The sequence below is a fragment of the Scyliorhinus canicula genome, chromosome 18 (genome assembly GCF_902713615.1).
Source record: "Scyliorhinus canicula chromosome 18, sScyCan1.1, whole genome shotgun sequence".
Lineage (NCBI taxonomy): Eukaryota > Metazoa > Chordata > Chondrichthyes > Carcharhiniformes > Scyliorhinidae > Scyliorhinus > Scyliorhinus canicula.
In genome coordinates this window covers 126,899,558-127,025,607 of record NC_052163.1, presented here as the reverse complement: position 1 = coordinate 127,025,607, position 126,050 = coordinate 126,899,558, and the positions used below count along the sequence as shown (strand labels likewise).

Genomic DNA, 126,050 nt, shown 5'->3' with positions numbered 1-126,050 from the left:
TCTAAACATAAGGGGCTGGTTTAGCTCACTCTGCTAAACTGCTGGCTTTTAAAGCAGACCAAGCAGGCCAGCAGCATGGTTCAATTCCCGTACACATCCCAAACAGGTGCCGGAATGTGGCGACTAGGGGCTTTTCACAGTAACTTCATTGAAGCCTACTCGTGACAATAAGCGATTTTCATATGTGCTTACATAGAACATACAGTGCAGAAGGTGGCCATTCAGCCCATCGAGTCTGCACCTACCCACTTAAGCCCTCACTTCCACCGTAACCCAATAACCCCTTCTAACCATTTTTCTGGACATTAAGGGCAAATTTAGCATGGCCAATCCACCTAACCTGCACATCTTTGGACTGTGGGAGGAAACCAGAGCATCTGAAGGAAACCCATGCAGACAATGGGGAAAACGTACAGACTCCACACAGGACAGTGACCCAGCGGGGAATCGAACCTGGGACTCTGGCGCTATGAAGCCACAGTGCTAGCCGTTTGTGCTCCCGTGCTGCACAAGCTGGAATGATGACAATACTAACTAACTATCTCCTGGAACAATGACACAAACTCTGAGAATAGAAATCTGCAGCGCTGCATTAACTGTTAAAACAACAAACTGCTTTAAATTTACTGGATAATGTGGTCAGACTTCAGAAAGCAGCGTTCCTGCCGTGCAGAATGCATTTTGAGTTATCTTGGATCAGGAGACCGCGATGTCCCGGTTTATACAGTATAAAGTTTGAAGATAGCAACCGCGTGGATGAAAAATTGATCGCCAACATCTCTAATAATAATAATCTTTATTATTGTCACAAGTAGGCTTACATTATGGGGCTGGTTTAGCACACTGGGCTAAATCGCTGGCTTTGAAAGCAGACCAAGCAGGCCAGCAGCGCGGTTCGATTCCCGTACCAGCCTCCCCGAACAGGTGCCGAAATGTGACGACTAGGGCTTTTCACAGTAACTTCACTGAAGCCTACTTGTGATAATAAGTGATTTTCATTTTTTTTTTCACATTAACACTGCAATGAGGTTACTGTGAAAAGCCCCTAGTCGCCACATTCCGGCGCCTGTTCGGGTACACAGAGGGAAAATTCAGAATGTCCAATTCACCTAACAGCACATCTTTTGGGACTTGTAGGAGGAAACTTGGGCAGCACGGTAGCATTGTGGATAGCACAATCGCTTCACAGCACCTGGGTCCCAGGTTCGATTCCGGCTTGGGTCACTGTCTGTGCGGAGTCTGCACATCCTCCCCGTGTGTGCGTGGGTTTCCTCCGGGTGCTCTGGTTTCCTCCCACAGTCCAAAGATGTGCAGGTTAGGTGGATTGGCCATGATAAATTGACCTTACTGTCCAAAATTGCCCTTAGTATCGGGTGGGGTTACTGGGTTATGGGGATAGGGTGGAGATGTTGACCTTGGGTAGGATGCTCTTTCCAAGAGCTGGTTCAGACTCGATGGGCTGAATGGCCTCATTCTGCACTGTAAATTCTATGATCTAAACCGGTGCACCCGGAGGAAACCCACGCAGACACGGGGAGAACGTGCAGACACTGCACAGCCAGTGACCCAAGTGGGAATTGAACCCATGACCCTGGCGCTGGAGATAAATGGATACTGCAAATACATGTGTTTTCAAACATATGCAATTAATGCAGTGCTCCGAAAGCTAGTGATTTGAAACAAACCTGTTGGACTTTAATCTGGTGTTGTAAAACGTCTTACTGTGCTCACCCCAGTCCAACGCCAGCATCTCCACATCATTTGCAATTAATGGCAGTGACCGAGATTAATCACAAAATAGTCTCGGAAGAACACGGGCTGCACACACATCTGCAAAGACTTGTAGTTACAAGCGTTCAATTTTAAAATCTTTACAATGGAGTCAACAGATTCTCTGTTTACTAAATGCATATTTCACTAGATTTTCCTAAAATTAATGGCACTTCATCTGTTTGAATTGGGGAGCGTTCTAAGCAATTCCAACACAAAAGGAAGCATCAGCATATTTCTCTATAGTGCCTTTTATTGCGTTGATTTACAGACAGTGACTATAATCCATCACGCTGGACCAAAATAAATCTTTTCATTTACAGCCTGGAACCTGATGTGTTGGGTACTCTGGATCTGTGGAGACTGCATTTACTTTAGCAGTAGCATAGACAGGCTACCAACACTTGTAATAGTACAACTCTATTTTATTTAACTAAGGGCTGTTAAACATACTTGCACTGTGGGTCGACACTATGTTAGATTGATTGAAGACCTATGCCTAACCTGACCAGCCTATACTTCTAGCACATGGTGGATGTTTGTGCTACTGACTGCGGGCTCTGTCTGCCTCAGAGGCTGCATCCCAAATGAGCGGGAAAACCAGTGCCCTCTGGCTTTATAGTGACCGTGCCCTAACTGGTGATTGGCTGCTGTGTTGTGTGTGTTGATTGGTGTTGCAGTGAGTCAGACAGTGTGTGTCTATGCACCATCATACAGTGATGTGTATATTATGACAGTACCTTATTAACATCTCTTTATGTAATAAATACTCTATGGAGACCCTACTCATTATTACCCCATACAATGGACTTCCCTCATTAACCTGGTATTGTGGACCCTCCTAATTAATTAAACTGATATTCTGGTAAATACTCTCATCCAATTGAATCCTCTGAGCGCCTTCTGTAAATTTGGATTTTCCAATGATTCCCCATCCGCCCATTAACCTGATATTTTGGACTTCCCACAAATTCAGTGCCATTGCCAGAAAAGAAGCAACAGCCCCAACAGTTATCTGGAAAAAAAAATCCATGTGATATCATGGACTGAACTAATCTCTTCACACATCTTCTTGAGCGAGTAGCACTACACTCCATATGTCTCTGTATTTACATTGTGCATCTATCGTATGTCCTATGTCTTTTCATGTATGGAACAATCTGCCTGGACTGTATGCAGAACAATACTTTTCACTGTAACTCAGCACATGTGACAATAAATCAAATCCAAATCGCGCAAATAAAATATTGTGAATGAATCCAAAATAATCTTTTGTGTGGGCATTCAAATTGTTCAATGCTTGAAAAGTTTAAAACTTCATTGATGTGTTGGACAGGCTGGGTCGATGTGGACTACACTTGATGCAGTGTAGCGAGAGACAGACCTCCAAAACTTGATAAGATGCAACACGATTTTATTTAACGTCTTAACTACTATACATGTTCAACTGTGGGTTGACACTATGCTGACTTGAATGGAGACCGAGTGCTAGCCTGACCAGACTTTCTAGCTACCGCATGGTGTTTGCACTGACTAGCTCACGAACTCTGACTGTCTCAGAGGCTGGATCCCGAGAGAGCGGGAAACCTGGTGCCCTCTGGCTTTATAGTGGTCGTGTCCTGTCTGGTGATTGGCTGCTGTGTTCTGTGTGCTTACTGGTCATCCTGTGTGTCAATCACTGCCTGTCTGCACACCATTATATACATAGAGGTATATTATGACATTTCCCCCTCTTTTTTTTTTAAAGATAATAAATATTAAGGTGCGTGTGCGTGTGGATGCGTATATGTGTGTGACCATATACAGAATGTGCAACAGTGAACTTATATACATTGGAAGGTGTCGCTAGTGCAGATAAAATGGTTAATACAATATTTACAGAGGTCAAAACGATGAGGTAACAAAATTGTGCAAAAGTTCAGTCTATAAGTTTAGTCTCTGTGGCGGGTGACGAATTCTGGTTGATCGCCGCAAGGGTGGATCAGGGGCCGCCTGCACTTGGATAGACGGGACCGCCGCCAATGGGGTGGTCTCAGGGTCGGCAGGATTGCTGGTAGATCGGCGGCCTCGTGGTAGGGCACGTCCGGAGGAAGCATTGTGTGTGGCGGGGCATCACGGTCAGGTGGCAGACGTGGAACTCTGCGCAGCGCCCGTCTGTTACGCCGTAGGAAGGAGCCATCAGCCATGCGGACGAGGAACGATCTCGGGGCCACTTGCTTGACCACCACAGCTGTAGTGGACCAGCCGCCGTCAGGCAGCTGCACACGAACACGATCAGTTGGGACCAGTTCGGGGAGATCCATGGCATGAGCGTCGTATGCTGATTTCTGTTGGAGCCGAGACTGCTGCATCTTCTGTACGACCGTGAGGTGGTCAAGGTCTGGAACATGGATGGCTGGAACCGTGGTTTGCAGAGTGTGATTCATGAGCATCTGCGCTGGTGACATCCCAGTGGACGGCGGGGTTGCTCTGTATGGCAGCAGCGCCAGGTTGAAGTCGGAGCCTGAGTCTGCAGCCTTGCATAGTAATCTCTTGACGATGTGGACTCCTTTTCCGGCCTTCCCGTTTGACTGCGGGTAGTGGGGGCTGGAGGTGAATTGATGAAAGTTGTATAGCCGGGCAAAATCAGACCATTTCTGGCTGCAAAAACAAAGGCCGTTGTCACTCATCACCGTGAGCGGTATCCCATGCCTGGCGAACGTTTCTTTGCATGCTTTAATCACCGCCGTCGACGTGAGGTCAGACAGTTTCACCACTTCGGGGTAATTGGAAAAGTAGTCGACCAGGAGGACATAGTCACGCCCCTTGGCGTGGAAACGGTCGACACCGACTTTGGACCAGGGGGAGGTCACTATCTCATGTTGCTGCAAAGTTTCTTTAGGTTGAGCTGGCTGAAATTTCTGACATGTTGAGGACCGTGTTGGCAACGTCCTGGCTGATGCCCGGCCAATAGACTGCCCCTCAAGCTCTGTGTCAACATTTCCCGACCCCCAGGTCACCCTCGTGGAGTTGGCCGAGAACCATAGCTGGCATGCTCTGCGGGATCTCGATTCTATCGAGCTTCATGAAGATCCCGTCCACCACCGTCAGGTCGTCCTTGATGTTGTAAAACTGGGGACACTGTCCCTTCTGCCAACCATTTGTAAGGTGCTGCATCACTCGCTGTAGCAGAGGATCCTTGGCCGTTTCCTCACGAATTTGGATGACCCTCTCATCAGAGGCGGGAAGGTTGGAGGCACAGAATTGCACCTGCGCGTTGATTTGGCAGATGAAGTCAGTTTGTTCACACGGTGTGGTGATAGACCTGGAAAGGGCATCTGCAACAATGAGTTATTTGCCTGGCGTGTAGACATGTTAAAGCCATAGTGGCATAGCTTGAGAAGGAATCGTTGTAACCGAGGCGTCATGTCATTTAAGTCCTTCTGGATGATGTGGACTAAAGGCCTGTGGTCCGTCTCAACTGTGAATTTTGGGAGGCCATACACATAGTCGTGAAACTTGTCGATTCCCGTTAGGAGGCCCAGGCATTCCTTCTCAATCTGAGCGTACCATTGCTCAGTGGGCGTCATGGCTCTGGAGGCATACGCAACTGGGGCCCAGGAGGAGGAGTCATCCCGTTGGAGGAGCACCGCCCCAATACCATCCTGGCTCGCGTCAGTAGATATTTTGGTCTCCTTGGTTGGGTTGAAGAACACCAGAATCGGGGATGTGGTGAGTTTTGCCCTCAGCTCACGCCATTCTTTCTCATGAGCGGGCAGCCACTGGAATTCCGTCGACTTTCTGACGAGATGGCGGAGGGCTGTGATGTGGGATGCCATGTTAGGAATGAACTTCCCGAGGAAGTTGACCATTCCTAAAAAACGGAGGACTGCCTTCTTGTCCTCTGGGGTTTTCATGGCGTTGATCGCCGAGACCTTGTCAGCATCTGGCCGCATGCCTTGCTGCGAGATGTGGTCACCAAGGAATTTGATGTCTGATTGACCGAACGAGCACTTGGCCCTGTTGAATCGGAGACCATGCTCATGGATTCTGTGGAACACATGCTTGAGGCGATCGATGTGTTCTTGAGGAGATGTGGAGCAGATTATGACATCGTCAACATACATTCGCACCCCCTCGATACCCTCCATCATCTGTTCCATGATGCGGTAAAATACCTCTGAGGCAGAGATGATGCCAAAAGGCATCCGGTTGTAGCAGTAGCGACTGAACAGGGTATTGAATGTGCACAGCTTGCGACTGGACGCGTCCAGCTGTATTTGACAGAACCCCTTGGAGGCGTCCAGCTCCGTAAAGAATTTGGCATGAGCCATCTCACTGGTCAACTCTTCTCGGTTTGGTATCGGGTAATGTTCCCTCATGATGTTGCGGTTTAGATCCTTGGGGTCGATGCAGATTCGAAGCTCCCCTGACGGCTTCTTGACGCAGACCATGGAGCTGACCCAGTCCGTGGGTTCTGTGACCTTTGATATGATACCCTGGTCCTGGAGGTCCTGTAATTGCCACTTGAGGCGATCCTTGAGGGGTGCCGGCACCCGACGTGGTGCGTGAATTACAGGGGTGGCGTTTGGTTTGAGCAGGATTTTGTATCGGTATGGGAGTGTGCCCATTCCGTTGAACACGCTGTGGTACTGCGTGATGATGTCATAAATTTAATCCTCGAAGTTTTCATCAGGTGAGGCCGTCGCCTGTGAGGATGACATGGTGTGGACTCGCTGAACCAGGTTCAGGAGTTTGCAGGCCCGAGCACCGAGCAGGGATGGTCTGTCAGGCCTGAGCACCGAGCAGGGATGGTCTGTCAGGCCCGAGCACCGAGCAGGGATGGTCTGTCAGGCCTGAGCACCGAGCAGGGATGGTCTGTCAGGCCCGAGCACCGAGCAGGGATGCTCTGTCAGGTCCTACGGTCTCAAATCGCAGTGTCGCTTTAAATGACTTGTTGGACACTCCGAGTTGGCATGAGCCACTGGCAGCTATGGCATTGCCATTGTAGTCAAGGAGCTGGCAGACCGGTGGAAGAATACTTGGTCTGACGCGGATGGTGTCGAGATCGGATTTCGAGATGAGGTTCGTGATGCGGCGGCGTCCAGCTTGAACCGGATTCGAGCCTTGTTAACTGTGAGGACAGCCCACCACTCGTCGTCGGGATCCACGCTGAGGATCGGGAGATGCTTCACTATCTTGGAGAAAGGCAGCGCATGCTTCGTAATGATGCCCACCCGGTATGGGGATTTAAGGCACTCAGCCTCAGGATCTGTTGGGTTGCCGGAGTCTGGCATGGCCTGCTGTATTGAACGGATGCTTCTGCGCCGTGGCTGGGATCGCTGGCTGCTGGACAGTGGAGCAGATCTGCAAAGGGCTGCATAGTGACCAAGCTTGCCACACTGGAGACAGTGTCGTGATGTTGCCGGACATTGTCATTTTAAATGGGCGGAGCCACAATTCGGACACGTCATGACACCAAAGTCAGCGCATTCCATGCGCCATCGCGCATGCGCAGTGCGGGCGAACGACGTACGCACCTGTGCAGTCTGGTCGTCGGTCTCGTCGTCCCCTCGGTTGTGGCGCGCATGCGGAGGGGCCCGGGAAAAGCGGCGAAATGGCCACTCTCATCCAGACTCAGGCCCTGTATCTGTGCGATAGCCTGCACCCGTTCTGCCTCGTGGGAGGCTAGCTTTGCCGTTTCTGCTGCCCTGATGTGGGAGTACCGATTGTTAGCATGTTCGTGGAGAACGCACGTTTCAATAGCGATGGTGAGGGTGAGCTGCTTGACTTTCAGGAGCTGCTGGCAAAGGGAATCGGAGTGGACCCCGAAAACAATCTGATCCCAGATCATGGAATCAGCTGTCGAGTCATAGTTACATGACTGCGCGAGGATGCGGAGATGGGTCAAAAAGGATTGAAAATGTTCATCCTTACCCTGAAGCCTCTGCTGGAAAATGTACCGTTCAAATCTCTCATTCACCTCAATGTGGCTGTCGAACTTCAGCAGGACTGTTTTAAATTTCATCTTGTCTTCGCCTTCAGTGAATGTAAGCGAGTTGTAGATGTGGATGGCGTGGTCCCCGGCTGTGGAGAGGAATAGTTCGATCTTCCTGGCATCCGATGCGGCCTCGAGGTCGGTGGCTTCGAGATAGAGTTGGAACTTTTGTTTGAAGATCTTCCAATTTGCGCCGAGGTTGCCGGCGATGCGGAGCTGCGGAGGAGGGCGGACGTTTTCCATGTCACCGGATGGCTGATTGCTGGTCAACGCTGATTCACTTAAGGTAGGTCCGTCAATTTCAGCATCACTCACTGGCACCATGATGTGTTGGGCAGGCTGGGTAGATGTGGACTGCACTTGATGCAGTGTAGCGAGAGACAGACCTCCAACACCTGATAAGATGCAACACAATTTTATTTAATGTCTTAACTATAATACATGTTCAACTGTGGGTTGACACTATGCTGACTTGAATGGAGACCTAGTGCTAGCCTGACCAGACTTACTAGCTACCACATGGTGTTTGCACTGACTAGCTCACGAACTCTGACTGTCTCAGTGGCTGGGTCCCGGGAGAACGGGAAACCTGGTGCCCTCTGGCTTTATAGTGGTCGTGTCCTGTCTGGTGATTGGCTGCTCTGTTCTGTGTGCTCACTGGTCATCCTGTGTGTCAATCACTGCCTGTCTGCACTCCATTATATACATAGATGTATATTATGACATTCATCTGTAGCTTTCCTTTACATTTCTGGATAGGGAGCAGCTGTTCCCCTGAGTTGAAGGGTCAGTCACCAGGGGACAAGTCCAAGGTGAGGGGCAGGAAGTTTAGAAGGAGTTTGAGGAAAAACGGTTTTACCCAGAGAGTGGTGACGGTCTGGGATGAACTGCGCGGGAGGGGGGTAGAGGCGGGTTGCCTCACATTCTTTACAAAGTACCTGGATGAGCATTTGGCACATCACGACATTCAAGGCTCTGGGCCAAATGCTGGCAAGTGAGATTAGGTAGGCAAGTCAGGTGTTTTTCATGTGTGGGTGCAGACTTGATAGGCTGAATGGCCTCTTCTGCACTGTAGTATTCTATGATTCTGATTCTGTGTTGGAGCCCATTTGCTTTCCTCTGTGTATTCTATGTACGTAATGCAATGCACAATAACTTTGTGGGATCAGTAAATGTTACTGTGCGACAGACAGTGTATGTCGGCACTCAGTCATTCTGCTCATGAAGACGTTAAGCAAGTTTGTTGGAACAGGCGCTGTTTGTGAAAGACAATTGATCAAAACAAGTTCATTCTTAGATTGTTCGGTGAGGTGTCCCAGAATTATTCACAGCTTTACATTTTAAGCAACAGTGTGCGAGAGATGGTCTGCTAGTCAACCTGTTATTCTAGGTTTATGCAGTTTGCTCTGAAACAAATTGCCACATATGAAAGCAATTACAGCTGAAGGAAAATGAATTGGCAAGCGTTCCGTTTCCAATGGCAGTGTTCTGTTTTTAATACCAAACTTCTAAAGGACTGCCATTGACTCAGTCTGGGGCCTATGTTTCTAAAGCTGGCCCAACTTAATTAAGACCATCTTTAGGATGTCTGCAAAGTTATGGTGAAAAGCGCTGGGTGGGATAAAACAAAACAGAAAAAAGATCTATAGTCACAAACCTTTCCAAGTCTCCCTCTTCAATGTGATGCTGGGGTCACTCACCAGAAGTTTTACAAAATAAAGTAATAATTGACAAAAAGGGGATTTAAAAATTCCTGCAAAATGCTGTTTATAATTCACAAGATGGATCACAATTTTGCAAAAGAAAATTGAAAATGTTAATCCCTTGTTTAAAAAAACAGAAGAACAGGTAAACTCCATAACTGCAGGCCAATCAATTTAACTTTGACAGTGGGGGAGTTTATAGAAATGATAATCTGATACAAAAAGAATATGGAATAATTCAGGAAATCCATCACGGATTTACGAAGCGCAAATCATGTTAATCCAACTTGATTAAATTTTATGATGAGATGATAGAGAGGGTTGACGAGGGTAATGCGGTTGATGTGGTGGATTTGCTCAAGGTATTTCATAAAGTGCCACATTAAACTCGCCAGAAAAGTTGAAAGAACCATGGTTAGCACTGCTGCCTCACGGTGCCAGGGACCCGAGTTCAATTCCAGCCTCGGGTAACTGTGTGTGGAGTTTGCACTTTCTGCCCCATGTCTGCGTGGGTTTCCTCCGGGTGCTCCGGTTTCCTCCCATAGTACAGAAGTGTGCAGGTTAGGTGGATTAGCCACGCTAAATTGGCCCTGTGTGTCGAAAGATGTGTAGGTTAGGTGGGGTGACGAGGATAGGTTGGGGTAGTGGGCCTTGGTAGGGCAGTCTTTCAGAGGGTCGGTGCAGACTCGATGGCCAGAATGGCCTCCTTCTGCGCAGTAGGAATTCTAAAGTGGGAGCATAGACACTAAGTTGGCTGACTGACAGGAAACAGGGTGCAGTGTTGAGAGATTGCTTTTCATTCTGAGACAAGGTATACGGTGGTGTCCAGTTTTGCTTGATATACATTAATGACCTGGACGAGGGTGTACAGGACACATTTTCAACACTTTGAGAATACACTAAACTTGGAAGTATTACAAACTGTATTGCGGAGGATAGTGATAGACTTCAAGAGGTCACAGGCTGCTGGAATGGGTGGACACATGGCAGATGAAATTTAAATCAGAGAAACGTGAAGTGATACATTTTGGAAGGCAGGACAAGTTATGGCAATATAAAATCAAGGGTACGATTCGAAAGGAGGGGTGGGTGACGGGGGCGGGGGTTTCAGAAACTGAGAGAGCTGGAGGTATTTGTGCATAAATTATTGAAGGTGGCAAGGCAGGTTGAGAAAGTGGTTAAAAAGTCACATTTCTGATCTGTTTGATGAAAGGTCATTAACTCTGATTCTCTCTCCACAGATGCAGCCTGACCTGCCCAGCAAGTACAGCGTTTTCCTTTGTTGTTTCAGATTTCTAGCGTCTGCAGAAATTTGCTATCGGATTTGGTTAAAAAGGCATATGGGATCCTGGGCTTTGTAAATATTGGCATACAGTTCAAAAGCAAGGAAGTTATGATGAACCTTTATAAAACACTAGTTCAGCCTCAAGTGGAGATTGCGTCCAATGCTGGGTGTGTGTTTTACTTTAGAAAGGATGTGAAGGCTTTGGCGAGGGTGCAAAAGAGATTTACGAGAATGGTTCCATGGATGGCTGAAATTTTTCTCCATGTAGAAAAGGTTGAGAGATTTGAAAGAAGTGCTCAAAGTTTTGAGGGATCTGGACAGAGCAGATAGAGAACCACTAGTTCTGTGAGCAGTGGATATTGATTTAAGGTGGCTGGCACAAGAACCAATAGTGACATGAAAAACAATCTTTTTTTTTTTAAACACAGGGAGTGGTTAGGATGGGGAATGCACTGCAATCTGGTGGAGACAAGATCACTCTTGGCTTTAAAAAGAGAATTGGATAAGCTCCCTGCGGAGAGAATTTGAATGGTTTATGGCGACACGGCCGGGGAGTGGCAGTGGGATGTTGGTGGGGACGCAGCGGGGTGAGGACGCAGGGTTGGCGTGAAGTTGCGCGTGCAGAGAATGGGAATGGATGTGACAGCACCCAGCCACCTTCTGTGGTGAAATAACTTAACAATTTAACATAACGGCTGAAAACAAAGGATCCAGAAAGACAGCAGAAGAATCTGCGATAGACACAAAGGGAACGATTCACCAGAAAAATTTCCAAGTCCAGTTTCCGGCACGTTTATACATGGAAAATAGAAGCAGGAGGCCATTCGGCCCTTCGAACCTGCTCCGCCATACATTATGATCATGGCTGATCATCAAGTTGGATACCCTGATCCCGCCTTTCCCCCATATCCCTCGATTCCTTTAGCCCCAAGAGCTGTATCCAATTCCTTCTTGAAATTACACAATGTTTTGGCCTCAACTACTTTCTGTGGGAGCGAATTCCACAGATTTACTACCCTCTGGGTAATATCTCTGAGAAATATCTCCTCTCCTCAGTCCTAAAAGGGCCCTTATCCTCAAACTATGACCCCTAGTTCTGGACTCCCCCACCATTGGGAACATTCTTTCTGGATCTACCCTGTCTAATCCTGTTAGAATTTTATAAATTTGTGTGAGATCCCCTCTCACTGTTCTAAATTCCAATGAAAATAATCCTAACCAATTTAGTCTCTCCTCACATGACAGTCCCGCCATCCCAGGAATCAGCCTGGTAAACTTTTGCTGCCCTCCCTCCATAGCAAGAACATCCTTCCTCAGATAAGGACACCAAAACTGCACAGAGTACTCCAGATGTGGCCTCACCAATGCCCTAAACAATTGCAGTAAAACAACCCTATTCCTCTACTCAAATCCCCTCGGTATGAAGGCCAACATACCATTTGCCTTCTTTACAGCCTGCTGTACCTATAAATTTACTTTCAGCAACTGATGCACGAGGACACTAAGGTCTCGCTGAGTATCCACCTCTCTCAATTTACACCCATTCAAATAATAATCTGCCTTTTTATTTTTGCTACCAAAGCGGATATCCTCACAGTTATCCACATTATACTGCATCTGCCATGCAAGCGCCCACTCAATCAGCCAGGGTTGCCATCTGGTAGGGTGTTTCACGACGACTGCAGTGCAAAGGATGACACCATTAATCAGTGCTTTTTAGACTTCAAGGAGATTCTCCTCGTCGGGGAGAAGGACTTAGAAAGATTTTCTGCACTGGAGAGTTGAGGTGGCCAGCAGGACCAGCTCCTCACAGATCAGGGTGCCATTTATAATAATAATAATCTTCATTATCACAAGTAGGCTTACATTAACATTGCAATGAAGTTACTGTGAAAAGCCCTCAGTCGCCACATTCTGGCATCTGTTCGGGTACACAGAGGGAGAATTCGGAATGTCCAATTAATCTCACAAGCACGTCTTTCGGGACTTGTGGAAGGAAGCTGGAGCACCCGGAGGAAACCCATGCGGACACGGGGAGAACGTGCAGATTCCACACGGGCAGTGACCCAAGCCAGAAATCGAATCCGGGTCCCTGGCGCTGTGAAGCAACAGCGTTAACCGCCGTGCCGCCCAACAGCAAGAAGAATTACCATAACCTGACTTTGCTTCGGAATCCAATCCTAAAGGCTAAATTTGATATGTTCTTAAAGGGTGAGAACCTTTTTGGAAATCCTCAAGTGCAACAGCTTCACCTGGACAGTTTAGAAGTTGCATTCCAGGAACAAGATCTAAAATGCGAGGGTGAATGCAATGGAAATGGAAACTCGTGGGGAGCGAACGAGAGTCTGACGAAGGCACGCCACAATCTGGAGTCTGCACCCCAGAGGCTGTTGTTGCTCGTTATGCTTTCCCTTAATTTGCTCTGTTTTAATTACATTTGCTCAAGACTCGCCAGGTATCTTTCTGATACCACCACAAGGTTCAAAGCCAAGTACTGATCAATGACTCGATACACCAGTTAGTAAGTTTGAAATCAATGCACATTTATTTACACACACAGTCAATTATTACTCATGCACAAACTCTACTCACTAAACTACAACTACTACTAAAAGCCTATACTTAGCTTCGGGCGCCCACTCAGTCAGAGGAACAATGGCCGTTGTCCGGGTTCTGATACTGCTGGCTTCAAACTGGTATGGAATAGTAGATAGGAGCGCCTAGCTTGTAGCGTGCGTTGCCTTTAGACTTACTTGGCTGGTGCTTGGTGGCCTCTCGTCGCTGAGAGCCAAAGGCCAAGGTGAAGATGGAGAAAATAAGAGTTCTCAAGAGCTTCTAAGAGAACGAACTGACCTTGGAACTGACCTTGGACTCTGTTTTATACCCCAAGGGGTTTTGCGCCATTCTGGGCGGACCCTGGACTTGGTCCCAATTAATTGGACCATGTCCCAATCGTTTGTATCGATTCTCTCCAAGAACGGGGTGGTTGCTTGATCACTGGGCGGGCCCTAGGTAACCGTTGGCCTGCCTTTGTTTTAGTCTCCACTGGTGCCGGGGAGTCTGTCCTGGTACCGATTGTTTCAATGTTTCTTTTTGTGCCCGGAGATAGCTCATTACTATGCTAATGGCTTGTAGTATCAGTTCTGTCTGGGTTCTGCAGGTTCCAATCCACAGGAAACCTTGCACTTGCTTGTTTATCTAGTGCTGTCCATTTTTCCCTGCATTCTTTGCGAATATCCATTTTGGAATCGGAACGCGGCCACCCCAGGTGGCTACACTGTGCCACGAGATTCAGGTAAAGGAGGCCCTGGTACGCAGGCTGGAGGGGCAGCGGTTGGCAACTAAAAAGCAGATAGACAGCCTGGGACAGGAACTAAAGAACTAGCCTCTGAATTGAAAGCTCTGAAAAAGCAGCCGAATCAGATTTTGCGACGTGAGAACAGGGCTAAACGCTGTGTCTTTCTTAAAGATGAAGGAGTAGTAGGAAGAAAATATATCACCAGCGCGAAGTGGATACCTGCCAACATATTAGCACAGATAGGTCCGGTCTCCGACACTGTTCAAACTGGGAACGATGTGTGCAGAAGACACACTGGCCAACCTTTAGCAGCTAGAACAATGGGTAGTGTGAACCGGAGGCCACAACAATCTGGGCAAAGTGAAAACCTGTACGTACCTGAGAAATGGACAATACCTGAAACAACTGTGCAAGACAGTACCTCGGGTGAGGACATTTCAACACCGAGTCAACCTCCAAATCCTATGTTGACTCCGGCTGTGACAACTGCAGACAGCGTCCAAACTCAACCAAAAACACCAGAGATTATGCTCAACACGAGAAAACAGATGCCTGAGGCTCACCGACAAGCACACAGGAATCGATGTCCTCCGAAACGTCTAACTTATTGACTGCCGCGTTTCTTAATTGTCCGTATTGTAAATTTTGATTGTTATCATTACATTCTGTTTCATTGCAGGAACCTCTGCCGTAAGGGGGGAGGGAAGCTTTTGTGAGGGCCACGAAGAATCCAGCATGAGTTGAAGGATAGAATAACATATATATACACACACAACACAGCAGCAGTAACTCCCTTGCTGCTCACTCCTCTCTAGCTGGTTCCAAACTGGCCAGCTCTATTTATGCCAGGAATCTGCTAATGATTTCTTCCCCCCCCCCCCCCCCCCCCCCCCCCCCCCCCCTCTTTCATTGGGGAAGGCTCATACTCACTAAGGATTGTGGGATTGCCATTTGTCCCCAGCCAGTAGTAAACAGGCAGGTTATAACATCCCTCCCCCCCCCAAAGTCCAAGGAATCTACCGAAGACCCTGGTGAAGGAGGGCGTCAGACTTGTTTTGCCGAAGGCGCTGGATAGGGCGGCGTGTAACGAGACGGAGAACGACGCTTCTGTGATGAACGGCGTAACGGTTGTACATACACGGCCCGTGGGCACGAGGACTCCCCCTCCGAGGCATTCTGTGTCTCTCCATCTCGGAGTCGGAATCCGCTGCCTCCGTCATCTTGGCGTCTCTATCTCCACGCGGTTCTGCAACGACCTGCACAGGCTTTGAGTGCGACACCAGAGGAAGATTGTGAGGAATACTCTCCACTGTGTCTGGTCTCTGGGTCTGTAGAAATGAGCTCCTAGGGTAGGGAATCATTGGAAGAAATGGTCTTCTGGACCGAACGTGGTCTACATGCTTGCGCAGGAGACGGCCCTGGGCTTGCACCTGGTAAGAGATAGGGCCCGTTCGGCGAAAGATAATGTCAGGGAACCACTGGGCACCACCAGCAAAATTTAGAACGAACACTGGGTCACCGGGCGCAAGCTGCCAAATCGGCCGATGCCGTAAAAAACCATGTCCCTGCCCTTCTTGAGTGCGGCATATTTTTGCGCCAATGTCCGGGAAAACCATGCTGAGGTGTGTGCGAAGGAGTTCCGCGGAAGCTACCCCAGTCACCGCATGTGGAGTGGTCCTGCATGAAATGTCAATGTTGGCTCAGCTAACAACTTTCTCTGGGTGGCCGCATTGTTGATACCGCAAACCAAACGGTCGCGTAACATTTCTGACAAGGTCTCACCATAGTCACAGTACTCCGCAATCTGCGTAGCCTGGATAGAAACTCAGCAAGGGATTCTCCTGTTGTCTTCTCAGCGGTATTAAGCTGGTAACGCTGGACTATCGTGGATGGGGTTGGGTTAAAATGTTGCCCCACTAAGTTCACAAGTTCATAAAATGCCTTGGTATGCGGCGCAGCTGGGTATGTAAGGCTCCTAATCACCCCCAATATATGCGGGCCGCAGGCAGTGAGCAAAATGACCACCTGCCGCTCGTTTTCGGTGATGTTGTTTGCCCGGAAATAGTAACGCATCCGTTGTGCGTACTGGCTCCAGCTTTCCAGCGCAGCATCAAAAACATCCAAACGTCCATACAGAGGCATGGTGTAACAGAAAAAAAACTTCCAACCTGTATCCAACAAAAATCCAGGGAGGTGGCTTCAGCAGCGTAGACAGCTATTCACTTTAACCCTCGTCGCCAGATTTATGAGAGCCACGAAGAATCCAGCACGAGTTGAAGGATAGAAAGAGATAACATTTATTTACAATAATATATATATGCAGCAGCAGCAGCAGCAGCAGCAGCAGCAGCAGCAGCAGCAGCAGCAGCAGCAGCAGCAGCAGCAGCAGCAGCAGCAGCAGCAGCAGCAGCAGCAGCAGCAGCAGCAGCAGCAGCAGCAGCAGCAGCAGCAGCAGCAGCACTTCCCTTCACTGCCCACTCCTCTCTAGCTGGTTCCAAACTGTCCAGCTCTATTTATGCAGGGAATCTGCTAATGATTTCTCCGCCCCCCTCATTGGGGAAGCTCATGCTCCCTAAGGATTGTGGGATTGCCATTAGTCCCCAGCCAATGGTAAGCAGGCAGGTTCTAACAGAAGCGTTGTGCTTCATGTTTGTTCCTTGTTAGAACAAGGTCACTTTAAGAGTTTGACCATGTGATGTATTGATTACACCATTGGCAGTTTGGGCAGGCTAACAGTCAGTCTATTCTAGCTTCCTATGTGACAACACCTTCCCAATAAAGCTCTTGTTTGTTTTGTACCTTTGTGGTCATCAATATATTCACTGCCTCTGTATTGTCCAACTACTTATCTGACATTCATGGGAACAAAGGAAATATCTGAAGGTTGCTCCATTACCCAAGAGCCTGCTCCATGGTTCCTCTTTAATAAAAATGTATCATGATAGCAAATCAGAGATTTGTTTACTGCCTAACAGAAATTTATTTCCAGCCAATCCTTTTGAAATAATCTTTCTTTTCCCTTCATCCATGGGATCTATTTGTCGCTGGCAAAACCATTATCTCTTACCCACCTCTAATTGCCCTTGAGAAGGTAGTGGTGAGTCTCCTTCTTGAAGCACAGAAGTCACTTTGGTGTGAGTTTCAATTTCAACATCACTTTGGAAGGGAGTGCCAGAAGCTTGACCCAGTGACATTGAAGGAACAGCGATATAGTTTGATTCACCACCAGGTGGTATCAAGAAACAGCTGAAGGCTCCGGATACAAAGAGTGTTACGGGTCTTGACAACATCCTGGCTGCAGTATTGAAGGCTTGCGTTCAGGAATTAACCACACCCCTGCCTATGGTGTTTCAGTGCAACTATAACACGGATATTGACCCAAAAATACAGTTACTCAGCAATAACCTATTCATTGATGCTCAATTTGGTTTCTGCCAGGACTATTCATTTCCCTCATTATAGCTTTGGTCCAAACTCCAAATGTGGACAAAAAGTGAGGTGATAGTGTCTGCCCTTGACATGACAGCAACATTTGATTGTATGTGGCATCAAAGAGCCCAAGCACAATTGAGGTCATTGGGAATTGTGATGGCGTGGGGGGAGCGGTGGGGGGAGGGATGCGTGTAATAAGCCATGTACTCACCACTTGTTGTATTCACCACTTGTTGATGTCATACCAAACATAAAGATGGTTGGATGGTTTAGGTTGTTGGCGGGCAATGCCTCAGCCCCAAGGGGGAGATTGCTGCAAGGGTTTCCTGTACAACAGTCCTCAATACCAGAGCCCCGCAAGGCTGCGTACTTAGCCCCTTACTATACTCCCTGTATACACACGACTGCGTGGAAAAATTTGGTTCCAACTCCATCCACAAGTTTGCTGACGATACGACCATAGTGGGCCAGATCTCGAATAACGATGAGTCAGAATACAGGAGGCAGATAGAGAACCTAGCGGAGTGGTGCAACGACAACAATTTATCCCTCATTGCCAGCAAAGCTAAAGAGCTGGTCATTGACTTCAGGAAGCAAAGTACTGTACACATCCCTGTCAGCATCAACGGGGCCTAGGTGGAGATGGTTAGCAGTTTCAAATTCCTTGGGGTACACATCTCGTCGGTGGCACGGTAGCATAGTGGTTAGCACAATTGCTTCACAGCTCCAGGGTCCCAGGTTCGATTCCCGGCTTGGGTCACTGTCTGTGCGGAGTCTGCACGTTCTCCCCGTGTGTGCGTGGGTTTCCTCCGGGTGCTCCGGTTTCCTCCCACAGTCCAAAGATGTGCAGGTTAGGTGGCTTGGCCATGATCAATTGCCCTTAGTGTCCAAAATTGCCCTTAGTGTTGTGTGGGGTTGCTGGGTTATGGGGATAGGGTTGAGGTGTGGACTTGGGTTGGGAGCACTTTCCAAGAGCCGATGCAGACTCGATGGCCTCCTTCTGCACTGTAAATTCTATGATCTCACAGTAGTGTCCTCGGTTCAACCATACTGATGCACCAGGTGGGGTTTACAATGATCCAATAGTTTCATGGTCAAGATTAGTGAATGTAAATTCCTCATCTGCCAGAGTGGGATTTGAACTCATAACTCCTGCTCATTAGTCCAGGCATCTGGATTGCTAGCTCTGTAATATAATCAATATGTCCCTGTACTCTTTATCTTTCCAAAATAGTGAATGTTTTTTCTTGAGTTTGACCAAGTTACTATTTTCTATTTAAACAAAGCCAACTATGTGTAACTATACAACGGCAAAACTCATGAATCATTTGAAGAACTGTTCAGTCTCCACAGATGTCTGTATCACAGCTTTTGGATGAGTATTTATGTTCCATTTTTTCCTGCCTGATTTCTCTTCTCCCAAAGAGTGATTTTCAATATTGCAAGCAACATTGTTAGATTAAGAATGTTAACTGCCCTTAATAATGCTGGTGATTGAAACAATATTGACAAAATACTCTGAGAAATTATTACAGAACATTAAGTGTCCCTGATACATATATCAGCAATAAAAAAATAGCAAGTGTATAACATTGTTACATTATAGGGTGTATTTCACTGTGATGTAAGTTCCTGATCTTGATTATATTGCAGCTTCTACAAGACCAGAGAGAGGAGGACCCAGAGACAGACAGCAGCATCTACAAGGCCAGGAGAGAGGAGGACCCAGAGACAGACAGCAGCATTTGCAAGACCAGGAGAGAGGAGGACCCAGAGACAGACAGCAGCATCTACAAGACCAGGAGAGAGGAGGACCCAGAGACAGACAGCAGCATTTGCAAGACCAGGAGAGAGGAGGACCCAGAGGCAGACAGCAGCTTCTACAAGAGCAGGAGAGTGGAGGACCCAGGGACAGACAGCAGCATCTACAAGAGTGGGAGAGAGGAAGACCCAGGGACAGACAGCAGCATTTGCAAGACCAGGAGAGAGGAAGACCCAGAGGCAGACAGCAGCTTCTACAAGAGCAGGAGAGTGGAGGACCCAGGGACAGACAGCAGCATCTACAAGAGTGGGAGAGAGGAAGACCCAGGGACAGGCAGCAGTATCTACAACAATCATCCTGTCCAGTCTGTGGCTCAAGAGAATACTGGACAAGTTCTGAGAAAAGTCAAAGTGAGTCATCACAGAAGAACAGTTGGTTAATTGATAGTGAATATTTTTCTCGATTACCTTTCAAAACCTGGATGATTTTAGTCATTGTAAGAGTTTTCTTTTTGGCAGTAAGGTAAAGTTTGGCTGGTGCGTATTTCCAGAAGGTGATCACACGCCTTGGGGTAGGGTTGTATGATTTGCCCATGATCAGGGACAGGAGGGTGTGCCTGTGAATGAGACAGGTATGGGGATTGAGAAGGTAGACATAGAGGAGCTTCAGCCTTTACAATTGTCCAACGGGCTTGAGGTTCTTCCAGCCTGTATAGACAGGGGCTCCAGGGTGGCTGAGTGAACTGACCATGGCACCATGGTACAGGAAACCATTCAAGTGGGGAGAGAATTAATAGGAATGTTGTTGTGGTTGGGAGCAGTATAGTGAGTGGGAATGCCACAGTCTCTGCGGTTGAGACCATGTTTCCAGATGGCTGTTGTTGTCTGCTGCGGAGTTTGGGACATCTGCTCTGGGCTGGAAAGGAACTTGCAGTGGGAAGGGGAGGATCCAGTTGTCATGGTCCATGTAAACATAGCTAGGACTAGGAAAGAGGTTCTGCTTGGAGACTATGAGCAGCTAGGTGGCTAAATGAAAAAGCAGAACCGCAATAGTAATTGTCTCCGGATTACCTGAGCCATGAATAAATTGGTATCGGGTAAATAAGATTAGAGATTTAATTTCACGGCTGAAAGATTGCTGTTGCCACCCGTACTGGGGAAATTGGGAGTTGTACCGTTGGAATAGTCTTTGTCTGAACTGTGCTGGGACCTAGACATGGAACTAGATGACAGAGAGGGCTTTAAACTAAATAGTGGGGGTGAGCGATCAAACGAGGGAAGTTGTGATCAGTTAAAGAGAGGGGAAAAGGCACAAGAGCACGGTAGCGATAAGGGTAATAATAATCGGAGTGTGGCAGGAAGGAAAAGTGTGCACAAACTTCAGAGTGTACCAGAAGATAAAGTTAGAGGTTGTGAAACTGACAAAGTGGGCAATCTATCTGAATGCACACAGTATTCACAACAAGGTAAGTGAATTGACCGCACAAATTGGGACGGCACAGTGGTTAGCACTGCTGCCTCACAGTGCCGGGTTAAATTCTGACCTTGGGTGACTGTGCGGAGTTTGCACGTTCTCCCCATGTCTGCGTGGGTTTCCTCCGGGTGCTCCAATTTCCTCCCACAGTCCAAAGATGTAAAGGTTATGTGGATTGGCCATGATAACTTTCCCCTTTACTGTCCAAAAGGTTGGGTGAGGTTATGGGGATGGGGTGCGGAGTGGGTCTAGGTACAGAGAGGGCCGGTGCAGACTCAGTTGGGCCGAATGGCCTCCTTCTTTACAGTAGGGATTTATGATTTTATGAAATGGCGACACGGCTACAGGGTAAAAAAAAGATGGGAATTGAATGTTCAATGGTATTTATCATTTAGGAAGCAGAGGAAAAAAGGAAAAGGCGGTGGGATAGAGCTGTTAACAAAGGATGAGGACACTACAGTGGTGAGAGAATCTTAGATCAAAAGATCAAGATGCAGAATCAGTTTAGATGGAGCTCAGAGACATCAAGGGGCAGCAAACTTTGGTAGCAGTTGTTTATAAGTCATCAAACAGTAGTGGTAGTACAGTATAAATAAAGAACTTAGAGGCGCGTGTAATAAGGGTATCACAGTAATCATGGGGGATTACAAAGGAATCTTTAGGAAAGAATAACCATAATATGGTAGAATTTTGCATTAAGAACAAAAATGAGGCAGTTCAGTCTGAAACTAATGTTATAAATCAAAACACAGGAAGGTATGGGAGTCAACGGCTAGCACTTAAAGTATTAATATGTGGGTTACAAAAAATTTACATTTTTAGAGGCAAAGAAATTGAGGAGGAAAGAAGATCTGACCAGCTAACAAGGAAAATTAAAGGTTATATTAGTTCAAAGGAAGAAGCTTATAAAGTTGCCAAATAATTAAGCCTGAGGATTGAGAGCATTGTAGAATTCAGCAAAGGAGGACCAAGGAATTGATGAATAAAGAGAAAATAGAATGTGGCTGTAAACTAGCGAAAGATATCAATACAGACTTTAAAAGCTTCTAAAGGCAGTAAAAACAAAAAAGATTAGCAAAGACAAATATGGGCCAATTACACACACAGACAGGGGAAGTTAAAATGGGGTATCAGGAAATGGCAGAGAAACTAAACAAATACTTAATATTGTATGCCTGGCTTCACGGAGGAAGATACAATGAAGCTCACAGAAATACCAAAGAACCAAGCGACGAGCGAGAACGAGATAATAGGTTGGTATTAGATGTAGTACTGGAGAAGTTAATGAGACTGAAAGTCAATAAATGCCCTGGACATGCTTTTTCAAAGTGGTGTTCAACACAATGAAGTACTGATTCATCAGCTGAGGCGAGGGGGTGGGGGTTGGGGAGGGGGAGGACGGGTAGGTTCTAATTAGCAGGAGGATTCCTTGCCCATGTTTGGCCTAATGCCATGTGAGGCTTCATTGTGTCCAGAGCAAATGTTGAGGACTCCCAGGGAATGGGCAGCACGGTTCGATTCCTGTACCAGCCTCCCTGGACAGGCGCCGGAATGTGGCGACTAGGGGCTTTTCACAGTAACTTCATTGAAGCCTACTCGTGACAATAAGCGATTTTCATTTTCATTTCATTTAGGCCAGACCGAGTGAAAATAACAGATTTCCTTACCTAAAGGCCATTAGCGAACCTAGGGCATTAGACATAATCAAAGACTCCTCCCACCCGGCTTACTCACCCTTCCAACTTCTTCCATCGGGCAGAAGATACAAAAGTCTGAGAACACGCAAGAACAGACTCAAAAACTGCTTCTTCCCCGCTGTTACCAGACTCCAAAACGACCCTCTTATGGACTGACTTCATTAATGCTACACCCCTGAATGCTTCACCCGATGCCAGTGCTTACGTAGTTACATTGTGGACCTGGTGTTGCCCTATTATGTATTTTCTTTTATTTCCTTTTCTTTTCTTGTACTTAATGATCTGTTGAGCTGCTTGCAGAAAAATACTTTTCACTGTACCTCGGTACACGTGACAATAAACAAATCCAATCCAACCAGATGTTTGTTTTTTTAACAACAATCTTTGGGTTGTGGGGGAGAGACCCACGCAAACACGGGGAGAATGTGCAAACTCCACACGGACAGTGACCCAGGGCTGGGATCGAACCCGGGTCCTTGGCACTGTGAGGCAGCAGTGCTAATCACTGCGCGCATACTCTACTCTTAACACAGTCAATTCAAGTTATCTGACATTTCAATTTCTTAAATACTAAATTCTCTCAGGTGAGGAATAGTCATAAAGAGGAAAGCACGAGAGTATCAATTCCGGAAAATCAATTACAGATTCTCAGAAGCCGTGGTCACCGGATATACAATAATACACTAACTGCATTTACAAGGAGAGACCTACAATTAAGTTATTCTTGAAAAGCTGAAGGGAGATGGAAAGTGCTCGGTGTAATAAATAATAAACATTATTTTACTTTACTTTACTTTTGAAAAAGTTAAAACCATAGTCTATTATTTAGTCATTTCAAAATGATTCAGCAATTCAAATTGTGCAACGTAAATGACATATGGCCATTGGAATTTCACTGTGGGGAAAGCTGAAAGGTCAGGTTGTTCGAATTAAGCGCTTTACCTTAAGCGTAGACTTTTTAAAATGAAGCCAACTTCTGTGAACAATCTCCGTCAGCATTGTCCTATACTTTAACATAGGGGAGAGGGTGATGTAGTGGTATTGTCACTGGACTAGTAACCCAGAGACCCAGGGTAATACTCTGGGAACCTCGGCAGATGGGTGAAATTCAAATTCATAAAAATTAAAGTTCTAATTTCTAATGAAACCATTGCCGATTATCGTAAAATCCTGCTTGGTTCACTAATGCCCTTTAGGGAAGGAAATCTGCTGTCGTTACCTGGTCTGGCCTACATGTGACTCCAGACCCACAGCAATGTGGTTGACTCATAAAATGCCCTCTCAAATGGTCCAGCGAACCATTCAGTCCAAGGGCAATTAGGAATGGGCAATAAATGCTGGCCCAAACCAGGGACACTCACATTCCCTCATGAATGGAAAAAGATGCACAAAAACATCAGTGCAATGTTATTACAGTCTGAACTAAAACCAGAAAGTACTGGAATACGCAGCAGCTCTGGCAGTTTCTGTGGAGAGTTATTTCAAGTCAATTATTACTCCTTTTCTGAACTGGAGTTCTCCAGTTTGAAATAAGTCATATTTGACAAGACCTGCTGAGTTTTTCCAGCATTTTCTGTTTATATTTCAGATTTCCAGCAAACACAGTATTTTGCTTTTATTATGCTATTAGATTTTCAGCTTTAAATTTGAACTATTAAACTTCAATAGTTTAAAGTCTGTTTCAAATTGTTTGAAAGATACACATCAAAGGACCTCATTACTAAAATTTTAAAGTTCAGCCAAGCTTTTAAAAAAAGAATGTTACTTTTATAAAGCTTCTAAGCCAAAACAAAGACAAATTGCTAACAGTGATTGACTTCCTTCAGCTTGCATCCCACCCCCCAGTGCATCCAAACCTATCGCATTGCGATGCATCTCGATCTCCTTTCTGCTCTTAAGGCTGTTGCTTTTGTTTTGTTTCTTCGACTTCTCCAAGACTGCAGCTTTGTCTGCCCAACCAGAATATATCACGTCTTGAGCTTTGATGATTCTATGCTCAATTGTTATGTCCTTTGTTGTAACCGCAAAGAGGACGAATCAGAGGTGGCACATGTCGAGTTCATATAACACGGTGCAAGGGGTTTATTAACAAGCTGCTGTTCATACAGAGTACAATGGTGAACTCCACAGAAGCCTGCGGAATGATCCGACGACGTCATTGCGTAACAGGTGACATTATATCAGCCAATGGTGTTTCTCTGATACACTATGCCCCTCCCTCTTTACTCCTTCTGTGTCCCCAATATTTGCTTAATCAAACACCTTGGGGTGGCACGGTGGCTCAGTGGCTATCACTGCTGCCTCACGGCGCTGAGGTCCCAGGTTCAATCCTGGCTCTGGGTCACTGTCTGTGTGGAGTTTGCACATTCTCCCCGTGTTTGCATTGGTTTCACCCCCACAACCCAAAGATGTGCAGGGTAGGTGGATTGGCCATGCTAAATTGCCCCTTAATTGGAAAAATGAATTGGGTACTCTAAATTTATATTTTTTTTAAATCGAACACTTCAACACAGATCCAACACATTATGCCATAACTGATATTGTTATGTTACGGATACATGTGTACAATAGTAAGACTGTCTCTTAGGTGGACGTCTGTCTCATTTTGACAGAACACAACATTCAGGATCTTGGCTCTTAGGGGTCCTTGGAGTATCTTACATCTGGCAAAACCAACTAAGGAGCTGTCTCTGGTTTTGTGGATTATTCTGTCACAACAGATTCCGTAATTTTCGGCAGTTGTGGTCCTCAAGCCGGGCATGTCACTGTCCATACTCTCTGTGGTGAAAACATCTGGCACAGATTCTGTACTCTCACTATGTGTCGATAATAATTGGTCAGCATGCCGATGCCAAATTTGTTCATTGCCAAGATTGTACAGTATATAAAATCGGATCCGCTTTGGCAAATACAACTGCTGGAGCCCATTTTCACCTGAGATATAATTTCTCGCAAGAACTCATTCCCCATAGTCAAAGACCCTGCTTTTGGAATGTTGTTCCTTTCAATCCATTTGCATCTGATGTTGTTGCCTGACGATCTCTGAGGTTGAAGGGGGAATCAAAAGGTCAAACTGTGTGCAGAAAAGCGGCGGCAATGACTCCAGCGTCAACGGCCCACCAAGGTCAGGGATTCTCACCGTTCTAAGGGGCTACGTTGCCACCAGAGTCAGGCCCGCTGTTCCAGCCGGTGCTGAAAGGCCGGCGTGACTTCGCGCATGCGTGGAACAGCCAGTGTAATCTCGCGCATGAGCAGAACGGCTGGCGTATTTCTGCGCATGCGCAGGCCGGCGTATTTCTGCGCATGCGCAGGCCGCCGTATTTCTGCGCATGCGCAGGCCGGCGTATTTCCGCGCATGTGCAGGGGGTTCTCTTCACTCCGGCCCCCGGGCAATATGGCGAAGCCCTTCAGGGGCCCGGCGTGGAGGATAGAAGGCCCCCATGGAAACAGCCCGCCTGCAGGATCGGTAGGCTTCGATCCCGGGCCAGGCCACCATGGGGCCCCCCCCCGGGGTCGGATCCCTCCGTGCCCATCCTCAAGACTGCCCCCGCATACTCACCTGCCAGGTCCCGCCGTGCGTGAGGTGAGTAATTCACGCCGGCAGGACTGGCCGAAACTGGACGGCCACTCGGCCCATCGGGGCCCGGAGAATTGTCACTGGCCCCTGACTGGCATGGCGGGAATCCCACGGGCGCCCGAAACGGAGCCAGAGGATAGGGCAGCCGGCGTTGGGGCATCGGGGTGGGATTCGCGCCTGTCCCCGGGGATTCTCCGACCCGGCGGGGTTCGGAGAATCCCGACCCCTATGTTTAATTAAAAATTCAGATTTTCCAACACTGCACCACTGCTAATGGTTGAATATCAATGATCGCCGGATGGTCTCGTTTGCCAGCGGAACGCAGAGGCCGTACACGAGTCTTCCTGACATGGACTTAGTCAATATAATAATAATAATCTTTATTGTCACAAGTAGGCTTACATTAACACTGCAATGAAGTTACTGTGAAAAGCCCCTAGTCGCCACATTCCGGCGCCTGTTCAGGTACACTGAGGGAGAATTCAGAATGTCCAATTCACCTCACAGGACGTCTTTCGGGACTTGTGAGAGGAAACCGGAGCACCCGGAGAGTAAACCCACACAGACATGGGGAAAATGTGTAGACTCCACACAGGCAGTGACCCAAGCCGGGAATCGAACATGGGATCCTGGCGCTGCAAAGCAACAGTGCTAACCAATGTGCTAACGTGCTGCCCATACAGAGGTGTGTAGGCAGCAGGGTCATCACGCACTACACTCCCGCCCAGTTAATTGATCCCCCACCTCAAAACCCACCCCGGGGGAGAGTAATTAAATTCCACCCCCAGAGGGGGACTTGAATCTACAATCTTCCGAGTACGAGACGTAAGTGCTACTGTCCGAAACACATGAAAATTGTGATTGAAAGATTAATCTGAATCAGTATATATTATGGCTTTTTGTTATTGCAAATGCTTTGTGTAGTCACTGTACCGTTGCCTCAGCCAGCTCATGCAATTATTTTTGACCCAACTGGGAAAACATGCTCACAGAGATGTTATTCTATGTGCTTAATGCGCCCTCTACAGGTAAGTTAATAAATGCAATTACAGAAACTTCTCAACAACCAATAAAAAATGGTGTGCCGCAAATTACATTTCAGCAAAAATTTAATTGTTGTATTTATGGGAATTATTTATATTTTATCTTATTACCTTGTGCAAATTGTCCTTGCCCTAATTTATTTTAATGTCTGCAATACTGTAAATATTCAGCTCGAGACCAATTTGAGCAAAGCTTTTCAAATTTGAAAGTAATTTGGATTGGATTGGATTTGTTTATTGTCACGTGTACCGAGGTACAGTGAAAAGTATTTTTCTGCAAGCAGCTCAACAGATCATTCAGTACATGGGAAGAAAAGGGAATTGAACAGAATTCAAGAAAATACATGAGAATACATTGTTCAATGGAAAATTGATATACTTGTCAAGGGGCTGGTTTAGCTCACAAGGCTAAATCGCTGGCTTATAAAGCAGACCAAGCAGGCCAGCAGCACGGTTCGATTCCCGTACCAGCCTCCCCGGACAGGCGCCGGAATGTGGCGACTAGGGGCTTTTCACAGTAACTTCATTGAAGCCTACTCGTGACAATAAGCGATTTTCATTTCATTTCATTTTCAAGTGTGGTGAATGTATAAATCCACACTGTATATCACTGTGTCCCTGTGGGCTCCATCTGTGAGCCATTGCACGGCTCTGCCCACAGGAGGAGATGAGGAGCATGTACAGGGCTCCGCCCTTGGCTCCTCCCATAGCTGGAAGTATAAAGTGCTGCAGTCTTGCGAGCCCGCCTTCAGTTCAGCTCGTCGCAGGCAGGCTCAGTTGTAAGTCGATTAAAGCCACAGTTTACTTCAACTCGTGTCTCTGAGTGAATTGATGGTCGCATCACAAAGGCGAGCGCCAATTGAAAGCATTCTCTGCATTGGTATGCTTTTAAGGGACAGCGGCATGACACAATTGGAAGGGAATTGGGTCATATGATCAAGTCTTAGTTCCACTTTTGCCTTGAGCAGAGTACACCCACACACCTCTGGTGCAAGCTTGTTCCGTTATCCTTACTTTGTTTAGTAAAAGGAGCTGGACATACCTGCGACTTTACGTTAGCTAGCACCTGCCTTGGGACACAGGCTACAAGAAAGTCTGACTCTGCCTGGTTAAGATCAAAGGGCATGGGGGCAGAAGGAGGCCATTCGGCCCATTGAGTCTGCTCCGCCATTCAATGAGGTAATGACTGATCTGATGTGATGATCCTCAACCCCACTCTCCTGCCTTTTCCCCATAATTCTTGATTCTCTTTCTGATTAAACATCTGTCTGTCTCAGATAGGGTGGAGAGTCTGCTGCCGCTACATAATTGAAGGCCTTCTGCTGGGGTTGCAGGGGCTTGGAGTTGGAAGGCCGGAGGCGTTGTAGGGCGAGAGAGGAGCCAGAAGACTGGGAGACCTGGAGAAAATATACCTTATTAAAAGAACCAGTGGGTGTCTGGACGTGTTGTGGGGGGTTTCTGAAGAACTCTGTGTTTTGGATGGGGAGGAAAAGAAGATGATTTGAAAATGAAATGAAATGAAAATCGCTTATTGTCACGAGTAGGCTTCAATGAAATTACTGTGAAAAGCCCCTAGTCGCCACATTCCGGCGCCTGTTCGGGGAGGCTGCTACGGGAATTTAGGAGTTGAGAGAGGAGGGAGGCGTGTGTGCCTGTACCACCCAAGCTTCCATCACCTCCCTTTGTGTTTTAAGTCCATAAAGCTTCCTGGTGAAAGAGGGAAGGAATACATCTGTGTGCCAGGAAGTATCAGAATATCAGCTGCCTGGTGCAGACATCTTTCCTCACCTCCCACCACCCCCAACCACCTTGGCAGAACAACCGCAACACAGTAGACTGGCCCCCCCCTCGCCCCATCCCAAACCCCACCCCATCCCAAACCCCACCCCCCCACCACGTCTCAGCCAGTGACACCCATCCTGAAATGACCGTTGAGGATCGTGTGAAGGCAATGGCTGGGGTTTCCCGCCCCCCAGTCACAGTTGTAGCCTTGTGTAAAGAGGTAAGTGACCATTGGTGGAACATTCTTGGCTGTCGTCCTGTTGGAGGTGACCGCTCAGAGCGTAACGTTATCGAATTTCCCTCCCATCATCCTTGGGGTGTTCCTCCTCCTGCACTGTGGGGAGGTCAGGTCTGGGCTGCTGGTACTGCTCGGTCTAGAGAGCCTAGTCACCACAACACTCACTCATTCTGACACCAGGATTTTATTGAGTTAGCCCAGGAGGAGGTGCTTGAGGGCACCTGATCATTTTGGGAGAGGGGCGCGCCATGGCTGCCCCCTGTCTGGCCAGTTGTATACTATTTGCGTGGAGCATTTCCAGAGCCTCTTCCAGAGGAGGTTGTCTGGATCGGTTCTGTGTGAGTCAGGCATTGGGGTGGTCCTTTTGGCCTTCTCTGATGACAAAGATTCACAGACCTGCGGAGGATTCACGAGTGCCAGGAAGTGCACTCTGCTGCATCCTCGCGAGGTACCCCCGGTTGGTCAGTGTGGTGAATTATACTGTATTGTAATTCACACTGTATTGCATTGCATTGTATTATGTCCTTGTGGGCTCTGTATGTGAGCCGTTGCTCGGCTCTGCCCATAGGGGGAGATGAGGAGCTTGTACAGGGCTCCACCCTTGGCTCCGCCCATGGCCCCTCCCACTACCGGAAGTATAAAGTGCTGCAGCCATAAGCCTGCTCTCAGTTCCTCTGGTCGCAGGCAGGATCAGTTGTAAGACTATTAAAACCACAGTTTACTTCCAATCGTGTCTCTAGTGAATTGATGGTCACAGGGTGTTGGTGTTGGGGTGTGTGGCCGCACGCCGGCGGGTGCCAGGTCCCGAAGGGAGACCGTGTCCTGTCGTCCGTCGGGATACTCCACGTACGCATACTGCGGGTTGCCGTGGAGTAACTGGACTCGTTCAACCAACGGGTCGGACTTGTGCACCCGCACATGCTTCCGGAGCAGGATGGGCCCGGGGGCCAGCCAGGTCTGGAGTGGGGTCCCAGAGGAAGACCTCCTGGGGAAAACAAGAAGACGTTCATGAGGTGTTTGATTCGTGGCAGTACAAAGGAGGGACCGAATAGAGTGGAGGGCGTCTGGGAGAACCTCTTGCCAGTGGGAGACTGGGAGACACCTGGACCACAGGGCCAGTAGGACGGTCTTCCAGACCGTACCGTTCTCCCTCTCGACCTGACCGTTACCCCGGGGGTTATAACTGGTCATCCTGCTAGAGGCGATGCCCCTGCTGAGCAGGAATTGACGCAGTTCGTCACTCAGAAAGGAGGACCCCTGGCCGCTGTGGATGTACGCGGGGTAACCGAACAGGGAGAAAATGGAATGGAGGGTTTGATGACAGTTGAAGTGGTCATGTCGGGGCAGGGGATGGCAAAGGGGAAGCGGGAGTACTTGTCAATCACATTTAAAAAGTATATGTTGCGGTTGTTGGAGGGGAGGGGACCCTTGAAGTCCATGCTGAGACGTTCAAAGGGGCGGGAAGCCTTTACCAGATGCGCCTGCTCGGGGCGGTAAAAGTGCGGTTTGCACTCTGCGCAAATGTGGCAATCCCTGGTCACGGTCCTGACCTCCTCGATGGAGTAGGGCAGGTTGCGGGTCTCAATGAAATGAAAGAAGCGGGTGACCCCTGGATGGCAGAGGTCCGCGTGGAGGGTGCGGAGGCGGTCTATCTGCGCGCTGGCGCAGGTAACGCGGGACAGGGTATCAGAAGGCTCATTGAGCTACCAACCTCTCAGTCAATCAGCGGGAAGTCACATAACCAGCCACATTGGCAGAGAGGCACATGACTTGCCTGGGCCAATGGGCAGCGAGGCTGTTGTACCAATGGCAGCCTGGTTCTCCGGTAATATGATCTCTCTAACCATACTACCCCGTAATGCTGCAGCGTGTCTGCCGACTCCGCCTTCACCCGACATGTGCGACTCATGGGGGCCGCTATCTTGGCAATCCTCCTCCACGCGGCCGGCCACGTGCGAGTCATGGGGGCTGCCATCTTGGACGCCATCTTCCTCACCGCCCGCCACGTGCGATCCACGGGGGTGGCCATCTTGGCCATCAACCGAATCTCACCTCGACGACTACGACCTCCGCGGACAGTCATCACGGGGCCAGCTGATCGAGCCGGCGACTACCCGCAACTCAACGCAGTCACGTTGGACCAGTCGCGTCCGAAGCACCTCCAGAGCTCGATGATGTCCGTTAAAATCAATGGGTACAGGACACCGTGCCTCTTCAACTCCGGGAGCACCGAGAGCTTCGTACATCCTGACCTGGTAAGACGCTGTTCGCTCCCTATCTTCCCTGCACGGCAAACTATCTCCCTCGCCTCGGGCTCACACTCAGTCCACATACAAAGGTGCACCGTCGCGACCCTAACGATTCAGGGCGCCAGCTACACTAATTTCCAGCTGTACGTACTGCCCGACCTTTGCGCCCCACTCTTACTCGGGCTCGATTTCCAATGTAATCTCAAGAGCCTCACACTCAGCTTTGGCGGACCCCTACCCCCACTCACTATCTGCAGTCTAGTGGAGGTGGAGAGGGAGAACGTGACAGTCTGGAAGACCGTCCTACTGACCCTCCGGTCCAGGAATCTCCCGACCTCCCACTGGCAGGAGGTCCTCCCCGACGCGCTCCATGCAATTAGGTCCCTCCTATGCACTGCCACCAACCAGACCCCCCACGAACGACTATTTGTTTTCTCTAGGGGCACTACGGGGGCTTCGGTCCCATCTTGGTTGAGGACACCGGGCCCGGTTCTCCTCCGGAAGCACGTCCGGATGCACAAAACTGACCCGCTAGTAGAGAGAGTGCTACTGCTTCATTCAAACCCCCAATACGCCTTCATTGAATACCCTGACGGCCGTCAGAACACCGTTTCCCTCCGGGACCTGGCGCCTGCAGGATCCAACACCACCACCACCACCGCCGAGGTACTCCTCACACTACACCCCACCCAACCCCCCACGCCCTGCGCCCCCGCGCCTATAGGTTCCCTGCCCACGCACGGCACCCCCGCGCCTGTAGGTTTCCTGCCACCCCCCGTCGTCCGTCGCACCGGTCAAGTATGAAGCTCGAGGGCAGCACGGTGGCGCAGTGGTTAGCATTTCTGCCTACAGCGCTGAGGACCCGGGTTCGAATCCCGGCCCTGGGTCACTGTCCGTGCGGAGTTTGCACATTCTCCCCGTGTCTGCGTGGGTTTTGCCCCCACAACCCAAAGATGTGCAGGATAGGTGGATTGGCCATGCTAAATTGCCCCTTAATTGGAAAAAATAATTGGGTACTCTAAATTTATTTAAAAAAAGAAAAAAAAAAAGTATGAAGCTCGGACCGAATCACCCCCGGAGTCCGCCCTCATACCCACACCGATCGTCACCACCCAGCCACTCGAAGAGGCTGCAACCCCGGTGCTCGCGGATCCCAAAGGACGACTCGGCCACCGGACCGGCTCAACTTGTAGACCCGTCACCCCCGCCGGACTTGATTTTTTTACAGGTGGTGAATGTGGTGAATTATACTGTATTGTAATTCACACCGTATTGCATTACATTGTATTATGTCCTTGTGGGCTCTGTCTGTGAGCCGTTGCGTGGCTCTGCCCATAGGGGGAGATGGGGAGCTTGTACAGGGCTCCATCCTTGGCTCTGCCCATGACTCCGCCCATGTCCCTCCCACTACCGGAAGTATAAAGTGCTGCAGCCGTAAGCCTGCTCTCAGTTCCTCTGGTCGCAGGCAGGCTCAGTTGTAAGACTATTAAAACTACAGTTTACTTCCAATCGTGTCTCTAGTGAATTGATGGTCACATCAGTCAGTGGCAGATGGAATCCCTGCTGGAAGAGCTCAGGCCTTTCACCTAGAACAGGACCAGCCTCCTCTACCTGGGAGACCATCTGTGCCTTGCTGAGGAAGCCTGGCCAGAGAACTGACCGGAGCAGGAGGCCAAAGTCACCATTCGGCTGAAACGCTGGATAGAACTGCTCCAAGTTAAGGGCAGCACGGTAGCATTGTGGATAGCACAATTGCTTCACAGCTCCAGGGTCCCAGGTTCGATTCCGACTTGGGTCACTGTCTGTGCGGAGTCTGCACATCCTCCCCGTGTGTGCGTGAGTTTACTCCGGGTGCTCCGGTTTCCTCCCACAGTCCAAAGATGTGGTTATCCAGGTTAGGTGGATTGGCCATGATAAATTGCCCATAGTGTCCAAAATTGCCCTTAGTGTTGGGTGGGGTTACTGGGTTATGGGGATAGGGTGGAGGTGTTGACCTTGGGTAGGGTGCTCTTTCCAAGAGCCGGTGCAGACTCGATGGGCCGAATGGCCTCCTTCTGCACTGTAAATTCTATGATTCTATGATAAGTATTGTACTACAGGGGTCGAGAGTTGGTCATAAATCAGCTGATCACCTCCATCTTGGCTGGCTGGCTGGTCACTTTGACTCCTCCCACAGAGTTGTCACAAAAATTCAGAAGATGGTCATCGATTTCTCAGAGTCAGCGAATGTTACATCTCAGAAGAGGCCCTTCGGCCCATCGTGGGTGCACCGGCCATCAAACACCTTTCTATTCTAATTTCCAGCCCTTGGTCCGTAGCCTTGAATGCTGTGGGCGTTTCAATAGTTCATCTAAATGATCCTTAAATGTGAGGGTTCCCGCCTGTTCCACTCTTTCAGGCAGCGAGATCCGGATTTCCGCTGCCCTCTGGGTGGAAGTTTTTCCTCAAATCTCCTCTTTCTACCTTACCGTAAATCTATGCCCCCAATATTGACCCTGCTACTCAGTGTTGTGGCACAGGAGGTCTTGAGGATTCTCAGGTGTGCGGTGGTCTCCTCTGAGAATGTCCCTGCTCCGATGTCATTTTACATCAGCCCCAAAGCCTGAATCCACCTCGGGTGTCAAGGACCCACAATTTCCACCTCGTGGAAATGCCCTCTGTGCTCTTTAGCACAATCTGGTGAGCACCACACTGCTGATATTGTACATCAGGTCGGGCAGGAACCCCCAGGTGAGACAGCAATTGGAGGGCTGCTGAATCCCAGGACACAGCTGGGTCCCAGCCTGATGCAGAGCCTCTGGTACAGAGGTACACAGAGCTGATGGAGACGATAGGGAGCGGCTGGGACATTCAGAGGGAGATGTCATGTCACTCAAGCAGATCCATAGTAGCTTGATGGAGTCCTAGAATCTATGGGAGCAGGAGATTCCACCCCAATGAGTGGCACCGAGACTAACGTTGCTTGGGTGGCGACCACAGTGGAGAGCCTGGTGCATGACATCGGCACCATAAGTGAAGGTGTCCAAGGCATCGCACAGTCGGTGACGGCCATGGCTGAGGGTCTCAGCAGTATGTCCGACTCATTGGGGGATGTCAGCCAGTAATAGGCGGGCCTTGATGAGGTTCTGCCGTACATGTCCTGCTCTCAGATGGGAATGGCCGTTGTGCTGCAGAGGTTATCTAATGCAGGTGCACATTGCCTAGGCATCAGAGCATGGCCCGGTCTCTGGGGGATGTGTCCCATTCACCGAGGAGCATTGTCGAGGGCGTCGACATGATGGTGTGGACCACGGGGAACTGGCAGGGCTGGCAGAGCCATATGATGCAGGGGCAGCCGGGGCTTGAACTAGCTGCTCCTCTGTCCCAAGGCGGTCCCCAGGGCCCTACAGGCACCAACCGGGAGGAAGGGGTGCTGAGTGCCAACCCGGATCCATCCCATGGGGCGGCGATGGTGGCCACCAGCTCTCCTGAGTTCCATACCTCTGATGAGGCCGCGTCTCAGGGTCAGCACACGGGACAGGGCGGCAGGGCTGTGCATGTGCCCCAGAGGATGCCCGCCAGGGGCACTGACGGCCACAGGATGATGTAAGCAGCTGGCTTCCTCCACCTCCGATGTGCAGCCTGGGGAGACACCTAGATGTAGTGGTAGAGCTAGGATGACCAAGCACGTTGAGGATCACTGCTGCCGTAAGAAGGTTGCAGTAATGTATTTTTTAAAAATTTGTTCCGGTTAATAAAACATTTGTCATGTGAGAGTACCAGAGTGTGGGTGGAACTGGGCTGCCTGTCAGCTTTTTGATTTTGTTTTAGGCTGTTTAGCCTGCAGGGTGTGTTTTAGTTTTGTTTTCAGAGCTGGATAGCTGCAGTCACAGCCAGAAGGGGTATGAGTCTCTCTCTCTGCAATCTAAAAACTGTAAATCGATCCTTTGGTGATTTAAAACTAATGACTGCTCTCAGTAGTGACTTTAACCTCATGTGCTTCTGTTAAAAGTTATTTTTTAAGTCTTATGGATGTTAAAAGGAAAGCTTAAAGGATTACTTCGTTTTGTAGTCTTTGGGGGTTGTATTTGAATTAATGGTTGCTAAGATGTTCACTGTATGTTTTAAAAGGTTAACTTGAGTTCATAGAATAAACATTGTTTTGCTTTAAAAAATACTTTTCCATTTCTGCTGTACCAGTGTAGAGTGGGCCGTGTGCTCCCCATACCACAATCTACTAACAGTTGTGGGTCAGGTGTATTCCATGATACTTTGGGGTTCTCTAAACCCTGGCCCATAACACATTGTCTTAATGCACCATTTATCATCTAGCTCAACAGAACATTCTACACATCGAAGGTTGTATAAAGCATTACTGTCGTTATTTATTACTTGGATGCAAAAAAGAAACAGCACGGGAGGGTCTTAAGGGTGTATGTGGATGCACAGAATTTAATGAAAGTGAGCACAGGCTGAGGATGGTACAGGGCAACAAACAGTGCTGAATTTAATCTGAGAGACAGAAATATCCAAACTTTAATCTGAGAGACAGAAGTATCCAAGTCCAGGGATCAGGTACAGAACTTTAAAATGTCTAATTAAATTTGGTGAAATTGGAGGAGGCCATTCAGCTCAGCAGACGACCAATGCCTGGAACTTTTGCGAGACCACTTTCCCGGCCCCACCACAGCTTTGACTGAAGATCAGTGAGTGAAAACGCTGGAAAACAGGCAAATCTCCACTAAGATCATGGCAGGAGATCAGTGGAATCCCACGGAAATTTAGGGCAGTAGTATTGAACATGAAGCATTTATAAAACCAACAAGCCCTTTCAAAGCTAAAATAAAGTGAACAAATTATAGTTAAAGCTGAATTACGGGCTGTAAAAATCCTCAAGGATAAAGGAAGTGGCCCAGTGGGACCAATCTGAGAAAAGGAAAGAGACTTGCATTTTCGTGACGTCTCTCGTGACAAACCGACATTTCAAAGCATTTTACAATCAATTAATTACTTTCAAAGCGTGATGTGGAAATGCTCCCTTCCAGTCGGGGAAAACTTCAGCAGTCAAGGACATTCAGCCTCTCATCTCCGGGTAAGCGTTCTCCAAGGCGGCCTTCAGGACACACGACAACACAGAATCGCCGAACAGAAACTGATAGCCAAGATCCGCACGCATGAGTACGGCCTCAACTGGGACCTTGGATTCATGTCTCATTACATTCACACCCCACCATCTGGCCTGAGCTTGCAAAATCATATCATATAATCATAATTTACAGTGCAGAAGGAGGCCATTCGGCCCATCGAGTCTGCACCAGCTCCTGGAAAGAGCACCTCACACCCATGCCTCCACCCTATCCCCGTAACCCAGTAACTCCACCTAACCTTCTTGGACACTGAGGGCAATTTAACATGGCCAATCCACCTACCTGCACATCTTTGGACTGTGGGAGGAAAACCACGCGGAACTGGGAGAATGTGCAAAACTTCCTACAGTTGCCCAAGGCCAAAATTGAACGCAGGTCCTGGAGTGCCCGGAGGAAACCCACGCAGACACAGGGAGAACATGCAGACTCACAAGCCGGGAATCGAACCTGGGACCCTGGAACTGTGAAGCAACTGTGCTGCCGTGCTGCCCTGGGTTGAGACAATTCGCACCTCTTTAACCTGTGATTATCCCTCTCTCCAGTCGCACCGTCTGGACTTAATTACCTGCGAAGACTTGCATTCAAAGTATCATCTTGCGTCATTGACTTTGTCTATATATGTGTTTGTGTAACCGACTTCTTCACTCACCTGATGAAGGTGCTGCGCTCCGAAAGATAGTGATTAGAAACAAACCTGTCGGACTTCTTACTGTTTCAAAGCTTGGTCACTGCTTTCAGATAGAAAATGAGGCAATTTGTGCTCATCAAACTCCCTCAATGTAAAATGAAATTAAAATTGCTTATTGTCACAAGTAGGCTTCAAATGAAGTTACTGTGAAAAGCCCCTAGTCGCCACATTCCGGCGCATGTTCGGGAAGGCTGGTACGGGAATTGAACCGTGCTGCTGGCCTGCCTTGGTCTGCTTTCAAAGCCAGCGATTTAGACCAGCTAATCTGGTCTTGTGATGTTGATTGAGGGATATATTGCCCAGGACACCAGGTCCCGGCCTCTCTTCAAAATGGAATTGCGGCATCCTTTACATTCCGCCTGACCTGGCAGCTGGGGCCTCATTTTAATGCCTCGCCCAAAAGTCAGCACCTCTGACAGTACCGCATTCCTTCTGTATTGCATTGGAGTATCAGCCTTGATTATTGCACTCAAGACCTGGAATGGGACTTGAACCCAGACGCTGCTGACTCAGAGGTGCGAGTGCTACCAACTGAGCGATGGCTGGTATTCCCTGCGGGAAACGCAGAAACATGTTATAAGACTGGTCAGAGATGCAAAGAGAGCTGGCTAAAGGGACAGCCACTGACATTAAACGTAACTAAAATCATTCTTTCAGTACAACAGCAGCACAGTCAGAGAAAGGTCGAAAACAGTAAAAGACGCCAACAGGCCTGAGACTACTGAAGAGCAGAGAATGGTAAAAATTTTGAATAAATACTCCCTTCTAGTATTCACAAGAGAAGACATTCCAGCTCCAAATAGAGATACTCCAAGTATGATCAGCATTATTAAATAGACTCTTCATGAATAAATCCCCAGGGATGGATGGTATTTATCCCAGATTGCTGAGAAAGAATAGGGAGGAGTTCTGTGAGGCATGGCCTATCCTTAGAATGGAATCAATAATGGGCACATGGGGAGGTCTCAATCGAATGGAAAAGGGCTAATGAGCTATCCATATTGACAAAGGTTGGCAAAGCAGACACGGACAACGATTTGGTTCGATCCAGAATTTGGGTTTTTCTTTTTATTCGCTCATGGGATGTAGACATTGCTGACAATACCAGAATTTATTGCTCAACCCTTCCGAATGGCTTGCCGGGCCATTTCAGAAGGCAGCTTACGATTAACCAAATTGCGGTAGGTTAGGAGTCACGTGGAGACCAGACACAAAAGAATGGCAGATTTTCTTCCCGAAAGATCTTCAGTGAAGTAGATGGATTTTTACAACATCTCAGTTGTTTCAGGGTCACCGTTACCGAGACCTGCTTTCTATTTCTGCTTTGCTTAATGGGCGGCACGGCAGCACAGTGGTTAGCACTGTTGCATCATGGGGCTAGGGACCCGGATTCGCTTCCTGGCCTGGGTCACTGCCCGTGTGGAGTCTGCACGTTCTCCCTGTGTATGCGTGGGTTTCCTCCGGGCGCTCCAGATTCCTCCCACAAGTCTCGAAAGACGTGCTTGTTAGGTGAATTGGACATTCTGTATTCTCCCTCTGTGTACCCGAACAGGCGCCGGAGTGTGGTGACTAGGGGCTTTTCACAATTACTTCATTTCAGTGTTAATGTAAGCCTACTTGTGACACTAATAAAGATTATTATTATTAGATCCAGGCCCTCCCTAAACCCCTACACTGCTTTTCTCTTTGACACTCTGACCACCTCTCGTAACTGATCTTCCTTTTTGGCTTTGACTTCATTTTGTTTGAAAAGAGCTCGGTGAAGCACTTTTCTACATTAAGAATGCCGTAAGAAAGAGAATGATAGTTACTGGACAGGTTAAAAGAAATATAACCAGTACCATTAAAATTGGGGGGAAAATAGCCGGGGTGAAATTTTCAATAAAGCTATGAAGGAGCTCACAATACACATTTACGTATGGGGAGCTGTACTGATTTTTCAATAAAATTGAAATACAATCGGCACGATTCTCCCAAAAGGGAACAAAGTCCCCTATCGAGCGCGTTTAGCCGCGTGATTCCCAGCGCTCGTAGTGCAGAGAAACACGTGGCTATTCAACGCGACTCGCGTTGTATAAGGGGCCTGAATGGGGAATATGCGGCCGAGGCTGCAGAGAGCCCCGTTTTGTGCAGTGGGAATCTCCACTCGCTGGACCACGACAGTGTAGCGAGAGATCTCCGAGGCCCCCGAAGTGATCCCCGAACTCCCCCCAGCCCGAACACACTATGGGAGGGTCCCCAACCCCTCCCCGCATCCCCCGCTAAACCCACACAGAGTACCTGATGGAACCATCAATTCACCAGACACGTGCTTCCGATGTGAATCTAGGCTTTAATCGACTTACTTCAGAGCCAGCCTGTTACCTGTCAATGAACTCGTAGTGACCCAGGCTGACTCTGGACACGGGTACTTATACAGCTGCACTAGGGGGAGGAGTCGTGAGCGGAACCAAGGGTGGAGCCCAGTACAAGTTCCTAAGTGCTCCCAGCGCTACTCCCCCTAGTGGTAGGACTGCGCTTACAACAACAGTGTGAATTAACATATATATTAACATATATTACATTCACCACAGTACCCCAGGCCCAATCGCACATGCACAAAAAATGGCAGCTTGGAACTGCCAACCTAGAACCCTGGCAATGCCCATGCCAGCTGGCAGTGCCAACTGGGATAGCTGTCTCGCTCTAATATGCATATTTCCCAAAAGTGATCCAGTCCTCAATGGGCGGCATTCACATTGCAACGGAACATGATCTCAGATCCACCATGCCGCTGGTGAAATTTAGAATTGAACATTATTTCCAGCAATGGTTCCATGGAACCATTGTCGATTGCCGTTTGCCATAAACGCCACCCCCCACCCCCCTCCCCATCTGGTTCACTCGCTATCATCCTGGGTCTAGCCTACTTCTGATTCCAGATTCAGGGTAGTGTGGTTGACTCTGAAATGGCCGAGCAAGCCACTCAGTTGTACCAAAAAGTCAAATAAGAACAAAACCAGACTGACCATCTGGCATTGACCTCGCACTTGAAATGATAAAGGCCCTCCTTGTCCAGCTGTCCTTGCAGAAATATTGTACCCTCCGGAGGGCGCCGGGGGGGGGGGGGGGGGGGGTGGGGAATTTAGATGTTGGTGACTGAATTTCTTTGGGCGGGGGGTGGGGGGTGGTGGTGCAGGGGTGCACCGAGATTTTCTGGGGGTGAGGGTTAGATGTCGCTGTCCGAGATTCTTGGTGGGGGTGGGCTTCGATGTCCGATGTCGATGATCGAGATTCTCTGGGGGTGCGGAGGGGGGAATTTCTATGTCGATGACTGAGATTCTCTCGGGGGGGAGGGTGCGGGGAGTTGGTCTTTGTTGTCGCTGACCGAGATTCTTGGTGGGGGGGGGGGGGGGTGGGGAGTCCCATTGAAGGGGGAAACTTCGATGTCAGTGACCGAGATTCTCTGGGGGACGGAAAGAGGGAGGGGGAGGTTGCGGGGGGAATTCGATGTCGCTGATCGAGATTCTCTTGGGGAGGGGGAGGTAAATCGATGTCGGTGATGGAGATTCTCTGCGGGGGGGGGGTCCGGAGGATAGAGTGCGGCGGGAGTGGGGGGGGGGGGGGGGGAGAACGTTGTCGGATGTCGGTGACCGGGATTCTCTGAGGATGTGGGGGGAGTGCGGTGAGTCTTCAATGTCGGTGATGGAGATTCTCTGGGGGTGTGATGGGGAGTGCAGAGGGACTTCGATGTCGGTGACCGGGATTATCTGGGGGTGTGGGGGGGAAGTGCGGAGGGACTTTGATGTCGGTGATGGAGATTCTCTGGGTGGGGGGGGGGGGGGGGGTGCGGAGGATGGAGTGTGGCAGGAGGGGGATAACCTTGCCGGATGTCGGTCGGGATTTTCTGGGGGTGTGGGGGGGGGGGGGAGTTCGATGTCGGTGACCAAGAGAAGCTGGGCACTCACTCAGTTCAAGGGCAATTAGGGATGGGAGATAAATGCTGACCTTATCAGCGACCTCTCCATCTGATGGAAGGAATCAAAGCTCCTCACAGTCAGGGGGAGCTGAGTGAATGGGGCAAAAGCAAGGGAGGGCGGGGCCAGCTGCCTGCCAGCGCTGATTGACAGCTTCATCTCACGTCACAAATGGCGTGTGAGGTCATGTGTGTGACGCCGGGCGGCCGCCGCTACGTCACTGAGGCGGCGCTACGTGAATATGGCGGAGGCTTCCTCACTCGCTCGCTATTTCTGTCACCGCTGCTCGGCCGAGATTCTCCCCAGGCTGCCGGTGAGTCAAAGCTTTCCGTCCGGCTGGCTCGGTCAGAGGGGGGAGGGATTGGCGGCGCGGCGGGTGAGGAAGATGAAGGGCCGGCGCTGGGGCTGGGGGAGAGCGCGGGCCCGCACCGCCCAGCCGGTGAAGCTGAGCCCGGGCTCGGCTCGGCACGAGCTCGCGGCCCTGCTCGCTGCCAGATAGTGAGCACGCCGCAGTGCGCAGGCGCGGGCTGCTGCCCTGCCCCACACAGACCCAGCACAAACTTGTCTCAACTTTCCACAACTTTTCTTCCACTGTTCAGTCAACAACCCCCCCCACAAAAAAACTGGGTTCAGTCAACACCACCCCCCAAAAAAAACTGGGTTCACTCAACACCCCCCCCCCAAAACTCGGTTCAGTCAACCTCCCCCAAAACTGGGTTCAGTCAACCCCCACCCCCCAAAACTGGGTTCAGTCAACACCACCTCCCAGCCCCCCAAAAAACTGGGTTCAGTCAACAACCCCTCTTCCCCCCCCCCCCCCCCCCCCCCCCCCAAGGCTGGGTTCAGCCAACAACCCCCCCCCCAGGCTTGGTTCTGTCAATAACCGCACCCCCCCCATGTGGGTTCAGTCAACACCTCCCCCCCCCACAAAAAAAACTGGGTTCAGTCAATGCCACCACCACAAAAAAACTGGGTTCAGTCAACACCCCCCCAAAAATAAACTGGGTTCAGTCAACGACCCCCCAAAAAACTGGGTTCAGTGAAACCCCCCCCCCCCACCCCCACCCCCCACATATTTAGTCACCACTCAACAGCCTGCACAACCGAGATCTGACTAATTTCTTTCACTTCTCAGTCCTGCTTGTTGCAACTGCTACCAGTCGACCTACTGTCATGATATGTCACATTTGACTTTCCATGTCTAACTGGAGCTTGCACACCTTGCTGGTCTTTGCCTTAAATATGTACAAACATACATACAAATTAGGAGCAGGAGTAGGCCACTTGTCCCCTTTGCCCTGCCATTTGATAAGATCATGGCTGATCGGTTATGGCCTCAACTTCTACTTTCCTGCCTTCCTTCCTTCCCCCAACCCCCCATTGTACTTGAGTTCTCTAACTCCACCTAGAATACATTCTATGACCGTGCCTTCATTTCTGTCAGAGGAAGCAAATTGCAAAGTCTAATGACCTCAACGAGAAAAAATGGAGTTATAAGTATGTTTGGAGAGTTATGGGACACTAGTTTCCCCTCTACACCTCTCTTTATGTGGATGTGTAGCTTAGTAGATCAAAGATACAAGCCCATGTGCCCTATTATTTCATTTATTTTGATATAAGTACTTTATATAGTCTTTATTTCACTTTATTTCTTTCCTCTCAAATCCATCAACCATTTCTAGAATAGCTTTTAAATGAACTCGTATTAAAATTCATCTCGCACAATTTGAACTTCCGGTCAGGCACTCATGGGCACACTGATTACCCTCACCTAATCAACTGTTGTAAGATGGTGCAAGTTCTGTGGTTTAATTAGGCACTGTATTGCAGTGGTGGCAATCTGAAATTTAAACAGTTTCCAAACGGTTAGGTGGGGTTACTGGGTAACGGGGATAGGGTGGAGATGTGGGCTTAAGTAGGGTACTCTTTCCAAGGGCCGGTGCAGACTTGATGGGTCGAATGGCCTCATTCTACACTGTACATTCTGTGATTCTAAAGCAGAAATTGCTGGCAGCATTCAGGTCAGGCAACATCCATGGAGTGAGAGACAGACAGCTACCCTGACCGGTTTTCTGTTATTTTAAATTATAATTGCAGCTCTGTTTAACCACAGTACATGTTGTCAGTCATATTTGTAACCAGAATATATTTGTTTACCAGCCAAATTTAAATATTGGATTAATTTGACCCACCATTTGAATTTATGTCACTGTAAATGTGGTGTTTTTTTTCCCGACTGCTACAATTAATTGGAATGTGTAAAGAGCAAACATGAACAGAAGTGCAGTATCATTTTCTGTTTCACGAAGGGAAATCTCCAGTCTCATTTAGTGAGTTATCTTTCTGGTTATAATGCCAGTAGCTTAATATGGGAAAATCTAAGGCTTTCTCCTTACTTGGAAATGAATGACGCCTTGTACCACTATTTAGTTGGAGCAGAATCTGGCAAGTGTCTCTACAGATTTTCTTGGGGCGCCATCTGTTGAACACTGGAAATAAATCAAGGAAGTATGAAAATGCTAGTACTTGCAGAAAAATCCCTTTCTATTTCATATTTTTGTTTTTTACATAGGGCAAACCTAATAGTCATCAGGCATTTATAGAAGACTTGGGCTTTATTCATTTTAGGCACTGATGTGTATTAGCTGTCTGTGTGTCTGGAGTTGGGGGAGGAGGTGGTGGTTACATATTCACAATCTAAAACTACCTTGAGAATCAGTTTGTCGTCGTTCTTAAAATATAGTCCACAAAATACAGTTCAAATCTCTTGAGATTGACTGCGAATGATTTGGCTTCTGTTGTTGAAGTTGACACTTAAAATGTGGTTATTGACTAAGCGAGTGAACAGTCATTCTGATGGTTATGTTGGCTTTCTGTTTCAATTTGTAGTTGCATTTTTGTTTTCCATATTCTGGAACATTCTGTCTTGGTGACTAACAGGCATCAAATGATTGTATTAGAATAGTTGTGTGTCAGGCAGCTCTGTTGCCTCTTGAGTCAGAGACTTAAATGTTGAATCTAGGCTACAATCTAGCACGTTGCTACGCTATCAGAAATACCATCTGTTGGATAAGATGTGAAACCGAGACCCTGTCTACCCTCCCAGGTTGATTGAAAATGGCAGTGTTCAAAAAGCTGGGCGTGGTGGTGCTGGAGAGAGGTACTCCTGGTGTGCTGGCCACTATTTACCCTCAGCCATTATCTCAAAAGACAGATTATCTGGTCATTACTGTGTGAGACCTTCCTATAATTAATTGGCTGTATGTTTCTGATGCATTATTTCAAAAGTACAAATCACTTGGAATGTCCTTTTCTTTCTATTGCAGGCAGTGCTTGTGAAATGTTTGCGAGAAGTCTCTGGAGGACTCGCACACTAGTCTCTAGAAATTGTCAGCTCAAAACATGTGACCAGTTACCCTGTTTTGCTTTTGTTAATTCTGCTTTGTTCCTGAGAGTATTACGCTGCATTTCTGCCTGATTGTTCCATCTTGCCCTTGCAGATATGGATGACATTCATTTACCCTATTAAAAATAACTTGTATTAAATTCAGTTAGTGTTCCTTACTAATTATCTTTAGTTTCTGCTGATATTGGGGAGTCTAGGTAAGTACATGAAGGAGAAAGGAATAGAAGGGAATGCAGAAAGGGTTCAGTGGAGTGGGAGGAGGCTCATGGAGAATAAACAATAGTACAGACCAGTCCTATCTATTGGTCTCTTTTTGTGCAGTACGTTGTAGGTACCTCAGACTTGAGACAGAAATTTGAAGGTGGCAGGACAGGTGGAGAGGGTGATTAATAAAACATCCTGTGCTTTATTAATAGGGGTATAGGGTACAAGAGCAAGGAGGTTATGCTGAACTTGCACAAGATACTAGTTAGACCTCAGCTGGAGTACAGTTCTGGGCACAACAGTATAGGAAGGATGTGAATGCATTAGAGGGAGTACAGAAGAGGTTTACAAGAATGTTATCAGGATAGACTGAAGAGGTTGGGACTGTTCTCCTTGGAGAGAAGGCAAAGAGGAGATGTTTAAGATCATGAAGGGGGTGTTTTAAATCAGACAGGGAGAAACTGTTCTCGATTGTAAAAGCATCAAGAACGAGAGCGCACTGATTTGGTGATTTACAAAAGAAGCAAATATGTGAGAGATAGCTTTTTCACACGAATGGTTCTTGCCTGGAATGCACTGCCAGAAATTGTGGTGGAGACAGCTTCAATCGGGACATTCAAGAGATCATGTACAGGGAAAAGGCAGGGGAATGACATTAAGCCACAGTGCTCTTTTGGAGAGCCAGTGCAGAATTGTGGGCCAAATGGCCTCCTTGTGTGCCGTGACAATTCTGATTGTGGTATGCAAATACATATTGTCACCACCCAAAAACAGTATTTCCATACTTTTTCTTTCCCAGAGAACTAATAGCCAATACCAAATGATGAGCCCATTTTAATTTTGCATTAAATTACTAACCAAGCATATACAGAATGTGCAGAATGTCCTGCAGTGGTACTGATCTCCGTGTCAAAGACCTAATTGGGAAAAGCTGCAGGTGTGACCTCCACCCCCTCCCTGCCCCACTCATGAATTTAACCTAATAACAGACTGTTGCAATATCAATAATGTCATACTCGTTCCCGTTGAGTGGCGAAAAACTTAGAAGGTCAGAAGTTTTATTATTTAAGTAGTTAAATGTCGGTTTTTCTGTTCATAATCAATAAATTAGTTTCCATGGCAATTGTTATTGTTACTTTTTTCGAATGATATTTGTTGGTGGACTGCTTTTGTGATTTCAATATTTACAATGCTTTTAGCATTGCAGCTCTTTACTGGAACAGGGATCATTGTTTTCTCTTGCAGAATAGCACTTGGTGTGAAAATAGAATGAATGTATATAATTGCAGTGGCATAAGGTGTGACTAAATATGTGTGCTGTAGTTGCATGTTATGTGAATTTGATTTAAGATTACATTTGCACTGCAGTTTGATTCAAGTAAACTATAATTTTGAGCTGTAGGAATTTATTTCAACTATTTGGGGCACAGTGGAATTAGAATCTTTCTAATTGGAACCTTGATTTGAGCTCAGTCCAGATTAGGTTGTCTGCTCTTCTGCTCGCCGTCAGCTTCAGTGTTTTACATGAATTGCGTTTGGCCCAAGCTCACAGTGAGCCTTATTTTTAAAACAGTTATTCACGTGGTCATTGCTCACACGACCAGCATTTATTCTCCATCCCAAATTGCCTTTGAGACGGTGGTGATGCACTGCTGCAGTTTATGTATTGTGCTGTGCTGTTCGATCAAAATACTGGATCTCTCTCCCTAACATTGAAAGAACCGTGATATATTTCCAAATCTGGATGGCTGGTGACATTGAGGGAAACTTTCAGGTGGTGGTGGTGTTCCCATGTGCCTTCTGCTGCCTTTGTTTTTCAAGGAAGTGGAGCTCAGGGATTTTGTAAGGTGCTGCCAAAAGAAACCCTGGTGAGTTGCTGCAGTGCATCGCGTTTGTGGATGTTCCATGCTGCTGCTTCTGCTGCTGTTGTGTGCTGTTGATGGAGGGAGTGGGTATTTAAACTGGGTAATGGGGTGTCGTCTCTATCGCACCTGTGCTGATGATGCTACCTTCCACAACAGCGCTTCCGACATGTCTTCCTTTTCCCTTGGCTGAGGATTCTCCCCACCACTGTGGGGAGCTCAACTGTGTTCAACCCATTTCCGGAATTTCTGCCCTCCCCCTTTCTCTTCCCTCTCAGAACCACGATGGTATCCTCTTTTTTCACTCCACAATCCTCTCTGTTCAAAGGTTTATCTTCTGCCATTTCCATCATCATCATGCCATTACTAAGCAAACTTTCCCTGCCCCTCCACTGTCAGTATTCCAAAGGGACCATTCCCTCCACGCACCGTGGTCCGCTCTTCTATCATCACCAATAGTTAATGTAGACTAGAAAATAGCAAATATAAACACCACTATTTAAGAAAATAGGGAGAGCGGTTACAGTGAGCTAAAGATTTATTAACCTGAGAGCAGTAATAGGGAAAACTCTAGAAAATATTATCAAAGATATAATAATGGAATATTTAGAAAATAAATGCAGGACAGGGCAGAGTCGAAGTGGATTTATGAAAGTGAAATCATGTTTCAGAGACCTGTTGGACTTTTTTGAGGATGAAAGGGTGGCAGTGACATAATGTTAATGACACTGGACTAGTAATCCGGAGGTCTCGGGGATGCTAATGTTCTGGGGGCATTGATTCAAATTCCATCACAGATTTGAAATTCAATTAATAAATCTAGAATTAAAAGCTCGACTCGGTTTTAGTGACCATGAAACCATTGGCGATTGTTATCATAGAATTCATAGAATTTACAGAGCAGAACCCCATAACCCAGTAACCCCACCCAACACTAAGGGCAATTTATCATGGCCAATCCACCTAACCTGCACATCTTTGGACTGTGGGAGGAAATCGGAGCACCCGGAGGAAACCCACGCACACACGGGGAGGATGTGCAGACTCTGCACAGACAGTGACCCAAGCCGGAATCAAACTTGGGACCCTGGAGCTGTGAAGCAATTGTGCTACCAAAATGCTACTGTGCTGCCCACATAATAATCGCTTATTGTCACAAGTAGGCTTCAATGAAGTTACTGTGAAAAGCCCTTAGTCGCCACATTCCAGTGCCTGTTAGGGAAGGCCGGTATGGGAATTGAACCCACGCTGCTGGCCTTGTTCTGCATTATAAGCCAGCTATTTAGCCCAGTGCTAAATCTATGTTGTGAAAACCCATCTGGTTCACTAATGTTCTTCAGGGAAGGAAATCTGCTGTCCTTGCCTGGTCTGGACGACATATGACTTCAGACCCGTGTCAAGGTGGTTGACTCTTGAATGCCCTCTGAAATGGCCTAGCAAGTTACTCAGTTATACCAAACTACGACAGCCTTTTAAAAAAAAAGGAATGAAACCAGAAGGATCACCTGAGGCACCAGTAGCTACAACGGCAAACCCAGCTGTCAACCCTGCAAAGTCCATGATAACATCTGGGGGCCTGTGTGAAAGTTGGGAGAGCTATCCCAATGATTGGTCAAGTAACAGCCTGACAGTCATACTCATTAAATTTAAAAAAATCTTTATTGTCACAAGTAGGACTACATTAACACTGCAATGAAGTTACTATGAAAATCCCCTAGTCGCCACACTCCAGTGCCTGTTCGGGTACATGGAGAGAGAATTCAGAATGTCCAATTCACCTAACAAGCATGTCTTTTGGGACTTGTGGGAGGAAACCGGAGCACCCGGAGGAAATCCACACAGACACTGGGAGAACTTGCAGACTCCGCACAGACAGTGACCCAAGCCGGGGATCGAATCCGGGTCCCTGGCACTGTGAAGCTACAGCAATTATACCTTTCAATGTCTCAGACACCTTACAATGTCCCACCATCATCATTCTGTCCTGTCCCATCGACATAATGGAGTACATTTGGGAGGCAGTTGCCCCGGGGTGGTACGCAACATTAATTTTGACTCTGAAGTGTCATGGTATCAGGTCAAACATGGGCAAGGAAACCTCTTGCTGATTACCAGCTACCGTGCCCTGCCCCCTCAGCTGATGAATCAGCACTCCTCAATGTTGAACACCACTTGGAAGAAGCATGGAGGGTGACAAAGGCACAGAATGTACTCTGGATGGGGACATCAAGGCCCATCACCAACTGTGACTCGGTAGCCGCAGACATGCCTGAACTGGCCAAGTCCTAATTGATGTAGCCGCTAGCTGAGGTCTGTGGAAGGCGGCGAGAGAACCAACGAGCGAAAAACCTACTTGACCTCGTTCTACCCCCTCACCAATGTACCAGTCACATTCATATGTCCATGACAGTGGTTGGTACCAGTGACCACATACAGTCCTTGTGGAATCTGACCTTCACAGGTGTGACGTTACCACCATGCCAGTCGAGATAGATTTCAAGCAGATCTAGCAACACAAATCTGGATGCCCATGTGGTGTTATGGGCCATCAATAGCTACAACACACAACTACTTGTATGCCAAACAGCAGAACTTGCTTGTGACTGCAGAGTGGAGCAATCCAATTTCTACAGTCCTGCCACATCCAGTCATGAATGGTGTTGGACAATTAAACAACTACTGGAGGAGGAGCCTCCACAACTAACCTTAATGGTGGGGGGGAGGCCAACAGCACATTGCGCAAAACCCACCTGAACCATGCTAGCAAACCTCCCAGCCAGGATATTGGTGCCCCTCCAGTCAGCTCTCCTCCTCAAAGCAAAAAGCAGCATATCATCTGGGACTATGGTGACTTACTGAGAGAATCAATAGCTATTCACAATGTATATTAATGATTAGGATGCGGGGGCCAAATGTAATATTCCCAACTTTGCTGATGACCCAAAAGTAGGTAGGAATGTGATTTTTGAGGAAGATGCAAAGATTCTTTAAACAGGCTAAATGTGTGGGCAAGGACATGGCAGATAGAATATAAAGCGATAATGTGAAGTTGGCACTCAAAATAAAACAGAAATGTAGAGTAGTTTTTAAATAGGGAGCGATTGGGAAATGTTGATGTCAAAGGGACATGTGTGTTCTTAATGAGCCACTGCAGGTTCACCAGTCAGTTAGGAAGGCAAATGGTATGTTGACCTTCATTACAAGGAGATTTAAGTACAGGGGTATACTGCAGTCATTTTCAAAGTCGGGGTTGCGACCCGCGGGCGGGTGTCAGGAGGATTGCGGAGCCATCCATCGTGGGAATTGATACGCAACGGCCGCAGCAGCTGGCTTTAAAATGACGGCCACGACCGGCTTTCAGAATGCGGGCACACTGTGCATGCATGCCCGCTCATCAGTGCGCATGCCTGGAGCCCAGAGAAAAACAGTCTTCTCCTGACGTCAGCGTGCTGACCCGGGAGAAGATTTTTAAAAATTCAATGCAGTCTTCCTGCCTGAAGTGACAGAAGGGAGCAGGCCACGCTACCCGAACACTAACGTCACGAGCTCTGGGTGCGATTGCGATTCCTCCATTTTGTCAGCAGCAAACCAGCAACAGGACTGTAAAATTTAAAATGGGTCGTTGTGTAATAAGGAAGAGAGGACCAGAGACACAAACAGGCCAGGATCTCACAACTAAACCTGCTGGAGAGAGTGGCACAGGAGAGTCCACAACAGGACAAAGCACTGGTGGTGTCAGCTGTTCAGGAGAATCCACAATAGGATAAAGCAGTGGTGGTGTGAGCTCCAGGCGAATCCACAACAGGACAAAGGTGTGGTGGTGTGACCTCCAGGACCTCCGATGAACAACCCATACAGAAATGTAACAAATGACAAAGCAAGTGAGATCTTGAGGACCACCTGGCTCACCTGTCGCATTAAAGGTAACCAAAATGGTGGGTCCTGAAGTTCGGGTGGCATGGGTCGCAAAGGCCAGTTGGCATGGGCCCCAAAGGTTGGCTGGTTGGTGAAAATGGGACCCATGAAAGAAAAAAGTTTGAAAAACACAGGTATAGAGCCTTGGAGTATCATGTTCCGGTTTAGTCTCCTTACCTAAAATCTAAAGAAGAATATACTTGCCAAGGAAGGAGTGCAACAAAGTGTTCAGCAGACTGATTCCTGGGTGGCAGAATAGCACTGTGAGGGGAGATTGAGGAGACTGGACCTGCATTGTCCAGAGTTTAGAAGAATGAAAGATGATCTTGTCGCCGTCTCAGAATAAGAGTAGGCTATTTAGAACTGAGATGAAGAAGAATTTCTTCACTCAAGAGGGTGGTAAATCTTAATTCTCTACCCACAGGCTGTGGAGGCTCGGTCGTTGAACATATTCAAGACTGAGATCGATAGATTTCTACATAGTAAAGACATCAAGGGATTTGGAGATAATGTGGGAAAATGTTGAGCTGGATGATCAGCCATGATTTAATTGAATGGCGCAGCTCAAGAGGTCAAATGCCTATTTCTGCTCCTACTTCCTTTTATATTTAAAAATCAGCAATTTGCATTTATATAACCACCTAACACGGCAGTCCCAACCATCGGGGACATTGTTTCCGAATCTACCCTGCCTAATCCTGTTACAATTTTGTAAGTTTTTATGAGATCCCCTCTCACTCTTGTAAACAATTAATATAACCCTAGCCAATTTAGACTCTCATACGACTTCTCCTGCCATCCCAGGAATTAACCTGGTAAACTTTCGCTGCACTCTCTCCACAGGAACAACATCCTTCCTCAGATAAGGACTCCCAAAACTGCAATAATACATCAGATGTGGCCTCACCAATGCCCTAATTGCAATAAAACATCTCTATTCATCTACTCAAATCCCCTTGGTATGAAGGTCAACATAACATTTGTCTTCTTTACTGCCTGCTGTACCTGCATGCTTATTTTCAGCAACTGATGCACAACTGTGGGGTGGCACAGTAGTACAGTGATTAGCATTGTTGCTTCACAGAGCCAAGGTCCCTGGTTCGATTCCCGGCTTGGGTCACTGTCTGTGTGGAGTCTGCACGTTATCCCCATGTCTGTAAGTGTTTCCTCCGGGTGCTCCTGTTTCCTCCCAAGCATCTCTGCAACCTCCTCACGGCTCACCCTCCCACCTAACTTTGTATCCTCTACAAATTTGGAGAAAATACATTTAGTTCCCTCGTCCAAATCATTAATATATAATGTAAACAGTTGGGGTCCTGGCACAGATCCCTGAAGTACCCCACTAGTCACTGCCTGCCACTCAGAAAAAGACCCATTTATTCCAACTTTTTGCTTCCTGTCTGCTAACCAGCTTTCTATCCATCTCAAGACACTACCCGCAATCCCGTGAACTTTCACTTTACATATTAATCTACTATGGGAGACCTTGTTGAAAGACTAAATAAACCACATCCACCAGTTCTCCCTGGTCAACACTACTAGTTACAGCTTCAAAGAATTCTAGTAGATTTGTTGAGCTTGATTTCAAGTCCGACTCCAGGACTTGAGCATGACCATCTAGGCTGATGTTCCAGTGCAGTACTGAGGGACGATCTTTCCGATGAGCCATTAAACCTTCCCCCTCAGGTAAAAGTAAACAATCCCACTATTCCTAGACCAATATTTATCCCTCAGTCAATGCCACTTAAAGGCAGGTCTTGTCATTGTTACTTTGCTATTTGTAAGAGCTTTCTGTGTTCACATTTTTTGTCACTTATTATACAGTACAACTGTACCTCAACCTCATTGGCAGTAAAGTGGGATATTCAGTGGTCATGATAGGCATAATTGAAATTAATTTCCCTTTGTTTTTATACTTTCTTCCTTTTGATTTTAGTAAGAAGGATAGTAATACCTTTGGTGACCTCCAGCATTGCATTAATTGACTTGCACATTTCCTATATAAATCCTGTGGACTGACCTGATTTAATATTTAGGTATAAAGGGCTATCAATGAAAAATTGCTTGGACTATCCAGGAACTAATTGCACTGTTTCAGCATTTTTGGTTTATTAGCTGGGCACCATTATATCGTGGCAAAAGATTATGCCAATGTAGTAAAACTGTTTTCTTTCTGTAAATTGCAACTAGTTTCTGGCCTACATGATGCAAGCTGAAATAGCGTATGATATATTCCTTTGTAGCCTTTCAAGTTTCCAGTTTGTGTCTTCCTACATAAAAACTTGTGTAAGCGGCTGTCATTTTGGATACATTTAATCATGAAGTTTTCTCTCTGGCTGTCAGGGCATCTGTGACATTAGTTGGGGCAGTCTGAACTTACTTTTTCACGAGTGTAGGCCCCAAGTACAAAACTGGTGATAGTTGACAATCCCCTCACTGTGTCAGATTGGGTGACATGAGAGTTGATGATGATTTTATGCTGATGCAGTGGTGGATATTTTTATGATTCAATAGCCAGGTTTCTTTTTTCCATGTCTGCACTTAACCCTGCCGATGCAGTGGTGGATATTTTTATGATTCAATAGCCAGGTTTCTTTTTTCCATGTCTGCACTTAACCCTGCCTGTGACGTTTCCCTTCATTAATTTTAATAGGTTCAAAATTCACTGCTATCGAGAGCATTGAGCTTTATTGCATCTGGTTATGCTGTTCCTGACCTTTGAAGCAACAATTCGATAATCAGGCTAAGTTTCATTTCGATTGCTCAGCAGTTCACTTTATGAACAAAAATGGTGAATGCATGCAACTTTTTATTACAAAAAAAAAGCCTTTAAAATATATTTCTTTTTGAGCTTTTAGTTGTCCTTATCTACACATAAGCATACAAAGATACATTTAAGAGGTGTGTTGAAGTCATTGCCAAAGTTATCAGGTATAGGCAGGCAGGCACCATTCAAACATTGCACCTTATCAAAAGATAACTAGAATAGTTGCAATTAGGCTTTTAGGAAAGCATGCAAGACAATTTTTCAAAGTTTGACATGTCCACTTTATTTTTAAAAAAACACACACAGGCATGGTTTTTTGTCCTTTCAAATTTGACTTACCTGTTGAAGGTATTTTCAACTGTTTAATTTTACAATACTGATGGCTCTCGAAATTAGAGCAATTTGATAGATTGAAAGTAGCTCAGATTAAGCTAATTACATTTCACAGTGGTCAGTATTTATCTAGATAAATAATATGGTTAATGTTTTTTAAATTTTTTAACTTAGTAGCTGATTCATTGGTGGATTTAGCCTTGCTCTTGTCCAAAGAAGTAATAACTTGTTAAAAGGGCATTAATAGTCAACCATATGTTTTGTACTGGAGTCATGGAGCTCAGAATAAGCAGAGATGGCATCCACGCTCCCTTGCAAAAACAGTTGGGTTTCCTTTGGTTTTTCAAATTAATTTGTGATATGGGCTTTGCTGGAAAGACTGATAATTATTGCCATCCCTCTTTGCTCTTACGAAGGTGAGTCATTTATTGCTCTTAAAGTGAGTCATTTTATTGAAACACTGCAGTCCATGTGGTGAGAGACCAGTCAGATGCCAGGATTTTAATCCAGCAACTGTAAAAGAACTGTGTTTATGCGTATATTAGGATGGTGTGTGAAAGCTAGAAGGGGGTTTGGAGGTCAGGCCGGGTCTGGTGGGAGTGAATTGACTAGCTGCGACGCTGAATCTATAGTGGAGCAGTGCACTGATTGTTCTGATATATATGTACAGGGAAGGAGTGTAATGGCTGTTCTGCGAGTATGTTTGCTTTCCTCTACTATATGTCTTGGAGAGGAGTGTTTTGTTTTCTGTCTTGAGTCTGTCAAATTTGAAATCTTTTCTTGCTGTCAGAATTTAGAATGGTACGTGTGCCATTACAATTGCAGACTTCTCTACAGATTCAATGCTAAAGACCAATTCTATCCTCAACCAGAGGTATCATCCCAATTTAATTCCTTCCCGATTCTACCTGTTGAGTATAGAATGCAAATGTGATGAAGGGCTTGGTGGGAAAACTAAAAGCTGCACTTTGCAAGCAACCAATTGTTAGGCAAGTTGTTGTATAACTTGTTCTCCAATTTGACCTTTCTGTGGAAAATAACTTTCTTTTGAAATGTTACCTCACAAGTGAAATGTGACTTGGACTGGTGAAAAATTGTTCTGTGCATAGCACTAAACATACATTATTCAATTAATTGGTAATGCTTATTTCATGGAATTGGGCACAAGTATTACTTTGTGCCATGACTGATGTACCATATGAAATTGCATTTACCACAGTTTGAATGATTAAGGAAGTAATTTGAAGATTTACTAGCAGCTAAATCAGGAATGTGACTCTAATAAAAAGGTTTATAGACATTTTCACTAGGCCGTAACATGGCAGCATAATTATTGCTGTGATTGGCATTGTAACATCAAATTATGGCCACTCCATGATTTTAGAATTTTTTTGCACATCTCTATGTTAAAGCTGCCATTTTTTTTGCCGTTTTAAATAAGTAAATGTCAACTTCGTGAAACGTCTGATTTTTGCACAAGAGCTGGTTATTCCTATTGCTGAACCATTATCTAGTAATTTGTGTTACTAAGCTGTGGAGTTACTGGAATTTGTTTGCTAATTAATATCAGCATGCAATTGCTAATCAACTAACTGCATGATCGCAACTTGCAGTGTGTGTGTGCAGATTTTTGGATATTAGCAAATAAGATTCAGTGACTAAATAAAGAATATAATAACAGGCTAAATTAAAAATAGTCAGTTTGCTAATATAAAGATGACCGGAGTACTATCAATTTTTACTAACTATTACCAATAACTAAATAACAATAAATTAATTCATGAATGAATGTATCTATATCATTGAGAACTTTGAAACTCAAATTGCAGCTATTAGTAGCACACTGGCTGGCTCATTTGAGATCTTTCTGGAGTGTCCAGTTTATGACTGGAACAGGTACATAAAAAGCTGCTGAACTTCATGCTAATTCATGTTAGAATATTCAAGCTGCAGCAGCTATTTTATTTTAGCCTGAATGGAATACCAACAACTGAGCTTGTTCAGTCAATGCCTGGAATTTCCAACGAAGACCCTGCCTGGCAGAGAGAATAACAACAAATGCTAATTGAGGACTTTGAAATATTGTCTGATTAATGAAATGTATACAAACTAGCTGGAAAACAGAAGGAATCTAGCAAAGCAATAACATGAGAAAAAACACAGCTGAGAACTTTACTGCAGAGCCTGCATTTCTACATCACGTGAGGCTCACAGTTTTCCTCAGGCTCAGAGGACCAAATGGCCGCTTCTATTTTCTATGTTTCTTATTCATCTTACTAAACTTTTTAAAAACAAAAAAATAAAGAACTCAGTACATTTTGAAATGTACTGAGATGGTTGTGTGGCCCTTTTAGCACCAGTTTCTTTGCTCGTATGGTTCACTTCTTATTATGATTAAATGATTTGACTTAAAGGCAGGAAAGTACAAGGAAAACCAGAATATCTACTCATCTCCTAGCAGCTGGGTTATACAGTAGCACCTATGAGGGCTGTCTGCCAATTCTTAACAGGAAAGTATGAGCCAAAAAGTTACCCTAAAAGACAAAAATGCCAAACCATTGGTGAAAGACATATAGCTTTACTATGTATTCCAACCTGTATCTCTATCTGCAGTTGTACCTCTGAATATTGTTACTAGGGACTAATATGCACACTGACAATTTTCTTGGGGTTCTTTGATAGAATTTCAAATGTTCAGCTTTGCTGTCTATGTTTTCTGATGTTGTTTTATTCTATCCCCAGGAATACACATGTCCAAGATGTGACTCTGGTTTTATAGAAGAATTACTTGATCAAGTACCAAGGTAAACAACATCCTTGTATTGCAAAGTCGTAACTAACTTTTTAATTTAAAAAAAAAGTCTTTCGAGAAACTTTACAACATAATATCCCACCTAATGTAGTTTGGACCAGCAAAATAACAAATAGATTGCCCGAAAAATTATAATCCAAGAGAACTGTAATCTTGCAGTGGCTTATTCTGGGTATCAAAATCTAATTTGGCAGAGTGTATTCATGAATGACTGATTTTTATTTTGATGCCAAAGAAAGAGTAAATTATTTATTGCATGCACAAGAATATTATAAATGCTGAACTTTATTGAGAGTACTTACCACATTACGAACTAGCCCTGTACCTGCAGGGATCTTCCAGGCCCTTTTGACTCGGTACACTGCAGTAATGTGAAGCAGTGATGGACACAGTCCATTTGTTCTGAATTCCTGAGTGGCTCCTTTTGTTTTCTACCTGTCTACCATTTTCTCATGCATTCCCAGTTTTTATCCTGAAGCCCATGAATTTGTAAAGTAAACATTTGTATGAAAGATTACTTTTGGAACCTTGGCTTCTTGTGGAGTTTATCATTCTAGGTGTGGGCTGTTACTTCCTCAGAAAAGTGAGATGACTAGCTCTCTCTTGTTGCCAATTTAATGGAATACTATCCCACGAATGTCACCAATGATGTTGCTCTTTAGAGTCGCCAGTATGATACTGAAGCTCTTTTTATGATATGCTATGTCCCAACAGCGTCGCCAATACTGTGGGTGTTTCTGTTTCTCTTACTGAACTACAAGGCTTTCCCGTATATCGGTCAAATGACCACACAACCAGTTAGTCAGTTCAAGTTCAAAGATGGTTTATTTACACACAAGGATTACTTTGACATGCAAGCACAATGTACTACAAGTTAAAATACACCTATAAACTACAATAACCTATACTTAACTTCAAGTGTGCAAGTGGGTAAGTCCTTAAAATGTACTTTATCTTGATCTCATGTGGCTGGTTTGAAGAAGTGACTCTGTCTCTGCTGGGCTTAGCCGTCAGGTAGCGATCGTTGGTCTTGAACTTGGCTGTCTGGTCATTATGCTGCAGTCGGGCTGGTACAGGCCGGGTCCAAAAGAGGTTGAACACATGGCTGTGTCCCTTTTTATCCTTCTGAGCTTTGCGCTCTTTGGGGCGGTACTTAATCTTGGACCCAATAATTCGACAGGGCTTCAATTACTGCCTTCAATTTCGGCCAATAAAGGGGGGGGGGGGTGCCTTGGTGGCTGGGTGGGTCCTTAGCGGTCTTTGACCTTGGCAGTTGGTCTCTCTGAGTAAAGGGAGTGGCGCCGATCAGTTGTGGCTGTATTAGTTTCTTGAGTGCAGTCCTATAGTTCTGGGGAAATAGGCCATTAGAATGTAAACGAGCGGGGGTTTTGATCAAATACACAGAAGCCCTGTAACTGTCTTGAGTCCTGGGTTGGCCATACTTCCCATGGTCCTTTGCAGGTGGCCATCTCAGATGGCTACACTCTCCACTGTGCTTATAATTCAAGAACTACACTCTTAATGCTTCAGCCAAAGAGCATAAAACCTCAACGCATTACTGCCAAACTTCAGCCCTCCTTCCCAGTGCTCCCAGATCGCCATAGCAGCCCACCAAAATGGATAAATCTGTCTCCGTTATTTGATGTAACACCCGTGGTCAATTACCCATTTCCAAATATCCTGTAATTGAACGATTGGCAGTACTACGTTGAGATTTTATGCTTTTGGGCTCAAGCTTGAGGGGAGTGGGTGTCTAGTTCTTGCATCTAAGAGCACTGGAGAGGGAGCTAGCTATCTAACTTTTCTGAGGAAGTAACATCTCAAGCCTGCAGTGATAAACCCCACAAGTAGCTCAGGTTCCAAAAGTCATCTCCAAAGTTTCACGCAAATGTCCACTCCACAAGTTCAAAGTTGTGGGCTTCAGGATTAAAAACTGGGAATGAATGAGGAAAATAGTGGATGGATGGACATGTCTGACAAAACAACTGACACATTGAACAACACCCTGGGGCACTGGTTAATATATAAAAATAAATCTTGCAGGCACAGTTCTCCCAAATAGACTGACTGACTTGCTGCACTTAAGCATAACTTCAGGCTTTCTGAGCAGTTCAGGAGATTATAATTATGGCATGTATATAATCAAAGTCCAGTGTATAAAAAATAAGAATGACAATATTCAATTTCAGGATATTTACAGTTAATGAGAGTAATGGGTAGATTGATCTGGAAATTTAAAGTCATTTGTCTACAAACTTCCCTCTCAACAATTATACTGTTAACTGACCTCCAGCTTGTGCTTATTTTAACAGCTTGGTACATCTGGAGGGGCCGTCTGGATAAATGCAGTTACAACTTTAATATTGTAGCAAATAACCCATAACTATTCTTCTATTATTTTAAAATGGCACATTGTTCATAGGTTAGACAATATCATGGAATATTGGTAGTGTAAGAAAGTATTGGCTCTGTAATCAAAATACATTTGCTAAATGCTTGATGGAATACTGATTCATGCAGTTCTATTTTTAGACTGCACTTATTGTCTGACACATTCTGATGGAGGAATCTGAGGTCTTTACTTTAAAAAAAATGTCCAGTTAAGGGCAATTTTAGCGTGGCCAATCCATCTACCCTGCACATTTTTAGGTTGTGGGGGTGAGACCCATGCAGACACATGGGGAATGTGCAAACTCCACACAGATGGGGGGCCTGGATCAAACCTGGGTCCTCAGTGCCGTGAGGTAGCAGTGCTAACCACTATCACCGTGCTGCCCCAAGGTCTCTTTACTGAATGTTAATTAAGTGCTATCTAATATATCTGCTGTAAACAATGCTTGATGGAAGATGATGTAAAGGAAAAATTATGTCATGCTGAATTTATTTATCAAGAGATTGTAAAGCAAAAGGAATAGGTTTTCAAGAGCACTTCTGTATTCTGCACAGAATCCTCCTGTTAAGGTGGTAGTTGATTATCACTTTCAGTCTTTCTATGCTTTTGAATGCCATGGAATACTCTGCAAATATTCTCCAGGCAGGTACAATGTAATTGGGTCATTATGCTTTATCAATAGTTAATCATTACATTTTATAGTGGCAGAAAGTTTGTACTGTCGAAACAAAGACGTCCACCATACAAATGGAGTTGGAGCTCTGCACGGAAAGTATCTAATATCTGTTTGAACTGAATACTGAATTAGTTTCTCATGCAATTGGCCTAATAGTCATCGTTAAAATCTGTCTGCAGTTGTATATTTTATTCAGGTTGTATGGCTTAGGATCTAAGTATAGCTCAAAATGTTGGTTATTAATGCGCTTGCCATTCCATCCTTTTGACTAATAATCTTTATTATCACAAGTAGGCTTACATTAGCACTGCAATGAAGTTACTGTGAAAAGCCCCTAGTCACCACATTCCGGCGCCTGTTCGGGTACACTGAGGGAGAATTCAGAATGTCCAAATTACCTAACGTCTTTCGGGACTTGTGGGAGGAAACCGGAGCACCCGGAGGAAACCCACGCAGACACAGGAAGAACTTGCAGACTCCGCACAGACAGTGACCCAATCCGGGAATCTAATCTGGGACCCTGTCGCTGTGAAGCAACAGTGCTAACCACTGTGCTACCGTGCCGCCGTGCCGCTCAATGTTTAAGTCCAGTGTTCATCATCTATAGGTTTGAAGACATGATTCTCTTGACCACTTCCAAACTGGCAAGATTATATTATTGGCGATTATTCAGGCATTATATTTTATCTGCTCTGACTACTCCAAGTCAGAGTATGTACACTATGTGCTGGATCTGACGCTGATGTGCAGCATTTCCTGTGTAGCTGCTTAAGTTTTGTAATGGCTGTCCATTGATCAGCTTCCTGATAATATGAGGAACTCAAAATGTCAGGTTTCCAAATACCTCATATATTGGTTGAGGCCTTCCCTTTGCTTTCTTTCTTCTCTAAACAACAATTTAAGTACCACTGAGGATAGGCTAGATCATTTGGTCAGTTCCATTTTACAAACCATGCTGATTGTGTTGTTATTTAAAGTAATGTGAGCCATGAAATTTATTTTAGTAAATGGCTGGCCACATTGAAAGGTTCCGGCAGCTGCAAACTACAATCTTGCAAGTAAACGTGAAAGGAGAATCTAGAGTTGTCCATGGATCTTGTGACCTTTGCATAATATATTGGGAACTATTGGGGTTTTGAAGCAAAATCATTCCTTAACTGAAACGGATGTTAACTGTTTGACTTGCATATGGTCTCTGACTTTAACCCAGTAATTAGTACAGATGATGCAGCCTGCCTTGTTGTACATTAATCTGTAATAGCTAGTTGCAAGTTCTTATGCACATTATACCGTATGACATTGCTAATTATGCAATATTTGGAATTCTTGTAGAAATACTGAAAATGGCTCGGGTTCAACAGCTTCCACAAGTGATCAGACTCGACAGTTATTTGAGGTTGGTAGCATGGTTTTGCCAGAGTTTCAAGTTTTAATTACGTTGCAGGCCTTAATTATCTTATGACGTATCCATTCCTAACTTAGTTTTTGATCGAACTACATTTTCAATGAATAATTGTTTTCTGAATTATAACTTTTTATTAATGGTTATCTCACGACAACATATTGCTTTAATTATAGTCAATTCAAAGTATTAACGAATGCATTAGAAAAAGCACACTAATTAAATTTAGATTATCAATATCTTATTTTGAAAGGATTGGTGACAATTCGCTGTAATAAGCTAAGCATGTGGCAGGACACCACTCGCATAGATGTTTATTTGATTCACACATCACCAATCACTATATAAAGTGGGGGTTCCCAAACTGAGAGTCATGGCCCCCAGTAGGATATTTTGGGAACGCAAGCTCAAGTGGCAGCAATGGCAGCTCTGGAACTTTAAGGCTGAGTTTTGACAGATATAAGGATCCTTTAAATCTTTGGATTTTTAATTCCTGTTGGTGGATGTGGCTTAATAGTCTGTTCAGCTACAACCGCATTCGGGTCAACAAATATTCCCCCGGTATCATCCCCGGAAACATTTGGAAAAGGATGCAGCTAATGGTTTTGACTGGTTATAAAACAATACTGCAATTATTTATGTTGAGCCACCAGATGCTGATAGTTGTGCAAGAAGTTAAGCAGATCTCATAACAGTGAAGAGTGGCATGGCATGAGAAGGAGCTGGCTGGCTCCAAGTTTTTTCCATTGCTGTACTGGAGGTCTTGGGGCAAAAGATTGAAAGCAGAAGAGATCGAATTCCTACAGTGCAAAAGGAGACCATGTGTCCCATTGAGTCTGCGCCTACACCCCTTTCCCATAACCCCATAATCCACATATTGTTTGAACATTTAAGGGGCAATTTAACATGGACAATCCACCTAGCCTGCACTTCTTTGGACTGAGAGGAAACTGGAGCATCTGGAGTAAATGCACGCAGACATGGGGAGAATGTGCAGATTCCGCACAGACAGTGACCTAAGGCCGGAATTTGAACCTGGATCCCCTGGCGCTGTGAGGTAGCAGTGCTAGCCTCTGTGCCGCCCCTGTATTTACTTGTCATCAAAAGGCTATGGGAGTAGATAGCCACAGAGGTGAATTCCTGGAGTCTGGTCTACAAAACCTGAATGCAATGGTGTAAGCAATTCAGTGGTCTCCGGAATGGTCAAGGTCAGTGCGTGCATCTTCAAATGCCACATCCTATCAACTGTAACACTACTCTCAGCTACTCCTTAATTCGCAATGTTCCCATCATCCACCCACCAATCTCTCTTGATCAAGTCTCACTCTTAACATTCATTCGCTTCACTGCGCGCGCACTCACTTGGCACTGCTGCAGGCCTCATACCCACATCTGAAAGTTTGCACATTCTGTCAACCATTCAGTTGTGGTAGCCACATTGTCTGAACAAAAGTTCAACTGACATCTTCCCCCTTTCTTGTAGCGCAAGGTGGTGCACAACTGGAAGCAGCAGGAATTAACCAGAGAGGGATAGGTATGCCTTTGTGTTCTCGTCCACGTGGAGGACACTGCTGGCCAATGCTGACGCAGCCATGTTGAAACCGTAGCCAACAGTATGCTAAAACCACTGAAGATTATTGTATCTTTGTGTTTAATCCTCCTTCTCATGACCCACTTGCTCCATATTCCACCATCTCCGGAAAGCTACAGATGCTATAAGCATGCACCACTTACTTCCACCTCTCTCCCGACAATTTAACCCTTCTGCCTTTTACCTTTCAGTTAACCAAGAAATACAAATTAATCAGATAGCGGAGGAATATCAAAAAATAAAGTGATGAAGGTACCACACCATCACTGATTTCACACTCTTGGGCAACAGCTCAAATGTTGACATTACATCTATCTTAAAGAATAGATTGGAGAAAATATCTTCACGTGCTCAGGCACAGGGCTGCTGACTCCAGGCAAGGATACTGCAGGTACCAGTTTGCTAGAGTTCTGCATTGGACTCGGATAAGGACTTTGATGTGAAAACTTACAGAAGAAGACTGGGCAGACACAATAAAATGCTTGTGCAATTGGCATCCTCTTTGAAAGCCTGCACTCAATTTCCAGGAGCTTGGAGGCATCCAGGTCTAACTTGGCATGCGGTTTGTAGCATACCCTTTCCAGCATGGAAGTGGTGGCCAATCCCTGAGCATACTGTTGGGCTCAACAGTGATACAATATTCAATGGTTGATGTATCGCCTTTTATAATAGAATAAGCAGCTAGCACCAAAAGTTTGAATGTTGTAGTGGAAGTTCAGACTAGTCTCATGCAAGCTTAGACTACTGGCAACAAGGCTGTGAGTACCATTGTGCAAAGGAGCTTGTAGCATGTTGGAGAAATTCAGGATTGCTGAGGCATTAGCCCAGGAGGAAGGCAGTGGCTCCATTTAGCATGATCCTGATGTCTCTCGAGGATTTGTGCTCCCATTTCTGCTTCTCTGCAAATGTCCTTGCTGTTCTCTACTGAAAGCCATCAGCCTTTCACTGTTGCACTGCATCACTGGGGATAGCGCATCGTAGGAATAACAGGACAGGTTCAGGCACATAAGATGGGAGCTAAGGGACAGCACAAAGATGATCAGTTTAATTGTATTTGGAATATGGCATAATTTGATTTATAAATTGCATGCATTATTTATTTTGTATGGCTTCTATCTCTACTGTGTTCAAGAGAATGGTGTGATGGTCAGTGACAGAAGGGAAGCAGTGTTCAATTGCTGGTGAATGGGAAATTGGGGTTGTTGTACTCACATTAATTTTTCACAGCTGGTGCAGAAAGTTTCTGTCTAACTTGGTGCCTCCCTTTCTTTCCCCTTTCTCCTAGTCCTCCTCCTCATGCTTGTTCTCAGCTGCCTGTTCTGTCATAGACAGCCGATAACTGATGTCAAGGGTTGCCTCCTTATGTTGGCACGGTTGTGCAGCATGCAACAGATTCCAACAAATCACAAGACCTGCTAAGTTGAATATTCCAATGTAGTCTAGTGATTGTTGTTGCAGCATGACCGTGGTCTGCTGTATCAAATTTCTCCTGAGAATACACTTATTGTAGAATGCTGTGCACCTTTGTGTGTGGCTTGCGAAACAAAGTAATGCGCCATATCACCAATGGATAGCCATTTTCGCACAGTTGCCATCCTTTGGTTTGCTGTGGTGGCTGGAGATGCAGCTGTCACAGTAAATTACTGCAGTATTAAGGTATTACCACCTGCTACCAAGATGTTGGGTGTTGTATGGCCTCCAACGCCTGGATGTTGAGGGAATGAAATCTATTTTGTTTTTGTACATTACAGAGTTGACTTGAGGTAATATGCATATAGTCAGTAGCATCCTACACCATGAAGTAGCCTGCAGTCCGAGCAAACCCGAATGGAAACTACCTGCTTGTCTTTAGCAAGAGAGAATAAAATGGAGTTATCTCTCTTGAAGGTCCTGTGGCTCTTACACAGTAGGGGATGGAAAACTGCGAGATATTGCAGTGAATGCCAGAACCAGCTTGGAAGGATCAAAGTTCATAGTGTCGGTCACCTTCTCAGCCATTGGCAGTACAATCTTTGTTGTGCTCTGTTGTCTCATTGTTCCATTCTTGATTTCAGGAAGGTGCATTGCAATGGATGTGGCCTTCTGCTGAAAGCCCTCTTGTGCAAACGTATAAATTAGGAGCCCGTCGAGCCTGCCCTGCCAGTCAATAAGATCATGACTGATCTGACTGTAACCTCAACTCCACATTCTCTCTTTTTCTGGCGCACCACTTGTTACATCTTGCCAGCCAGATTTTATGCCTGCTGTTTCCTGTTAGCTAGCCAATCTTCTATCCATGCCAATATGTTACCCCTTACACCATGAACTCTTATTTTGCTTAATAATCTCTGATGTGGTACCTTATCAAATGCCCTGGAAATCTACGTACAGTACATCCACCAGTTCCCCTTTAATCAAATTTCTTCAACCAGAGAGTGGTAACTGCAACAAGAAGCAGTTGAGGCCAAAACATTTTATGTCTTCAAGAAGAAATTGGATATAGCTCTTGGGGCTAAAGGGATCAAAGGGAAAAAGTGGGAACAGGTTACTGAGGTGGATGATCGGCCATGATCATATTGAATGATGAAGCAGGCTCAAAGGGCCAAATGGCCACCTCCTCCTATTTTCTATGTTACATTTTCAAAGAACTCCAATAAATTGCTTAAATATGATGTCCCTCTCAAATCCATGTTGACTTTTCCTGGATACCTTGAATTTTTCTAAATGCCCTGCTATAATATCTTTAATTAATAACTTATAGCATTTTTCCTATGACAGATGTTGGGTTAACTGACCTGTAGTGTGCTGTTTTGATTAAAAGAGTTCCATTCGCTATTTTCAAATCTAATGGAACCTTCCCTTTGTTATCACTAAGGGGGGAGTGATGGGCAAGCTAATGGGGCTAAAGGTAGACAAGTCTCCTGACCCTGATGGAATGCATCCCAGAGTGCTAAAAGAGATGGCTAGGGAAATTGCAGATGCACTAGTGATAATTTACCGAAATTCACTAGACTCTGGGGTGGTCCCGGTGGATTGGAAATTAGCAAACGTGACGCCACTGTTTAAAAAAGGAGGTAGGCAGAAAGCAGGAAATTATAGGCCAGTGAGCTTAACTTCGGTAGTAGGGAAGATGCTGGAATCTATCATCAAGGAAGAAATTGCGAGGCATCTGGATAGAAATTGTCCCATTGGGCAGACGCAGCATGGGCTCGTAAAGGGCAGGTCATGCCTAACTAATTTAGTGGAATTTTTTGAGGACATTGCCAGGGCAGTAGATAACGGGGAGCCGATGGATGTGGTATATCTGGATTTCCAGAAAGCCTTTGACAAGGTGCCACACAAAAGGTTGCTGCATAAGATAAAGATGCATGGCATTAAGGGTAAAGTAGTAGCATGGATAGAGGATTGGTTAATTAATAGAAAGCAAAGAGTTGGGATAAATGGGTGTTTCTCTGGTTGGCAATCAGTAGCTAGTGGTGTCCCTCAGGGATCCGTGTTGGGCCCACAATTGTTCACAATTTACATAGATGATTTGGAGTTGGGGACCAAGGGCAATGTGTCCAAGTTTGCAGATGACACTAAGATGAGTGGTAAAGCGAAAAGTGCAGAGGATACTGGAAGTCTGCAGAGGGATTTGGATAGGTTAAGTGAATGGGCTAGGGTCTGGCAGATGGAATACAATGTTTACAAATGTGAGGTTATCCATTTTGGTAGGAATAACAGCAAACGGGATTATTATTTAAACGATAAAATATTAAAGCATGCTGCTGTTCAGAGAGACTTGGGTGTGCTAGTGCATGAGTCACAGAAGGTTGGTTTACAAGTGCAACAGGTGGTTAAGAAGGCAAATGGAATTTTGTCCTTCATTACTAGAGGGATGGAGTTTAAGAGTAGGGAGGTTATGTTGCAATTGTATAAGGTGTTAGTGCGGCCACACCTGGAGTATTGTGTTCAGTTTTGGTCTCCTTACTTGAGAAAGGACGTACTTGCGCTGGAGGGTGTGCAGAGGAGATTCACTAGGTTAATCCCAGAGCTGAAGGGGTTGGATTATGAGGAGAGGTTGAGTAGACTGGGACTGTACTCGTTGGAATTTAGAAGGATGAGGGGGGATCTTATAGAAACATTTAAAATTATGAAGGGAATAGATAGGATAGATGCGGGCAGGTTGTTTCCACTGGCGGGTGAAAGCAGAACTAGGGGACATAGCCTCAAAATAAGGGGAAGTAGATTTAGGACTGAGTTTAGGAGGAACTTCTTCACCCAAAGGGTTGTGAATCTATGGAATTCCTTGCCCAGTGAAGCAGTTAAGGCTCCTTCATTACATGTTTTTAAGGTAAAGATAGATAGTTTTTTGAAGAATAAAGGGATTAAGGGTTATGGTGTTCGGGCCGGAAAGTGGAGCTGAGTCCACAAAAGATCAGCCATGATCTAATTGAATGGCGGAGCAGGCTCGAGGGGCCAGATGGCCTACTCCTGCTCCTAGTTCTTATGTTCTTATTTTCCCCAAATTTAGTGAATTTGGGAAAATGAAAACCAAAACCAATGTATCAACTGTCTCGCTGGCCACTTTTTTATTTTAAGACCCAAGGATGAGGTACATCAGCATCTGGGGACTTGACAGCTCGCAGCTCCAACAATTTGCTCAGTACCACTTCCCTGGTGATTGTAATTTTCCTGAGTTCCTTCCTTCCTTCCATTTCCTGATTTACAGCTAAATCGGAGATATTACATGTATGCTCCGCCGTGAAGACCGATGAATACCTGTTCAATTCATCTGCCATCTACTTATTTTCCATTATTAATTCCCTAGACACACTTTCTATAGGTCCACGCTCACTTTATTAAATCTTTTCTTTTTAAAATATCTATAGAAACACTTGCTATCTGTCTTTATATTTCTAGCATGCTTCTCCATAAGACCATAAAACATAGGAGCACAATTAGGCCACTCGACCCATCGAGCCTGCCCCACCATTCAATCATGGCCAATATTTTTCTCATCCCCATTCTCCTTCCTTTTCCCCATAACCCCTGATCCCCTTATTAATCAAGAACCTATCTATCTCTGTGTTAAAGACACTCAGTGAGTGACTTCAGTGGCAGTGAGTTCCACAGATTCACCACTCTCTTGCTGAAGAAATTCCTCCCCATCTCTGTTTTAAAGGATCATCCCTTTAGTCTGAGATTGTGCCCTCTGGTTCTAGTTTTTCCTACAAGTGGAAACGTCCTCCACGTCCTCTCTGTCCAGGCCTCATAGTATCTTGCAAGTTTCAATAAGATCCCCCCTCATCCTTCTAAACTCCAACAAGTACAGACCCAGAATCCTCAACCGCCCCGTCCCCCCTTATTAATCATCTTTGCTGTTTTGTATATTCTGTCCAATCCTCTGACTTGCCACCCATCTTTGTGCAATTAGTTGCTTTTTCTTTTAAGTTTGATACTATATTTAACTTTTTTTTAGTTAACCACGGCTGGTGGAGCCTCCCCGTGTGATTTTTCTTCCTTGTTAAAATGTATTTATTCTGTTAAATGTCTGCTAATGTATCTCTATTGACCTATCGCTTTGCCTCTCTATTGACCTATCCCTTTGCTAATTCACTTTAGCTAGCTCTGCCTTCATGCACTCCTAATTTAAGTTCAAGATTATAGCCTTAGACCCACTCTTTTCTCTCATTGAATATAAAATTCAATCAGAATATGATCCTCCTCCTTCTCTTCCATCTTCTAGCAACTTGTTATCCTCTTGTCATTCTCCCAGATGCGCTCAGTTCAAAAGGGAAGCCGAGTTAATGCAAGCTCATTGAGCAACTGGGTTGCACAGAAGCCTTGAAGTCGGCAAAAGGTCCTTCAGTACCTGCCACATCACTCCTGCCGACCTCTGCAATTTGAACAGCTATTGGAAACATCAAACATTTGTAGATCTCAGCAGAATCGGAAGAAATTGACCAGTTACTAAATAAGTTGTTGATTCTTTTCGGTAGTGGAGTGAGGTAATGGGGTTAGGGTTACATGTTTACACATGTTCATCTATGCAAGGTTAAGAGAAGGCATTGATGAGTGTAAAGCCCCACGGTTGTTTTTGTTCCTTATGGAAATATTGGGTACTTATTCTTTTTTAAAGCACTTTAAGAAACCTATGCATGTGGTGATAAATGTTATGCTTCCTCCTAATTAGCTCCAGCATGTGCATTTTTCAAATAATCCATTTGGAATAAAACTTTTCAGATTGTTTCCTGTGTACAATAAACTACTATCTTGCCCATGTCTATAGTATAGTTTCATAAAAATTCTAAGTTCTTGATGGCTTTTGCTACAATTGAGGTTTATAAGATTTTGTTTTGAGTCAGAATGGCAAATTGCCGTTCCAGCCTGAATACAAGGCTCCTGTGATTCATTTTGCTGTATGGAATTGTGCAGAGGAAGTCATTTTAAAGATCAGGTTACAAGACTTCCTAAAATATCACTGAATATCAAGCAGGTTAGTCTGCCAGCATCTAATAGAGAGCAAGCAGCCAGAGGCCAAATGTGTCTCTGTTTCATCGCACCTGTGGATGGGAGCTTGTGCTCATATTGAAAAGACCAAATTCATAAGTTGAAACAAGGTAGAGTGCTCTTTCCATAAGGGCCGTGCAGACTCGATGGACTGAATGGCCTCCTTCTGCACTGTAAATTCTATGATTCTTTCAGATATTAACTGGAAGTTTGAATTTCTTTATTAGTCTCTACGGAGATCGTAACACTGGTGAGGAGGGGCAGTGATTTTTTTTTTTTAAAAGGCAGCACTCATCCATTTCCTTCAACATCAAGCTCTTTTTTAATAAATGTTTTTTATTGAGTTTTCATATTTTATATATTACAAATTATTAGAGAGAAAAAAAGAAAACACAAAAATTTAACATGAATATTTACAGGTAAGCATCTTCATAACAACAATTGTGGCCGCCCCCTTTAGCCAGCATACATATTTTACATTCCCCAATATGGCCGAGGCACATGTTTATAGGCATTTATTTATAGTTTGGTTTTGGGCCTTAGCTTGCCATCAAACCCCCATAACGAGCCCGTACCCCCCCCCCCCCCCCCCCCCCCCCCCCCCCCACCTTCCCCCGATTCCCGTCCATTTTCCCCTGATTCTTGGCCACCCGACTATTCTTCCTCTTGTACGTTGGCCACAAACAGGTCCCGGAACAATTGCATGAATGGCTCCCACGTTCTGTGGAAGCCGTCGTCCGACCCTCGGATGGCGAATTTGATTTTCTCCATTTGGAGAGATTCCGAGAGGTCGGACAGCCAGTCTGCAGCTCTGGGCGGTGCTGCTGACCGCCAGCCAAACAGGATTCTACGGCGGGCGATCAGGGAGGCAAAGGCAAGGGCGTCCGCCCTCCTCCCCAGGAATAGATCTGGCTGGTCTGAAACCCCGAAGACCGCCACTATCGGGCATGGCTCCACCCTCACCCCCACCACTTTGGACATAGCCTCGAAGAAGGCTGTCCAGTACTCCACAAGTCTGGGGCAAGACCAGAACATGTGGCCGTGGTTGGCCGGGCCTCTTTGGCACCGCTCACATCTGTCCTCCACCTCCGGGAAGAACCTACTCATACGGTTTCTCGTTAAGTGGGCTCTATGTACCACTTTTAGTTGCGTCAGGCTGAGCCTTGCGCACGTGGAGGTGGAGTTGACCCTATGCAGTGTCCCCACCCTATCTCCATCCCCAAGTCGTCCTCCCATTTCCTTCTTGTTGCGTCCAGTACGGTGTCGTCCCTATCTACCAGTCGGTCATACATGTCACTACAGTTCCCTTTCTCTAGGATACTTGCGTCCAGTAGGTCTTCCAGTAGTGTCTGTCGTGGCGGTTGTGGGTACGTCCTTGTCTCCTTTCGTAGGAAGTTTTTGAGCTGCAGGTACCGTAGCTCGTTTACATCAAGCTCTTTAGTGTAGAGATAACAATGAAAATCTGTTGTCTGTTCAGATATTGCCATAGATTCATCTGGAATTATCAGGGAGCCGCAATGTACACATTACAATTGTGGGAAGCCTATTTTTCTGTGCCTCTCAGTACTGTCAGTTCTGTTTGAAATGTTGTGTCGAGTGATATCTGCCAAAGTCCTTTGCTTACTGAAGAGAAGCAATGGGAACAGTTGAATGCTCGGTCCAAAGTTCTCAGCTACAAACATTTTTAGTGTGAAAATAGAAGATTTTTTTTTCCTAAAATCATCTCCTTCACTGTCAGCCCTATTTTGATGATGTAGTTGGGATGCTTCACATTAAAGTTGAACAAGTCCTTAAAATCATTTCAATCCCTGTAAACATGAGTATCGCTGTAGTCCAAAACCATGCAAATAGCAGATATATTTAGCCCTGAGAAAACTTACTTGTGCTCCTATCGGTTTAAAAGAGTTAAGGAGGCTTTTAAAACCCACAAGATCTCCAGCTGTGGTGATTTGATTCTGTCCTGTTATAGAAATTAGCAAAATATTTACGTGTGTTTACTTCCTTCCTCATTATATCTTTCTAATAACCTGCAACATGAAAGTTACATATACTTTATTAGTTCTTAACCCAGTGGTTATCCAAACTAAGCATATAAATCTTTATGCCATACTAATAGAACATAGAACATACGGTGCAGACCATTCAGCCCATCGAGTCGGCACTGACCCACTTAAACCCTCACTTCCACCCTATCCCCGTAACCCAATAACCACTCCTAATCTTTTTGGTCACTGAGGACAATTTAACATGGTCAGTCAACCTAATCTGCACATCTTTGGACTGTGGGAGGAAACCGGAGCACCCGGAGGAAACCCACGCAGACATGGGGAGAACGTGCAGTGTGTGCTACCGTGCTGCTGTAGGTAGATAGACTGTTGTCAGTGGAGGGAACTGCACACAAGGGGATTAGTTGTAGAGTGTCTGTGGCATACAATACTGTCATGGCTGTTATAAATAGAGGTGGTGGATTCAGTCAGTTATTTTGTCAGCAGCATCAATCTAATCAGGACAGGATAAAACCAGCCCAAGGTGGGTTGTTATTTCATCGCTGTTAATTTTGAATATATAATTTGAGGCCGAATATATTTCAATGCATTATTTCAAAGTTCAAACGTCACTAAATTGTGGTTGATGTATGATGCATCAAAGCAGAGAATGTTCGAAGTTTGATACCTGATCTGTTTTGAATCAGTTAATTTGAAACATGGTTGCGGTAAGTGTACTTAGTCAGTCTCTTTATTGCTCTGAAATGATCTCTGCTCAAAGTACACCTCTGTGACCATCTGGTAAGGACAGCAGTGCATTCACTAATAACGGGTGTTTCTATTGAATAGCTTGTTGACACTCATTAAGATTTGTACATTAATTTTTGCCTCTTGGATGAGATAGAAAAAGGGGACAAGCCAAAGAAGAGACATTTTGCACTGCGCACTAAAATAAAAGCAAAATATGTCAGATGCTGGAGAGCTGAAATAAAAACAAGTGCTGGAAGAAAAATCAGTGGGTCTGGTATCATCCGTAGAGAGAAACAGAGTTAACGTTTTGAGTCCAATATGACTTGTAAATAAGAGCTAGAAATCTGATGGGTTTTATGCTATTGAAAAAGAGGGAGGAACAGTTGGAACAGCGCTGAGAACCGGGGTTCGATCCCGGCCCTGGGTCACTGTGGTGGGTTTGCACATTCATCCCGTGTCTGTGTGGGTTTCACCCCCACAACCCAAGGGATGTGCAGGGTAGGTGGATTGGCTACGCTAAATTCCCCCTCATTAAAAGAAAATGTCAAGATATCATGGAACACAAGGCAAAGGGAATGTGTGGCACGGTAGCACAGTGGTTAGCACTGTTGCTTCTGAGCACCAGGGACCCCGGTTCACAGTAACCTTATTGCAGTGTTAATGTAAGCCTACTTGTGACAGTAATAATGACAGTATTAAAGACAGGTCCAGAGTAGGTGTTAACAGCAGAATAAAGTCAGTACTTTCTGAAAGTAAAGACGTGAACAAGATACAGACTGGCATTTGTGCGGGTCAGGTGAGGGAGTTCAAAATAGAAGACAGAGTTCATGGTTTGAAGTTATTGAATTTAATGCTGAGTCTAGAAGGCTATAAAGTACCTAATCTGAAGCACTTCATTCTCTCTTTTTATTTGCACTGTACTCCTCTCAAATTATGTTGAGATTGGTAAAGAATTGTTTCCAATCAGCATTGCTATTTATCCCCAGGTATGGGCAGAGCTGAAGATTCATACTAAATTTCGCCAAGTTTAACCCCAGAAGAAAGTTTTAGACTGCTGGTAAATACAAGGAAGACATTGATTTTCTGCAATATTATCAGCTTTTAAAAAATAAATAGATAGATGGTGAAAGCATAGTCCCATGCTTCCTTCCTATAAAGTCATAGAGGTTAGCAGCGCAGAAAAGACCCTTTGGCCCATCGCATCTGCGCCGGTCAAAAACACCCACCTAAGTATTCTAATTTCATTTTCCAGCACTTGGCCTCATAGAATCCCATGCAGTGCAGAAGAAGGCCATTCGGCCCAGAGTTTGCAATGACCCTCTGAAAGACCAACTGACCTAGGCCCACTTCCCTGCCATATCCCCATAATCTCCCACAGACCAAAGATGTGCAGTTTAGGTGGATTGGCCATGCTAAATTGCCCCATAGTGTCCAAAGGTTAGGTGGGGTTATGGGGATAGGGTGGGGGTGTGGGCCCATTTAGGGTGCTCTTTTGGCAGGTCAGTTCAAACTCGATGGGCCAAATGGCCTCCTGCACTACAGGGATTCTATGATCCAATGACATATGGAGTTCCCAACACATTTTCAACTTTCTGATAGTTGAACGATGAAAAACACATCTACAGTGTACTAATATGTATAGGCTAAAACTACTTGGTTGGTCAGTTTACGCACCAGTAAATTAACTGAGGAGCTAACAATATCAAAAGGCACTGAATCAAGATGGTACTTTTTTTTAAAGAACGTGTTTTTTTGCAGTGTATGGTTCGCATTTTATCCAAAAAACGCCAAGATGTGCTATTGCATCTGGAGAACTTGAATTTAACCTGTGAAGTTCAGATTTTTAGGAACTGCAAGTTCTTTGATTCCTTTTAAACTGCACATCATCCATGATAATCTGAATGATGAGTGATGGATATAAACGAGGCATTTGCCCCTCTTTTGTTTTCCTGAGTGCTTGTTGATGCCTTGACTTTGCAATTTGTGGCACCTAGAACCAATTGCCCTACACTCTGACCTATCCCTACATCAACCACCCATGCTTGCCCCATAGACAGCCAGTCTGAATTTCATTTGGAAGTTGGTTAAATGAAAACTATTATGACTCCTCTTTGGTTAAAATAAAAAAAATAGGGAAGCAGAAACCAGGTGCTTGCCCTGCGTGAAAAGCAAAGGGAAAACTTAAACCTCTACAGAGGCCAAGGAATCAATTCTATAACTATTTTTGAGAATTATGTTCGTGAGGGGTAAACGGAAAACTGAAAGTAATTTTTATCTGAAAACCAGGAAATGCTTATTCCTCATTGTCCTTCAAAAATCTGTTTACTCCAGGGTTTAGACCAGCACTTGCTTTCCTTACCACAAGGGAGCTATGGACAGTTTACATTTGGCATTTTGGATGACCCCTTTGATCCCTTCCCCTTTGGAGCCAACCAGAGTTCAGAAGAAAACAGAGACTCTGAAAATAGGAGAGAAAGGGAGCACCAGTCGCGACCACGATATAGTTCCAGGCAACCCAGAGCACCTCGGTTCCCATCACGGCGCCCTACAACACGAAACGAAGGAGTTCCGACTCTAGAAGGGTAGGTGCACCTCCTGAAATTTCAGCATTCAACCAGGGGAAGAAACTTGCTTCTAGTGAGAAATGTTTACTTTGGTACCTATCTTTAGCTGTTAATTTGTTTTTATTAAACCCGCTCTTTGGTGTCTATTTTACTGCTCTGTCTACTTCCAGGAAGATTATTAATGGCATCTATATTTGAAATTTGGGCAACGTGATTATAAATTGGAATGAGGATTTCGCAACAGCATGTGTATGGTCAATTAATTAAAAGCATGTGGAACTGCATTTTAAGATGTGATACATAAAAATGAGCTTCCATTTAAACCAGAATGTTTTGTATATGTCGAATTGTCGATGGCTGGAAAGTTCACTCATTATATTCGAGCTTTCAAACTTTTCTTTTGTTTATTACAGAATTATTCAGCAATTGGTTAATGGAATCATTGCACCTACGGCAGTGCCAAACTTGGGATTGGGCCCATGGTAAGTTGTATTACAAAAGTTGCTGAAAAGGTTTATATTGAAGAGTGAATGTGGAGTTATTGAAATTTATGACCAACTGTTTTGAGACATTGTTCTCTGAAATAAGAGGTCAAATTTGCATGCTTTTTTTTTCTTGAACTAGGTTTATTACAATGGCCAAGATTTTTCATGAAAATAATATCTGGTGTATGCCATTATTGGAACATAGGTTATACAGGAAATTAGATATGTAAGTTCCCAGGTAGAACCAGAATTTCAACTAGACGCTAACACAAACATTGCATGCATGAGGAAATTATATATGCAAAAGCAATATTTTATAACATGGTTTATTTTTAGTTGATAATAATGAATTGTAGCACATAAGGCAGCTGTTAGGCTAATAAATAGCAGTGATCATCTAGTTGATGGTTGCTTTTTGAGGTTACAGGGTCTGAAAGGTCTTCTCAGGGCAGACAGCATTGAGTTGATCTGAAATTTAGTGATCTCAATCATGCAGTGTAATTCAGCTGACGTCAATTTTTGTCAATTTTATAGCCTTTCATTTTTTTAGTTTATTGCTTCATCGAGTTTGGACTTGATTTCAAAATTGCCCCATTAACTTGAATCTACTTTGGAGCCGAGAAGGGAGAAGTGTGGACTTTTGGTTTGGTCACCATTTTATATAAAGACGGCAGAAATTTAGAACCGTCACTGAATTGAATAGCACCAAATCTTGATTGTGCTGCTTTTGATTTGCTCCCGTGCTTGCTGCTGCACAACAATGCAAGAAAACAGGAAGAATCCTCAACAAAGCTGGAATGCTTGAAATTTAGTGTATGTTGTGATCATCATGTAAGAAATATTGGTCAATGTATCTTCAGTCGCATCTAGTGAAGGCTGTGGCGTAGTGGTATTGTCGCTAGACTAGTAATTCAGCGACCCAGGGTAATGATCTGGGACCTGGGTTCAAATCTCACCACGGCTGCTGGTTGAATTTATACTCAATTAAAATATCTGGAATCAAAAGTCGAATGATGACCTTGAAACTCATGATGACCATGAAATTCTTGATTGTCGTGTTCACGAATGTCCTTTAGCGAAGGAGATCTGCCACCCTCACCTGGCCCACACGTGACTCTTACGTTTCCTCTGAAATGGCCCAGCACGCCACGCAGTTGAATTCAACCACAACAGAAAAAACGAAAAAGAAACTGGACCACCACCCAGCATCTACCCAGGCACTGGAAACGACGACGGAAAACCCAGCCCAGTCGACCCTACAGAGTCCTCCTTACTGACATCTAGGGGCTTGTGCTAAAGTTGGGAGAGTTGTCTCGCAGACAAGTCGAGCCTGACATAAGTCATACTCACAGAATCATACCTTACAGACAATGTCTCAGACACACTATCACCATTTCTGGGTAAGTTCTGCCTCACAGGCAAGACAGACCCAGCAGAGGTGGCGGCACAGTGGTATACAGTCGGGAGAGAGTTGCCCTGGGAATCCTCAACATCGACTCTGGACCCCATGAAGTATCATGGCTTCAGGTTAAACATGGGCAAGAAAACCTCCTTCTGATTACCACGTATTGACCACCATCAGCTGATGAATCGGTAATCGTCCATGTTGAACACCGCTTGGAGGAGACACTGAGGGTGGCATGGGCGCAGAATTTGCTCTGGGTGGAGGACTTAAATGTTCATCATCAAGAGTGGCTTAGTAGTATCACCACAGACCGAGCTGGCCAGGTCCTAAAGGACAAAGCTGCTAGACTGGGACTGCAGAAGGTGGTGATGGAACCAACAAGAGGGGAAAACATACTTGGCCTCATCCTCACCAACCTGCTTGCTGCAAATGCATCTGTCCATGACTATATTGAGAGACATGACCACTGCACAACATCTGTGGAGACAAAGTCCCGTCTTCACATTGAGGATACCCTCCATCGTGTTGTGTGGAAATACCACCGTGCTTAATGGGATAAACTTCAAACAGATCTAGCAACTCAAGACTTGGTTTCCATGAGGTGCTGTGAGGCAGCAGCAGCAGAATTGTACACTACCACAATCTGAAACCTTATGGCCCGGCATATCCCCCACTCTACCATTACCACCAAGCCAGGGGATGAACCGTGATGCAATGAAGAGTGCAAGAGAGCATGTTAGGAGTAACACCAGGTATATCGATAAATGAGGTGTCAACAAGGTGCAGCTACAACACAGAACTACTTGTGTTGCAAAGAAGCTAAGCGATTCACAACAAATGTAAACGTATCAGATCTAAGCTCTGCAGTCCTGCCATATCCAGCCATGAATCGTGGTGGACAGTTGAAACAATTCGATGGAGGAGGAGACTCCACAAATATTCTCAGCCTCAATGATGGAGGAGCCCAGCACATTGTGAAAAGATGAGGCTGAAGCATCTGCACCAACCTTCAGCCAGAACTGCCGAGTGGATGATCCATCTCTATCTTCTCCAGTTCTCACAGATGTCAGTCTTCAGCCAGTACAATTCACTCCACTCCATGTGATGTCAAGAAACGGCTGAAGGCACTGGATACTCCAAAGGCAATGGACCGTGACAATATTCTGGCAATAGTACTGAAGACTTCTGTTCCAGAATTTGCCGCACTCCTAGCCAAGCTGTTCTCGTACAGCTACAATGCTAGCGGAATATTGTCAGGACTTAAATCCTTTGTCGTTTCGAGTACCTTCAGCCTTCTCTTGATATTACGTGGGGTGAATCAAATTGGTTGAAGACTGACATCTGTGATCCTGGGGACCTATGGAAGGGGCAAAGATCCACTCGGCACTGCTGGCTGAAGATTGTTGTGAATGCTTTTGTACAGTATGGTGGGCTTCTCCATCATTCAGGATGGGGATATTTGTGGAGCTTCCTCCAGTGAGTTTAATTGGCTACCACCATTAACAGCTGGATGTGGCAGGACTGCAGTGCTTAGATCGGATCCATTGGTTGTGGAATCGCTTCGCGCTATTGCTTGCTGCTTTTGCAGTTTGGCAGGTAAGCATTCCTGTATTATAGCTTCACCAGGTTGACACCTAATTTTTCAGTATGCATGGTGCTGCTCCTGACATGCCCTCAAGCATTTTTCATTAAGCCAGGTTTATTCCCTGGCTTGGTAATGGTCGAGTGGGGGATATGCTGGACCATGCGTTACATATTATGGTTGAATGTAATTCTGCTAATGGCTCACAGAGCCACATGGATGCCCAGTCTTAAGCTGCAAGATCAGTTCGACATCTATCTCATTTAGCACGGTGATGGTGCCACACAACGCTATGGAAGACTGGACTTCAAGGACTGCGGGGTGGTCATTCCTACTGATACTGTAATGGACAGATGTATCTGCGGCAGGCAGGTTGGTGATGATGTGGTCCAGTATGTTTTACCCGCTTGTTGGTTCCTTCACCACCTGCTGCAGTCCCAGTCTAGCAGCTACATTATTTAAGACCCGGCCAGCTGAGAGTATATTGCAGCTTCATAGTATTGGTTTTCTGCTTCTGCCTTCAGCTCCATGTCGACCTGTTTTATGCTGTAGACCTGACCACTACCCGTCCAAAACATCAACTAATATCTGCCATGTTCACCTTCCTGCAGTGTGGTTCAGTGCTACTGTTGCTTTGATCCAAATAGATTGGCCTTTTGAGATGAATTGATCATAAATATACACGGTTTTTCTTAATTGAAGAGTATCCTCCTGCTTTGGTAGGTAAATCTGGGGAGCCATAATATTGAACTGTGCAAACTCAAATTCTCTGATTCAATCACTATGTTGAGCTGGTGGATCTGAATAGGTTAGGGTGTGAATTGCTAGTATTCTGGAGGTGTGGCGTTTGTGCAAGAGCAGACTTATGATCTAATATATTTGCTAAACAGCAATGTTGTCTGATCAGGCTCATGTATCGAAATTGTCACTTGGCAGTTCAGTATCAAGGGATTCTGTAGGCATTCTATGAAATAGGTGAGGGATTGTGAAGAAAGTTGCTTTTTATTTCAACTTTTAAAATAAAAAAAGAGTATTGAGTATAAACAAAATTTCATTTATTTTTGCATGTCAACTTATAATGTAAAATTTTCTATGGGTTATAGGGGTGTTTTGCATTCAAATCCAATGGACTATGCGTGGGGAGCCAATGGCTTGGACACAATCATTACACAGGTAGTTAATCTGGTTAGTGCAATACTGTTCATGTTGAAATTATATTACGAAGATGGATACAAGAAATTTTGTTTGATCCTAGATTCTGACACACACATGTACTATTAATTTTGTGAATGGGTGTTTCATTATACAATGTAACCTCTCCACTTTGATAAGTGAAACCATTTTCATTATTACTTTATAATGTATTATCATTATTTTACACTTCAATTAAATATTTATGTCTGTGGTGTTTCCCGTTTCACAATATTGTGGGTTAGGCATTCTCATGTCATTCTGAAAGCCAGAAAATTCTGAAATCTGGAAATGATTTCACACGGGAGAGGTTACAGTGTGTTGACTCAGTTGAGATTTTGTCCCAGCAGAAAATCATGTCTGTAAAATGTTATTATGTTCTCCTTTTGGATTTCTTTCTTTTCTGTCAGCCCACCCCGAAACCCCAATTGTCTCATGCAATTTCACTTTGCATTTCCTCATGGGAGGCGTTGGCTGCTTATTGGGGTACAGCCCCTCAGATGTCCACTGATCTTCTGTAGCTCACTCTCTGGTTGTGGTCTTAACTCAACTTTCCTGCCTGTTCCCCCATAACCCTTAACTCCTTTTTTGCTAAAATTATGCCGAACAGAACCTCAAATATATTCAGTGACCCAGCCTCCACTGCAGGCTGGGCAAAAGATTAATGACTCCAGAAAGAAATTCCTCCTAATCTCCGTCTTAAATGGGACGCCCCTTATTTTAAACTGTTCCCCCTAGTTCTAAATTTCCCCAGGAGAGGAAGCATCCTTCTAGCACCAACCATGGTGAAGCCCTCAATCTTAAATGTTTCAATATCACCTCTAATTCTTCTGGACGTAGGCCCAACTTGCTCAACCTTTCCTCCTGAGACCACCCTTCATCCCAGGAATTAGCCTAGCGAACTTTCTCTGAATTGCTTCCAGTGCAAATATATTTACCAAGTAAGAAGACCAAAGCTGTACACAGCTGTTATGATTGTAGCAAGATTTGCTTTTATGCTACATTCCCCCTTCCAATAAATGCCAACATTCCATTTGCCTTCTCATTATCCGCTGAACTTGGATGCTAGTTTTTTGTGATTTATGCTCGAGCACGCTCAAACCCCTCTGTTGATGTTTTCTGCTGTCTTTCTCAGTTTAAATAATATTTGGCACCTTTGTTGTTTTTTTAAATTTTAGAATATCCAATTTTTTTTGTCTAATTAAGGGGAACCAGTAGATGTAATATACTTGGATTTGCAAAAAGAGTTCAATAAGGTATCACATGGCCAATCAACCGAATCTGCACATCTTTGGGTTGTGGGGATGAAACCCACGCAGACACGGGGAGAATATGCAGACTCCACACGGACAGTGACCCGGGGCCGGGATCGAACCCGGGTCCGCGGTGCCATGAGGTGGCAGTACTAACCAGTGCGCCACCTTGCTGCCCCCAGCTCCTTTATTCTTCCTAACAAATGCATAACTTCATATTTTCCTACATTATATTCCATCTGCGTGCCAAGTTTTGGACCACTCTCCCAACCTGTCTATGTCCCTCTGAAAACTCACCCTCACCACTTGTCTTCCCACCTGTTTTTGTATTATCTGCAAACTTGGTAACAGTGCATTCACTTCCCTAACCAAGGCATTAATATGTATTGTAAATAATTATGGCCCCAGAACAGATCCTTGTGGCACTCCACTAGTTACAGGTTGCCACCCTGAAAATGACCCTCTTATCCAAACTCTTGGCTTCTATCAATTAGCCAATTCTCTTTCCAATGTATTATCCCAACACCATGGGCTCTTATTAAATAGCCTTTCATGTGGTACCTTGTTGAACTCTTTTTGCAAATCCAAGTATATTACATCTACTGGTTCCCCTTCATCTATCCTGCTCATTACCATCTCAAAGAATTTTAATAAATTGTCAGGCATGATTTCCCCTTGGTGAAGCCATGCGGACTCTGTTTGATTATATTATGCATTTCTCAATGCCCTGCTATTACATCCTTTATCATGGATTAATTTCTGTCATTGGGAAAATGTTAAGCTAAACTATAGATTTCTACATTCTGTCTTACTCCTTTTATGAATAGTGGTATTATATTTGTGGCTTCCCAATCCACAGATGTTTCCAGAATCGGAACATTTTGGAAGATTACAACCAACGCAGCATTTCTTTTCAGTCTCTAAAATGCAGATCATTGGACCCAGGGACTTATCAGATTTTAGTCCCATTAGTTTTCCTCATACTTTTTCCTCTAGTGATCTTGGTCATTCTTCTTTTAATCCTTGATTTCTTACTATTCTTTTGATGCCTCCATTGTCTTCTACTGTGAAGACAATTGCAAAATACTTATACAAAGTCTCTGCCACTTGAAGTTTCCCATCACTAATCTCCCAGTCTCATCCTCTAAGGGACCAATGTTTACTTTACCTGTGCTATTTAAAAAAAATATGTTTATAGAAGCATTTACTTTTGTTTTTTAGATTTCTTGCTATTTTTTGCTTGTACTTCAATTTCTCCATCTCGTTATTTTTCAGTCATAATTCGATGGCTTCTAAAATATTCCCAATTTTCTGGGCTTGAGGGATGCAGTTCTCACTTGAACCATCTGCTACAAAAATCTGTTTAAAGATTGTACTGACTAGACTTCTCTGTAACAATGCCAAGACTGCGGTTTTAAATTTGGGGCTGCTGATGTGCCACCATACAAATCTGTGCTTTTTTTTTTTTACAGGAACAAAATATGCATCAATAACCATTCTATATATTTCTTCAGTTTTTAAGAAATTTTTGTTCATCTGTTAGTGGGTCAAGTAGATTGTTAACTTGTATTTGTAGTTTTACTGCCAGTAATCTGACAGGTTTTTCACTTACTGTTTTAAAAAAAAAAAAAAATCCTACTCTGAGGCTAGCCGTTTTGAGTGATCAGCCTGAACAGATCATTATGGGCCACAACTCCTGAAGGAATGGCAATTGAGCCAGGGGAGGGAGGAAGGTTCAAGCCAGTGGTGGTGGGGGAGGAGAGTATAGATCCAGCGTACTCTTTTGCAGCCTCAACCTTGGATTGTCCCAAATGTTACAGCAATAGGTACCCAGAAAAGTTTTGAAGAATTAAAATCCCTTTTACCTGCTGTGTAATTATTATACTGATCCCCGCCCCCTGCATGGACCAATCCCTCCTCAGACCACCAACTCTCAACAGTGCCAGGCCTGACCCCTGGCACCTGCCCTGATGCCCAACTTTCAACCTCCTCCCCAAAATAATTCTTACCCACTTGCCTTATAAACATACCCTCTCCTTGCCTTGCCAAAGGCCTTTAAGCTTAGTTGGACCTTTAAACTGAATCTAAAGGTCTAAAGGGGGAATGACTTGCCTACCTTCAACTGAGCTACCTTCGCCTGAGGTCCCAGGCGCATGCTGCATCAGAAAGATCTCGCTTGGCTTGAGTCGGAAAGTCAGGTGAGATGAGATCATCTGGATTTCCAGGTATTAGATAGAAAGCTCCAGGATTTTGACACACTAATGATGAAGGAATATTGAAGTTTAGGTGTGTGACTTGGGAATTTGGACGTGCTGCTCTGGTGAAGGTTGCAGGTTTGGGAGGTGCTCTGAAAAACCATTAGCCAGTTTCTGCTGTACATCCTGTAGATTGTACACACCCAGCCATGGTACACAGTCAGTTGGATTATGTTCTTTGTAATCACTTTCTAATTAATTATTTCCTTCCTTCAGCTTCTGAACCAGTTTGAAAATACTGGCCCGCCTCCTGCAGATAAAGATAAAATCAAGACTCTTCCCACGGTAGAAATAACAGATGAACATGTAGGTGGGTGTACTTCGGACCAGTAACCAAATGCCTCGTTGCTTTTTCGTCTTCCCCACCCTGTCTTACCTTTGTCAGGAATATGCTAATAAATACATCAGCTGCTTAAACTAACTTTATGGAACTTTTGTCATTCTATACGATCAAATAACACAACTTGGTCATGTTATTATGGGCTGATTTTGATCTTTCTGGCTTCATGCAGAAACCTTTTATTCACATCAGGTTCTCTGGTGGTTAAGTGAATATCATATTTGGATAAAATAACTGAACTACCCATAAAATTGAAATAAAAACAGAAAATGCTGGAAAAACTCAGCAGGTCTGGCAGCATCTGTGGTGAGCGAAACAGTTAAAGTTCTGAGTCCTTGTGACACTGTCTTCAGAGCCCTAAGATTGGTTTGAGATGTACATGACTTATTTGATTCATTTTGGTAGGAGGAACGTGGAGAGGCAAAAAAGTTGCAACTTGAAATTGGGTTGAGGAGCAAAGGGACCTGGGTGAATATGTGCATAAATCATTGAAGGTGGGTAACACTGGTTGAGAGAGCAGTTAATAAGCCATACAGTATCCTGGGCTTTACTAATAGGGGCATAGAGTACACCAACAGGATAAAATGCTGAACTGGTATAAGCGGGAGGTGATGGCTAGTGGCATTGTCAGTGGAATAGTAATCCAGAGAGCCAGGGCAACGTTGTGGGGAGACCCGGGTTTGAATCCCATTATGTCAAATGGTGGAATTTGGATTGAATATAAATCTTGAATTAAAAGCCTAATGATGACCAAAAACCATTGTTGATTGATGTAAAATCCATCTGGTTCACTAATGTCCTTTCGGGAAGGAAATCTGTCATCCTTACCATGTCTGGCCTACAGCAATGTGGTCCAATTTTAAAATGTCCTCTGAAATGGCAAGCCAGGGCAATTTGGGCTGGGCAATTAATGCCAGTGATGACCACATCCCATGAATGAATTTAAAATAAAATTTGCTGGTTCAGCCTTAACTGGAGTACTGCATTCAGGTCTGGGCGGGAGACTTTAGGAAGGATGTGAAGGCATTGGAAAGAGTGCAGAAAAGAGTCTCAACAGATGGGAGAAACTAGGACTGTTTTCCTTCGAGAACATAGAACATACAATGCAGAAGGAGGCCATTCAGCCCATCAAGTCTGCACCGACCAACTTAAGCCCTCACTTCCACTCTATCCCTGTAACTCAATAACCCCTCTGAACCTTTTTGGTCACTAAGGGAAATTTATCATGGCCAATCCACCTAACCTGCACGTCTTTGGGCTGTGGGAGGAAACCGGAGCACCCGGAGGAAACCCACGCAGACACGGGGAGAACGTGCAGACAGTGACCCAGTGGAGAATCGAACCTGGCACCCTGGCGCTGTTAAGCCACAGTGCTATCCACTTGTGCGACCGTGCTGCCATACTCACGGGCACGAGAAGAGAAGATTCAGAGGAAATTTGATAGATATATTAAAAATCATGAGGCCTGGACAGAGTCTAGGGAGAAACTGCTCCCACTCGAGAGAGGATCAAGATATAAGAAGCAAAAGTGAGATGAGGAGAAACATTTTTACGCAGCTAGGGTTTTGAATGCGCTGCCTCATGCGTGGCAGAGGCAGGTGCAGTTAAAACATTCAAAGGTTCGAATCCCACCACAGCAGATGGTGAAATTTGAATTTTAAAAATATGAATATGAAATTATAAGTCTAATGATGACCATGAAACCATTACCAATTGTTGTAAAAACCATCTGGTTCACCAGTGTCGTTTATGGAAGGAAATCTGGCGTCTTTACCTGGCCTACGTTATTGGGAAAGGGTTATTGGGTTATAGGGAGAGGGGGAAGTGAGGGTATAAGTGAGTCAGTGCAGACTCAGCGGGCCGAATGGCCTCCTTCTGCACTGTATGTTCTATGTACTTGTGACTCTAGGTCTACAGCAATTGTGTCAGTTAGCTCTGAGTCGGGGACAGTTTTATGTTGTGGCCTCGGGCTCGTAAAGAACTGTACCGAGACTGCCCAAACCCTTTTTTATTTGTGGTGTTTACTTTATTTCATCATTCTGGCTGGATTGATGGTCGTGTTCCACAGGATATGGTAACTACGTAAACGGTTTCCCAGAGAGTAATTCCGTGTGAAGAAAACTGCGTGTTGTTTTTGTCATTTGCATACAATAGTTTAAAATGGAAATAGTAAGTGCTGTAAGGCGTTTAGTCTGGTAGATATTACTATTATATTTATAGTCTTGGGTATTTCAACAGTAAATATTTATTAATTACCAGAAGCTATATACACAGTTGCAGTAAATGTCTAAGCTAGGAGCTCTCTCAATGCTTACTTCTACATACACCTCTGTCCAACATGACACTGACTCTGTAGGTGCAGGTCATGGGATCTCTTACACCGCTGTGGGTGGTACTGTACTCATCCCCACATTAGTGCTTTATGTGCCAGACCCTTCCATATACTACACCTTCCCCCAAGTCTTCATCCAACATCTTTACAAGTTATCCCAGTTTATCCCATGTTTTTGCATCATTATTACTGCTACGCCATTTATACTCTTCTCTCCACTTCCGCCCCCAATCCACCCCAAGTCTCTGAGTTCATAGATTCAGCTGGTCTGAAGGCTTTATAACCCGTCCATGACTTGGTCTCACTATCGTCTGAGGAATAGAGAATTGCAGGTGTTGTTGCCAGTTCCAGCATAGTTTGTAGCACTATTATGCTGGCTGGGGATTACAATATCTGCTCTGATGTTTCTGGCTTTATCTCCAACTGGCATTGAAACCGGAGATTGAGGCACTTCTCGTTGCAGGTTCCTCTCTCGATTGTCATCTATTCGAGGTACCATGGTAACCATCTGAGTGTTTGGCTGGTCTGACCAATGAGGAGCTTCTGGCACCGGTGATGAAAGTCAACAAATCTACTCTGCAAAGAGAGGAGACAATTCGGAGCTGAGGTCCCAGCCAGAAAATCTTGTTGGCGCTCTCAGGAACTTGCAGTTCTGTGTAATTTGCAACAGTGGTTGTCTTGACACCTTCTGCCAGTTTGAGGAGATTCAGGACGACTATGGCTTCTCTGCTCGAGGGAAGATGACTCGTTACGGCTATACCTTTGACTGGAAGTTGAATTCCTCTGGGTTGCATAAACTTTTGTATCTTTTGTTCATAGTCATGTTCTTCATCCAATAGAACCATAACACTGTGAGATGGCCATTAACAAAGACATCTGAATTCCAGAATAAAACTTCCGGCTCTTTGACCTCACCCAGAAAGCATGGTTGTGTATCCTGGTGTGCTGTCTCGACCTTGTAAGCCCTCTTGGGATGTTCGGAGTGTTTTCGCTTTGCACAACGTCTTGGTGATTATGTTGAAAGCATTGGGCTGAATTTGCTGGACATTGCGTCATGCCTGTGGGGCACTTTTCTCTACAATGTTGGCGTGGTTGCTATACTGGTTGTTAGGATATTGCTTCCCTTGCTTTGGAGTGTCCCTGTTTCTGCGCGGTTTCACTAACTGAACAGTGGGGTTTACTTTGCACCATGCTTTGCTTCCTCCTCTTAATCTGGATCGGTGCTGCAAACTGATTTCAGATAGCCTGACAATCTGGATGGCTTTCTCTATGAGCAGATCTTTCTTTGCATGATGCTTGTTTGGAGCGCGTTGTCCACCATTCCTCCAACTTTTCTAACCCCGATGAGCTCAGATTTCAGGTCACCGTAATCACAGCCTTCAGCTATTCAGTGCAGTTGATTAATGGAGGTTAATCGACAGGTTCTCCTGACTGCTGGACACGCTTGTTAAATTTAGCCCCATCAAGGATTTTGATACATCTGAGGTTAAGTTATTTGAAAACTTCAAATTCTCCAGATTCTTTGATTCCTTGTCTAACTATTATATCGGTGGCTATCGGGCCTAGTGACTAAAGCAGTGTGTTAACTTGTTGGTTCTGCCTTTTCTTGGGTATCATTCTTCTAGGCTCTCACTTTTGTGATTGATCTGGAACTTGAATAAATGTGAATTGATCTGAAAGAGTGGATTTCTCATGCGTGGTTAAAATTTGTAACTTGCACATTCAGCTTTCAAAGGGTTCCAAAAATCTAAGATGGCGCCGCCATATGCTTCTGTTCAACGGTCTTACCGGGATTTTAGCAGGCTGCTGCAGTGATGGATTGACTGGTTAGCGTCTTCCCTGTTTTGGCTCAGTGTCCCCTGGTCTTGGAAGAATTCCACAATTCGGTGACCTTTACGTTAGTGATGGAAAGGGATAAGTATACCCCGCAGGGCAAGAGTTATAGCTGGGGGAAGGGCAATTATGATGCCATTAGACATGACTTAGGATGTGTTGGTTGGAGAAGTAGGCTGCAAGGTTGGGCACACTGGATATGTGGAGCTTGTTCAAGGAACAGCTATTGCATGTTCTTGATAAGTACGTACCAGTCAGGCAGGGAGGAAGGGGTCGAGCGAGGGAACCGTGGTTTACCAAAGAAGTGGAATCTCTTGTTAAGAGGAAGAAGGAGGCCTATGTGAAGATGAGGCATGAAGTTTCAGTTGGGGCGCTTGATAGTTACAAGGAAGCGAGGAAGGATCTAAAGAGAGAGCTGAGACGAGCAAGGAGGGGACATGAGAAGTCTTTGGCAGGTAGGATCAAGGAAAACCCAAAAGCTTTCTATAGGTATGTCAGGAATAAAAGAATGACTAGGGTAAGAGTAGGGCCAGTCAAGGACAGTGGTGGGAAGTTGTGTGTGGAGGCTGAGGAGATAAGCGAGATACTAAATGAATACTTTTCGTCAGTATTCACTCAAGAAAAAGATAATATTGTGGAGGAGAATGCTGAGACCCAGGCTATTAGAATAGATGGCATTGAGGTGCGTAGGGAAGAAGTGTTGGCAATTCTGGACAAGGTGAAAATAGATAAGTCCCCGGGCCGGATGGGATTTATCCTAGGATTCTCTGGGAAGCCAGGGAAGAGATTGCTGAGCCTTTGGCTTTGATTTTTAGGTCATCATTGGCTACAGGAATAGTGCCAGAGGACTGGAGGATAGCAAATGTGGTCCCTTTGTTCAAGAAGGGGAGTAGAGATAACCCCGGTAACTATAGGCCGGTGAGCCTAACGTCTCTGGTGGGTAAGGTCTTGGAGAGGATTATAAAAGATACGATTTATAATCATCTAGATAGGAATAATATGATTAGGGATAGTCAGCATGGTTTTGTGAAGGGTAGGTCATGCCTCACAAACCTTATCGAGTTCTTTGAGAAGGTGACTGAACAGGTAGACGAGGGTAGAGCAGTTGATGTGGTGTATATGGATTTCAGTAAAGCGTTTGATAAGGTTCCCCACGGTCGGCTATTGCAGAAAATACGGAGGCTGGGGATTGAGGGTGATTTAGAGATGTGGATCAAAAATTGGCTAGTTGAAAGAAGACAGAGGGCGAAATTCTCCCAAAACGGGAGAAATCGTCAAACTGCCGTAAAACCCGGGCGGGTTTTACGGCATCGCGCCCCTTCCCGACGGGGGACCGATTCTGGTCCCCCGTCGGGGCTAGCAGCCCGACGTCGGAGGCTCCGACAAGTCGGGCTTAACGAAAATCGTTAAGCCCGCTTGTCGGACTTAGCGCCGGCTGACGCGTCATATGACGTCAGCCGCGCATGCGCAGGTGGGAAGACTCCACCCGCGCATGCGCGGGTGACGTCATCGCGTTTTTGCGCGAAACCCGCGCATGCGCGGTCCGGGTTGCCCCTCAGCCGCCCCGCGTATTGATACTGCGGGGCGTCGGAAGGACAAATAGTGCGCGGGCATCGGGCCCGCTGCCCACGATTGGTGGGCACCGATCGCGGGCCCATGGCACCCTTGGCACGGCCGTGGTACTGCCGTGCCAATCGGTGCCATGGTTATTTTTTTCCAGGTGGTCACGACGTTTTTACGAACGGCAGGACCAGGTGTGTTTGCCGTTCGTAAAAAGGTCGTAAAGGGCTGGGACTTCGGCCCTTCTAACAGCTGTGAATCGCTGCCGGCCGTAAAAAAACGGCGGCAGCGATTCGTGTCGGGATTTCAGCGGGGGGGGGGAGAATAGCGGGAGGGCGTCAAAAAAGTCGGGAAGGCCCTCCCGCTATTCTCCCACCCGTCGTGGGGGGGGAGAATTTCGCCCATAGAGTGGTAGTTGATGGGAAATGTTCAGAATGGAGTTCAGTTACGAGTGGTGTACCACAAGGATCTGTTCTGGGGCCGTTGCTGTTTGTCATTTTTATAAATGACCTAGAGGAGGGCGCAGAAGGATGGGTGAGTAAATTTGCAGACGACACTAAAGTCGGTGGAGTTGTAGACAGCGCGGAAGGATGTTGCAGGTTACAGAGGGACATAGATAAGCTGCAGAGCTGGGCTGAGAGGTGGCAAATGGAGTTTAATGTGGAGAAGTGTGAGGTGATTCACTTTGGAAAGAATAACAGGAATGCGGAATATTTGGCTAATGGTAAAATTCTTGGTAGTGTGGATGAGCAGAGGGATCTCGGTGTCCATGTACATAGATCCCTGAAAGTTGCCACCCAGGTTGATAGGGTTGTGAAGAAGGCCTATGGTGTGTTGGCCTTTATTGGTAGAGGGATTGAGTTCCGGAGCCATGAGGTCATGTTGCAGTTGTACAAAACTCTAGTACGGCCGCATTTGGAGTATTGCGTACAGTTCTGGTCGCCTCATTATAGGAAGGACGTGGAAGCTTTGGAACGGGTGCAGAGGAGATTTACCAGGATGTTGCCTGGTATGGAGGGAAAATCTTATGAGGAAAGGCTGATGGACTTGAGGTTGTTTTCGTTAGAGAGAAGAAGGTTAAGAGATGACTTAATAGAGGCATACAAAATGATCAGAGGGTTAGATAGGGTGGACAGCGAGAGCCTTCTCCCGCGGATGGGGGTGGCTAGCACGAGGGGACATAGCCTTAAATTGAGGGGTAATAGATATAGGACAGAGGTCAGAGGTGGGTTTTTTACGCAAAGAGTGGTGAGGCCGTGGAATGCCCTACCTGCAACAGTAGTGAACTCGCCAACATTGAGGGCATTTAAAAGTTTATTGGATAAGCATATGGATGATAAGGGCATAGTGTAGGTTAGATGGCCTTTAGTTTTTTTTTCCATGTCGGTGCAACATCGAGGGCCGAAGGGCCTGTACTGCGCTGTATCGTTCTATGTTCTAATTGAATCCGGCTTTTGCCAGGATTTTAAAGCTGCGAACTCAAGTCACGATTCATTTTTAATTAATTTTTTTTTTCGTCAGAACGAACTCAGCCTCCAAATACATGTTCAGGAAATTGGTTTCTCGGACTGCGATTTGAACGGCTTTTTCTGACCGCTGCCGTATTTAACTTTTTTTTTTCAGGACTAGCGTTGCCAGGAATTCTATGTTTCAAGTTCACCCCTGCTAGGTCTGCTGACTATGAAATCAAAACTGCTTATTGTCACAAGTAGGCTTCAAATGAAGTTACTGTGAAAAGCCCCTAGTCGCCACATTCCGGCGCCTGTTCGGGGAGGCTGGTACGGGAATTGAACTGTGCTGCTGGCCTGCCGTGGTCTGCTTTCAAAGCCAGCTGTTTAGCCCAGTGTGTTAAACCAGCCCCGTGACAGTTTAGGTATTGAAGCTCGAATTCCATACGATTCAATGGAGTCTTCTCCTTCAGTGATAAATTTATTTCTGCTTCCAAGTCTTTCTTTTCAACTTTTCTCCAGCAATTTCCTTCTGCGCCTTTGCTAAGGCCTTGCAGTCTTGAGCCTTTATTCAGCTCAGACTGCGTCTTTGTCCTTTGACATTCAGTTTTCCAGGATTTTAATTTTCTTCTGCACTGAGGTTTTGATTTGTTTCGTCTGCTGCCATCACATTGTGAGGTAGTTTGTAGGTCTTGAGGTATTCGTAGTTTCAGATTGTGTAACAACAAGTGGTTATTAACTACTAGAAACTACATATATAGGTACAGTAAAGGTACTCTGTCCAACAACTCTCTTCAACACGGCACTGACCCCCTAGTTGCAGTTCATGTGTTCCCTTAGATCGCTGGGTGGTGTCGAAAACTCGACTCCGAGCAAGACTCAGACAACAATGTTAACCTCAACAGTTAATTTAATTTACTTGCCACAAAAGGACACTGTGCATAAGCAAGGGTTAGGGTGAGATTCCAAAGTACAACAGCTCTCCTGCATATTTATACAATGGAGTAAACGAATGTCACATGACTTTGAATCTTGGCGCCTAAAAAACCCTTGCTCAAAATCCTAAAAGACCTTATTTAACTTTAAATCGTGACTCCTCACAATGCCAGGATGCACTCGGGCTGTATCAATAATGTATGAATTTATGCCTATGTATGTGGGAGACAATGTGTGGAAACATGGTTATCGATAAAGAAATTATATTACAATACACAGGAAAGAGGACCCTCCAACCTATTCTTGCCCTCTCAGCAGTATTTTCAGTACATTACACCTATGACCAAGTATCCCATCATGCCTTGATTATAGTTAACCAGAAATCTACGTTTCTACAGTGGGCTGTACTTTACTCGGTCCAATATTTACCCTTTATTTAGGGTGTCAGCTGAGTTGACTGGATGGCTGGTTCGTGATGTGGAGCGAAGCCACCAGACTGGGTTCAATTCCTGTGCTGGCTGAGATTATCCATGAAGTCCCCACCTTCTCAACCTTGCCCCTTGCCTGAGGTGCAGTGACCCTCCGGTTGAATCACCACCAGTCAGCTCTCTTTCAAAAGGGGAGGTCAGCCTATGAATGGTCCTTGGGGACTCTGGTGGCTTTCATTACAACCCTTTATTTGCCAGACTCTTACATTGAGTTGAGTCCTCGTGTGTTGGAAGTTTACATAAGAAACAGGAGAGGAGCGGGCAAAAAGGCCCCTTGAGTCAACTCTGCCATTCAGTAAGAACGTGGCTCAACAGATCTTGGCCTCAACACCAATTTCCAGCCTGTTCCCCATAACTTTGGACTTCTCTGTAGATAACATTTCATGTCTGTGTTTCGGCACTAATAATATGAACGGATCAAAATGAATGGTAGGCTAAAGGTGATAAAAGTGACAAAATGCAATCTCTGATCAAGACAGATTTATGAAATGTGTAAAACACTCTGGTGATTTAAAAGCAATATCAAGGAGAGGAAATTATATTTGGAATTGGATACAAAGTGCAGTATTTAGTTCACACTCAAACTTTTGTTGTCTTTCTAATTGTTTGAAGAATTATGCATAAAATTGAGATACTCACACATAACGTTACATAATACGTTTAATATTTGACAGGTGTTGTGGAATTCTGTAATCACCGAGTTCGTAGTATGTCCCTGGAATTGGAGAGCACACCATTTGTGATTCCATCCCTGAAAACTTACAGCACTCTGCAGTTCTCCTCATAGATGAGTCCAGAGACTCAATGATATTACATTGGGCAAGCTAGACATCGGATGACTGGTTTGGTAATACCCTGGATGTTATTGCAGATCACTTAGCAATTGTGCTTCGGCAATTTTTTTTTTTGACTCCTTTATCACTGCAAGACATGATGGTCATTCATCTAAATTGTAATCAATTACAGCCGTGGTGGTTACCTGGGTGTTATGGTATCTGAATGTCATGGGCCAAAACCCTAGGGCTGTATGTTTTGAACTGGTCTGCAATGGTTATGGTAGATTTAGTTCTGATTAGAACACTTGTGTAGAACGCCTTTATCATTCGCATTATTTCCATGAGTGCCTATGTTGTTGGGTGCGGGCATGCATCAGGTGGTAGTCTTGAGTTACCGAGCAGTCCTCTTATTAAAATTGAAATATACTCTTTGTAATTAGCTCTCAAATACCCTCGATTGTAATTCGATTAGTTTGCAGCCTACAGATAAATCCCCACCCAACTGCCCTCCCACCACCAATGCCTGTTTACCAATCTAAAATTAATTTGAGAAATTTATCTTTGTGATATGGGCTCAGTTCTATTTTAAGCTAAATGTGCACTGCACACGGCCTTTGAGATAAAGCTGAAGGTCTGTAACATAGAATTTATAAAAATAAATCCAGTTAGTCAACTGTTTGATCCAGCTGGATTGTATTTGCTTCCAGTGCAGTCTTTCATGGGACAGATTAAAGAAATTGACTGTCTAAATGTTCTTTCTTGGCAGGTTGTGGTGTAGAATGCCCCGTGTGTAAAGAAGACTACAGCATTGGAGAAACTGTTAGGCAACTTCCGTGCAACCATTTATTCCATAATGATTGTATAATACCTTGGCTAGAAATGGTAAGTAGCAATACTCCATTCAACCTCAGAGGTTTACAGCATGAAAACAGGACCTTCGGCCCGACCTGTCCATGCCGCCCAGTTTTTAACCAGGGAGATTGTCCCAACTGCCCACATTTGGCCCATTTCCCTCAGTACCCATCTTTCCCATATAACTGTCTAAATGCTTTTTAAAACACCAAGTTGTACCAGCTTCTACTACTGCCGCTGGCAGCTCATTCCAGACACTCACCACCCTCTGTGTGAACAAATTGCCCCGTCTGACCCTTTTGTATCTCTCCCCTCTCACCTTAAACCTATACCCTCTAGTTTTAGACTTCCCTATCTTTGGGAAAGGATGTTGACTATCCATCGACCTTATCTCTGCCCTTCATTATTTTATAGACCTCGATAAGATCACCCCTAAGCCTCCTATATTCCAGGGAAAAAAGCCCCAGTCTATCCGGCCTCTCCTTAAAACTCCAAACCATCAAGTCCCAGTAGCATCTTAGTAAATATTTTCTGCACTCTTTTTAGTTTAATAATATCCTTTCTATAATAGGGTGACCAGAACTGTACACAGTATTCCAAATGTGTCCGTACTAATGTCTTGTACAACTTCAGCAAGATGTCCCAACTCCTGGATTCAATGTTCTGACCAATAAAACCTAGCATGCCAAATGCCTTCTTCACCACCCTGTCCACCTGTGACTCCACTTTCAAGGAGCTATGAACCTGTACTAGATCTCTTTGTACTATAACTCTCCCCAACACCCTACCATTAACTGAGTAGGTCCTGCCCTGATTTGATCTACCAAAATGCATCACCTCACCTTTATCTAAATTAAACTCCATCTGCCATTAACAAATAACGGTGGAGCCAGCACTGACCCCTGAGGCACACCGCAGGTCACAGGCCTCCAGTTTGAAGAATAACCCTCTACAACCACCCTTTGTCTTCTGTCGTCAAGCCAATTTTGTATCCAATTGGCTACTTCACCCTGGTTCCTGTGAGATTTAACTTTATGCAACAGCCTACCATGCGGTACCTTGTCAAAGGCCATGCTGAAGTCCATGTGGACAACGTCAACTGCACTGCCCTCATCTACCTTCTTGGTTACCCCTTCAAAAAACGCTATCAAATTCGTGAGATGTGATTTTCCACTCTCAAAGTCATGCTAATCAGTCCTTGCCTCGCTAAATACCTGTAGAACTGTCTCTCAGCATATCTTCTAACAACTTGTCCACCACAGATGTTAGGCTCACCGGTCTCTAGTTCCCAGAGCTTTCCCTGAGGCCCTTCTTAAATACCCTCCAATCTTCAGGCACCTCACCTGTGGCTATCACCGATTTAAATATCTCTGCTAGGGATCCGCAATTTCCTCCCAAGCCTCCCACAACATCCTGGAATACATTTCATCAGGTCCTGGGGATTTATCTACCTTGATGACCTGATAAGAGGTCTACAAAATTATGAGGGGCAAAGACAGAATGGATAGTCAGAGGCTTTTTCCCAGGGTATAGGGGTCAATTAGAACATAGAACAGTACAGCACAGAACAGGCCCTTCGGCCCTCGATGTTGTGCCGAGCAATGATCACCCTACTCAAACCCACGCAACCCGTATACCCGTAACCCAACAATCCCCCATTAACCTTACACTACGGGCAATTTAGCATGGCCAACCCACCTAACCCGCACATCTTTGGACCGTGGGAGGAAACCGGAGCACCCGGAGGAAACCCACGCACACACAGGGAGGACGTGCAGACTCCACACAGACAGTGACCCAGCCGGGAATCGAACCTGGGACCCTGGAGCTGTGAAGCATTGATGCTAACCACCATGCTACCGTGAGGCCCCTGAATTACAAGGGGGCATAGGTTTAAGGTGCGAGGGACAAGGTTTGGAGGAGATGTACAAGGCACGTTTTTTACACACAGGGTAGTTGGTGCCTGGAACTTGCTGCCGGAGGAGGTGGTGGAAGCAGGGACGATAGTGACATTTAAGGGGCATCTTGACAAATACATGAATAGGATGGGAATAGAGGGATATGGACCCCAGAAGTGGAGAAGATTTTAGTTAGACGGGCAGCATGGTCGCCGCAGGCTTAGCGGGCTAAAGGGCCTGTTTCTGTGCTGTTTCTTTGTTCTTTCATACGCTTTAAGTCTTCCATAATAATAATAATAATCGCTTATTGTCACCAGTACGCTTCAATGAAGTTACTGTGAAAAGGCCCTAGTCGCCACATTCCGGCGCCTGTTCGGGGAGACTGGTACGGGAATTGAACCCACGCTGCTGTCCTTGTCCTGCATTACTGTGTTAAACCAGCACCTCCTCTGTAATATGTAAACTACTCAAGACATCGCTAGTTATTTCCTCAAGTTTCCTAACATCCATGCCTTTCTCAATAGTAAATAGTAAATACCGATGAGAAATATTCATTTAGGATCTCTGTAATGACCTCCAATTAGCATTATTGGCCAATTGGAGTATGAGCTCCCTCAATGATAGCTCATTGAGGGGGCCCATATAAGCACCTGTGTAGGCTTTGTGAGCAGTCTTAAATTGACTGGAATGCTAGCAGCACTTTTTGGAGCTGCTCTTGTATCTAGTTATTGGCAATAAATATTGGTGTGGATTATTACAATCTCCCTCATTTCTTGTGGATCTGCACACAGATGACCTTGTAGATTCTTATGGTGCCCTACTCTCTCCCTCGTTACTGTTTTGCCCTTTGTATTTGTAGAAGCTCTTTGGATTCTCCTTTGCCTTATCTGCCAAAGCAATCTCATGTCCCCTCAATATCCCGAGTAATCCATGGTTTCCTACTTCTACCAGCCTTACCCTTCACTCTAAAAGGACTGTGTTTACCCTGCCAACAGAGGGCAGCACGGTAGCATTGTGGATAGCACAATTGCTTCACAGCTCCAGAGTCCCAGGTTCAATTCCCGGCTTGGGTTACTGTCTGTGCGGAGGCTGCACATTCTCCCTGTGTGTGTGTGGGTTTCCTCCGGGTGCTCCGGTTTCCTCCCACAGTCCAAAGATGTGCAGGTTAGGTGGATTAGCCATGCTAAATTGCCCTTAGTGTTTGGTGGGGTTACTGGGTTATGGGAATAGGGTGGAGGTGTAGACCTTGGGTAGGGTTGGGTGCTCTTTCCAAGAGCCGGTGCAGACTCGATGGGCCATGTGGCCTCCTTCTGCACTGTACAAATTCTATGAAACTCCCCCAATCAACTTTTGAAAGTTCCTAATACCATCAAAATTGGCCTTGCCCCAATTTAGAATTTTACTTTTTGGGCAAAGTGATCCCCCACTAACACTTCTGTCACCTGCTGTTTCTTATGTCCCAAGAGGAGGTTAGGTTTTACCCACTCTACTCAGGCCATCCACATACTGAATGAGAAATTCCTCCTGAATACACTCAACAAATTTCTCTCCATCCAAACCCCTAGTGCTATAGCTGTCCCAGTCAATGTAGGGAAAGTCCCCTACTATTACCACCCTATTTTTTTTCATTTTTGTTTTTGCAGCTATCTAATCTCCTTGTGTTTGCTCCTCAATTTCCTGCTGACTATTGAGGGGTATGTAGTACAATCCCACCAAAGTAATCTCTCCCTTATTTTTCAGTTCTACCCATCTAGACTTGCTGGGCAAATCCTCGGATATATCCTCTCTCAGTACTGCCGAGATATTCTCCCTAATCAAAATCACAACTCTCCCTCCTCTCTCACCTCCTGTTCTATCTTTCCTATAGCCATCTGTACCCTGGAACATTGAGATGCTGTTCCAGTCCTGCCCAGGTGTAGGCCGTCCGACGTGTCCTGGTATCACCTCCCCAGACCGGTTCCAATGTCCTAGGAATTTGAATCCCTCCCTCTTGCACCATGTCTCAAGCCACATATTTATCTTATCTATCCTGATATTCCTACTCTGATTAGCATGTGGCATTGGTGGAAATCCTGAGATTGCTACCTTTTTAGGTCATTAAGCTGTTCCAATGAACAGATTTGCATAGTTTTGCTCAGACCTGCAACAAACCAGTGCAGCTTTCTTGGTAAAATTAAAAATGATGTACCTGCCTATTTATGGGCTTCAGATCACGGAATGCCGCCCACTATCCATCACCGAATCCTCCTTGATCGTCTTGGAGATTACTATTGATCAGAACTCTGGACCAGCCATATGAACACACTGGCTACCAAAGCAGTCAGCTGGGAATTCTACAGCGAGTAAGTCACAGAACACAGAACAGTACAGCACAGAACAGGCCCTTCGGCCCTCGATGTTGTGCCGAGCAATGATCACCCTACTTAACCGGTATACCCTTAACCCAACAATCCCCCCATTAACCTTAAACTACGGGCAATTTAGCATGGCCAATCCACCTAACCCGCACATCTTTGGACTGTGGGAGGAAACCGGAGCATCCGGAGGAAACCCACGCGCACACGGGGAGGACGTGCAGACTCCGCACAGGCAGTGACCCAGCCGGGAATCGAACCTGGGACCCTGGAGCTGTGAAGCATTGATGCTAACCACCATGCTACCGTGAGGCCCCTCCTGACTCCCCAAACCTGGCCACCATCTACAAAGTACAAGTCAGGACCGTTGTGAAATACTTCCCACTTGCTGGACGAGTGCAGAACCAACAGCACTCTATAGCTCAATGCTATCCAGGACAAAGCAGCCCACTTGATTGGCACCCCATCTACCACCTTCAACATTCATTTCCTCCATCACTGGTGCACAGTGGCAGCAGTGGGTGCCAGACGCGAGATACACTCCAAGAACTCGCCAAGGCACCCTTTATAACACTAAACCCCAAACACATAATCTCTACCACCTAGAAGGATGAGGGCAGCAAATGCATGTGAACATAGTCACCAGCAAGTTCCCCTCAAAGCCACGCACCATCCTCGTTTTTTTTTCCAAATAAATTTAGAGTACCTAATTAATTTTTTACAATTAAGGGGCAATTTTAGCATGACCAATCTACCTACCCTGCACATCTTTTGGGTTGTGGGGGCGAAACCCCACAAACACGGGGGAGGGGGGGGGGACTGTGCAAACTCCACACGGACAGTGACCCAGAGCCAGCATCGAATCTAGGACCTCAGCGCCATGAGACTGCAGTGCGCCACTGTGCTCCTCACCATCCTCATTTGGAACTGTATTGTTGTTCCTCCACTGTTGTTGGGTCAAATGTTTGGACCTCCTTTCCTAACAGTTCAACACTGGGTGCATCTACACCACATGCACTGTAGCAGTTCAAGAAAGTAACTCACAACCACCTTTTTGAGGATGATTGAAGATGGGAAATAAATGCTGGCCTAGTCAGTGATGTCCACATCCCACAGTGAATAAATAAAAAAGTAAAATCTAAAGAAACATCTCTTGTGTTCCGCAGGGTCAGTTGACTCTAAATTTTAATTTACTGATGCTGCAATAATAGAATAGTAAAACTGTGGAATTGATCCTTGATGGTCTGTAGAATTTGTAATCTATAAAAGCATATCTTTAAACAAAATTATTCTTTATTTGATGTAACTTATTATACAACATTCTGCATTTGTACGTTGCAGAATTTCCCCCCCCCCATCTTTTTACACTAGATTGTTCCATTTTGTTCTTGATGTCTTTACCTCCTTGTTGGGGATCTACAAGGTACAGGTTTTCTTCATTATCTTTCCCAAGTAACTTTTCATATTCAGCCTTGAAATTATTCGCAAAAATGAAAAAACTGTTTAGAGGGAAACAAGCATGCATGAGGGTTTCAGCAAAACCTGAATGGGGGCAAGGATAAATATATTCCTGTGATGGATGGAAAATGTGGATGGATGCTCACCTCTTTGTCAGACATGGCACCCGAGAGCAAGAACAGACTGGTTTAGTCTCAGCCACTTGCAAAGGAGTGAAGTTGAGTTGCTAGCCAGGGAGAAGAGTTTAGACTGGGACTGAAAGCAATGACTTCAGCCTTCTCATGATTTAATTACACTCGCTTGCCTCTTCTCTGACCGTTGTCGAGACTTGACAGAATACTCAGGTGGAAGAGTGTATGCAAACACTTGTGCTTCTTTTCAAAATCAAGCACAACCGTGAAGAGGAGTCCAGAAAGGCAAGCTTCATGTATGTATCCTTGTTGATGATTACAGATCAAGTCTTTAATCATCACCAATCATGATGCCGTTTACCTAGCATCCAGACTAAGTCAAGCAAGGTTCCACAGCTATTCTGCAACATTTGTAGGACACTGACCTTGTCCATGATGAGCGTGGCGCCATCCACACTCTTCACAGGTGAACTACTGATGCGACTGGAGACAGTGCATTACTTAGAGCGTTACAGAAAATTGCCGTTCCGGCCTGCGCAAGTTTGGATTTTAGAACTATTATGTCAAACCAATCATGCTGTCTGCACACACAAGACAATTTCAAGGGCAAATGGCGATCTTTCATGCTCCATTTCCCTGGGGTTTCTGGCAGAATTTTTAATAGCTGGGCTGCCGAACCCACATTAAATTTTAGTACCAAATTTAACACCTGCATTGCGAAACTGCACCACCTAAATCTGAAGATCCTAACATTGATTCCAATGTTTTTGTTGCGAGATGTTGCGAATTTTCATTTTCAGATGGTTGCTGCAGTTGCCCTCTGCAGTTTCCCCTCAGGAGGGGAAAGCAACAGGATTTCTGCTCCTGGATGCCTCTGCATTATCTATTTTCTGCCTGTTTTCCAAATTGAAGTTAGCAAATATTCTTGTGTCATTACACCTGAAGAACCAATCATAAAATTAAATTGCAACCAGATGAAGAAAAGGCCAGAAGTGAAGATGTTTGCGGATGGTTGTACAATGTTCAGCACCATTCACAACTCCTCAGATAATGAAATAGTCCTATGTCCAAATGCAGCAAGACCTGGACAATATCCAGGCTTGGGCTGACAAGTGGCAAGTTACATTTGCTCCACACGAATGCCAGGCAATGACCATCTCCTGCAAGAGACGATCTAACCACCGCCTCTTGACATTCAGTGGCATTACCATCACTGAATCAACATTCTGGGCATTGGGTATAAAACTGGGTGTTACCATTGACCATAAACTGAATTGGACTAGCCAAGTTAATACTGTATATAATATATTATAGTATATTCCCTCTCTTTGTTAGACCAACCAAAATGCATTATCTCACATTTGTCTGGATTAACCTCCATTTGCCATTTCTCTGCCCAAGACTCCAACCTATCTATATCCTGCTGTATTTTCTGATAATCCTCAAACTACCTGCCACTCCACCAACCTTAAGACCATAAGACATAGGAGCGGAAGTAAGGCCATTCGGCCCATCGAGTCCACTCCACCATTCAATCATGGTTGATTTCAACTCCATTTACCCGCTCTCTCCCCATAGCCCTTAATTCCTCGAGAAATCAAGAATTTATCAATTTCTGTCTTAAAGACACTCAATGTCCCGGCCTCCACCGCCCTCTGTGGCAATGAATTCCACAGACCTACCACTCTCTGGCTGAAGAAATTTCTCCTCATCTCTGTTCTAAAGTGACCCAAAATTGCTCACAGTATTCTAAATGGGGCCTAACTAGTGCTTTATAAAGCCTCAGAAGTACATCCCTGCTTTTATATTCCAAGCCTCTTGAGATAAATGACAACATTACATTTGCTTTCTTAATTACGGACTCAACCTGCAAGTTTACCTTTAGAGAATCCTGGACTAGGACTCCCAAGTCCCTTTGCACTTTAGCATTATGAATTTTGTCACCGTTTAGAAAATAGTCCATGCCTCTATTCTTTTTTCCAAAGTGCAAGACCTCGCACTTGCCCACGTTGAATTTCATCAGCCACTTTTTGGACCATTCTCCTAAACTGTCTAAATCTTTCTGCAGCCTCCCCACCTCCTCAATACTACCTGCCCCTCCACCTATCTTTGTATCATCGGCAAACTTGGCCAGAATGCCCCCTGTCCCGTCATCTAGATCGTTAATATATAAAGAGAACAGCTGTGGCCCCAACACTGAACCCTGCGGGACACCACTTGTCACCGGTTGCCATTCCGAAAAAGAACCTTTTATCCCAACTCTCTGCCTTCTGTCTGACAGCCAATCGTCAATCCATGTTAGTACCTTGCCTCGAATACCATGGACCCTTATTTTACTCAGCAGTCTCCCGTGAGGCACCTTGTCAAAGGCCTTTTGGAAGTCAAGATAGATAACATCCATTGGCTCTCCTTGGTCTAACCTATTTGTTATCTCTTCAAAGAACTCTAACAGGTTTGTCAGGCACGACCTCCCCTTACTAAATCCATGCTGACTTGTCCTAATCCGACCCTGCACTTCCAAGAATTTAGAAATCTCATCCTTAACGATGGATTCTAGAATTTTGCCAACAACCGAGGTTAGGCTAATTGGCCTATAATTTTCCATCTTTTTTCTTGTTCCCTTCTTGAACAGGGGGGTTACAACAGCGATTTTCCAATCCTCTGGGACTTTCCCTGATTCCAGTGACTTTTGAGAGATCATAACTAACGCCTCCACTATTTCTTCAGCTATCTCCTTTAGAACTCTAGGATGTAGCGCATCTGGGCCCGGAGATTTATCAATTTTCAGACCTTTTAGTTTCTCTAGCACCTTCTCCTTTGTGATGGCAACCATATTCAACTCTGCCCCCTGACTTTCCTGAATTGTTGGGATATTACTCATGTCTTCTACTGTGAAGACTGACGCAAAGTACTTATTAAGTTCCTCAGCTATTTCCTTGTCTCCCATCACTAGATTACCAGCGTCATTTTGGAGCGGCCCAATGTCTACGTTTGCCTCCCGTTTGTTTTTAATGTATTTAAAGAAACTTTTACTATCATTCCTAATGTTACTGGCTAGCCTACCTTCATATTTGATCCTCTCCTTCCTTATTTCTCTCTTTGTTATCCTCTGTTTGTTTTTGTAGCCTTCCCAATCTTCTGACTTCCCACTACTCTTTGCCACATTATAGGCTCTCTCTTTTGCCTTGATGCATTCCCTGACTTCTTTGTCAGCCATGGCTGCCTAATCCTCCCTCTGATAACCTTTCTTTTCTTTGGGATGAACCTCTGCACTGTGTCCTCAATTACTCCCAGAAACTCCTGCCATTGCTGTTCTACTGTCTTTCCCACTAGGCTCTGCTTCCAGTCGATTTTCGTCAGTTCCTCCCTCATGCGCCTGTAATTACCTTTATTTAACTGTAAAACCTTTACATCTGATTCTACCTTCCTTCTTTCAAATTGCAGACTGAATTCTACCATATTATGATCACTGCTTCCTAAGTGTTCCCTTACTTTAAGATCATTTATCAATTCTGGCTCATTACATAACACTAAGTCCAGAATAGCCTGTTCCCTCGTGGGCTCCATCACAAGCTGTTCCAAAAAGCCATCCTGTAAACATTCAATGAATTCCCTTTCTTTGGGTCCACTGGCAACATTATTTACCCAGTCCACCTGCATATTGAAGTCCCCCATGATCACTGTGACCTTGCCTTTCTGACATGCCCGTTCTATTTCGTGGTGCATTTTGTGCCCCTGGTCCTGACCACTTTCAGGAGGCCTGTACATAACTCCCATTATGGTTTTTTTGCCTTTGTGGTTCCTCAACTCTACCCACACAGACTCCACATCGTCTGACCCTATGTCGTTTAGTGCTATTGATTTAATTTCATTTCTAATTAACAAGGCAACCCCGCCCCCTCTACCCACCTCTCTGCCTTGATGTCATCCGCAAATTTACTAATCAGACCGGCTACATTTTCCTCCAAATCGTTAATGTACACCACATACTCAATGTACAAACAATGTTCTGCTTAACTTACACAAGTGCAGCCATGCAGCAGTCTTAAGTGCTGAGGAAAGCATTTTCAGAGGAGCTATGGGTGAGTGGGTTGAAGCTTATAAGATGGGCAAAGATGAGTCTTGGGGCATAGACTTGCTTCATATACAATTTCTCTCTCTTCACTCCTAGCATGATACCTGTCCAGTGTGTCGGAAAAGCTTAAGTGGGCAAAACACAGCAACTAATCCTCCTGATTTATCAAGGATGAACTTTTCTTCATCGTCATCCTCTTCTGCCTCAAGTTCGCCAAGTAATGAGAATTCAACAAACAATTCCTGAATTTGAACAAAGAGCATCTAAGGTTTACTGTTTTCATATGCAGCAGTGTTGATGACTACCGTGAAACATTTTATAATTTAAATTATTGTATTATGCATGGCGCAAAGAAAGCCAGAGTAAATGGAGTTTTTTAACAAAAGAACTCTTTTCTAAAATCTCTACTCGAACACGAATACCCAATTTTCCTTTTCAAGATTTGTTTTATAGGTTTAACTTCTGGGACCGATTTAACGTTTTCTTATTGATAAGCTGCTATGTTCAATTTATTTCATCTCACTTGGGGGTGGAAAAGGCCCTGTGTGCACATTGCTGTAATCATACTGCTGTGAATTATCTTAAGCAGTGGAAGATGTCTGCTGTTCTATCTTTCACAAATATATATAAATCTTTAACCATTGTAATGTGTTTTAAGATTAATGCGGCTGTTGAACTCTGGGTATCTTCATTCTATTTTATAGTCCTGAATTTTGTTTTTCCTCATACTTAGAAAAAAAAAAGGGATTATTTTTTTCAAAATCATTTTTTTTTGTTTGGATTGGCTGTTTTATAGATTCTATGGAAAGCTCAATGACGGCCTACATCTTTCCATTTTCGGTTGGAGAAAATGGGGAGCTGTTTGCTTCAAATCAAGGGCCTGGAGATGGGAGTGGGGATGGGGGAAGAGGGGAGTGGGGGAAGAAAATCTATCTGACAAGTTATCTTAAGACATTGAAGTGGTAATGATTACATGCCTGCTAAAAAATCTTTTTTTAACAACCATTCCTTGTTGTGTTGAATCTGATAATATTTGAATCATGGATGAAGTGTGATGCCTCGACTGACCGAATCGGAGCAGTTTATCATTAACCCAGCAGCATTGATTTATCGGCAGCTGGGCTATCTGTCATCAGACACTTCCTGTTTAAAAAAAAAAGTCAGATTGCCTGAGTATGAAGCATTTAGTAGTGCTTGGGTTTCCTGGCGAGACATGAAACTTTGAGATATGCCCAAAGGTATGCTTGTCAGTAGGTAACATACGATGTATAGAAATGTGATCCAAGCAGATAACTAGTAAATTTGTGGCATTTACTGAGTTTGTTAATACTGTGTATCAACCATCAATTGTATACAAGTCAGTGAATAATCATTTCTTTTTTTAAAAAAAACTGTTGTCCTCTTTGATTTTGTTTACGTGCGAAGAGCAATTCTTTTAAAGGCAATCCTAAATGATCAGTGATGTGAAACATGATTTCCAAATTCAATAATTATAATGATGGAAGCTTTTCATTCTTAAACACTTTTCACTGACTTTATAAAAATAAAGCTGTGTAACTATAATGATGCGCAACTTGCAGGTAAGAGTTATGTATTTTATTGTATAGTTAAGAGGTTGATTATGTGATGTGAAGTGTCATTGTGCTTTTAGCAGAGAAGATAAGGGTGTGTCATTAGTGTAAAGTAAGGGGGAAAATTCACTTCCTTGTTACAGTTCCTTGTCTGTCTCTTACATTTGTCTTGAGATCAGTGTGAGAGCTTTCCTTTAATTTGGCTATGTTCCTGGAGATCTGGAATCCTGCACTTGAAATCTCACAGCAGAATTGTCTCTGTTCACATCAACAATGGTTTGTCAGTAAATGGGTTTCAGCTAGCCCACACAGATAGGTCCGTTGCTCAGTCGTCTGCGGGGAAGCAAGCATTTGAATCTGAAAGCAAGAGGAACAGCTTAGTAAACTCGTGGGAACTGAAGTGGTGAGACTCAGTAAAGCTGCAGAAATTACATGAAGTTTTAATGACCTGCTGAGCAAGACTATTTAAAACAAAATTCGATAGATGAAGCAGTATCACAAACCTTGTGACGTGCTCCTCAATACAACAATCTTAATAGAAGTCCAACGTATGCACATTAACAAATGGTGTATATAAAGACATCTGCTTTTCATTATTTGGTTTTGGTGTTTGTAAGAACTTGAGTCCATGTCTGAATTTTAAAACAATACCTGAGACTTACAAAAAAAAAAATGACTTCTATGATTTTGGCTGTGGTGATGATTTGGAGTAGGAGATGAATCTGCTTTCAGGACATTTGAGGATTTGGTTTTTGGTAACAAATGCAAGGATGAAGGGAGGTTTCCTAAATAACCCATCAGTTGGCACTGACTTTAATATGCCCCCGAAAAAGACTGTCAAAAGTAGATTCTGCCAACCATCACTAAGTAAGACGGCAACAGCTAGGCGAAAATCTGCACCAAATTTAGAAAATGTTTTAATTTGATTTGTTTTTTCCCCTGTTGTCTCTCCAGTGTTGCATTGCTCACTGACAAGTATATCGGTGCATGCGTTTCTGTTCAAGTCTGAGATATCTTCACAATAGCTTTGATGCCCTGAATAGTACCAGCTGAATAGTGCCAATAGTTCCCGTACCAGCCTCCCCGAACAGGCGCCGGAATGTGGCGACTAGGGGCTTTTCACAGTAACTTAATTTGAAGCCTATTTGTGACAATAAGCGATTTTCATTTCATTTTTTTCATTAAATTTAGTATTGCCAGGCATCTGAAAAATATTTCGACACCAATAAATTTTGTGGGAATTAAAAAAAAAAAGAATTCTTCATCGAGCACTTGTTTTTCTTCCCCGAATGAACAGTTTGGTTGATCTAAAAGTAACAATTTCTCCATCATCTACTGGCCATGGTTTTGAAGATATTTTGAAGATGCATTGCACAATGGTAATACGTTTGCTGTTTTGGATACAGTATAATTTAAAAGAAGATTTATTTACCACACCGTTTGTGTGTTTTTTAAATGAAAAGATGCCTTCTCTTTTATTAACTCTTAACGTTCAGCGGAGCATTAGGGAGAATTGGCTAATGTTAAACTTTACATCACTTTTCTGCCGCCTTCTAATTCCTCATTCCTTCATTTAACTGCTCCTCCAGCAGCAATCTCTTGATGCTAACCGTAGAATAGCCTCTGTGCTTAATGCTGAACCTTATGGGTGATCACTGCTGGGATTCAGACGGTTGAAGTTCCGCAATTCTCATAAACCTATTTTGACATATAAGTTGCACTGACCTCTCACTAGGGACATTGTATTTAGGTTCAGGACTAGGTTGAGGAAATGGAACCTGGCATTGTTTGGGTACATGATTTCCCCCAAAGGGGTTAGGCATAATTTTAAAAAGTAAGGCATGGTGCGGAAGTGTAGGTAAATGCAAAACAATTGAGTTTTCTTTTTAATCAGTCATATCAACCACCTGTATGTGTGTAACATCCTAATTACTCCCACCACACACATCCCCATTTTAAAAAAAACAGCCCCCCCCCCCCCCAAGGATGACTGTAACGTGTGTTTATCTGAATAAATAATTTTTCCAGATGGAGTAAGTTGAAATCGTAACCCATATCTGCAAAGATCTCTAATGAGATTAAGTGTTTGACTGAATTAATCAATGTAACTATGTAAAAGGTATTCTTCAGTAATTGCAACACTTAGCCCAGACCACTCAGATACCATTTTGAGCATCACCACAGTCTTGCTTCGGGTCCTGTTTAAATCCTGAAGGGTTTCCTGTTGAGAAGTATTACAGATGCATTCTGTTTCGTGCATAAAGAAATGCAGTTTAATTGCAACAAATCTTTAGAAGGAAACAGAAAGGAGACTAGTAACTTTGCACATCTGTAACCTGATACAAATTGAGCTTTCTTGCTCGCATTTTTTAAATTGTATCTGTTAATATTGTGGAGGGAGTATAATTAGTACAGTCTTGCACAAAAATGATCAAACTGGTAGCAAGTTCAGGCATAATGCTCCTATTATGGAGAAGGTAATTGCATAACTTGTAAATGTACTATATATATTGCAGTTTCAATTAATAAAATGGTTAAAAATTTAAAGTTATGGGAAATTATTTTGTTTAAATCCATGCTGTATTCCAACGTATAGTGGAAATGCTAATGTAATGTGTACTATGCAGTGGTGAACATCCCAAAGGTGTTCTCATCCCCTATCCCGTTTCACCTTCCGGGTGGCACAGTGGTTTGCGCTGTTGCTTCACAGCAGCAGGTCCCAGGTTCAATTCCCGGCTTGGGCGGGAGTTGGTCTGTGCGGAGTCTGCACGTTCTCCCCGTGCCTGCGTGGGTTTCCTCCGGGTGCTCCGGTTTCCTCCCACAGTCCAAAGACGTGCTGTTAGGTGAATTGGACATGATAAATTGTCCTTAGTGACCAAAAGGGTTAGGAGGGGTTATTGGGTTACGGGGATAGGGTGGAAGTGAGAGCTTGAGTGGGTCGGTGCAGACTTGATGGGCCGAGTGGCCTCCTTCTGCACTGTGTTCTATGTTCTAGTTGCTGTTCTTGCCCACCATTCATGTGCGGTTCCAGCAGTCATCTCTGGGTAAGATTAAAAAGGCCGTTTTGACCCCTGCCTCCTCACCACAGTGTTGACCAAGACTGATCTGTGCTGGGTAAATTTAGTAGATCTGGAAACCATTGTGAGTTTCCTCATCTTTGCGGCTCTAATAGCATTTACCCAGTAAATCATTAAGGAACGAGGTTTATTTTATTAAATCTGTCTCTTCCGTCACACCTTCCTGAGAGACTACGGAGGTGGTTATTTTTCTGATGGACTATGCTGGCACTCCAGAGCAGCAGTGCCACCTTGTGTAAAAGTACAATACATCATTTGTTAACAGTTATGGATTTTCAGTCATCTGGTGGATTTACTGTGTATATAGCCCCATGTTAAGTTGAAGGACCTTCAGTAAGTGAATTTTGAAATTCAGTGCCTGTTTGTGCCACAGATTGATGGACCATTCCAACAAAAGTAACTTGCTGCAGTATAGCTTGAAATCCTGCATGCATGTGTGGGTGTGTTGCAAAGGTCAAGAAGGTGGGGAGGGCGGCGTCAAGAGACTTTGCCCCCAAATCATTGATAATGTCATTGAGTTCCACAGACTTGATTCCAGAAAGCCCAAGCATGGGAGCTCCTCCAATTTTCACATTTTCTCGTCATGCATCTGTGGGTAATTTTTACATTTAAATAATACATTAAAAATAAAATCTGCTTTTAAATTTTGTAAAGAATTGATCTATGTTGGCTTGAGTTCAAATGCTCAATGTAAAACCCAAATCAACTCAAAAATTAACTGGTTACTTTGTAACACCGCTTTCACTTGAGTAAGAAAGATTGAGTTCGTTCAGAAAAATTCAAACCTGTATTTGGACACTTACAAAAAAAAAAGGCAGATCTTTTTTTAATGTTTTTAATTAATTTAGAATACCCAATTCATTTTTTCCAATTAAGGGGCAATTTAGCGTGGCCAATCCACCCAGCCTGCACATCTTTGGGTTGTGGGGGCGAAACACGCGCAAACACGGGGAGAATGTGTACACTCCACACGGACAGTGACCCAGAGCCGGGATTGAACCTGAGACCTTGGCGCCTTGAGGCAGCAGGGCTAATCCACTGCGCCACCGTGCTGCCCAAGAAAAGGCAAATCTAAGTCCATGAAATCAATCCCAGTTGAGCTGATGCCTAACATTTTATATAATTATATGCTAAAGTTTAAGCTATTTTCTACCAGCATCTGTGTGTCTAAAAATCTGAAGTTACATTATGGACAGGGAATTACTTCCCTGTCCTAAGACTCCCAAGTTTGACCTTAACAATATTTTTGAATTTAGAGAGGATGCAGATACTTGCTCAATATCAGTGCTCAACCATTTATGTTCTGGTTGTAAAGAAACTAGTCTGGCAGGTTTTTTTGAGTTGTAAGCAAAAAAGGAGTTTGTTTTTATTAAGTTAAAAGCCCACCCTGATAAAAATGAAAGCATATATGGGGGCGGGCGGGGGGCAGGGCACGGTAGCACAATGGTTAGCACTGTTGCTTCACAGCGCCAGGGATCCCGGTTCGGTTCCCAGCTTAGGTCACTGTGCAGAGTCCACACATTCTCCCTGTGTCTGTGTGAGTTTCCTCCGGGTGCTCTGAAAGACGTGCTTGATGGACATTGTGAATTCTCCCTCGGTGTACCTGAACAGGCAAAATAGTGCGACGACTAGGATTTTCACACTAACCTCATTGCAGTGACAATGATAAAGATTATTATTATTATAACTTAGTAAACCTGCTTCTCGACCGTTGCAACGCACCCACACATGCATGCAAGATTTCAAGCTATACTGGAACGAGTTACTTAGCCAGATTAGAGTTCAATGCTGAAAGATTTTAAAAGTGAGAATTCACGGTTTTGAGTCCTTGGCTGTGGTGGATGTTTCTCCAGGGTGGTCTTTGAGATTACAGTTGTTGAAACCCGTGTAAAGCTGTAATTGCCAGAGACTATTTAATTTTAAAATGTAATTAATTTTTTCGAGAAGTTGATGATCTTTGTGCCTAAGGTTCCTTGTGATGCAAGTTCACTATCTCTGTGCTGGATTTTTAAACTGTAAGGGATAGAGTCTTAAACTTGGGAGAGAAGAGAAGGGAGCTCATTAATGCTTCATTGGCAACTTTTCCACACTACTATTTTATCGGCTTGTGTGCTGGGCTGCACGGTAGCACGGTGGATAGCAATCAGAGTCCACTTGCCAATAAATCAGCACACTCTTCTTGGTGTAAATTTGTTGTTTCCTCTGACATTGGTATTCATGCAAACTGTCCTGATGAACGCAATTCAAAAAAGCTTCAATAAATGTCTATTTTTCCAGCCATACTCAAGTTCAGTCTGTACTGCCAAATGGCTAGTTCAATACGTGTTCAATTTCACCAGTTGATCCAAGCTTTATACCACTCGTGCATAATTCGTGGTAATGACAATAAAATTAAGGCACAGAATTTTGTTAAAGGAAACTAACGTCAAAAGACTAAATGAACTCGGGCAGCAATGTCAAAACATCGAGGCAAAGGCGCTGAAGTAAATTCTTTCTATTATTGTTCATAGATGAAGACACTATTTAGCTTTTTAATGTGTTCTTTGGTGGAAATAAATAAGATGTGCTATAAGGAGATGGGGTGGACTAAATATATCCATGGCATGTGGCTTACAACAATGAATGGGGAGTCAAGCAAACCTCTAGTTTAATATTTAATATTGCAACGGAATTGAAACTTTGCGCTAGTTTTGGCTTTATAAAATGTTAGCTCCCCAAATGCTGGTGTATCCGAGAGAGCACTGAAAGGTAGAAAATATTTTGATCTTCAAGAAAAAGCGAAATGAATTGTAGACTACATAGAACATAGAACAGTACAGCACAGAACAGGCCCTTCGGCCCTCGATGTTGTGCCGAGCAATGATCACCCTACTCAAACCCACGGAGACTAGTTGGAGGTATACTTCAGTATTTATTAATGCATCTTAATTTATTAATGTTCAGTCAAAGATGGAAGATTGCCTAAGGATTTGGAAGAAATAGATCATTTGTCAACTGCTGGAGGATGAGGTTAAAATAGTGGACTTTGATTTAGGAATTGAAAACACATGACAAAAGGAAAAGGCTCCAGATACTATAAAAACTCAATGATTACTTGCAAATGACATATGGGAAGTTCTTTTGTACTTTGAAGAGCAAATGGAGGGTTTTTTTCAATGGCTTGTTGTGTAACTGTTGGTTGACTTTGATACTGAGTCATACACATTTAGCCATGCTATAGTCTGAGTTATCTGATTGCAGGCAGGATAGAGGTAGAAGGTGCTACAATTGACCTCCATGGAGGAAGAGAAAAATAAAAACCCATTACCATTTGCTTTCTGAGGACTGCTACTTAAAACATGTATGTCGATTGATGGGTCAAGTTTGCCTGTGATGTTTTCCACCGTAATGTAGACTCCAGACCCTTGTTGTCGAGGCTCGTTTGTATAATAAAAGTGGCCATTAGGCCATTGTACCTGTGAAACTGTTTTCCAGTAAGAGTCACTGACTTCGGTATATGGGGGGGGTTATCTTTCACCAGTGCATTTTTTCTGCGTACCAGCATCTGGAATAATCGTGCCTTTACCATTTCCTTTATTTTGCTTAAAAACTGCTCTGTAGAAACAAAATGTGTTTTATTTTTTAATGATCTATATTAATGTCACAAGTAGGCTTACCGTAACACTGCAATGAAGTTAATGTGAAAAGCCCCAAGTCGCCACATTCCGGCGCCTGTACGGGTACACGGAGGGAGAATTCCGCATGTCCAATTCACCCAGCAAGCACGTCTTTCGGGACTTGTGGCAGGAAACCGGAGCACCCGGAGGAAAGCTACGCAGACACTGGGAGAACAGGCAGTGACCCAAGCCGGGAATCAAACCCGGGACCCTGGCGCTGTGAAACAACAGTGCTACCATGCCATTCCTTCATGAGATGGGGCCATCACTGCAAAGCCAGTGTTTACTGTCCACTCCTTTCCTGGAGAAGGTGGTGGTAAGCCACAACCTTGAGCTTATATTCTCTGTCCATGTTCTCCCTACCAGAATGAACGCAATTGGGATACTGCAGTTTTATGTTGGCATGTCCTTCTGATCATTCTAATAATGAGGTACAACAATATGGCGACTTGGGGCTTTTCACAGTAACTTCATTGCAGTGTTAAGGTAAGCCTACTTGTGACACTAATATAGATGATTAAAAAATAAAACAGTAAGAAGTCTTGCAACACCAGGTTAAAGTCCAACAGGTTTGATTCAAACACGAGCTTTCGGAGCGCAGCTCCTTCCTCAGGTGATTCACCTGAGGAAGGAGCTGCGCTCCGAAAGCTCGTGTTTGAATCAAACCTGTTGGACTTTAACCTGGTGTTGTAAGACTTCTTACTGTGCTCACCCCAGTCCAACGCCGGCATCTCCACATCATAAAAAATAAAACACATTTTGTTTCTACAGAGCAGTTTTTAAGCAAAATAAAGGCACGATTATTCCAGATGCTGGTATGCCGAAAAAATGCATTGGTATTTACTAACTATTTGCCTACAGAAGTAATATGTCTGGTTTTCACATCAATAGATTTTCTTATTCTGCATATTTTTTATTTTTCTATCCTTCATGTTGCCAGATTTAGGAACTGTCCAGATGGGTTTTTCCTCAAAAATAGTTCAGAGTGAAATACGCAAGAAATTTTGTGTATTAATGTAATTTCGATTTTTAAAAATTGAACAAGATTAATTTATTTATTCAGACTCTTACAGCATTATTCAACTCTTATTTTTTGCATGTGAATTTCAGGCGATGTTGTCTGTCCAAGCGTAGGTATGTTATGAAATCCATTGAGGGACATCCTGTAATAGAAAGGGAGAACAAAGTTACCTGCTGTAGTTTGCGCTGGCTCTCAGAGCTGTGAATGCTTCCATCTCTCAGAGCTGGAAGGGAGCCAAGAAACAAAAGTCACAGGTTTGCGAGTATGTTGCTCGGAAAAAGAAGCAATTGCTTCAGCTGTCTTTTAACTACAGATGTGGGCCAGACCAGGTAAGGATGGCAGATTCCCTTCCCTAAAGGGCATTAGTGAACCAGATGGGTTTTTACAATGATCAGCAATGGTTTTATGGTCATCATTAGACAGTCCATATATTTTTTAAAAATTAATTCTAATTTCACCATCTGCCAGTGGGGGTTTGAACGTGGCTCCCCTAAACATTACCCTGGGTCTCTGGATTAATAGCCCATCAACAATGCACTGCATCCCCTCAATACCTTAGTGGGGTGGCGATGGAATTTACCTATCTGTTTGAGCATCCTGTTTGTCTCCAAGGCAGTAAAAAGAATGAGCAGGGGCAGGAAATTATTTGAAATGAAAACATTTTATTTTGGTTTGCTCAGAGGAGAAATTGCTTCCTCAATTATTTTAAATAGAGGGGGCTATGTGGCCACGTTAGGTGTGATATTTAAATAGAGGGGGCTATGTGGCCACGTTAGGTGTGATATTTAAATAGAGGGGGCTATGTGGCCACGTTAGGTGTGATATTTGTGGTCAGAAGGAGACCAATTGCAAAACCCCCTTAAAATAGTAATGTTGAGTTTCGGATCAGCGAGTATTAGTTTAAATTGCAACTTTGATCAGCAGATTACAATTTGAACCTTACAGGACTGAGATGACTTATTTGAAATTGTTGTTAGAGTCCTTCCTGTTATTTCCTTTGTTCCGATTTATTTTTGGTCCGTGTACCCATATTCAGAATGTGCCTTTAAGCAGAGAACTCCAGCTGAAGCAGCCTGCTTGTCAGGACATTGTGTTCCCAGGTTTTATGTTTGGAGAGGAGAGGCCAGACTCTTGGCACTAGATGAATCTTAGGAACCGTATTTGGAGGCAGTCAGTTCGATTGGTTTACTGGCAACCGATGGGTTGGTCAAGGACAGTGTTCTGCCTGACAGCAGTCAGTAACTGGTTCCTGAGAGAGCTTGGCAGAAGTGAAAAGAGATTGATCTCTCTCCTCTCTCCTCCCTCTCTCTCCTCCCTTTCCTCTCTCCTCTCTCTCCTCACCTCTCTTCTCTCCTCTCTTCTCTTCTCTTTTCTCTCTTCTCTCTCCTTTCCTCTCCTCTCTCTTCTCTTTTCTCTCTCTCTTTTCTCTCTTCTCTCTCCTTTCCTCTCCTCTCTCTCCTTGTCTCTCTCACCTGAGAGTGCCTGGCACATTTTAACAATAAACTTGAAATGATCCTGAATCTACAGATGAAGCAGACAACCTTACCAGAGAACACCATCTCAAACCTAGAAGTAAGAAGTACCGAATCGAAAGCTGAATCTTGGACACTAACTGGAATTCATCCTGCTCTATCAATGATTCTTTTACTTTTATACATCTTTATTTTCCTTTCAACTACGCTTTGCCTCAGTTGTTTGTGTGTAAAGAGTGGGGTAGATGGGGTTGGGAAAGATAGTTACATTTTTCTGTCATTTTGATTATAATACTGTACATAATAAAAGTGTGCTTGTGATAAAGTTACAAACCTGGTGACTGCGGTTTATTGGGCCAAGCCAAGGTCCTCGGGTGTTTTAAAATAACATTAATTTCACTTGTGTTGTGACTCCGCGTCAAGTGGCGCTGGAATTGCTTGCGCACTGACCCAGGGTGTCGTGACAAACTAACTAACCTCATGGGCAGCTTGGTGTGATGCTGAATCATACATAACAGAACGTCAAATCATGGCAGAGTTGCCATCCCTGGCTTCACTATAATTGGGTACGGGTTGGAAAAGCCCACCTTGGTCAATAACCAGAGAGGGAATCCAGCTGGATTATTGCATTCAATATTTTGGAGGGCTGGATAGATAGAAGTAACTTCAATAGTCTAACGAATTAAAAGCAATCATAGTTTATGGCAAGATAAGGCTCAGTTGGTAGCAATCTTGCCTCTGAATCAGAAGGTGGTGGATTCAAGCCCGTTTCAAAGGCTTCAGAACATTTGAGGAGGCACTGCATTGGTTGAAGTGCTATCCTTCAAATGAGGCATTGAAGCAGGGATTCCCAGATGATAGGTCGCAAGATGAGATTTTGTGGTGACCAGCTGGGAGACAGTAATGGCTGCCGTGCAGCTCAGATGGACCTCGGACTCTTTAAATCCTCTTTGTTTTGGTGGGTGTGGCCTAATGGATTGCTCTCGGAGGCCTGCTGCAAAAAAAAGCCTGTGGAAAGGTTGGGTTTCTTTTGTAGAAAGCCTATTTCTTCAATAAGCAGGATCATAATGCAGTAATGCTGATTCCATTACATAATCCGAATCCTATTATATCAACAATAAAGTTGTTACAGTATTACATTCATAGCCAGAGTCCTATTTCAGTCTGAGGGTACTATTACATTAATGTAATAATGTTCTGATAATTATGTGGGCGGCACGGGAGCATAGTGGTTAGCACCTGGCTTCACAGTGCCAGGGACATGGGTTAGATTCCCGGCTTGGGTCACTGTGAAGTCTGCACGTTCTACCCGTGTCTGCGTGGGTTTCCTCCAAGTGCTCCAGTTTCCTCCCACAAGTCCCGAAAGACATGCTTGTTAGGTAATTTGGACATTCTGAATTCTCCCTCTGTGTACCCGAACAGGTGCCAGAATGTTGCGACTAGGGGCTTTTCAAAACAGTAACTTCATTGCAGTGTTAATGTAAGCCTACTTGTGATAATGAAGATTATTATTATTATTATTATTATTTGGGGCATAGGTTTAAGGTGCAGGGGCAAGGTTTAGAGGAGATGGACGAGGCAAGTTTTTTTTTTACACCAGGGTAGTGGGTGCCTGGAACTCGCTGCCGGAGGAGGTGGTGGAAGCAGGGACGATAGTGACATTTAAGGGGCTTCTTGACAAATACATGAATAGGATGGGAATAGCGGGATACGGACCCAGGAAGTGTAGAAGGTTTTAGTTTAGACGGGCAACGTGGTCGGCACAGGCTTGGAGGGCCTGTTCCTGTGCTGTACTTTTCTTTGTTCTTTGTTTTGTTCTTTATTATTAAAATGGCTACGGCATTTGTCTGCATGACAATGATTGGACTTTAATTCACTGGGATGTTTGACATGTGGTTAAGTTGCTATACAAATGCAAGTTCATGAAGAAGGGAAGGGTTTAATGTAAAGTAAAATGATTGACTGAAGGTAAGATAAAGATAGCTGATTGGCTTACTCAGGATGAATGGTATTTGTCCAATTGTTATACAGTACCAGTGAATGCTATATTTTGTTAGACCTTCATAGAGTTTAATGCATTAAATTTGATCTGTTTTCCTTTGTTGTAATTAAAACAGTAAAAATAAGTTTGAACACCGTTTACTCTCAACATTCACTGTGCGCAAATCCTATAGTGATAGTAAAAATGCATGAGTACTTGGGTGTCACAACATTTTGACTTCTTTTGGTGATCATAGACTGTGTGAATTTCAACCCCAGTGACCCGAGAGCTATAGACTTCGCAGGATCACGTTTATAGGAAGATAGAAAATGAAAGCATCCTTTGATATTGCTGCCAATCCTTCTGCGGCCCGAGTGGAACCATTATCACTCCTTGGTTGACCTACTTTAGTAATTGCCCCAATTCAAAACCTGCTACCAGCCGCACAGTACTTTACTTCACATGACACTGATCCTATCTGTTTCAGCAGATGGCACTGATTGTATCTTTGATGAAAGCAGTCCCTGTGTGTAATGAGTCTCGTTATATTGCAGTCTAAAATTGATCCAACAGATGGCGCTAAGGTTACTGCTCAGCTGATGTCTCTCAGGCACCAGAGATACACAATAGACTTGCTCTACTGCACTTTTTCAGCTTGTCCAATAGAGGACATTAGCTGGAGGTGTCACCTATAGGATAGCCGGTAATACTATAGAATCAAGTGGCGTGCAGAGGATTTTTCCGATGTCTTCAGGTGACCAAAAGGGAGAAACAAATGGCAACATGGACATATTGTAGCACAGTAGTCAGCATTGTTTCCTCACCGTACCAGGGACCCGGGTTCGATTCCCGGCTTGTGTCACTGTCTGTGCAGAGTCTGTACGTTTTCCCTGTGTCTGCGTGGGTTTCCTCCGGATGCTCCGGTTTCGCCCCCACAAGTGCTGAAAGACATGCTATTAGATGAATTGGACATTCTGAATTCTCCCTCCGTACCCAAACAGGAGCCGGAATGTGGCGACCAAGGGATTTTCACAGTAACTTCATTGCAGTGTTCATGTAAGCCTACGTGTGACACTAATAAAGATTATTATTATGAAGGTCGGAGGGTTGAAAGTTTTTGATCCTTGATTTCTAATGACTCGACTGAGTCAGGGCAACAACCTGGCCAAGGGAAAGAGCCAGTTAACCAAAGTCCTCATTCTAGATGGGTGACCAATATTTCTGGCTGCTATGTGGCTCCTCTCTGAGGAAAGAACTTTGTCTAACTGAACAGCATACTGCATTCACTGTTTAGATATGTCGATCAACATTCTGTACTTGGGTGAGGTCCTGAAGGACCATGGAAGATGCATGAATCAACCCTTATGTTATTTTGAAATATATTTGGTGTGTTTGGGCCGCCTTTCAATGCAATTAAACATTTTGTACCTATGCGATAAATAGAACATAGTGCAGAACGAGGCCATTTGGCCCATCGAGTCTGCACCAACCCACTTGAGCCCTCACTTCCACCCTATCCCCATTACCCCAATAACCCCTCCCAACCTTTTTGGCCACAAAGGGCAATTTAGAATGGACAATCCACCTAACCTGCACGTCTTTGGACTATGGGAGGAAACCGGAGCACCCGGAGGAAACCCACACAGACACGGGAGAACATGGCAGACTCAGTACAGACAGTGACCCAGCGGGGAGTCGAACCTGGGACCCTGGCGCTGTGAAGCCACAGTGCTAGCCATGTGTGCTACCGTGCTGCCCTCAAATTATTTATGTAAGGAGAGAATTGTTAAAACTACCGAGGCAGTTATTAAATAACAGTAAAGTCTGATTTTGCAATGCTAAAATCAATGCTTCTGTGTGAAATTTGATATCTGGATATTACATTTCTACAAAAGGGTTTTCTTTTGAAACTGGTTACAGTTGAATGGGTGGTCAGCTGCTTTCTTGAATCGCCACAGTCCTTATGGTGTAGGTACACCCACAGTGCTCTTAGGGAGGGAGTTCCAGGATTTTGACCCAACGACAGTGAAGGAACGGCAATATATTTCCAAGTCTAGATGCTGAGTGACTTGGAGGGGAACCCCTTAAGGTGGTGGAGTTCACTTGTGTCAGCTGCCCTTGTCCCAGATGGTGGTGGTCATGGGTTTGGAATGTGCTGCCTAAGGAGCTTTGGTGACATAGGTCATGGTTGGACTGCCATACCATAGAACACAAGCAGACAGTGTGATTGTGTTTCTGCATTTACAATATTGGTAAAATGCTGTTAGAATTACACTTTGCAGTGAAATATCAGGGCAGCAAAAAGTTTAATCGACACTGATGATGGGGTACCCTTTAGGTACAAATTGGGGAAAATGTAGATTTGAAGACAAAGGAAATTATCTCTCTGGGAGTGGGGAGGGGGGGAAAATTAAAAGAAAGACATGGGTAGAAATGGATGGAAAATTGAAGGTGTGGAAAGAAAGGATCTTTACCCAAAGAGGGAAAGCTGTCTGATTAGAACAGGCAATGTTGAACAAAGGACACAGTTCCTGTCTTTGACCAGTCCTGTATTGAGTCAGACACGATTGTCCTTATCTCCTCAACAATGACATCCTTAGTCATTTAAGTCCGTTAGTTTGCTTTTTACATAGCATTGCTCATAACCCATAATCTGTTTTTTAAAAAAAACAGTAGGCCAGTGAGTATGTTGAAAATTAGCAGTTTTATCGTTAGCAAATCCGAACAGTTGTAATTAAATGAATGGAGAAACCGTAATTCTGATTTATGCACACTATTCTCATGTCTCTCGATAGTGACGTTATCAAACTGAAATAAAGGCTGCGATTCAGTTGACTCAAGTTAAAGTCCGGTTTTGGGTGTGTTTGATGGGGAGTTTCGCGATGGCCAAATTGGCGAGATCTTGGCCAATATTCAATGGCATTTAGTGCCATAAATGTGCCCCCTCAAGATTGTCGACATTATTGGCTCCCTTGGCGTCTGATTTGCCTGACTCGCGCCTCAGCGTCTCGCTGCTAACAACGGGGAAGTGTTTTTAAACGCTCCGTCCCCGCTCACTCCCGGTCAACACACAAGGATGGCAGCGCGCAGACCTGCTTTGGGAATGCCGACCTCACAAGGCTTCTAAATGCTGTGGAAGAGAAGTGGGGCACCCTGTTACCCCGAGAGGGTTGGAGGACCAGCAGCAGGGTCAGCAATGCCGCCTGGGGGGCAGTGGCTGTCAGTGTGGGCAGGAGGACTGCCGTCCAAGGTAGGAAGAAGACCAAGAACATCCAACAAGCTGCAAGGGTAAGTTGGCACCTCTCTCCTGGCATCAGTTCTGCCTGTGACCCCTCAAATTCCCAAACCGCCCCACCCCCCCAATCAACTGGCTGACACGTTGTACCTTCCCCACACCGTGCTTGTTCCTCAGAACCTCCAAGCACGTACCAGCACAAACCCTTCAAGTACGGTGCCCACACAAGTCACTTGCTGTAGACCCCCGACCCATCAAGCGTACGGCTCACCACGCCCTCTCTTTATCCCCGCAGAAGAAGAAAGCCCATAATAAATGAGGGAGGGGGGGGTGGAATCCCAGAAATTCAAGCCTCCGCCCCCCCCCTCCCCCCTTCCAATAATAGGAACGGGTCCTGGAGAGGGCGTGGTTGCCCAAGGAGAGAGCAGTCACCGACAGCGAGGTCAGCCTGCACCACAGAGGTGAGGATTCACTGTCCCTTCACCCAGGTGACCTATCTCGAGTGAACAGTTCATGTCGGACAAAATTATCCTTCCCTCTCACTGACCACATGTCCATTGTCTCACAGAATCACCATCTGATGAGGTCCGGCCATCCGGATTTGATGCCCCCCCCCCCACCCGAGAGACACTTTGGACGAGAGATCCAAGGAGACCACCGGCGAGGCGTCAGAGCTGTCACCCCCACCTTCCACCAGTGCAGACAACACACCTCTCTCGGCGACATTAGTGGACAGGCCTCTGGCGCACCATCTGGAGAGCAACACACAGTTGCGGCAGCACATCAGGTGGAGGCAGGAACATCCAAGAGAGTCAGCAATCGGAGGTCTGCTGGACCCCAGGACTCAGCTGGGCCCCAGTCAGAGGCCGGGTTTGTGGACAAAATTCTCCCCGAGCAGATGCAGATGTTAGGACCCAGCTGTGAGATTCAGGAGGGGATGCCCTGCTCAATGACTGCACGGACAGGAATGTGGACCTCATTATATCGTCTCCACCTTGGTCTCAGGCCTCCACACCAACATCGTCAGCCGCGACATCAGCGGGTGTCCCTTATCTGTACACCGCGGGCCATCACTGGCTTCCCTTCTGGGTTCCCCCTCAGCCTGAAGGGCGGCTGGGTCTTCAGGGTGTGCGGTGGACCCTTGCACATGGGTGCTGTCTCCAGCTTGCGTTGTTTCTGCTGCCCCTAAACAACGCAAGGGCAGCATCCACGGGATCAACTCCAGTGAACATTGTTATACCTGGAATGAATTGGAGGAGAGAGCAACAGTCTGTCAGGGCTTCCATCCCAGGACCCTCAAATTCCTCCGAGCCTCCCCCACCCTGACCATGACTGTCCCACCTTCTCAGAGTGCCATCCAGTGAGCCAGTTGTGCTCTGCACACACCCCCCCCCCCCCCCAGCCACAACAGGAACCCCTAGACCCCAGAGCCAGACCTCCGCTGGGAACATGCGGGAGTCTGTGCTCAGCTGCCCTCCATTCATCCACACACTTAGCCTAAGGGTGCAAGAGAATCCTCACTGGTGAAGCCACTGTTGGCAGCTGCCTCTATGGTGCCGATGCTCCTGGAGTACAGGCTCACTGTTCAGGAATCAAGGTTTGCTGGACATGCAGTTCTCTAATCATCCTGTGAGGCATTGGACCTGTGCCCAAGGAGGCACTTGAGAGTTGAGGAACGTGAAGTGCTCTCACCACTAACCAGGCTAATTCCTGATTTGAAAAAGCTGTCAGCTGTGAAGCTAGAGGCTGCTCACAGTCAAAGGGAGTGAAATTGACTTTCAGGAGAGAAGCCACAGCAGGGCGACCCCCGATTGGAATGCGTTAAACCTCCCTGACCAAGTCCAACCCCTCGAGCACTGGGGCAACAGCTCCAGTGCATTGAGCTGAATACCGCAAAATGGAAATGGCTCCTCACCTCCCAACTTCCCCTCCGCAGCCATTGCGCCAGCTTCACGTTTTTGAAAAGGAGTTCTAAACACCTGTGTGACTTTCTGCTGGGGAGTCATGTAATTCCCGGGAGGCCGCTGCATTCGACTTCAGTCTCGTTAATGAGATTGAAATGCATGAAAATGAAGGTTAATGACATTCTCACCATTTTTGGGCATGACGGAACTCTCCATTGGGGGCAGGCGGGTGCATCGCCAAATGGTTCTCGCCTGGTGCAAATCTCAATTTCTGCCCTCCTGCTATTCAGCCAGCGAATCCTGATCCACACCGGGTAGAAGGCGCCGCTGAATCGCGCCCAAAGTCTCCTGTATGGAAATACTTCAGGAGTTCAGATGAACGGAAGGTTCTTGTGGATGAAGTTGGTCATTATAATAAATGATCCTCGGATCTTGTTTCTTAAATGGTCACTTGCTTCTTGACAAACCTTGATATCATCATAAAGTTACCTATATCCCCTTGTTCTATTCCTGCAGTGCAGTATTCAGATCAAACTTTTCAATACTATTTGCTGACTCATTCACCTCTATTTGATCACCTCGCAACCACCTCCTTTCCTGGTGAAATATCCAATATCTTTAGTCTTTCCTGTTGCTTTTCTGACAACAGGGGTGGAATCTTGTTGGGGCATCGGGGTCTCGTCGACCGACTGGCGGGCCAGCGAAAGACCCACCCTGCTTCTTTTAGGGAAGGGCTCAAGTCTTGCCTACCAAGAGCTGTCTACAAAGAGCTACCAGCCAATCAGAGGCTTGTGGCTCTTGAGCTCAGCAGTGCCACTGCGGAGGCTGTGGCTGCTGCCGGTAGGACAGGCACCGCAGTCCCAGGTTTGCCGAACGCCCCAAGCCACAGGAAATTAACGTGGAGGATGGGAGAGGAGGAGGGGACAGGGGTGTTTTTCAGGGTGGAGTTTGCGGGAAAGGGCTGCGGGGGGGAGGGGTCAGAAATGCAATTGACGATTAGATCACAGAAAGATCACCTTGACCAAAATATACACCTGAGAAACAGATATTGTCAGTATTTAAATATTTCCAGGGCCGTGTACTCTCAGTCGCTGAGGTGTTGCCACTTTCCAATTAATGACAGGTCGAGCAGAGGAGCTCCCTGCCTCTGATTGGCTACTAGCTATTGGTAGAAAAGACTTGAGCCCTTCAAAAAAAAGGGGGAGGCTGGTTCTCGCTGGTAAATATAAAGCGACTTAGTACCTTGTATGAGGTAATTTTATATTGAGTAGATTTAAATGAACAAGTTCAGTTCAATCCACATTTGACATTATATCTGAGATTGTCGGTTCCCTGTCCTGTCATGGTCTGTGTTCTCCACAGTGCAGATTAAGCATTTGAATTATCAGGTTGTTGGGATATTGAATGGTGTCCACGATGCAACGACGAACCAATCATTTTCTCTTTCAATATGTACCTTCTTCATCGCAATCTCCATTTCATAGTCAGAATAATGAGAATCTTTATTATTGTCACAAGCAACAAAATTATTGTGAAAATCCCCTGGTCGCCACTTTTGGCACCTGTTTGGGTACACGGGGAGAATTCAGAATGGCCAATCCACCTAACCTGAAAGAATGTTCAGCATCTGGTTTTGTTGTCTGTGCCATGTAGGTAAAAGCAGTCAGCCTTGTCTCAGTGCCAGCTCCACAGATATCTTAATAGGCTTGCATGATGATAACAGCCGAGCTTTTTTTTTAATAAACCTTTTTACTGGAATCAAAACCAGAAAAAAAAAACAATTGATTCACTGATATGAAGCTGATGGGACGTTTTGTGGCACACATTGCACCATTATTTGCCCTTTGACAGTTTTTGGAAAGGAATATTCGCTTGATCTGAGAGTACATCTCCAGAGTTGACATGTCCTTGTTGTTTAGGCCCAGCTGATCTTTCAGCAGTAATTAAAGCTGCATCTTGATTTTCAAGGCTGGAATCTCTTGAACAAGGATTTCTTTCCATCTGCCTTTGCCGTCGACATCACCACCCGCAAGTGGGCGAACAAGCTGCCTTTTCAGACGATGTCAGAGCAAGCCCTCAGCATGGAGACGACTCTGAGACAAGTTGTGGTGAGAACTCTCAGATTAAATGATCCCCCCATGCTGAAACTTGTCACTCCCTTGGGTCCGTTTATTCGCAGCAGACTTTTATGTCCGATTGATTTTCTCCCAAACTCTGAAGCTACAGAACTACTTTTCTTTAGCCTGGATCTCTGAAAAGTTTACATAAACGAAGCAACACTAAAAGCCTTGAAGACAAGTCGTACGCACTCGAAACATCTGTTTCTCTGTTTCCACCGATGCTGCCAGACCTGCCGAGTTTATCTAGCATTTTCTGTTTTTTATTATAATAATAATAATCTTTATTTTTGTCACAAGTAGGCTTACATTAACATTGCAATGAAGTTACCGTGGAAATCCCCGAGTCGCCACACTTCGGCGCCTGTTCAGGTACACAGAGGGAGAATTCAGAATGTCCAACTCACTTAACAAGCACAAGTGGGAGGAAACTGGAGCACCCGGAGGAAACACGCGCAGACACGGGGAGAACGTGCAGACTCCACACAGGCAGTGACCCAAGTGGGAATCGAATCCGGGACCCTGGCACTATGAAGCAACAGTGCTAACCACTGTGCTACCATGCCGTCCATTTATGTAAAAGCTCCAATCTTTGATGAACTCCATGTTTGGAGACTAAAAAATAATCATGGCAACTGAAATTGAAACAACCTGAAATTTCACATTCGGCATGATATGACCAGGAAGGGAAAAGATTCAGACATGGGCTGATCCTTCATTGGAACTAAACTGTTCAAAAGTTGACCCTGGGTTGCTAACCATATCTCTCTTTCCATTACTGAATCACCTGCTGTGAACTTAGATTTTCTGTTTCAATCGCCCAGTTCCCTGTGCAGCGAGGGTCTGATCTCGGCTCTCAGCTATTTTGTCAAGTAGAAATAATGGGCGGTGGTGGAGAGGACCCCTCCACAAGAAGGCAGAGATGGAAGCTGATGACAGACCATTGACAGAGGAGTGTGAAAAGGCAATTGCTCCTTTGCAAAGTGCAGTTGGTGTACGTTCAAAAGTATTCGATAACCAAGAAAGTATGACTCATAAACAGATCTGTGAGCCCTAGAATATGACTGAAGCAACCAGATCTGACAGGCCCAACTAATTTTACAATGGACAATATTGATGATGGACGTCAAACTTCTTCATCCGTCCGCCTCCATGTGTAGTGTTATGTGCCTAATAAAGAAGCTTCAGTCAGCCCAGGAGCTGCAACTGCAGATGGAGCAACTTTGCACTGATATTGGTGACTCGGCATGTTTCATTCCAACACTTGTTCAGATCTCGGCGGGACCTCCCGCTCTAATGAAGGCCCAACGAAAGGCAGAATTCAATTTCAATGGACGGTGGGCAAATAAGAAAAAGTTTTTTCAACTTACATTGCCAAATTTATATCGGGCACATGCAGCCAGTAAATGTGTCAGGCATCCATTTTCCAAACATACTCGCAAAGAATCACAAAATTGTTACAGTGCAGACAGAGTCCATTTGACCCAAAGAGGCAATTCAGCCGGTGCCATTCCCTTTTCTCTGTAATTCTGCGCATTCTTCCTTTTCAGGTAACTAACTCTTAATTCCCTCGTGAATGACTCGAGTGAACCTCCCTCCACCGCAGTCTTAGGCACTGCATCCCAAACCCTCACCACTCGATGCATGGGAGAGGGTCACCATTTTTAATAATAATAATCTTTATTAGGGTCACAAGTTGGCTTACAGCAACGCTGCAATGAAGTTACTGTGAAAATCCCCTTGTCGCCACACTCCGGCGCCTGTTCGTGTACACAGAGGGAGAATTCAGAATGTCCAATTCACCTAACAGCACGTCTTTTGAGACTTGTGGGTGGAAACCGGAGCATCCGGAGGAACCACACGCAGACACTGGGAGAACGTGCAGACTCCGCACAGACAGTGACCCAAGCCGGGAATCGATCCTGGGACCCTGGCGCTAGCTAGCCACTGTGCTATTTTGCCACTGTAAGGTAAAATGTAAAGTCTCCGCAGTCCCCAATGACCATCGGCTGTTTTCCCCTTTGAATGGGAGAGCTGACTGGCGGTGGTTTAACCTGAAGATCACCACACCTCGGGCAAGGGGCAAGGTTGAGAAGGAGGGACCTTCATGAGTAACCACTATGCAATCCCATTCTCAATCCTTTCACGAGTGAGACTAGTTTTTCCCTAATGATTGCAAACAAATCTCATTGAAGCACATGCTCAATTACTAGCATGAGATTTCATTGAGCCCTTTGATCATAAGGATGGTTACAGCCAGTTAGGGAATCAAGCCATACAGAACAAGAAGTTTCCAAGGTTCACTCTGTGCAGTGTTAGCCAACTTCAACCAGAGCAGCAGCGCAAAACCTAAAATGGAGTTCAGCATTCATCGGCCAAGGACAAAATAATTTAGCATTGTTCAGGCTTCTGAATGCTAACCTGTGAATCCTGCTTACGGTGCGTAGAGGATTTGCGTGGTGAAGGATGAATTGGGCTCGATTCCCAAGCTTTCCACATTCGAATGACCTTTGAAACGTGCTGTTGAGTCTCTCAAAACTGCCACAGGATTGAGGTACTGGACGGTATCTGGTGCCTGGTAATTGTGCCTCAACAAGGAGTCAGGAGGGATAGAGCTGTGGTCAGTGAATGGACCCAGCGTTGGGGGTGAAGATGTTGGCTTTCAACATTCCTCCTCCCTCAAAAGCTTTGCTTTCTCAGCAAAGAACAAGCTGCTTGAGGCATGATGTCTCCATTATTGTTCAGTTGAGCTATGGTTGCTGCTGTCCAAAATGACGCTTCCAAAGGTCAAATTGAGTAGAGTTAGCCTCTTGCAATCATTTAATCATTGACTCTGCATAAATAGACGTCCAGCTTTAATCCTGCACTGTTGGCATTGATGTGAATGTACTGGTAACAATTTGCCAAATATGAATAGGTATCTTTCCCCTTCAATTCAAACAAAGTAGCACTTTGGGGATGGGTTTGGGGCTGTGCATTTGGTTAGCTGTCCATTAGCCAACTTCTCAGCCAGCAGTGCAGGGGTATACATTTTACAAATGTTGTCATAAGAGCATTTAAAAGCATCCACACAGGCATATTTTAGCACTAGCATCAGCTTGTTTGACCAAAACAATTGGACAATATATCCTGAAATCCTCTTGCAATCATTTTTTTCTTCTGCACGTAGCTTGAGGCG

General features: G+C 45.0%; 1 protein-coding gene and 1 long non-coding RNA gene across 3 annotated transcripts; one reads left to right on the top strand and one right to left on the bottom strand.

Moving 5' to 3' along the window:
* The first annotated feature begins 41,265 nt into the window (after nt 1-41,265).
* On the top strand, nt 41,266-106,953 carry rnf126 (ring finger protein 126). The gene is made up of 9 exons (XM_038776847.1): nt 41,266-41,369; nt 56,286-56,347; nt 60,756-60,819; nt 73,954-74,204; nt 74,600-74,668; nt 78,762-78,831; nt 82,574-82,667; nt 92,837-92,952; nt 102,935-106,953. The coding sequence occupies exons 1-9, from the start codon at nt 41,298-41,300 to the stop codon at nt 103,082-103,084; spliced, it is 948 nt and encodes a 315-aa protein (XP_038632775.1). The 5' UTR covers nt 41,266-41,297; the 3' UTR covers nt 103,085-106,953.
* Nucleotides 104,567-125,626, bottom strand: LOC119953050. Of its 2 annotated transcripts, XR_005457948.1 has the most exons (4): nt 125,294-125,626; nt 112,214-112,305; nt 110,942-111,080; nt 104,567-104,766 (listed from the first exon to the last, which is right to left on the bottom strand). It is a non-coding gene; the product is annotated as an uncharacterized LOC119953050 (long non-coding RNA). The 2 variants fall into 2 exon arrangements; XR_005457949.1 differs by lacking the exon at nt 110,942-111,080 and having other exon boundaries at nt 104,574-104,766.
* Nucleotides 125,627-126,050: the final 424 nt, after the last annotated feature.

Bases quoted from the DNA above. Each gene is read 5' to 3' on its own strand.
- rnf126 (XM_038776847.1), top strand. From the start codon at position 41,298: ATGGCGGAGGCTTCCTCACTCGCTCGCTATTTCTGTCACCGCTGCTCG. The intron at 82,668-92,836 runs GTGGGTGTACTT...CTTTCTTGGCAG, and splicing joins AATAACAGATGAACATGTAG to GTTGTGGTGTAGAATGCCCC. The intron at 92,953-102,934 runs GTAAGTAGCAAT...CTTCACTCCTAG, and splicing joins TAATACCTTGGCTAGAAATG to CATGATACCTGTCCAGTGTG.